A 144,179-nucleotide genomic window follows, 5' to 3' on the forward strand; every position below is an offset into this window, starting at 1 on the left:
CCTAGGTGATGCTGGGTGGGTGGTACTTAACCTCTCTGTACCTCAGGTTCCTTTCCCGTGAAATGAGGAAAATCATATGATGTATGTCATGGGCTGCTGTGCGCAATGAATGCAGTATCACATAGACAGCGGTCACAGTGTGCCTGACACAAAACTCAGTCAATAATCTGAGCTCTTGTTATTATTTGTATAAAATTAGGATACCCGAATCCATGTGGGATGCGCAAAGTACTTAGGAACAGGACTTCATGAATTGCACTAATATGTTGAAATTAGTCATCTTTGAATGGTAAGGTTGTTGCTGTTTTTTTTGTTTTGATATGACTTTTGCTACATTGTCTGAATTTTTATACACTTATGGCTTTTTTATGAAGAAAAAAGTCACCTAATTTTTAATTGTTATTTAAGTTTTAATAAAAAAGAAATATCTCTAAAAATTTTTGTAGACCTCTCTCCTTCTAAATCGGCAGCTCTGTGTCACCAGGAAAAATGTCAACTGTGTTTCTCAGTTACACATTGGAACTCTAGGCTATAGCTATCCTAATTTGTTAGAGATGAATATATTTTCAAAAGAAATGACTGGGACACAATTTCATATTCTCCTCGCTTCTCAATTATAGCTCAACAGGTATACCTCTTTTCCTCTCTCTGACTAAAAATGTACACTATATGGCTAGCCATGTAACATTCTACTTGCCATTTTTCAAAGACTTCATTTCAAAACTACATTTCAAAACTAATCAGCACAAATGGAGGAGGAATTCAAACATAAAATGACTTGCTCCATTGAATATGTCTACATTACAATGTGCCCTTTGCTATTCTATTTGTCAACGAATGTCTTCTTTCTTGGTCTTTGTCATTTTATAGTTATTTCTAGTGCCATTTAGAGAGTCTTCACCTTAACTTGTATGTAGGGTTTCCAGCTTAATTGGCCCACAGCGAGGCTGCTCCCTGCAATTACCCCAGCCAGTGTCAATAAGCAATCATTGTCATTTCAGCATCAATGGCGACTTTAATAGGCATGAGCAAAAAGGTTCATAATAGCACTTCATTTCAGAGTGCTGAGTTGTAAAAAAGTGGTTTCACAGAGAGAAAGCAATAGCCTATATTATATGCAGTAGGCTATCTTCCTCTTATTTTAATCCTTGCTTATTTGATGTGGTATTAATAAGGTTCGACTGGTGTAACGATTCAGTTTGTCCCTGAAACACACACACACACATCACAACAAAGCATAGTGCTGCTAAGAACTCAAATGAGTGGGAGCGGTAAGATCCCAGAAGTAATACTGATGCTGGGAAAGCTCACTCTCATGAGAAGCTTCCATGGGCCTGCAGTCGCTCAGCTCCCAGTGCACTCCATGCCACTCCCCTCACCTGAGAGGACAGCTTTCAAAATCAAGGACTGCCGATTTTGATAAAGCAAAAACCAAGTCTACTGTGTCTTGCCCTGCTTCCCCAGGTGCACCTGTGTTTAGATAAATGAGGTCAAGTTGATTTTTACTCCTAAGGATGCTCATTGACCCCTCTCTTGTATGTGACTGCCCCCGCTGCTGAAGTGAATTCTTGGCATTCTCACTTAAGAAAGGACACAGACAGAAGCAAACTATGGGACAAAACCCAGCCAAACGTCCAGGCAAATCTGGGGCCACTGACTGGAATTAGTGGGTATTTGCTGTCCCCTATTTATCTGCACTGTATTTATTATTTTGCACATATCCAATATGCTATGAAAATAACATCGTTCTGAAAAATAAGAAGGAACTAGGAGAGCAGGGTGTTCCGTGTGCAGCAGCCCCTGGAGGGAGAAAGTGGTTGGCTGTGTTCTCGGGTGTGGGGATGGGGGGGTGTGAGGGGCTAAATGGAGGAGGCTCCAATTCATCCCCCCACTTCTTAGGAAGAGAACTCACGCTGTCTCGCCTTTCTCTTGGGATGCTTCTTGGACGCTGAAGACAACACTCTGTTGTTTATTGTTTTCCTGTGGGGGACCATCGGCTGCTTTGCTCCGAGGGTCAGGGTGTGTGTGAGGAACAGGAAGCAGACCTTCCTCTGCCAAACCTGTAACTGCCCCCCTGGAGTCACCATCTGCTAGAGCGCCCCAGGGCAGAGCTCCCTCCGTCCACGCGGAACAGCCCTGGCTCCCCATCTCGAAGGCTGTGGCCTGCTCTCCTGTTTTCCGTCATTCACACTCTCTCTCCTAACCCTTACCTTGCACAATTTTACTGAAACCTCATTTCCCTGATATCTCTGCTCCCCTGACTTTATACAGCATCCTTAACAATTCATAGTCTACAGAGTTAAGAGGATCACTAGAGGGAGAAGCAATAAACAGACGCCCAGTCTGCTATCTTGACCGTCTATCATTACTTTCCACTGCCAACATACACACGCAAAAGAAAAAAAAATACCAAATCCAACTAGACACGATGGGTTGGAGAATGAGCTGTTTGAGCTACTGTACTTTTCTCTCGACTTGCTAGAGGAGAATGCTTGTGGTTTCTACTTAGGCCTTTAGAATGCCAGCTCGCGGGCTGTTTGCTCAGAACCTCGCTGCTCTTCTGAAAAAAAACGTGAGCCACACAGAGAGATGACATGGCGGTCAACCACGTCACCTGAGCAACTAGTGACAGCCAAGAGCAACTGCAGCCACGTGGGTAAGCCATTTGGACATCGAGCCAGGTCTAGGGTGAGATGACTCCAGTCTCCTGCATCAGAAACTGTCAATGAGAATTATCACAGACCCACGAGAGTTCATGATATATTTTTGTTTTAAACCACCACCCGTTGGAAGGGTTAGTTACGCAGCAACTGATAACCTAAACATCTTCAAGAGTTTTACAATCAGGTGAAGAACACACACACACAGGTAGATGCTAATAATCCAATGTAGTACATATGTAAATGACAAAAGTGTGCACGAGATGTTATGGGGGAAAAACTGAGAAGGGAAACCTTGAGAGAGCGTACTGGGGGCCCAGGAAAGACTTTCTAGATAAGATGGCATTTACAAGGAAACTGAAAGGCAGAATAAATAGTTCAGGCAAAAGAAAAGCAAGTCATGACCAAGGCGAACAGTATTAAGGGAAATATAAGCATTAAAATTTTACTGGATTCTAATTATTGGGAGACGATGGTCAGAAATGCGATGGAAGATCGAGGCAAAGGGCTAACTCATTCAGGGCCCTGGACAAGCCAGACTGAGGATTCCACACTGGGTCACCTAAAAGACAGGAAGCCACTGAAGGCTTTCAAGCTAAGGAGCAACATGACCAAATTAGTTTTTCAACTGAAGGTTGAAAGCAGAAGCAAAACTGGTTGTCCAGCCAGGGGGCGAAAACCACTGTAATAATTCAGATAATGTAAAGGGGGGTCTGATCTGGGTCTGCCTGGAGAAACGGATGAATTTGGAGATATTATAGAGAAAAAGTAAACAGGACTATTGATAGATTTCAAACAGGGACGAAGATGGGGGGATCAAGTGTGACTTTCACGCTACTTGCTTTGCAATGGAGAGAAAAATTGTGCTACAAACTAATGGGATTGAGGAAAAAAAATATTGATTTGAAATATTGAGTCTGAGGTGCCTGCAAGAAATTGAGTGACATCTAGCAAACCTTGGGCATATAAATATCCTGCAAGAAGGAATTAGGGTTGGAAATTCACTCATTCATGCATTCATTAAATCATTATTGATTAAGTCACTGCCAGGTGCCAGGCACTACTCTGGGTGATTAGATTACAGCAGAACAGAAAATGGACAAAGGGCCTTCCTCCTAGAAATATATTTTAACACAGGAGACAGACAGAAAATAACCAACCTTCTTAAAAATAATAAGTAGATCGAGGGTGATTGGGGGTGTTATTTTAGACAGGGTAGTTCTGAGAGGTAGGAGAGCTCAATGAGCATGGCTTAACAGCCAGCAAGAGAGAAAAGTCGCCTCCAGTGAAAACTGAAGAAGAACAAATAAAAGAGAGTGTGGCAGGTCAAGGACATGAGAAAATAAATCAAAAACTATCCTCACTTATATAACAAAAGATGAACATGTATTCAAGGGTTTATATAACCTGCTGGATAATCTTTTTTTTTCTAAAATAACTAAGTCCATCAGCGTTAAATGATCGATGGAAATCAAAATAAGCAACGGTATTTTTTTAACGAAATTGAACATCCCTGGGATACTGGTGCAGTATGAAATATGTAAAGAAGAATGCCATACAGTCTTTTATCAAAAGAAGATGAACACACACTCAACACAGTTAGCTAAAATGGAATTCATTATACATTTAAGTACTTACTTTTGTAATACCGGGCATAAGTGTTTTAAAAGTCACACCCTTTGTTGTAGGTGTTTTTGTCTATGCACACCATTTCATATCGGCTTATTTTTCTGCATGCCTCTGTAGATAGCGCTGGCTAAAATCTGTGCAGGACTTTATAAATTTCAAAGCAATTTTGTACCCATTATAGGCTAGAAGGCTAACTTTAATTAGATACATAAATTTCAAATACTTTCTCATACAAGTATTGGAAAATGCAATACGGTAGGTCCTCAGGGTACGTCAGAGATCCGTTCCTACGGCGCGACGTAACACAACTGTCGCCTAAGTTGGAACCCACCTACATAAGCAACTACGTCACTCACATGGAGCACAGACACAGCAGTAATGAAGTGAAACAGTAAAAAAAAACTTAAAAGCAAGATAACGATTCCTGACCTTTACTTGTGGTAAATAAATAAAAAACAAAAAGCACATATGTACATACGTCGAAATGATGGAACTTTTTTAAATAAGTAAATGGGAGATGGCGACGTAACCACGAAATGACATACGTTGAGTCCAACGTAACCCAAGGACTGCGGTATTTCTAAATCTATGCTATGCATCACTTTTTATTTTTCATTTTGTTCTAAGTTGCAATCACCAATCTAAGTTACAGTAACCTAGCTGAAGTGACTGTGAACACAAAACTAGGCACACCATGTCCTTTCTGTGATAGAACCCTTTGGAATGGCTAATACAGGCCACAAGTTGCAAAGAGCTTGATGGACTTTCTTCCCAGGGGAGAGGTGTGTAAATGGCTCTGTACAGGTAAGGTTATGCTGTGGTCCATAATCTCATCAAGTTGATTGTGTGCAAATATAAGACAGCTTTACTGTAAAGCAAATGGCTACCTGCATACACCGTCAGAATTATGTTTCAGAAAAATTGCAATCTTATTTTATTTTCTAAGAGCGACAGAGGAAGTATTAGGGTATTGGTGAATTTGTGCTGTTACAGCTTTTGTTTTTCAGTGGCCTGTATATATGAGTTTCTTTGGTTTATTACTAAACTTGATTATCCTCTACAAATGACTAAGCTTTTCTTAGGGCAAGTAGGTTGTAAGTATTCGGAGATCATCTGTTTTCATTTGTAGCATAATTACCATACATTGCTTACTTCAGTATTTAAGTATGATCATCCATCACATTTCTCTGGCCAAGTTTCATAGAATTTGTCCGCTTATTAATTCACACATATAATAGCAGGTTAAAATAGATGCAATCTGATGCAAATCCTTGGCAATTGTAACTTTCAGAAGTCTTGAATCCTAATTGAGATTTCTTGCATTAAATTATGAAGTTTTCAGTGAGAGATGGGTAGAGATTTTATACACAGAATGTGTCTGATATCTCAAGCAATGTATCATCTTTTTGATATGGAAGCAATGTTTATAGCTCCAATTCACACATTTGAATCCTTGGAAAATATCATTTCCAGAAAAATCAACAGAAGACATAACTCAGAAAGTACTAAAGGCCATCACTATATGAGAGGGAGGCCTCAGGGTGGCTGCCAACTCCTGCCCACTTTGTCATCATGCAGAACACTTGCATTTTTCAGCTTCGAAGAAATAAAGTTGCTTGAGAATAGTTAAGTGGTGCAGGGCCTAGGGTTAGCCGTTCACTCTTTCTCTGTTCTTAGGAGGCAGCTATTCTGCCTCCTTTCCTGAACTCTAGAAAACAGAAGCGTTTGGGAGCTTAGGATAATCATTTTTCCCATTCCACTGTCCATCCATCACTGCATTCCCCCTGGGGCGTAAACAGGAGTCAAATTGACAGGGAAATTATATTTCTGGGTATCGCGGTGCAGGAGGGGAGAGATCTCAGCTGTGGGGAGTCGCTAATGCAATATCCCATTTATAAGGAAAAAAGGCAAGCCTCTTCATTTACGTATGCATACCGCATTTTCAGATGCATCCACGCGCTAGGTGGATAAGTGCACATTGATACTAACCAAATAGGTTATTCCAGTAGGCTGTGCATACATGACAGTGCATCTATGCCAACGGAACAGCTCTGGACTGGGTGCCTCGGACAGGAAACACACATGGGGAGTCTGCACTGCAAACTTTGTTGAAAGCGATCAATAGGGTATCAAGTCCTCTGTCAATGACGGCAGAAGGTTCCAGGCGCTGCTGGTTTCATAAGCCTGTGTCCCACTGATGCTTACTTCCCTGCAGCCCCAGGAACCAGCACAGGCTGCACCGGAGCTGAGAGTCTATCCTCGTTTGGTTAACAAATTCCCAGCAAAATATACCGCCCGCCCCCCGCCCCCCACCTGCCCCGCCCCGAGCCCCCAGGAGCTGTAGTGATGTCATATCCGTCGTCCAGGTCTCCACACCTCTCTGGGCGCCTACTCCCTCGGTCTCTTTCTTGGGTCCAAACTTTTGAGGTGGACGGGCGGTGAGGAGAGGAGGGCAGAGGGGCGGCGCGCAGCTGGGAGGCGCTTCAGCACCGCGGCCAGTGCCCGCTGCAGACGCCCCGCCAGGAGCTGCGGGCTGCGCGCCGGGAGCCGGGAGCAGCGTGGACGCCCCGCTCCGAGATGCCTGCGGAATGATCGCCCCCCAGGGCGGCTGCTGGGGCTGCCGCTGCCTCGGGCTCCGCGCGGCTCTGACCCGCGGGCGGGAAGTGCAACTGGAGGGGAAGGTCTCGGTCTCCGCAGTGACCCTGGAGCGGCGACAGAAGAGAGAGTGAAGAGGCGGCACCCAACCCAGGGCAGGATGCAGGCGACGGCGCACCTGCTCAATCTGCTGCTGCTGTCGCTGCTGGCTGGATTCGGTCCTTCCCAGGTATGCGCGACATGTTAACTCTTGGCTTGAAATCAAGGTGCAATTGGAAACCAACCGACCAAAAATGCAAATACATTACCCCCCCCCCCCCCACACACACACACCAAAAAAAAGGCATGCAAGACGGCTGTCTGGGCTACCTTCATGGCTTGGGTGATAGATAACAAGGTGAACTGCCTGCCCAGGAGGAATAGCGCCTCAAGGTAGAGTCCGGGAAGGGGGGAGGGACCAGGCGCGAAGGGAATGAGGCTGGGCAGCGGGCAATGCGGCTCTCGGGAACCTGGGCTCATTCTGGGTCCGAGCGCTACGGTGCTGTTGGGGAGTCGCGGGGGTAATGCCAGGGAGCCAGCGGCGGAAACCATGCAATTTGTAAACACGGATGAGGAGCCGGTGAGCGGAGCCGTTTCTTTGTTGAAAGCGGAGGAGGGCTGTGTGTTTTCCCCAGCGGATCCCGGCGAGGAACGCTCCCGGCAGACGTGCTGCGGTTTGTGGCCAAAAACACTGGCGCTGCTGCCTGCACCACGCAGGGCACAGCGGCAGAGCCGGACTCTGGCCCCCGCGGCCGGGCCGGGAGGCAGGCGTGGGTGAACCGGGCTGGGGTTCCTCTGCTGCTTTCTGTTCATGGAGGGATGAGGGGGCCCAGCAAGTTCTGATCACGGGTGATCAGAGGCAGGCGGGAGAGTCCTGGGAAGGCTGCGGGGTCGCCTGGCTGTCGAACTCTGAAAATCAGCCAGCTCCGGCCACCGGAGTGAACGCTGAGCCCTTGTTATGAAAAGGCAGGAAAATCCGGCGAAATGCTTGCAGCGGCGAATGAGGAAAGTCTTGATGATAAAGTGAGAGAATTTGAGAGCGTCAGCATTGTACGATCATCTTAATTATACTACATAAGAAATAAGGCGTCTGATTAAAAAAAAAGAGCAAGAGTTACAATTTTTAAAATGATGTCACTTGTTTAACTGGCCAAGAACAATCTGACACAACCGGACAGATGATGCCATGTTACGGCCATTTAAAGCTGTATTGGGGGGTATTGGGAAGCTATTTATTTAAAGCTTCCCATCATCTCGGTGGTGGGGAGAGATTAATTTTCTTTTCATAATTGAATAAGAACTAATTAAGGTGTAACCAAGCATGATCTAATACTGTGGCGGACCATATTTCTAGGCCCAATGTAGCGCTTAGTGAAAGTTAGAGTCACGTCTTATAGACTCTCATTATTTGTGTGCTCTTTTCGTGTTTAGAGAGATCTGATGAGGATCAAATCATTTTATCTTAAAGCTCTGGTTGTGGTCATATTGTCCCTGAAATCTTCAGTGTGTGTGGATTCCACCTTGGTGATCTTCATGGACAGCGTTAAAGCATGCTACATCTAACTAAAAAGTGTGGGCTTTATTTTTACATTTTCTAAATCTTATTTTTCTTTTTGCCTCTGGACCTACAGTGACACCACTGTGACTATATTATGTGGGTTAAAACTTTTAAATGCATTCCATTATGTACCTCACTCGAAATATTCTTAGTAAAATGCTTTTTAAAACTGAACCTAGTCACCGAATTACTGCCGGGGGGCGGGGGGGGGGGGGGGGAATCACTTGACTTAAAGCGAGTTCTGGCATTCTTTAAAAATGAACTCATGTGAGCTTTCTCTGGTATCTTTAATGCATAAGTATCTTCGCTTCTTTGTCCTCTGTGCTTTCTCACATTAATATATAAACAAAGAAAAGCTTCTGTTACATATTGAGATGATTCCTCCAAATAAATGATCCACTTTTAGTCAATATGAGCTTTTCTAGTATTAATAAGCGTACTGCTGGGTGTTCGACAATATGAAACTTTTTTTAACATTTTTTTAATATGAAACTTTTCGTAGATTTAACTGTGGCGGTTTGGTACCAATGAGTGAGACGTTCAGGGAGGAAAGGCACACACATTAACTTTTCAAACTGTCCTTTTCAGCTTCTACATACTGCCCCTCAGTGTGCAAAGAGGAGAAGACGGCCACTTGCTCTATGCCACCTGGGACGTTAGAGAGGATACCCACATGTCCAGAAACGGTTCTGGACAGGGGGAGAAAAGCACTGCTTAAAACGCGGAAAAAAGCCCCTTTTGTATGTTTTATCCGACTACTGTTGATCGCCAAACTATCACCCCACCCCATCTCCCATCACGAATGGCACCGTTCAATTCTCAAAGTAATCGTCAATCAGGTTATAACCTAGGAATTTTCTCAAATTTTATGGATTATTATACTAACTACTTAAGGGTTTATGTAATAAAATTAATATTGATAATGCAAATTATGCTTAGTAAAACTGAAAGTAAAAATCCAATACCACCACACAAGATCACAGTTTTGGGACAAATAAGTAATAATTATGTGATGACACTTGGATGCACATAATTTTAAACAGCTGGTTTGTTAATACTAATGTTAGGACTGACATATTTCATAACACTTTAAAATATATTTATTCAAGTAATAAATTTATTCAAGTATGTGATTACCTTTATGTTTACAGTAAGCATATGTATGTTCACACGTGGATACACTGACAAACCAGAAGAGCTCTTAAAATGGAGATTTTTTTATGTGTAGCATTATACCACATTTGCTAAATGTTGGAAATCTAAATCTTAGAGGGTGCACATTGTATATTAATTTACCCGGAAACAGAAAGGCTTTCTAACAACATTACCAGTTCCATTTCATTAACACTATGTAATATTAAGGTTTATCATCATTTTACCTGAGATTGAAACTTATAGATCTTATATGACATCTTATAAAGTGCTTAAGTATCGCCATCTTATGGTAAGGTAAGTCACTTGAAACTCAATTTTATCTTTAAACTGTTAAAAAAACAAAATGCCCAAACCTCTAGATTGATAGGATGAACTCACTTTCAGCATGTACTGATTACTCTCATTTAATACATCAGAAAATTGGCAAGATCACTATTCTCTTTCAACAAAGGGAGGCAATTCACCGCTAATTATTTGTATTTTTATGCAGACAGACGATCAATTTTCCTCTCAGGAAAATGATGAGAATTATGTTTTCTTAATTAAAATCTTATTAACGAGTTTCCAGTTCCATTTAGAACTCATGGGTCTATCACTTTGCCTATTGAGGAGATATTAATTAATTCCATTTGTGATGGAGAGTCTGAAGTATAGGCTATGTGCCAAACCACCCTGCTCTCGATAAGTTCTTTTAGAAAGTGAAAGCTTGCCGGAATTCAGTTGTTGCTTTAAGAGAGAAAGGACGATTTCTGTGCAGGAAATTGCCGAGGGCAGCTGCTAGATGGCATCTCTGTGCTTTTCAAGGGAAGGAAATGAGTCCAGTAATGACCTTGATAGGAAGAAAGTGAGCTCTGCTCCTTTATAAGAGTTTTGGCAGAACATTATTTGAATGTGATGATAAAATAGTAGCTGCCGTTCATCACAGCCACGCGTGTCTCTGCTCTGCAAGGCTCAACTCAGAAGAAAGGAGGGTGCAAACGGGGCCACACAGGTTTCCAAGAGAAAATTTACACCCGAGGCTGACTCTTGAGTACCAGTGGCCACCGTCACACGTGGCAGGGCCTGTGAGCTTTAGGCGGCCAGACTTGTGTGAAAACTATCTTGCAGAATGCCCCAGCATGCTCAGACGGAGGCGCATTCATTATCTTCTCGCCTGGAAATAGATGGGAGAACTTCCCATCGCGGTCCTCGCTCCCACTACAGACCTGAACCGTAACCATGACTCGGCAATAATCTTCAGGCACAAACTGCTCTTTCTGAACAAAAGAACCCAGCCACGTAGGGCCCGCCTTACAAGAGACAGTTGCTGTGAAGCCATATAAACATGACAGGAGCTAAGAGCACGGCAGTAATTATACTGCTAAGGGCTTCTTAATGTAATACACTGCGTCTCAGTGCCTTCGTGTTAGAGAATTTGCAAAAGACAATCATCAGACTTACAATGGCTAGAGGTGACTTTGTACACAAACCTGGTTAAAGTTCCTACCATTTTGTAATGAAATTGATAAAAAGCAAGAGCAGCAAGAGCAATGAACCGAGGTGGGTACCAGTCTCCTTTCAAATGTGCCTTAAATGGTCTCTCTTCTCCTGAACCCACTGTGTGCCAGGGAGATCCTCTCTACCGCAGGATCGACTCAAATCAGAACAGCAAGTATGGATGGAGGGCACGGGGTGAGGCCTACAGGGCTCCCCAGCGAACCCTGATGTGGCAGGAAGCGAGAGCTCAGTGCAGTCCACCCATGTTTTGAAAGAGCAAATGACTTTTCTACTCCCATTTTCTCCCATCCTCCTGGATCCTATTAAATTTGTACTTTGCAGAAAGTAATTATTCTTTCCCCCGCCCCCTCTTTCTCTTGGCAACTTGAAAAGGTTAAACTTGTACTGCTTTCCTTTATTGTAAAATTACTATTTCCTGTATTTTGCAACTATTCTCTTTAAAAGAAATGTTATTGGGATCATGTATTGATGCTCCACTGAGAGGGAAAGCAGGGTGCAGTTGGTCCCTCGTGTCTCATCCCTCCTTTGCCACCAAGACGACACATCCATGAGTGACTCTGGGAAAGGTGTGATCTCAGTGCCTGTGCCTGGAAGACGAGGGGTCTATCTGTTCTTAAAATTTCTTTGTTAAACTTTAGAATGACCGACGCTGCACCTCTCCCTCCCCCACAACTCATATGTCGACCTACTGTCCAAGGTGATGGTATTAAGATATGAGGCCTTTGGGGTGATTAGGTCCTGAGGATGGGTCCCTCATGAATGGAATTAGTGCCCTTAGAGAAGAGGCCCCGGAGGTCTAGTTCACCCTTTCCACCCCAATAAATTCAATACAAAAATAAGATAAAAAACAATAAATTGATTCTTCTCTGAGTTCAACCCATGTAGATAATATGAAGGGTAAAAAATAGATGAGAGATGAGAGCAGCTATATAATGTCTAGAATAGACCTTATCATGAACAACTAATATTTAAGAAATGTATTATCTCAAAACTACTTGCCATGCTATAGTGAGATTTGCCTTATTTTTCTTACTCGCTGAAATTTCCTTAAGGGAGGGCTGTCCAAGACACAGGAACAGCTTTAGACCATCTCTAGCGATAATGCCAGTAATGTTGCTAATAAAAGTACTCAAAAGTGTTGAAACTATTAAAAGTAGTTTTCTAGGAACATTTGTCTCTTTTTTGCTTTAAAAATAAGGTGTTGTGAAGCATCCATCGCAAAGCTGTGCCTTCTGTCACTGTCGGGGCAAGCTTTCGGAAGCATAGAAAGGAGTTCAGGGAGAGGATCCCAGATGCTGGTGTTCCTGCTCTTGCCTCCCCCTGGAAAGCTCTTCCCGCTTCTCCATATGTCGAGAGTCTACCTACATTCTAAATGCAACGCAAATGTCACTTCCCCCGTCCATCCTTCCCTGACACTCCTCACACTTGAGAGGAGGTGACGCTGATAAACTAAGAACTCCTACAAGAAAAGAATCGTGCTCTGTTTGTCTTCGCACCTGCAGCCCCTGGCACGGTGTCTGACAGAGCAGGTGTTCAATGAACAGCCTGAAGTGGATTTCTTCCCCCCCCCCCAAGTTTGCAAAATACTCTATTTCTAGTCACTCTTATCATACGTATCCCTTTCTTATATTTAATCGGATGTTGAATGTATTGTGTCTCCCCGGCTACATGATACTGTAGCTGAGGGCAGGCTCTGGGTCTTGATCATCATCTTATTCTTCCCTGCCTAGCAACTAGCACAGTGTCTATTCAGATCAGATTTCTTCAAAAATATGTTTTTGTTGATTTCACAGAGGAAGGGAGAGAGAGATAGAAACATCAGTGAAGAGAGAGAATCATTGATCGGCTGCCTCCCGAATGCCCCCTGCTGGGGATCGAGCCTGCAACCCAGGCATGTGCCCTGAACTGGAATCAAACTATGACCTCCTGGTTCATGGGTTGATGCTCAACCCCTGAGCCACACGGGCCGGGCTCAGGTAAGATTTTTAACAAGCAACGTTGAATGAACAGTTGAACTCAAGGAAGCACTAAAACACTTAAAATTCTGCAATAACTGATGCATGGAAATAATCTCTGGTTTTGGCCCAGGCTCCCTTCATATCAAATAAACGGAGAAGAGAAGAAAGACTGATTTTAAGAATCTTGGTTTCAAGGGCTTAAAATGATCCTATCAGGCCATTTGTCTTGAAGAATGCTGCAAGATTATGCCTTTTTACATTTTTTGATTACTTTCCTGTCTTCCTTCACCATCCTTCGTGCTGTTGTTTACATCTGGTAACTCTGGGATGCGAGGACCTTGATCCTCTTGTGAATTACTTGCTGTGTTTCATGACACTCTGTGGCAAAGCTCATCTTATCCTCGTATCCCTTGCTGTATGGATGTATCCATTTTGTTTGCATAGCTAATAAGTTTGAATATTAATGAGTACTAACTGTTTCACAACCTTTAGTGGATGCCATGTCTTGCCTTATTGGAAAAATTAGAATGTTACCTTATTTATCTCTTTTTTTAGTGACTGGGCTATTTTTTTAAGGATGTGAAATATCCTGTTGAAATTATTCTCTCAGTAGACATTCTTACACTAGTGCCACAGAAAAAGTATTATCGGTTCTGGATTTGTACGGCATTGCTATATGAGCACACCCCCACCTTACAGAATGACACCCCATGATTAAAGGCAAACACAGGTACAGTGGAGTTAGATTTATCTGAATTACAACTTCTAAATATAATCCAAAATTCAGAATTTTAATAATTAACTTTGTAGCTTAAAATGCTCTGACAAGAAATGTCAGCAATAAAATTGTTTCACCATCTCAAGCAAACAGCTACTGAGATAACCCTCAAGAGAGGGCATACTTGGAGTAGACGATTTTTTATTTTTCAAACTATATTGACGGCGATTAAGACGCGTTATCCCATGATGATTAACTAGCATTCCTGGAGGACACAAGCCCAGATGCCAGGAATGCCTCAAACAGAGGACATTTCACCCAAGTGTCCCTGGTGAAACACTGCCTTACAAGACACCGTCACTTCCGGGAAGGATGGGCGTCAATGGCTGCTCGGGGAATTAGCACCGATGGCGAGTCTTTTTACACCTCCATGTACTTTGTGGCAGGATGACTACATCTTTAGTGCCTATCGCCCCAGTACGGAACAAGCTGAAATACTGTATGGCTCGGGACCCACTAGAGACTTTTTACTGGCGGTATCATTGATTATTTACATCCTGCTACAGATATAGTCTACTCTTGACAACAAGCTGAGTGCTAGACCACGTCAGAGAGTGAAAGGACGGACAGCAGTGTGATTGCCATCTACCTTAGAGCACCCTGGGGATACGCAGGAGGAAGCACATAGAGCATCAGAAGCTCATGCCGAAGAGGTAGTGATTGTCATGTGATGGCTCCTAACTGGACATGCGATGGACTGAATTTACTCAGTCTCTCTCATAGGCAGCAAAGCACCATGAGCTCCCCCCGCCCCTGCCATCCGTCAAAGCAAGAAAAGATTCCATGTCCAAATATTCATCCTAAAACAAAGTGGAGTAATACTTGAAGAAGTGATGGAATTATAAACTAAACAAGCTTATGATGTGCATCTCAGATGTGAACAAAAGGTAGTTAAAAGAAAAAGAAGGGTTGAGGGGAGATAAGTATTTGTTTACATGTAGGGGATAGGTTGAAGCTTTTAGAGATGGGGCATAACATCTGGCAATGTGTATTGAAGCATCGCAAGTGAAGATTATGCTCCCTACCAACACACCACACACACACACACACACACACACTCTGACTGTATTCATTCATATTGAGACCTGGTTACCCTCCTATTACTAACTGTTGTGTTGGGATTCAGTTTTAGAACAAGGCCTCTAATTAGTTCACGAATGTTTAGTGTCTTTTAGTGAGAAGAACTAGAAGGAAGGAAAAGGCATAAATAAAGGCATTAATCAGGTCCTTTTCCTTTCTTTACTTGCATCTCAATTTTGCACATGGAGAGGCAATAGAAACCTGATTGCATTCTGTCCATTTGTATGTAATCATTGCTTCTGGAAAAGCTGCCGCTCAAGGGTCTCAACCTAATTAACATTACTTTAACATGCAAAATGAAGATAAAGAGAGAAACCATACCAAATTGGAGTAAATTATAGAATAATGAGGAAACTGGACAGAGTACTAAATTAGGAGGAAAGCAGGGCCTTAGCATCAGATCTTCAGATGTCCAGTTCTGTGGCTTTGGGCAACTCACTAAGTTGTTCTACAGAATCAGACGTAGAGAAACACCTAAAAGATGGAGGGAGGGGCCTAAAGCCAAGGGATGTAGGCTGCCTCTAGACATTGGAAAGCCAAGAGAACGGATTCTCTAAAGCCTGCAGAAAGAAATACAGCCCCACTGACACTGATTTTAACGTCACAAGACTTAGTTCAGATTTCTGCCCTCCAGACTGTAAGATACCAAACTTGTGTTGCTTTAAACCACTAAGTTTATGGCCACTTGTCACTAATTACTAAAATTCTGCAGCACAACAACAAAAAATTTCTTTCTTTCTTTCTTTTTTGGTGATTTGATGAAAAAACTGGTATAATTGTGATTCAGTCACACCAACATTGATGTGTTGGCTGTTGACATTTTTTTATCTGACAATCTAGGAGAAAAGAGGTCAGTGCCTATGATTAGTCAGGTATTGCATGTTTTAAAAATTCTCACGGCACGCCGGTTGAAAATCGCTGATCTAGATGATAGTAATTAATGTGTAAATAAGCACAGAATGTAAGTTAGCCAAATAACAGTACTGTCCCTGCTTGTCGATATTAAGATTTAAGAGACCATACCTGGAAATTACAGTGCGGTCTAAAAATTATACAGTAAGATAGGCCAAATAGAAATAAAAATTGCTTATTAAAGACTAATTAAATTCCACATAATTCTAATTGATTTACCTGACAGGGTACAGTGTTCCCTAGGTGACATCTGTAAGATGCAGTGAGTCTTTTGTTGTTTTGGTTAGGTAAGGTCTGCCTAGAGAACCTCACCATCCATCTAAATGGTTGTCATTTCACTGACTTGCCAGTATGGGACTTCTGAAAGCATTGCATGTCAAATGTTTATACTGGATTTGTAATCGACAGTGAAAATACAAATAAATTGGCTGCTCTGATTCAGTAAAATGACGATGACGGCTCCTTCTTTTTCATCAGTCAAATCTGATCCGCCGAAGGCATTGGCATGTCTTCAGATGAAAGCAATTTCGTTGAGAGAACCAAGGCATGATGCACGATAAAGGTGCCGTCAAACATGATGAGGGATCGGCGACATTCCATAAAAGACGAGCCAGAGTCACCCCCTTTCGTGTGCAGTAGAGGGGGAAATGTTGGGTTGTTGTGTTTACTTATTTAATTTAAAATAACAGAAATTTGTTCTTAGCTTTACAACAATTTGCAATATAAAGAAAATAATTAGTCCAAAAAATGAATGATTCTCAATGATCGTAATTATCACCTGTGATAGAGTAGGCCGTTGACAGTCATACTGTAATAGTTTTTTCAACAAATGCTCATGCCCGGCACTGTGGTTGGAGTTGGCGATAAGAGAATTTTTAAGGAGTCACAGTTATTACTCTCCAAAGCCCTTAGCACTTTCTACTAGAGGACTCATCCAGGTATACTTACTATCATAATGCTGTATGCTGCTCTACAACAGAGACTTGTCTACGAGACAAGCAGGGGAGAGGCAATGGACATCTACGGGGGCATAAAAGAACATTTCCTGGGTCAGGTGATGCTTAAAGGAAGATCAGTTTGACAGTGAAGAGAAGAAGGAGTAGCCCATTAAAAGGCAAGAAGTCTCAAAGGAGAACCTATGTAATACTTTCAACAATACAGATTTAAATGTATGCATACATATATATGCACATATATACAGCTATATATCTAAGTATCTCTGTATTTTATCTACTTATCCTCATCTCTATCTACCTAGGTAGCTTTGTAACCACTACCTATTTTAATAATCAGAACGTAAATTACTGAGAAGAATCCCAATATGTATCTTAACACAAGATCCCTGTGATATCACTGTGATTATGTGTCCCTGCCTCATCCACATCATGCTCATTGGGCTCCCATGAAAGTCACGACTGAAGATGTTTTACATTGTGGATTGTATCACCACCATCATATATGAAAAGTTTTACTCAATTACTAAAACTATTGTTATCCTTTGATAGCATATTTGTGGTTGGAATGGTTTCGCCCAAATAAAAGGACCTTCTACTATATCTTCATCAAGTTATAAGATAATCCTGGCTTGGTTAAGTTGGCCTAAAATTTGGCATCACCTCAAACTGTTACTCAGATTGCATACTGATTTCAAATTTTACTGACAAGTGGGTTTTTTAATGATGTAAATTTATTCATTTTGGATTAAGAGAAATTTCATTTTTTTGCCTTTCTTAATTTTTCTCTGCCTTCCTTCTTTTCTTCCTTCCTTTTTCACATTTTCTTTCTTCTCTTCATTCAAAAATGCAATAAAATCCTATCATAATGTTAAAATTGGAGCCCAAAGTTCAAACTGCATGAAATGGATAGCCACGTTACAACAAGATCACAGAATGGTTACTGTAAGCCTGTTATGAAGTCTGGGTCAGTCACCAACTACAAGACACCCACATCACTTGGGGAGGATGGTGAAAGATCTTCCCTGTATCTTTCGAATTTCTCCAGATTAGAATAGACGGTGGGAAGGTGTGTCACTCCCCACCCCCCCACCCCCAGCCTGGGCTTCATTTACCTAAGAAGTCACATCCTACTCGAGGAAGGACTCATCGAGTCTTGGAAATCAATCTATAATAATAAAAGTGTAATATGCTAATTAGACCAGATGTCCTTCCGGACTAAGCCAGGGCTGCAGCTGCCGTGGCTGTGAGGGAGGGATCCAGGCAGCTGCCATGGCTGTGAAGGCCTACTATTGCATGAATTTTGTGCATCGGGCCTCTAGTGTCATGTAACGAGGAAAGAAGGGTGGGCTGACAGCCAGTGGGATTGTATATTTTAACCATATTAAGCAAAACTCTACTCTGAGAATTTTTAAAGCAACGTAAGAAAGTTGTACGCTGACTGACATGGGGGTATCAGTGCCAAACAGCAACTTCCCATGTCCAGGAGAATATATCATTTCAGCCCCACCAAAGCTGCACAGGAAAAACTGGGTTCCTGTTTGTTTTTGCAATTAATCCTGAGATCAAAAGAAAATCTCACTTCAATGTGCTGTATTAATGAAAAGAAAGCTGTAGTTTGTTATACTTAGCAATTTATTTGGGTCTAGAATATGCCTAAGGAGACATGGCTCACACGTACAGTTCTCAATCTGTTATATGAGGTCTTTCTAATCATCCAACAGACGTAAAAGAAGAAAAATGTTAAGTTTAGTTTTATGAGAAAAAAGCAAGAAAAAAAAGATTTATGTGACTCACATTCTTCTCATTTCCCTTGCTATGGGATGACATTATAAGAGAGTAAAAGGAATTGTGAGCTACTATAACACTGGCGTTGAACTAAGAGTCTGGAAATAGAAAAATCAAAGCATGTGCCTGTGTGTGTGTGCGCACGCGTGTGTGTCGTGTGTGTGCATGTGAAGGAGGGAAAGTTTCATCTGAAAACTACTAGAGTAAATCTCAACCATCCAAACTAATTATGTTAATTATAGAAGTGAACAGCATGAGCTACAAAATATTTTTAAATGCCTCTTATTTCCAAATCACATAATAAGCTAAGTTTGTCCTACAAATGTATTTGAAAAGCAGAGCCTAATAGAGGTTGTTAGAGTTCATTGTAAAAACAGATGAGATGACTTTCAAATTATCCTGTCCATTAAATGAACATGGATGATTTAAATTTCCCATGAAAATTCAGTTTACACCAAGAAAGCTCATTTCCTTCTTCACTTGCTTCTTTTCTTCCTTTTTGGCTTTTATGCAAAAAAAAACATCGTATTTGACCTCTGTCACAATTAGTATATGGTACAAATGACAAAAAATGCAATAAATAACATTTCTTGATTGAAATTATAATAAATCACTTGTCTTGCTTGAAGCATGTTACTTCTATGTGAAATCATGTGGTTCTCAGTAATAAAACAGGGAACATAAGACCTCCCTTCTGGGTCTATGTGAAGTTTAAATAAAGTGACATTTTGAACCATCAAGTACACCGCCTGGCATTTAGATAAATGGCAGCTTATTTTTCAGTAAATTAGTGTTCAAAATATATTGCGTGTGCCATACATCCTAGTTCTTACCTAATGTGCTATTTGTATAACCTGACATCACTCATTTGGCTCATCTTTTCCAATTTCCCATCATTCCAGAATGCCCTCGCTCTATATAAAAGGCTAATATGCAAAGTGTCCCCTTGGGAGTTCAACCAGGAGACCACAAGTTCGATAACTCGCTACGATGTACGTTGACCACCAGGGGATGGCATGGAATGAAGGAAGGCCCTAACCCAGCCGTGGGCAAACTACGGCCCGCGTGCCAGATCCGGCCCATTTGAAATGAATAAAACTAAAAAAAAAAAAAAGACCGTACCCTTTTATGTAATGATGTTTACTCTGAATTTATATTAGTTCACACAAACACTCCATCCATGCTTTTGTTCCAGCCCTCCGGTCCAGTTTAAGAACCCATTGTGGCCCTCGAGTCAAAAAGTTTGCCCACCCCTGCCCTAGCCAGCAGCCGGAAGGCCCCAACTCGTGCACTGGGCCTCTAGTCTACCTATATATAAAATCCTAAGCAAATGTCCTACCATTTGACCATTTGTCTGGTAGCTATGATGTGCAATGACCACCAGGGGGCAGATGCTCCGACCAGTAGAGGAAGGAGCCTGATTCTTCACGGAATTGACCATGGATTAGGTTGCTGCTGGGGCACCGTCAGCCCCAAATCTGCTTCACCAACATCACAAACCCCAGAGATCAGTTTTGGCCTGATCCCCGCAGGCCAGGCTGAGGGACCCACTGGGGCACCGTCAGCCCCGAATCTGCTTCACCAACATCACAAACCCCAGAGATCAGTTTTGGCCTGATCCCCGCAGGCCAGGCTGAGGGACCCCACTGGTGCACGAATCCATGCACTGGGCCTCTAGTACGAAAATTAAAAAAACAACAACATTCCTTTCAGAACTCTCTACCTGCTCCTGACCCCTTCCTTTCAAAGTTTTTAATTATCTCTGGAACACTGATGTGAAAGTATTTATATTTTAGGAACTATAAGAACATGAAAGCAACACTGACCCTCCAAAACAGAAAAGGCTAAATCTGTGGGAATAAATCGACAGCACAACTATGTTTTAAAGAAGAAAACCAGTGATTTACCATGAGGGTTAACAAATGGGGGTGGAAGGAGGCATTTTTCTATGTTCTGTCTTTACTCCCTGACAGGTCTTCTCTCATCTCTTGAACGTGATGGGTTGGTGTTGAAAATTCTTTCCCACCAAGTAGAATAGAATTGGATGAACAAATGGCCCCTAACGTCCCTTCCAATTAAGAGATGCTTTTCAGTTCAACAAATCTTTTGCTAAGAATTGTGTTCCAATTTGCTATGCTCTTTGTAATCATGCCCCATTTGGTATTTATCCAGAATCCTAGTAAATGCTCAAGGGAAAGAGAAATTCGAACAGATGTAAACTTCAGTTGACTTGTGGCCCAGCTCTTTAGCAACATAAAGTACCTCCAAGAACTAAGAGTCATTCAAAATGCCAGAAGAGAATAAAATCAGTCCATGGATCATCTGAGAACTTTCCATTGTTACAGGAAAAATATTGAGGATGAGGGAGCCCCCTTGATTGAAGCTCCCAGATGAATGTTACTTAATTTCAAATCCTTTGGACTCTTCCATTCTGGTAAAAGATGTTAATTCTAGTCCTAGCACAATTGTTAATACACATCGTTTGTATAACCACCACGGAGTTTTCCAGAAAGTGAAATTGCTAGTTTATTGTTACCCAGTTTTTACTGAAAACATTTTTGAGAGCAAATAATTCAGGGGAGGTTGTTTAAATACAGGGTGTCCCCCAAAATGGATACACACTTTAACAGCTGATAGCTCAATTTTGAAACTGAAATGTATTTTAATAAACACTGCCTTTATAATTATTCAAAGTGTGTGTATACATTTTGGAGGGACACCCTACATATCAATGTCAAATCAGACTGTCCAGGGGCTAGGGATGTACACTGCTATAGGTGACCTCAACAAGCCTGTTTACTTATATATAAACAAGAGGCCCGGCACATGAAATTTATGCGCGGGTATGGTCCCTAGTCCTGGCCTGCGATCAGGGCCATCTTCCCCGGCTGCTGGCAGCTGGCCCCGCCCCCTGCTGCCACCCACCCCCAGTTCCTGATTCACTGTCCGGTGATGGGAGTCTGACGGCTGGGGGAAGGGACTGAGAGGTGGTCAGTGTGCCTCATAGTGACTGGTGGAGCGGTTGTTATGGTCATTCTGCCATCAGGGTCAATTTGCATATTACCCTTTTATTGTATAGGATAACTTCAGGAAAAAGCGAAACATAAGACTGTTTGGGGAAGCATAGACTAGGCTATTTCCTGGCAGTATCTCGAACACAGTAAGACAGGGACAATCAATACAGATGCTAACACCAATTACAGCCCGATAGCTAATCTATTGCTGGTATTAGTACCTTTGTCTGTGTGTGACTGTCACTTTTTAGGCTTCCGATTACGTAAGCCCTCTCCATCTGTGCTTTTTACAAGAGGGAAAAGGCGTGGGTGCAGCTCACAACCAGTGCGTCCGCCCAGTGCTGGGCAGCCCTCCAGTGAGCAGATGGCCCTGTGGTGCACCTGGGTGCCTGGGACTTGCCTGCAAGTACCCCCGGGTCAGAGTCCCTCACCTGGGACTTAACCAGGAAATGGAGCCACGTGCAACTATCCGAGGACACAGTGGGTACGTGTATTTTAAAAGCTGAATGAGAAGGCCAAACACAAGTCACTCATTGCAAACTGACTCTATCGTGTCCTCATGTTCAGGGGACTTCTACCTCCATCTTGGTTCTGTCCTCTCCTTATTAATTTTTCAAAGAGCTTAAAATGCCCCACTGGAATCTAAAGATGTCCATTAAACTCCGACAATGCTTTTGTGAACACGTAGCAAATCCTTAAAGCTTGCCTCTCATTCCTCCAGGACTTCCCTTCCTCCGCTGATTTTCAAAATGCTCTTTCTGTCGTTTTTACACGTTGTGGCCCCTCCTTTTCCAGGTCTCCACATTTGTGTGCTGTGCTGCCTCTTGTGCTCTACATGTTTTCACTGGAGACCGTGCCCTCTATGCGATGAGATGCGTTCGGCTGTCTTCCTCATGCTTTTGATAACCGCCGTCTCTATGGAATAGCAATCTCTAATCTCAAATACTGGTGTTCCTTGTGGTTTTTGCAAACAGTAATAATAAGTGGTTTCCATTTTCTGTGCCAGTGGTCACAAATGACAAAAAAGGACTCATTTTTATCCTCAAGAAACCGTGATATTATTATTATTATTATTATTTTGGCGGGGAGGGGGGAAGGATCTCAAGTCAGAAAGCCACCAGGGAAAGCAAATTATTTCAGAAACCTTGTGAACTCCTCCATCTACAGCAAAAATGACGTATTTCAAAAACCTAAAGGCTTTAAACATGCGTTTACTATTGATTCTTTAATATCCAAAGAATAATGCTTGTGGTCCCATAGTCGAAAGCATCGGTACATAGATAATAAGCTCAGATTCATTTTAAAGACGAAAACCATGTGTGCAGGCAGTCCTTTCTGGCCATGGGACTGGGGAGGTGCGCTGTGTCACTTTACATATTCATCTGAATGTCATCTGACAACATCCACACCACCGTCCCAAACAGCAACTGTTCGCCTGGGAGAAACCAGGAGATGGTACATTGCCCTGTCACCGAAGCAAGCAGCTACCACCCCCAGCCTAGCGGTTACCCGAACGGAGACACACACCTCCAGGACAGGTTCACCCCAAATAAACTGAGACTTGGGGTAAAGGCAGAGAGTTAGAGGAACAAATATATCGACTTTGCTTTCCTCCGGCTCCTGACGTCCTGCCAGTACCTTCCATTGCCCAGATAAGGCCCCTCCCCCAAACACACTGCAGGAGGAGGGAGTGGAGCATGGACCTGGAGTGCACCTTAAGAACAGGGGCCTCCCTGGTCGGGCAGCCCCGCTGGTTGGAGCGTTGTCCCACATACCAAAGCGCTGCAGGTTCGATTCCTGGTCAGGGCACATACCTAGGTTGCAGTTCGATCCCCGATTGAGGCGTGTACAGGAAGCAACCGATCGAAGTTTCTCTCTCACATCAATGTTTCTGTCTCTCCCTCTCTCTTTCTCTCTTCCACTCTCTTTAAAATTCAATAAAACATATCTTGGGGTGGGAATTAAAAACAAAAGAAAACAAAAATGCAGGTGCCGCTATAGTATATGAGGATTTGGGTTATAGTGGAGCGAGTGAGTACTCTAAATACATATGTTGTGTTATCTGCACTAATAAGAAAGCACATTGAAACGATCAACACTACCTGAGCTCTTCCCCAGAATGAGATATTTATGGGTTTGGGTGTGATACCCAGTGACTCTCAGCTCTGCGGCATAGACATGGGACATCTGGGCTGGTGCGCGTCTGCCAGATGGCGCGGATGCTCAGAGTTCTGAGTGGCTAATTTTATACAATAACTGCTTCTAATAGGAGTTTTACACTGAAACCTCTGACACGCTTTTACCAGGAGTTGTACTGCCAACTCGGGCTGTAATAAATGTGCCCGATTTAATAGCTAATTCTCCAGAAATATCACCTTTCTTTTTTTGCTTCCCTTCAAAATCTTTGCCCTGGGCAGCAGCTCCCATTTTAATCCTACAACCTTCATCCTTCTTGACCATTTTCCTGCCCCAAGTGGTAGTTCCCGTCACCCTGGGCATATGTATACCACTGCGCCTCGTCTGCGTGGCCCAGGCCATCAGTCAGCAGGTACGCTCTGCTGCTTTTGGTGTTTGTGGTCATTCATGGTGCAAATTTCAGCTACTGTGAGCTGCCTCCCCAAGTAAGCTCTCTGGGTACCAATTTTTGTTAGTGCTTTGGGTACACACTTATATAGGTTTGGGGTGTCGTCCCAACCCCACTGTCCCCATAAGCACTGTTATTTTTAACTAGAGGCCTGCTGCATGTATTCATCCAGGGTGTGTCCAGCCCATCTCGCCCAGTCTCGATCTGCCTGACCCCAGCAGCAAGCTAACCTACCAGTGGTTACGTCTGCCCCCTGGTGGTCAGTGCACATCATAGCAACTGGTCAAATGGTCTAAGGAACAGTTGAACACTTAGCATATTAGGCTTTGATTATATAAGGATACACAGTTTTGCAGAACACAGGGTTCTTCAAGAATCCAGGTATCATGTTACAATACTTTTAGTAACCTCTGTAGAGACTTACCAGTATATATACTGGTGTTACTTGAATTATTGACTAAGTCTTTCTTGCTTTGATTTCCTTTGCTTGAAGCAACTTTTGATAATTATTGGATGCAAACATCCAATCCACTTGTCATAGTTTTCATGGGAAATTGGGAATTTTCATTTTTTGTTACATATGTTAGTCTCTTGTGAATTTGGTTAACTCTTATCAGCAAACAATAGTTCAATCCATTCTAAGTACTAATAAGACTGGGTTTCTAAGCTTAAAAAAACTGATAACCAGATTCTGAACTCCAAGCAACTAACAGAGGTTAAGACCATCCTAGAAGGTCATGACTCAGCAGCCATTAGCCTCGTCTGAGACTGGCCTGCCTTTCTATCTCGCGAGGCAACCTTTGTAAATGTCTAATTTCTGAATTGCGACACAATGGAGACTGATCTTGATTCAAACTCCCAACTCTGGACCAATCAGCTAACCTCTCTAAGTCTAATGTTCTGCATGAAGAAATGACGATATTTAGGTACCATTGACAGGGTTGCTGTGAATGTTTCATAAGGCCAGCACAGTGCTGGGAGTGCCCAAGTGCTTGGTAAAGTACACCCATTAGTCTAATTCTTGATGGCAGTGCATCCCATTTGTGCAGGCTCTTCCCACCAAAATGCCTCACAAGTCAACGGAGCTTTAAAAGGAAAAGGGGGGAGGGGTGGGGGGAAGGAAGGAAGGAAGGAAGGAAGGAAGGAAGGATGCATTGGGAATTTAGAAGGGTGTGGTATTGAAGTCTAAGACCTATCTAGTTCAGCTTTATATTTCTAACTCCTAGCATAATGGACAGTAAATGAAATTTATTTCTGCAGTATTGCTGGGGGAAAAAAGCAGTTTCAACAATATGTCTGTACACATTGTAGCCTCAGGTAGTTCCTAGGGGTCCAGAGCACCTCCTGGGGCTATCGTATTGGTAGGAAACTTTATAACTACCTTATCCAAATTTTCATTCTCAGTTAATTAAAAGATGATGCATGCTCTATTCAAGATTTTTAAAAATCACTTTTCTCCAACAATCTACTCTCCTGCCCATAGATTTTAGTTAGGAATCTTCCTATGTCTTCTCCCAATCCAACCTTCAGTGCCTGCCCAGAGAGCGCAAATGGGGCCACATTCTGAACTTGGGATGAGAAAGAGCTTACGTCCTGAAGAAAACCTGAGATGAATGTCATCTTTATGCTCTCCTGACCCCAAGATCTATAATGCAGTATTCCAAAAGGACTCTAGATTGGTAGGATCATCTTGATATTAACATCGATAAGTTGTCTGAGTTGGGAAAACCATCAGGCCTGTCTGAGCCCATTTTCTCTGAGTAAAATGGGACCAGTAACATCAGGCATGCCACTACTTAACAGCCTGGTGAAGGTCCACTGTGAGAAATGCAATCCATTACGACGGGCTACATAAACGGAAGAGTGTATCCGCGTACTAAAACTGTAACGATTTTTTAATAAGAAATTCAATAAAAAAATTCCAAGCTAATAAAAGCAGTACATAAAATTAACATGTAGTTCAAATTGTCAGTATTAAATAGAGTATAAAATCTGTTTTTCCCATCAAACTTTTAAAAGTGTCCATGTTTCAGGGAAATCGGGTTGGCTACTGCAGGCTCAAAAACCCAAGGCACAACAGGTCATCTAAACCCTTCGGCCACCGATGCCACCTACTAAATGGAACAATCTAAACCATTGGCCACCAATGCCATCATCTGAACGTGACAACACTCTGAAGGCCATTCATTCAGCCCCATCAATCACCGCCTAATTCCACAGTCACTGTCTCCCTTCCTGCTGGGCGCTCATATTTGATCTGGCTGTTGGTTAAATGCAAGCATTGTGTTACCGTCTTTCCTCTCCCCTGGGACATTTCCTGCATTAAACACAGTTAAGAAGAAAGTGTTGTCTAAAGTTTCTCCAATTTCCATTCTCACTTCCTTACCGTTTCTTGATAGATGACGCTTGGAACTGGTGGTTTGTCCATGTTAATAGTCTCTACCCTTTTAAGAAGCCACAATGTGATCCTTTCTCTTCCTAATTACCCAGCTTCTTCCCAGAAAGACCTCATTTATGTAACATCAAGCCTTTATGATTTTCTTAAATTTCAAAGGGAAAAGAGAGCGAGTCCATGAAACTTAAGTACTAACTACTCTTTCGTTTCTGTAGCCATTTTTTGGTGCCATAGCAAGTCATATGTATTATCTCAGCCATACTTGGCAATAAAATTAGGGACGATTTGATTTTTAAGTTATTCTCTAACAGACAATCGGGTTGGATTTTTACATTTTATAAAATATAGTTTTACTGATTTCAGAAAGGAAGGGAGAAGGAGAGAGAGAGAGAGAAACATCAATGATGAGAATCATTGATTAGCTGTCCCCTCACTCTCTCTACTGGGGGATCAAGTCCGAAATCCGGACATAGACCCTGACAAGGAATCGAACTGTGACATCCTGGTTCATAGGTCAATGCTCATCCACTGAGCCACACTAGCTGGGCGCATTTTTACATTTGTGACCTATGAGTTCCTCTGTATGGTTTCCTGCGAAGGTGGTGATTTTCATTTGCATTCAGTTGATTGGGTAGCTTTCATACTGCCCTTCGCTGTTTCTTAATCTACTTGCCTCTGGTCGGCACTGTCTCTGGCGCCCGCATGAAGAGCATTAGTTGGGTATTCCAGTCTAAGTGCTCTCCAAACATCCTCCACAAAACACCAACACCAAAACAGCAACCAAAACACCAAGCAAACGGCTTTACTTCCTGCACTTGGAGTAGAAACTCTGAGTCTGAAACAACAGCTGGATCCAGCTGCCTCAGGTCTGGAACAGCTGGATTGAGCTGTGTCAGGTCTGAAACCACAGCTGGATCTAGCTGTGTCAGGTCTGAAACAACAGCTGGATCGAGCTGCCTCAGGTGTGGAACAACAGCTTCTTAAGAGGGTGATTAGCGCTGGAGCTGCCCTGCGGGTGCACACCTCCATGCCTTACCTGACCAGGAAGGCATGGATTGCCTGCTGAAACCAGCTGCTCTGAGGGCACGCCTCCCAGAGCACTACATGGGCCTTTTGTATTGGACACATTGAGACTGCCTAAAACCACAAGATACTTACGAAGACATTAAGTGCAGACAATGAAAGGAAACAATTGAGTCTAGAAGCTTATCAACCTAATTTCATGGTGATGAGAGAACTGGTTGAACTGCAAAGTGGGAAGATGGTCGGAAAGAGAAAAGCCCATGGGTAGTGCTCTGAAAGGTTCCTCCTCCCAGCAACCAGAGAAGCAGGAGAAACATCACCCGCCTGCCCATATTCCCCCAAAAGGTGTGCCATGAGCGAGTGTCTCTGCGAAGGCACTCCCTTTGCTCGCTCAGTTGAGAATGACATTGCTCGCTGCTCTACCAAGACCCAGCTACAGTTTCAGAACTTCTGTTCCACCTCCTAAACCTTATGTTGCAGACTCATCTACCCAACAGAATTATTCTCTTCCTTTCCTGTGGTCTTCTGGCGTTTGGTTTAAACCTCCAGTCTGACAGTTACGACATGGCTAAGTAACTACCTATGTGTTTTGCACATGTGTAAATGCCTCTCTGAGTAGATTATGGGCTCTTAAAATGACGGAATTAGTTTAGCCGTCTTTTACCCCTGACACAGATAAGGTCTCATAAATTTTCAATATCAATCATTTTTCAGTAAATCAATTCAAACACCGGGATGCTATTTTTAATTAGCCAGCTAGCTAATTAATGTGTCGTATTTCCTGACTCTGCTCTGAGCTCTAAGCCATCATTTACAACAGCAACTTGACAGCTCCCTGTAGACGTGTCTAAAGTACCTAAGATTTAATAATGTCCGAAAATTCATCCAGGGACTTCTAGTCCCCAACATGGGCTTGGCCTAATAGTTTCTGCCCCTGTGACTGTCACTATCCATCTAATTGAACAAGCCAGAAGCCTGGAAGTCAGTCTCAACATCCTCCTTTACCATCTCCACTTCCCTTCCATCTCCACTTCCCTTCCCTCTCCACTCCTCTCCAGTCTTTGTAGGGTTTTTACTGATGAAAGAAAACATTTTTTTAAAAGGACAGGATATGAGGTGGGGCAAACATAGGTATACAGTTGTTCATATGGAAAATAATACAATTATTAATTAATAATAAGACAAGAATAAACTCTGTTTCACGTACTCACAACTGTAAACCTATGTGTGCCCCACCAGGGAGAAAGTTAAAAACAAAACAAAACAGATAACTATGAACCAGCTAAATACTGGGTATTTAAAATCTTAGACCACTTGAATAAATTTAAATATCTACATATTTTAGTTTTATTTCAAAGAAAGAGTCCCAATGGAGACCTCTCAATTTGCAATCTGCCTTCTCTGAAGAAATAGAAAAATGGAAAACAATTGTCCCCATAAAATGTAGGTATCTGCTTCAGCAAAGATAATCCTTTTGCTGTTTGGGACAAAGAAGGTTGAGTTTGAATGGTTTTGGTGACATGAAAGAGTGGAAGAGCTTGTAATGTACAATCTGACTGAACACTTCAGAGATGCAGAGTATTTCAAACTCTGTCAAGAACAGAGCATGTTTGCTGACGAAATGGCACCTTTACAGCCTCCAACCTGGATGGCTTTTCCTTCTGGACAAGATAAACAGCTGCAGAGGATGACTAAGTGTCAGGTGGGGGAGGAAGAAGCCAAGACCCTCCAGAACTGAGGCCCTGGTGAGGAGCGCGTCACCTCCTCCTGGTGCAGGAACCCCTGCCAATGTCTGATCATTCCGATGACCAGCTCAAATCAATCGTGAAAGATTCATTAAAGTCAGGCCCCGGTTTGTTATGAGGCCTGTGTACTCCTGGAATGTTGAGATAGGACAGAAACCATTGTGGCTCATTTACAATCACACATTGCCAGAAACGTAGATTAATACCTCCATTTCCCTATGTCTCTGTCCCACTGCATGGATAGACAAACTTCGGTGAAAATAAGTTATAAATCCTCACAGAGAATTCACAATTATGAAATCAAAATTCACTCACTGGTCTCACTTGGTCTTCCAAAATATATGTGTGTGGTGGTCATTATTTTTATCATTTTAAGCAACTTAGAATGGGGAAAAAAGTAGGTGCTATGAAGCTATGCTAATTCAAATATTTCCTGATCCCACTGTCATAGCAATAGAACCCGTTTATCAAGACTCACTGTATGCTTAACTATTCCCATGTCATAGACAGTCATTGGCCCTAAAATAGAGCCTGCAAGTTAGATTTCCTCTCCCCTTGTTTGGCAAAGAAAGAAACTGGAACACAGAGCTTTCATGTAATTTGACCAAGTTGCCTAAGTGGCAGATCTGGAACTCATTTACTTGTTCAGTCAATAAATATCCACTGGGTTCCTGTTCTGAGCTTGACCTTGTTGTGAGGGGCAGAGCAATGAACAGCCCAGACCAAGCCCTTGTTCTTACAGAGGACACTCCGGCCGACAAAGGTGGTCAATTAGAAAGAAACACAACTAAACAGTATCAGTAGCAATAGAGGGTGGTAATGTGAGAAATCCACTTGGGTCAAGATCAAGGGTGAAGGGGTGTCAGCTGGTCTGGGTTTCACACACTGAGGTCATGCTGCATCTTTCTGCTAAAATGACATTTGAGCAGAAATACAAAGGGCGTGAGAAGAGTGCTCATCCCAGGACAAAGAAGGATACAGGGGTCTGGTGGCGAGTCCTGCTGGTGTGTTCAAGGAACACCGAAAAGACCAGCATGCTTGGGGAGAGCAGAGAGTGATCAGAGATAAGAGCAGGCAGGTCAGCGGGACCAGATCCCAAAGGGTCTTAAACATAGCAAGCAGAACGCGGACTCAATTCTCAGCAAAATCACAGCCATCGGAGGCTTTTAACACAGGAGTGATTTCATCCAAACATTTCCTCTAAAGGGTTTCTCCTTCTACTTTGCAGAGAACAGAATCTGAAGGGGGCGTCGGGGTCAAGAAATAGAAATGCGTGTTAATACAGATTTGTCCAGAGGAATGGCAGGCAAAGTGTGCGGAAGGTCCTGATTTTTAAAAGGTTTTGAAGGTAGAGCCAAGATTACAACTAAGAATATAGGATTAATTGAGTAAAGGAGTGGCATTTATGATCTCTGTAACGCTGCCTTTCAACGTAGAGCTACTTTAAAAATAGAGGTGGGATGACTCAGGTAATTTCAGAAGGAAATTTTATGATTTACTTCCTTTCTTGACTGTGTAGTTAAAGGTGTGGCACCAAATGAAGTCCCAGCATCACTGACTTGCTTGACGCCTTTGCAAACTGCTTCTGCTATGGAAGTTATGTCCCGTTGCCTCTGGCATTTTCAGAAAAATGGACATCTCCCTTCCATTCACCGTTTCACCCAATTCCCTCTCTGTCACATACATGTATTTGAAGAAGGAATCACATCCTCTCTTATTCTCCTCTTCCTCCTCCTCCTCTTTCTTCTATTTCTTCGGAAGACAGCTGGATGCTCAAAATAACAATACAAATGGGCTGACCGGTATACATCAGAAAACAAAAGCCTCAGTACTTAAGAACAATGAAAATGGATGTTGGATGGCCTAAGTTCCATTCCCAGTAAAATGTTTATCTCAGTCAGACGCTTAAGGTAGTGACATGATGCAAATGAATTTAGTTTGATATGCTGTTATCAACTCTACCAACATACACTAGCAATTATTCTCCCGGGACATTCTGGGGCAAACACATGGTGAGGAGTGTTGGATATAGATAGATATAGATATAGATATAGATATAGATATAGATATAGATATAGATATAGATATAGATATAGATATAGATATGGATCTATAATAGATGTTCTATAGACTTATAGATTTAGATACATACACCTATATATTTTATACTTAATAGTATAACTAAGCTGATACTAATCTATTTGCAAGTTAAGTGAGAATAATAGAAAACGGGATATCTACAGTCCAGACCCATTCAATATTTTGAAAACCACAAGGGAATTATGTTCCCCTCTAACGTGAGGTCACCCCTTATGTGGAGTTTGGGTATTTCTCGAGAACTAAGGCATTACCTGAAGCCATTGCTCTACGTCAGTTGACATATGTATGGAGGGTCCAGGGGCGGTCAATATTGGAGGTATGCAAGAGATTTATCGCGCATAATTATCTTACACAGTCACGGAGCGGGTCCGCAATCTGTAGGACATGCTGTGAAGAAGGACAGCCTGACACGCCCAGACGGGCAGGCGGAAGTTCTCCCGCAGGTAGGCCTCAGCTCTGTGTTTAAGGAAGGCCTTCCCTGCTGACCGATTCGGACCCACCCCGATTATCTGGAATAACCTCCCTACTTAGGTCAATGATGACGAACTCTGATCACATCTACAAGATATCTTTGCAGCCACACCTAGTCCCTGTCTGACTGAAACACAAGGAGGGACCGCAGCTCCTGAGCTGACACATCTGTAGACCATCCAAGGACCCAGGGTCCTGCTCGGGGACACGGGTCAGAAAGCTGAGGGGCTGCTGGGCCCTGCGTGTCTGAGCTTAGACATCCACAGGCCATGCGGGCAGAAGGTGCTGTGTAGGAATCAGAGCTGTAAATAGCTGTTTGCAGCAGCCGCTGCTCCGAACTGAAGAGAAAACCGAGGTCTAATTGCCAGGAGACAAAAGGTCACTCTTGGTTTTCCTTTCCCTCTGTTTTCCTAAGAACAAAGCCTGGATGGAACGGCGGCTCCTTCTGACGCAGTGCTGTTAGTCAAAGAGCACTCTCCAGTAATTCACTCACCCACTGCGGGACGAAAATAATTTCAGGCCTCATATTCTGCCGCACTCATCAAAGCACAGTTCACCCTATGGCTACCAATTATGGTGGGCAATTGTCTAGTCGTGATTGGAAAAAATCACAGCAGGTCCACAAAATAATAGAACTGCAAAAGGGCGGTGCCCTATAGTGAGCGTGCGGATGACTGCCACAGAACAGAGGAGAGAGGGAAGATGCAGGGGGAGGGGGGGTCTATGCCCACAAGAGACACAGAACGACACAGGGAAACCCCTGGCCCCAGTGTGAGCGCAGAAATCACATTGGGGGCAGCACTTAGTAATGACTCCATGGAACTCGACATCCCAGACTTGAATTGCAAAATCGCACGTTTCCATTTCAATCCAGGTGTGTGAGAGCACACAGGTGGGGAAGGGTTTAGAGCTTTTCTGTTGTTTTGTTCTGCTTTTCCACATAAACTCCCCACTTCCGGAAGCTAATGGTTACAGCGCCTCGGCACCTCACTAACCTTAGTCTGCGTTGTTCTCCTGGAGTTTTTAGGTATGTGAGGTCCCCTGAAAGCACTTCAGAGAGAATATTCCACGGCTGCATATGTGCCTGCCTATGTGGCTTCCTGGGAGAGGGTTTCCTGTTTCCTCTAGCTTCCCGAATATTCTATTGCCCTGAAATGATTCAGATGCCTGTGGGCATTAGCCTCTACTCAGAGCTAAGCTGTGACTGGAAACCAAACGCTTATGTGATCTAGGGAGTGATCTGATCCCTCTCTTTTTTAAATTTGTTACTATGTTTTTTTATTGATTTTTAGACAGAGAGGAAAGGAGAGATATAGAGAGACAGAAACACTGATGGGAGAGAAACATCAATTGGCTGCCGCCTGCATGCCCCGTATTAGGGATCGAGCCTGAAACCCGGGCATGTGCCCTGACCAGGAGTTGAACTGGTGACCTCCTGGTTCATAGGTTGATGCTCAACCACTGAGCCACACCAGCCGGGCTGGGTTTTTTGTTTGTTTGTTAACATTGCAGCAACTTTACAAAACAAGGTGTACGTTGGCATTATAATTCAAAAGAAACAGTAAAATTGGGACTACAGACCAAAATAAGGACAGAAAGAACCCCCCTCGCCCCAGCCTTCCTCTCCCACAAGGACTCCAGGTCGGGGGGAAGTTTACCCAGATAGAGGACAAGCAGCTGGGGTTTCTCCTTGCCGATGTGCCGATCCTCAGCATGGAGGGTGTGTAGGGGAGCACTTGAGAGAGACGCTCCAATTCTCTGCAGCCTAGGGGGGACCTGTAACTCCCCTGAGAGTGTGGGCCTCATCAGCGTGTCCCCTAATATATGCCGGGCGGGAACATAAGAACCGGTGAGAGGGAACACCCAGCAGGGGCCCCCATAAGTGGCCCAGGCCTCTCTCGGTTCCAGCAGAAGCAGCGGGCGCTGGGATGCACACAGCGATGACTCTAATGGGACCAGCAACACTAGGTCGGCACTCAGCCGCCAGGGGAAGGCTGAGCCGCCAAGCAGGCCAGCGGGGAGCAGAGCAGGTAACAGCAGTGAGGTAGGTGTGTGGCGGTGAGCACAGGAAGTTATAAAGGGAGTCCATGACCTCATTTACCAAGTTCAAACCATCTACTCCCTCCTGACTGGGTAACACTGGGTAAGAGCTTGACCTCTGCTCTTCATGTTCCTATGAGTAAAGGGGGGGTGGGGGCGGGCGGGGAGTGAGAGCCCCGTGTCATAATGACACACATTAGTTTAAAGTACCTGCATACAGTGGGCACTCAATAAACATTACCTGTTGTTATTATTATTAATATTATTATTATAATGTAAAAGCAACCCAAACCTTCCATTACAGAGATGAAGGGTAAAGCAATGCACTGTAATAATAAACATCTGCTAAGATGATACATGCAATAGAAAGTGGGCACATGCCCACCCATTCATCCACCAACTTTTTACATTTAAGTAACTGCTACATGTCAAATATCATTTAAAATTCTCTATCATAGCTTTCCTTAAATAAAACAACCTGGATTCGTTTCTTCTTCAACCCCCCTGCCCCCACCACCACCACCACCACCTTCCGAGACTAGGGTGTGATTTGGAATGAAAGGAGAACCAAGAGGAAGAAGTATCTTAATAGAGAATGGTGACGACATGCATTTGGGAGTTGGCACCTGAGTCCAAGTAGCAGGAGAGAGAGGGTAGAGAGACGAGGGATGTGAGCTGTGTGGCTCCAGAGGGGGCGGTCCCAGATGTCCGTAAGCTGAAGCCAAAGGAGATCATGAAACACAAGAGATACCCCCCCTCTCCCCCCGAGCGTAGATGGGCTGTGGGAGTTGAGAGAGAGGAGCTAAGTGTCTAGTGCTCAGCGTACTGCTCGTTTTGTGTATTGAGGGGTGTGAACTCCACAACCCTCACCCCAGCCTCCCATCAGCAGCTCTGTGTTTGTGCTGCTTTGAGTGGCTGAAGCGGGTAGGAGTCTGTTCCACCTTAGGATTGAAGGCGCCGAGAGGAGAATGCAGCCCTGGAGACAGGCTGTGAGGAGCCTCAGATCTGAGCACAGAGGAAGGCTGGAGGGAGCACCCCCAGGCTACACAACGGCAGGACCGGGGAGCTGCTGGAGTTGCGGCCCTCTGAGTCGTGGGCCTTTTGTTGTTGATGAACGGTCAGGACCTTCCCCTCCAGCCGGAGGACTAGGGGACATTGGGGAGTGCCCAGGGCACGTTTCGCTAAGTCCTCTGTGGAGATGAGCACAGAGAGATGCTCTTACTTGGGAGGTGAAGGGGGAGTCTCCGGGAATGTGTCCTAAGACACAATGACATTGGAAATATTTGGGGCATAGGAATTATTCTAACAACAACAACAACAAAAAGCAGTGTGTTTAGACGGTAAATAACATAAACAAAGATCCAGAAACCTGAGTGAGCATAAAGGATTTTTGTAGGCTATGCTTTCCATACACAGCTTATAACACGTGATTGTTTTATGGGAAATTCTAGAATGTAAGTCTACTATTATTTCAGCTTTGTAAATAGAGGTTACATGGAGGAAAATGTGCAGAAAATGACGTGCCTGGAAGTAATGGGTTATGTTCTGGCAAGTTATTCTCAGGCCACATTAAAAGGCAGTTTCTCTTTGGACTAGGCCACGTGAGGGAGAATGCCCTCGGCTAACCCCATCGCCCAGTCTTGGAGCCGAGATCCAGAAATTGTGGGATCCCAATGGAACCTGGAACCTGTCTCCAGGCCTGACCCATAGCAACATGGAAGAAATACATGATGTGATTGGTTTAAGCCACTAAGTTCTAGGGTAACTTGTCTAAATATTTACAAGGAGGACTAACCAAAAAATCCAGGTGCAATATGGTCACCATATTTGCAAACTATACAGCTATAATAATAAAGGCGTAATATGCTAATTAGACCGGACAGGTGAACGAACTTCCGGACGACCTTCCGGACGAAGCCACGGCTGCGAGGGCCGAGCCCCTTGCACGAATTTCGTGCATCGGGCCTCTAGTTTATTATATTTGTGCAAAACATACAACAGTCACATGTATTTTCTCATTTAAAGGAATATAATATAGTAAACATAAGCTCCTAATCTGGAATCTAACTGCTTTGGCTTGGAATCTAGCTGGCCACTCATGAGTTCTACGACTGTAGAAGAATTAATTAACCTCTGTGAGTTTGTTGCTTCATCTGTGTAATGGGTACATTCCCAGAGCCCACCTCGGAGGGTTGTGAGGAAGATAAGGGACATGCAACATGTCCTCACAACCTGACCCAAGTAGTGTAGGCCCCGACTACCTCACCGAGTGCCACCAGGATTAGGGTAGAATTCTTTGATTTGCTCCACAATAGTGTGGGATTAAGGATAAACATCATTCCAACTTTACAGATAAGAAAGTGGAGCTCAGAAATGCAATGTTTGCTCTGGGACATGCAGCCAACAGGCAGCAACGCTCCAGGTCGAATCTGAGCCATGTGACCCTGGATTGCATTTTAAAATGAGACCGGGACCCTCAGAATAGCCTGCTAGCCGGAGCGCAGGGTGGGCCACCAGGCTAACGTCCAGGAAGCCGGCAGGTTCGCACCCACAGCAGCTAGTCAGCAAGGGGGGTGCGGGATTCCCAAAAAAGAACAATTAAGAGTCCATTTTTCTTTCTGAAAGCTTTAAGATATAGAATAGAATGAAAATGTCATCATCTTATTCTACACAAAATTGCCACCATCCATAGCCTTTTTTTTCTCTCTACTTTTTCTAATTTCACTCTCTCTATATATTCATATATCACTACTTTTTTCAAAAGTAGTATTATATTATACAATCTTTAATGTTCAGCATAATGACTGAGTCACAGTAGTTATTCAATATATTTCCTTGTAATAAAGTTTGCAAGCCCTGAATTAACTTTAACTTGGAAAAAGGGGGGGAGGGGCGGGAACAAGACTTCAGGTTTTAAAAAAGTCGAACTGTCTTTGTGGAATTATGAAAGGAAATTTTATGTGGAGCTGCCAGTTCCGACCTGATTACTCCCCAAATCCTGAAAGATGGGCTGACTTGATCAGACGGGTTTTAGGAAGATTCCCAGCGATGTGATGAAGCTTCCTCCATCTCGCCAAGAATGTCTGAATGCATTATTTTTCAAAGGACTTAAAAAAAACAAAAACCACAACCCACTCTAGATTAGTTCCTTTCGGTCTCATTCAAAGGAAATGGAAAGACAAGTCAAAATCATTTTAGAAGAAAAGTGTCATTTTATGTCAAGCCATTGCAGGCGGTTTTTACTCCTTCTCTCACAATTCCTCTCCAGACTTTTACAGCGTTGGGTTAGCGAGGCCTGTCATTTTCGGTCCTTCTAGCTCTTTGTATAAAAATTGAAATGGTTATATGTAAAAAGTGAAAGCCATTTTTCCATGGAAATGAGGCTGCATAATTTTTTAAAGATTTCAGGCTAAGCGTGCCTCTCACATGCTTTTCAGTCCGAAGGCACGTGGTGGCTTTCACTTGTCAATGGGCAAACGCGCTTCCAGCCGGTTTCCAAGTCTCCGGTTCTTGCCCTTGTCATCCTGCAGAAGGCGATGAGGGAACTGAAGGACTTCCTTTTAAAAATGCAATAAAATGGGGGAACTTCCTTTGGATCTAAAGTTGGAAGACTGTGCTCAGCTTTTATTTTTTAGGTTCTACCATACTTGAGTTAAATGTCTATCATGTATAAAATGTCAACAGCTAGTTTTAAAACCCATCTTTTTAAAACATATTTTTTTATTGATTTCAGAGAGGAAGGAAGAAGGAGGGAGAGAGAGAAACATCATCATGATGAGAGAGAAGCATTGATTGGCTGCCTCCTGCACAGCCCACACTGAAAATGAGCCTGCGACCCAGGCCTGTGCCCTGACCAGGAATCGAGCCGTCACCTCCTGGTTCATAGGTTGACACTCAACCACTGAGCCAGGCCAGACAGACTCAAAACCCATCTTTATAGACTTAGAGACTCATAAAGACTCCAAAATGGTCACAACTAACCCTCGTATTTGCGTAAGTGAAGGAACTTGGGGAGGTGCCGGGGGAGCGGGTGCCCCTAGTGTGGCAGTTACTCTCAGGGGCTTTCCCTGTTTCAGCCCATTTAATCCACCAACCAGCTTGAAATAGGAGGCTTCAGGCCCAGTGGATGATGACCTGTCCGAGGTCACCAGGTGACTTAATTGCGAAACAGACCTTTTCTGGAGACGTCTGTCCTTTTTGTTGCTATTCATCCTCGCCCGAGGACATTGTCCCATTGTCTTTTAGAGAGAGTGGAAAGGAGATGGCGAGAGAGAGAAACACTGATGTGAAAGAGGCAATTGGTTGCAGGGGATCGAGCCTGCAATGGAGGCATGTGTCCTTGAGCGGAATTGAACGCAGGCCTCTTTTTTTAATCATGTCTGAAAATGTGGAGAGAGAAAATATTTTAGTGTGTAACAGCCGGCCAGCACAGCCCCAGCCTCACCTGGGCGGGAAAGCAGCATAGCTAGCGCCTCTCGTGCTGTGCGTAGGTACAGAAACGGAATTAGAAAATCAAGGGGCTGTCTAGGAACTGCAGGTGGAGAAGACCGAGAGAATTGTGTGGAGAACTTTGGTAGTCTTGGATCTTTTTGATAATTGACTCAATTTCTCTTTTTCTTATTTATGAATGCCTCAAAAATATACGCATTTCATTTGTTAGATTGACATGGGACTCCCCCCACCAAATGCTGCTAATTGCATAAACTTTAAACAGATTTTCGTCCCGCTTTAATTACCCTGCTCATAAAATGAGGCCGAGAATATATTTCAGACACCCTATTGCCAGGGTGTCAGCATTCAGAAACGCTGAAGTTCCCCTGCAGTGTAGTGCAAGAATAAAGTTAGAAATCAGTCCTTAGACTGAGATTACAAATGCACAGATTTAAAAGGACATGGCCACAGGAGAATCCTGAAGGATTTATAAATTCCACCAAGTCTCCTTCTATGATATTCAGGCGCAAATATTCAAACATAAAGGAACAGTCGCATAGGAAGGAGTGGATCCTTGTGTAAATTTTAAAATTAGCATTCGAGGGGGGCAATGAGCCATCCGCCAAAGAACTAAAGGGCACCGGCGGCTACGTAAGGCGGCTTGGCACCCAGAAGGTGCTGGGCAGAACCCTCAGGGTTCATGGTTAAGCCTCAGGGACCAGTCGTCAGACGGCCCGGGTCATAGTCAGGTTTTATAACTTTGCTTGTTTGGGCCACTGACTTTCAGAACCGCAGGTTTCTCATCTGTAAGTACACCCTCGATAGGTAGGTATACTCAGTATCTAGCTTAACATCTGGCTCATAGTAGATGCTCAACAATATGCCAATTACCCATATCTCTCAAAAGGATTTATTTTTAAAAACAAAATTCAATCATATATGACAGTCAGTATAGGTTCAAGCCAATTTGCTCCCTTTGATAGCTTTACCAAAATAATGCAAAATATGAATAAAAGTAACAGTCCTGCGGAATGGAAAGGTAACCATCGCCAACAAAAACTCCAGTTGCTCTCAAGATATGTAGTCAAGCAGGATATTTAACTATGTATTTCTAAAGTATTGTTGACAATCACAAAAACCACAAGTTCAGCCAGCCAGAATGCCAATTCCCCACCCAGTCTCTCTCTGAGATATTAGCGCCCTGAGATCACCTCCAGGTTTATAAGAAGCGGTGCACTACACCCACCGCAGAGAGACGGAGAGGGGAGTAAACGGAACACTCTCTCAGAGGGAAGCGCTTGAACTTGAGGTCAGACACAGCCCTCAATTTAGAAGCCATGGTGGCACCTCGCTGGGCCTCCGCATCTTGACTTGGAAGAGGACAGCAATAGCTACCTTTGAAATGTGCTCGAACTTTTGAAGACAAAGGATGCCAAAGTGTCCGAGACAAAGTAAACACACAGTACTCAGCTATTACTATCGGGAGGGGACAGTCACTGCCCAGAACAAATATTTGATAAATACTTCCATCACTTTTTAAATTAGAAAGAGTCTGGGCCTACGGACCCCCGTCTCCAGTGGTGCACCTGCCTACGACCACTCAGACCTTACAACTCAGGTCCCCGCACCAAAAAGCGGAGGGTAATCACCAGCCCTCTGTGCCTCTCGGAGTTGCTGAGGGAGTCAAATGAGGCAACGCAGATGAAAGCCCTTAGAACACTACAGGGGGGTGTTCCTCACGGCTCTGCTAATACCCATAACAATTTTAATAGCACGGATAAATCTGGCATTAACTCACCACAACGGGTTGTTTTCCTGAGGGTGTTACAATGATCTATTTTCAGGATAGAAAATTCCTAATGAGTTGGCAAGTGTGTAGACCCAGACTTCGCCAAGGCAGCCAAAGCTGGCATAGCCTCGCCTCCTGGCAGTCTCCAGCCACAGGAAGTGAAATCATTCTACCTGGCAAAGACGATCATTATTTTAACATCCATCAATCTCTTCCTGTTCTCAGTATTTGCCAACTTATTTTCTTGGAGGGCCTTTGAGCTACTTCTAAGAGAAGAGGGTTATTGTCTTGTTAGTTCTATCAAATGATTATGATCATTATTCGTTAAGTTCTTCAAGAATAGAGGGTCAAGCTTTAAAGAATAGGCATAGATTTTAAGATAAAGGGCTTCGTTGTTTCTACAATATACCTTATCATCTACGTCAAGATAACAACCCTTTTTGCCATCATCTCTTTTAAAGATGCTTTCTTTCGGGAAGTTCAAATCCTAAGAGAATTACAATGTAAAAGTTATTCAAAGGAAATTTTAAAAAGCTAAACTAGACCTCATTTTAAAAAAAAATAATGATTTCAAGTGTTTAAATGAAGGACACCAAAAAATATAACTATTTTTTCTGCATCCTGATAATATATTGGCCTAACTGTATGCAAAATATTGACATTCACTTATATTTCTTGCCACTTAAAAATCAAAATTAGCCCTGGCCGGGTAGCTCAGCTGGTTAGAGCATCAGCCCAATACACTCAAAATCGAAATTAACTTTCTTTTAAGCAACTTTGTTCTTTGTATTCTGACAATTCCATACCTTCAAGAACACGTGCTGTGCACATAGACTGCACTCAGCGCACCACGCACTGTGGCCCTAAGTTTACGTAGTGGTGGTATGTGTGTTTGTGTTGGCACTTCAATGCTTTTGCTTCAGATCCTTTGAAAATCCCGTTACTGTTTTGACGACTACAGTAAATTAAAGGTTGGAAGGCGCCCCATGCAGGCGTCACACTTTGGCTACCTACACATTTATTAAAACCCTGCCCCTTGATCCTGCCTCAGCATATTCTCACCCCGAACAGTTTCTGGCACCCTCCCATTATTTGAAGTGATACCTGTGGTGGCACAGGTCCCCGGACTATCACTCCAAAGCAATGAGCCAACCCAATTCTATCAAAATTGTATTCTCCAAACTGGGTAGCCAGGAATGGGAAACTGGGTAGCCAGGAATGGGGAACTGGGTGGGTTAGGCCTGAGTGTATGACTCGGCCCAATTTAAGGATGACTGTGGGATGTCTGACACTGCCACCCAACAAGCAAAATGGACACAGCACACAGAACACGGTCATTACCATCAATTATGTGCCCCGTGTGCTGGGGAGACGGACACTAAAGAGACAATTTCAGAAACAAGGTGGTAGGTGCTAAGACACAGGGCACGGCAGCAGGCCCTGGGAGACAGGACAGAGAACCCAACCTGAACGAGGCATCGAAAACAGCATCAGGACGCTGCCTGGGCGGGCAGGCTTGCAGAGTGACTTAGAGCTGGTATATGTTCCTTCACCACCATCGGTAACAAGCATTTATTTCATTATGTATGTAGATCCCATGTTTTTTGTAAATGACCTTAATATACAGCTTACATGGGAAATATTGACAAAAATTCATTGGACATCTTTGTGAGGGCAAATATTTCATTTTATAAGTTTGCTTTTCAGTTTTGTGCCTCAAGTATAATAGCAAAAATCAACCCAAAATACAAGGAATAAATATATCTAGAGTTCCACAATGAGTCCTGTGAGCAATGTCTAGACTTAGTCATCTTTTGACCTTTCCTAGCCCCTTTCATTTTACATTATTTACCCAATTCATTTTTTTCTCTTGTCATGAAGCATGGAGATCATTTTATTCTGGTGATAAATTTTCAGTGGATCTCCAGTTCCAATGATTATGGAAATTACTGTTTCTACTGCTGCTTCATGGTCTAGGGTATCAGTGTTTTTGACAGTTGGCTAGTGGGCATTGGTATTTTTTCTGCAGAATTTTTAGGATTGACCTTTGTTAACCCCTGGATGCCAATAGCTCCTCCGTGATTGTCCTGCCATCATCTTCTCCACCTGAGAACCCCAAATGCCACTGGCTGCAAAGTGGCGGTAGGTAGGGTCTTTGGTGGTCTACATCCCAAACAATCAGCAACAGCAATGAACTTATACAAAGTTCATGTCCTCTATTTCGACCAGGCTGTAAATATGGTCTTCTTTTTGTAAATATATCTTTATTGATTTCAGAGAGGAAGGGAGAGGGGGGGAGAGAGAGAAACATCAATGATGAGAGAGGATAATTGATTGGTGCCTCCTGCACAGATTGAGCACACAAGCCAGGCATGTGTCCTGACCAGGAATCAAACCATGACCCCCTGGTTCATAGGTCGACGCTCAACCACTGAGCCACATTGATGGGGCATATAAGCACCTTTTGTCGATTTGTAACAGTGATATGCCATTTCCAAGAAGTGAAATTATTCTTATAAAATTCTTGGCCTCTTGTCCGTGGAGGGGCGTTGAAGTCCCAAATTATTGAATGCAGAATTAGTAACCTCCCACTTTGCTGATCCAGCTTCCTCTTAACCTTTCAATTAAAGTGTCTGATGTAGAAAATCAATCGCTGCAGTTATATAATCTGTAGCCTTTCATGGCAGGGAGGATGGTGCAATTATGAGGACGCCAGACATGTAATTATTTCTTTATATTCTAACTAAAGTTAGAGAGCTAAACTCAGAGCACTGATTTAGAAATCGCTTCGCTCAAATACTTCCAAGACTGTTCAAATGAGAAGGCCTTCCTACTAATTAATCTTTAGATTGGCATTACAGCGTGGGAGGAGGGGGGGCGGGTGGAAGGAGCGCTTTCAGTGGAATCTTTGCTTTGAATTTTCTCTCCCCTATAGTCACTATTTGGACAAGCCTTAAAGAAGATGAAGGAAAAGGAAGTTTGATTTTGTAGCTTCCTACTTCCTTTTAGTTTCAGCTCCTTCCTTATGTCCTGGCGTCCTGGCCACGCTCTTAGGGACTCCACAGTCTTGCCCTGACCGGTTTGGCTCGGTGGATAGAGCGTTGGCCTGAGGACTCAAGGGTCCCAGGTTCGATTCCAGTCAAGGGCATGTATCTTGGTTGCGGGCACATACCCAGTGGGGAGTGTGCAGGAGGCAGCTGATCGATGTTTCTCTCTCATTGATGTTTCTAGCTCTCTATCCCTCTCCCTTCCTCTCTGTAAAAAAATCAATTAAAAAAATATATTTTTTTTTTCCAAAAGGATTCCACAGTCTCAGAGCTACTGCTCTCAGAGAGCTGACAACTAGCTCCTTGCAGAGATTCATTTGTGATGACTTTCCAAAAGGCACTTGCACTTTAACTCATCTTGACGATCGCATAAATATTTAATGGAGGGAGTATGTATTATCATGGGAGGAGGCAGATGAGAGATTGCAGGTAGAAGGTAGCACCTGGATCTTCGTCAAATTATACCAACTGGGAAGATACAAGATTTGACCTACCTAAACGCAGTTCTCTCTCTCACTGTAGGCGTCCCCAAGGCTTTCTTGACCTCTGCCCTAAGTCCCTTCCGCCAACGGATTCAGCCCTCCTGCACTGCTTCAGGGGATGACTGTTCACTGTGAAATCAGATGGTCATGGGTTCAAATCCCAGGTACTCCATTAGGAAACTCTGACTTTGGGCGTGTTGCTCTGCATCTCTAAACTCCGGCCCCCTCATCTCTAAAGTAGGGGTAATAGTACAACTTCCTCCATAGGGCTGTTGTCAAGATAAAATCGATGGCGACTGGGACTTCACCTTGCTGGAGCCCCTGGGAAGCCATGTTCAATGCACCTCAGAAGCTTACACCAGGGTTGGAGCGAGGAGGACCCATTCCATGGCTCGCGTCCCCCATTGGTTTGGATTTGCACATATGTGAGTGCAGATGTCTGGGTGGGTTCCCATAGGCGATCCAAACACGAGGAGCAGAGAAGCCGCAAAGCAGAGAAACCACAGAAGTCACATGGTAAAGGTGCTGTTGGGTTGTACCCGCACAGCTCACTGCCGGAGGAATAATTAGAATAAAGCTGTGGGCCAAGAGAAGGCCAGGCAGAGCGAGGAGGTGTGTGATAATCCCTCCCCCCCTCCTGTCAGGCCACGTTGCCAAAGCTTCTCTACTGGTGATATTGTTTAATACTAATAACTTCTGTATTCAATATGAAATAACAGAACACTTCGAACTTTTCAATAACATATCCTCTGAAATTACCTACTTCAGCAAGAGCAGAAAGTCAAAATGTGGGAGACAGCTCAAGGAAGTAATCCGAAATATTAGTGTGGGGACTCAAAACTCGAGACTTGAATGCAATCCTCCCTCGGCAAGTCACAGATGGGTGTCCTGTGCCGGCTCCTTAATCTGACATAGACTGGGTTGCCTCCTCTGTGAATTGGGCAATGACACTGCTTTATTAGCGCTTCAAAATAGTAACCGTCTCTGTATAGCTCACCACTGTCTCTTTACAGTAAATGCCCAATTAGTATTTGGTTCCTCCTTTGACAGCCTTGGAGGGCTGATGCGAGTTTAAATCGATTAACGGGTAAGAGTAAAAACCCAGAGCACACTCCTTTCACTTCCTTTCCTCCCACCGTGTCGCAGTAAGTGAGCAGTCATCAGAGCCTGAGAGGAAGTCCCACCTGTCCTTCCCAAGGCAAGCAGAGCGTCCACACAAGTCCAGTCCCTCCTCTGAACTTGCCAGGAGGCCTCAACTCACAGTGCCCGGTTTCAGCCTTGGTCTTCTGGTATTGACCACGCCGGTTTCTAAAAGTAATTCTTTGTTTATATTAAAAATCCCATTGGCATACCCTGCCACCCACCAAATATAAGCTTATTTATTTCACATGGCAGGAGATTATGTCCTTGCCAGGGCAGAGATCCGATTCCGCTGTGTTAAAGGATACCACACCCCCACCCCCAAATTCCTTAGTAAATCGTTGACTGGATTTATAACACCTCTAATCACGGGGCAGCTACACATGAAATAATAATGAGATTCATAAAATATTACCCATAGGAGTTGCTATGCTATTGCACTGTTTTCCTTTCAAATATTTTAACGACACAATGCCAACAATTCTGTAGATGGAACATCCTTTCTGGGTGGTGACTGAGGGGAAAAAAAATCACTCCCTGGAATTCTGAGTTCCCCAAAGATGTCCCTGAATCTTAGTTTTTACTAATTGCTCCATTTCAGAAGCTTTAAATACCGCAGTTATGTAATTTGGAAATAGCGGTGATTTCTATCCGGGACTTAGGCATAATTGCACTCCCTCATCAAAAAGAATTGTAAAGTGCTAATTCTGCACTGTGCTATTTCAGGGTTTGTACAAAGAGAATTATTTAAACACGGTCCCAAGCCCTCAGGAGGCCACAGTCTAAGAAACACTGGCAAGAAAAATCATAGAAAGACATGTGAAATATTAACCAGAGGAGAAAGCCCGGAAAGCAATACAAACAAATGGCCATGATGTTAGTCTAGGGTCTGTGTGTATGTTTTGCAGTTCATGTTGTCAATAAGTTTTCGAGGGCAGAAGGCTGAACTTATACTATAGTCCAGCGATTTTCAACAGGTATGCCACGGCACACCAGTGTGCCACAAGAATGTTTAAAACATGAGCTACTTGACTCTTTAGTCAGGGGCACTGACCTCTTTTCCCTTAGATTGTCAAATAAAAAATAGACAACAGCCAACACAACTATAGCCATCTTGTATGAATGGCCGGTCTTGAACCTTAAATATATAGGTCATATAATAGAGTTGAATCTTATTGGTCATGTCACATATTGAGTTTACATCTGATTGGTTAATCCTTGGTACCAGAAATCCTTATATACAAGTATAGGCATCTGATTTTTTTTTAAAAGTCACTTTGGAGCAAGAAGTGTAGGTAATTACTATTATTATTTCTTTTGTAAAGCAATCAAAATTATACCAATTTTTTCAGATATATATATATATATATATATATATATATATATATATATACACATATATATATATATATATATATATATATATATATATATATATATATATATATATTGGTGTGCCACAGAATTTTGGAAATTAGTTTATGTGTGCCATGAGATGAAAAAGGTAGAAAATCGCTGCTATGATCTGTTCAGGATGTATTTTTACATGATAGGTACTCCATAGACACCTAGTGCTGATCAAGAGGATTATTTCATTGTAGAGTTGAAGCTTCTTTGGGACATAGGATAAAAGAAAAAAATCTTAACGACGTGCATGGAGATCAGACTTGATCTAGTCTTCCCCTGGATGTCCTATATTTCTATGGTACAAAAAATCTTACTGGATAATTCTATATTGTACCCCGACACCAACTCTGCCTTTAAAAACATCCATCTAGCTCAGGATCTTAACATTTTCCAAACCAACATGTACCCTTCTCATTAGAAATATTTTTAATGCCCCCAAAGCAATGCTTTGAAAAATCCAAAGAATTTAAAAACTCAATATAATGAGCTGTCTGTATTATAGTTGAGATATATGATAAGTAATGGTAATGGAATAATGGGCCTTTCAATATTAAAGGACATAACTAGGTAATCAAGTGCTTGCTCCTATGGGTATAATATTGCTAAGTATGGAAATTACAATGAAGAGCCACCAAATGTATGGTATGAACAACTCACATATTGTTGCCAACACAACACATTGGATGAGTTAGTGGACAATTTAAAAAGTGGTGAAATGATCTTGGTAAAGTTCCAAACCAACTAAAATTCATTCTTTCTTCAATTACATGGTGAATATATTCCTGGAAAACTTGGTTTATATTAAAAACATTTCCCATTTATACCAAAAAAGATTGTGCTTTCTTGGGTCAACTAATCACAAACAGGCGTTCTTGCCTATGTTAAAGTCTTTTTGAAGGTGTAAATGATTTGAGGGATCCAGGAAATTATTTTTAACTAGAGGCCCTTGGCCTGGCCTGCGCCCTCTCACAATCTGAGACCCCTAGGGGGATGTCACCTAGCTGATTTCGGCCTGATCCCTGCAGGCCCGATCCAGACAGGGGGGAGCCCAATCCTGTACGTCGAGCGTCTGTCCTCTAGTGGTCAGTGCACGTCATAGCGACCAGTCGACCGGTCCGTTCAGTCATTCAGTCGCTTAAGCATATATATATATATATATATATATATATATATATATATATATATATATATATTCTGGACTATCCTTCAATCTGCAAGACCCGTGGCCCAGCTGCCAAGACAGCCACCTGAAGCATCAGCATGAGGAGTGGGACCAGCAGCAGCAGCAGCAGGGAAACCCCAGGGCAACAGGAAATGGATTGTGCAGCTGAATGGAGGCAGCACATCTAGCCGGCAGCTGAAGAGAGAGGTAGGCAAAGTAGAAAGGGGACCCAAAGACTGTCCGCTACCCTCCTAAACTGGCTTGCAGTGGCCGCCATCACAAATGACCACAAACCTGGCAGCTGCAAATAGAAAGGCATTTCCTCCCATGTCCATGTATAACAAGGGCACTGAAACACATGACTGCTCACATGATCTCCGTGGTAACAGAAAGCACGTGAGAGAAGCTCTGAGGACATTAAACCAGGGATGCACAATTGGACATATCAAAACCCACCATGTGTATTCGAATACTTAAATGTTCTCACTGTGGCTAGGTTCTGAGTTAAACTTGCCCATGTCCCTCATAAACGTACATTCGTTTCAACCAACAGTGTAGCAATGATGTAAGAAAGCAGACGTATTTTTATAAGTGTGTTGGACACCGAAGTGTTAGGAGAAACTGTGGCTCTAGGTCATTTCTCCCAGGGGCCTCCGCCCGGTTTCTGTGGGGGGATGTGCCAATCAGGAAAACACCTCCCATTTAGAGGAGGAGGGAGGGCCCTTCCTCCCCCGGCTGCTCGGGGAGAAGGGAGAAGGTGGCTGGCTCAGCCACCCCCACTCTGCTGACCAATGGAGGAGCTGAGGTCGGGCTTCCCTCCTCCTCGCCGGCCACTCTTGGTTTAACTGGACACAAAGGCCAAGGCAGCCCATGCGAAGCCGCTGTGCTGGGAACAGATCGCCTCCTGGTTGCACTGCCGGGACATGGAGTCCTCCCCTCCAGCCAGAGTCCGAGGATCGCTGGTGCTGAATTATTCATTAACCCTAAAGGGGACCTCAGCCAGCTGTTGAGTGTCCTCGTGGATCCTGGCGGCTGCCTGGGACTCAGCCTGAAGACGCTGACTGCAGCACCGACCGCAGGCATTCATGGCCCAGCTCGGTCTCAGTCCTGAACGCCGGTGATCACAGCGCTTATTCCGCCTCCTCCTCCTGGCCCTCAGAGCCAGTTCAGAGGCCGAGTTCCTCCGGGGAAATGGGCTGCTGGCTCCCCAATCACTCCCCACTGAGAAACTAACTTACAGCTTCCTTCAATTCTTGCAAGGGAACCGGTAGGCTCCCTCCTCCTCCCCCAACCCCCCCTCCAGTCAACAGATCTAGAGTAAAATAACTCTGGGCAACATAACACCAGGGGAGTTAAGGGCTTCCCATACCCAGTCTGGATGAAATTACACTTGGCCACAGGCCAACGTTGAGTGTATCTTAAGTGATATTCTCGTTCAGGGGCTGCTGCTAATGAGATTTTGATGTTCCAGGAAGTTTAGCTGCAGTCAGCTGCAACCAGTGGCTGCTGGGTGGTCTTCAGGTTCCTCCCAGTTTATAAACTGGGGGAGGTGTTTCCCTCCAGGGTTGCACTCGAGTGTTGCAATTAGGAGACGTAGCTGGGTCCAACAGAGAAGAACGTAGATGGCTGAAGGCTGACCAGTGGAAAACAAAACCCCCGAAATATGCCAAGTATTCCTGACGCATGCGCACCATCAAATCCCTTGTTGCCATAGCCTCACAACCAACACCGTCTTTAGGAACCTTGGGAAAGGTCCTTTTCATCCTCCTGTAGCACGAGAATGTTTCACAGACACTTCCTCCTGCTTTACATTCCCACGGCCACAGACGATGCGTTTGTGCGTGACCACACGCTGCCAGTGAGCTATGTGAGACGTGGCGGGGGCTGGTGGTGGTCGGGACCTTGTGGGGAGCAGAGGGAGGCAGGTCCGAGGAGGACTGATGTCAGCAGTTTCATGTTTTCTGGATGGCTGGTCTCCAAAATTGTAAGTTATTTTCAGTCACAGGGAGAAGTCACTTGCCTTGATTTGTCGGCCATCCATTTTCCCCTTCCAAGAAGAGAATCTCTGGGCAGAGTCATTTGTCATCACTGAACTGTGCTGCTGGCCCCCGGCTTTGGGCGGTTGCCTTGTGTGATGCTGTTGGCATGCACCAGCCGTGTGCTCGGCGGCGAACGCGGGCTCAGCTTCCCCCCACACATTAAAAGATAAACAATATGTCCCAAGTTGCGTAAAAGTTAGAAATTGGCGAAGTCCCTCTCGCCCACTCTTTCCGTGGAACTGAGGCTCAGGTTTCAGTCCAGCACGAGCAGCCAGCAGCTGCACCCTCGGAAATGAGGAATGGAAGGCCCTCTCCTCCCCTCCTGCTCAGGGTCACGGATAACTCCCAACTGGTTACTAACATCGAGTCAAGATTTTCTCTCTCCTTCCTGACAGGATTAGTTCTGAGGCTCTGTTGCAGTTTGCCCCAACCGCATCCCCTCCTGTCTTCAGTCACTTGAGACTGTTTCTTTTCTAAATTCTCCCATTGATTTTTCTGATGATCCTAATGGTTTCTTCAAGCAAGTGTGTATGGTGGATTATCCTATCTAATAAAAGGATGATATGCAAATTAACTGTCACTCTGTCACAAAGATGGCGGCGCCCATAGCCACAAGATGACGGCGCCCAGTGCCCTCAGCCCCGCTGGAGTCCCCCAGTCCTTGGGGGGGGGGGGTGACCACTGAGAGCAGGCAGCGTGAGCGGCCTGGTGGAATGCTTGCTTCATCACCGTGGTGATGAGGCAAGAGTCCCGCCCCAGCCACGGATGGCCTCTGGGCAGTGGAGAGCCTCTGGGCCACAGAGAGCCTCTGGGCAGCGGGTACGGAGCAGCCAGGCCCCGCAGAGAGTGGGGAGTGGGCCTAAGCCATCAGGGCTCCCGGACTGGAGAGGGTGCAGGTCGGGCTGAGGGACCTCCCCCCCCCCGCCCCTGCACAAATTTTGTGCACCGGGCCTCTAGTGTAACATAAAGAATGAAAGCTTGGCAAACTATACTGATGCCCGAGTCAACAATAAAAATACTCCACAATTATCCCTACTCTCTAGCAGGTAACAGTCGTTATACAAAGGGGAAGGCTCAAGGAGACATCTCGTTCTTGTTACAGAGCCTTCTGAACAACAAAGGAATTTCAATCCAAAGATGTGATGTGGCTTAAAAAGTAGATCTGTCCAGCAGTATGTGTGTGTGTATATATATATATATATATGCTAATATATAAAGAAATCACATTTCTTTATTGTAACCAGAGAATCATTTCAAAATAATAACTAAAAATAATTTATTAGGACACATAAAAATTATATTCTAAAGATAAAAATTGTGAAAAAAGTTTTTCTTCGGATATCAAATCCCCTTAAGGAGGGAACGTATCAAAATATATCCAACAGTTAAGTTCAAAATTGCTTCCAGAGCTGTTTTGCTCTGATAGGACAGGAGCGCGTGCAGAGATTTACCAGGAGCTGTAGGCATCACTAATCATCAAGTATATCCTGTCCGACCGTTCCAGCCACGGCCCTTGCCCATCCCCGGTCTCCTGTCCTCAGCTCCAAGGCCGCGGGGACCCCATCTCTGCTCCATCTCTAAGCCCCGCCTCCCCGGGGGCCTCTGGATACCCAGGGCTCATCACAGGGCCGCCTGTTCGGCAGGCAGATGTTTCCGAAGGAATGAAACTCCTCTTCGAACCCAGTTTTTCCTCCCCTCATCCCTATCAACCCTGAGCCCGTCCTTGGGAAGTCAAGTCCGTGGTGATGCCCTGAGCTTCCATGAGCGGCCCTCATGGGCTTCTCTCCTTTCTCTCCCGAGAAGGGAATTCAGTGTTAGCTGCTTGGAAACAGCTCAGCGCTCACGTTGCAATTTCTGCCTCCTGTGTCTGTGTGCAATGTCTGCCCTGCAAGGAAGGCCTCAGGTCCTCTGCTGCCTCCCCATCCTGAGGTGCCAGACCCTGCTGGGCGATGTCGCAAAACCAGACTAAATGCAGTGCAGAGCCAGGCTGTCTGCGTGAATCACCAGGGCTGCTGGGAAACCCCTCTGATCCTCCCATTCCCCATCCACCCCTCTGGCCTGCAGGTCAAGGTCACGGGCTTCGGAGCCAGAGCGTCTTAGGTTGGACTCACAGACCTACTTCCTTCCAACAAGCTCTGCTCCCTAAAGATTCCGTTCCCTACATTGAAAATGAGAGTGTTTGCAGCCCAGGCTGCGCTGAGCTCTTGGGAAGAAGAGATGAGCTCACGTGCACCATTAGGTGCAGTTTCGGGCAAACAGCAGCCCCTAAACGAACAGAAGATGTCCTTTTCATAAGTCACTGCCATCAGGACCAAAGGACGGGAGGGTTCCTTAGCGCCTCAGTTCTCTCTGGCATCCCCACTTCTCTCTTTGCAACACTCTCCTTGAATCTATTCTCTGACCTTTGTCTATGCTAAGCTTTCCAGTTCCTCTCAGCTCCATTTCCACCTGCTCTCCTTCCCTCCGTCCTACAGGGTCTCTTCGTCTTTGGGTAACAAGCAGGCTCCATTTCCTCACTTCCTTCCTGTGATGCCTCTATTTCAAGTTTCCGCACCATCTGCCCCCCTACCTTGCTGCCAAAATTAAGAAAATGGAGCATATCTTTCTCAGAATTTACTCCTCAAATGTATCCCTGTAATCGGGACAGAACCAAGATGGGAATAAAGTTTAACAAACAAAATATGAACATATTAAATGTTAAGTAACATACAGGGTGGGGCAAGGTAGGTTGACAGTTGTGAGTACGTGAAACACAGAGTTTATTCTTGAGTTATTTATTATTTTCCATACAAATAACTGTAAACCTACTTTTGCCCCACCTTGTACATAAAAATAAATTCCCGTTTAAAATATTTATTGACACATTGAACATATGTGAATGTAATTATTCAATCTATTTTTATTGAAAATTAAATTGTTTTTATTTTTGCAATTAAAAAATATTCTTGGATAGAATTATTTACTTTGGGGAGACTCAAATACATTAAACTCATAAGATAAAAGGCATGCTAATTTGTAAGACTCTTAATTCCTTACGGTAAGGACATAATTGAAGGGAAACTTGATTTTTGCCTCTTACAAATTCACGCTACTGCTGACTCCGTGAATACTTCAGAAATTCAGAAAATGCATGTGCCAAGGGGTCTTTGTATCATTCTTCCATAAATTAAAATTTTTTGAATATGAAAAAGAAGATAACTGGCTATTTCCTATTCAGAATTGCATTTATTAAAAGAGCATTCAGTCAGCCCATAGATAAATCTAGGCTTCCATATAAACCCAAGTTCACTGTGTGAATTAGTAATGCTCCCGCCATGATAAAAGATAGAAGAATTTTAGAACCAGATGCAGTGTATTGCATCAAAAAGCAAAACAGCTCATTAAAGCCAAGAAAGACATAAAATACCTAACAAATATCAAACAATCTTTTACAAAGAGAAGATGAAATAATAAAGAGCACAGCGTTAAATAATTAAGAAACAGCAAGACAGCTAACATTGAATTCGGTGATTATTTTGAGGACTAGTTTTCCATTTATGTAAGACAGATATCATCAAGAATAGGAAGAAATAAGAATAAACTTGGAAGGTCACCACTCAAACTATGTGGTATAGTCAGCAGCACACAAGTAAAACCATGAAACTAAACTCTGAAAGGAAATCACAGTGGTTAATAGATAAATCTTTTTTAAAAATATATTTTTATTGATTTCAGAGAGGGAGAGAGAGATAGAAACATCAAGGATGAGAAAGAATCATCAATCAGCTGCCTCCTGCACGCCCCCTACTGGAGATCAAACCCGTAACCTGGGCATGTGCCCTGGAATCCAACCATGACCTCCTGGTTCATAGGTTGACGCCCAACCACTGAGCCACACCAGTCGGGCTAAGAGCTAAATCTTGAGACATACCTTCTGTGCTTCAGCCCTTGACAAAAGGAAGGGTCCATGGTCTACCAGGACCCCGCATACCTCCGAGGAACTTTCATGGCTCCCCTGGAACTGTTAGAACCTCAAGGCTGAGGGGTGAGTTCAGCTCATTCCAGATCATTTCTCCACGTTTCCCTCCCTCAGCGCCTTCCTCAGCACTTGCACAGTCATTGCTGGGGAATGCGTCAGCAAATACCATCAAACCAGAGCCAGAGCCCCAGTGCCCAGGCTGCATCCTGAGTCCTCGTTCTGGGTGGGGCAGGACACAGTGGCAGCCAGCTTCCCTCCCTGTGTCAGCTCAGGGAACGGACCAACATACACAGATGCGTGTGGGCTCGTGGGCTCTCGGTGGTAACTGCCCACTGCTTCCTCCTGCCCGAGGAGACTCTCAGCAGCACAGTCTCAGGGCTGCTTAGATTTCCTCAGAGTGTGCCGGACACGTTTCTCTTTGACAAACGGGTTTTCAAGATGTGATAAAAGCGTCAATAAACTGAACAAATTTAACAGGAACTAAATACATGCTCTGTGCTCCGACCTGCTGATCGCCAGCTTATAAAACTCGGGTCCAGGCACCGTAACCATGTCAGGAAGCCTGACAGGACTGAGGAGAGAAGTGGATGAAAAGAGAGGGACCTAGCATTTCCCTAAAGAGCTCTGATGGCCCTGGCCGGTTTGGCTCAGTGGATAGAGTATCAGCCTGCGGACTGTAGGGTCCCAAGTTCGATTCTGGTCAGGGCACATGCCTGGGCTGCAGGCTCGATCCCCAGTGGGGGATGTGCAGGAGGTAGCCAATCAATGATTCTCTCTCATCACTGATGTTTGTATATATCTCTCCCCCTCTCTGAAGTCAATAAAAATATACATTTTTTAAAAAGAGCTCTAATGATGTGTCCGGCCCACACTGAAACCCTTAGACAGCCCACCCACACTATTCTCTAAACAATGCTGACATCCAGCGTTAAGGTAGGGCGGTTATGAAAAAACATGGGAAGCCAAACTACAAAACACTTGAATAAACTACACCGATGACAATATTCCGTTTGGAATTTTAACGCTAAAATCATTTCTTCCTTTGGCCAGGCTTACACTGGTCTTCATTCTTAAATCCAAACGAAACAACAGAGCTAGAGTTATTTCATGGCCTGCCCTAAATTCCGGAAGCTAGTGTTTATGTGTCAGCCACTCTTCGTCCCAGAGGAGACAGACCTGCTTCAGCCAATGTATGTTTGGAAAAGCATTTTGGAGGGTGTGACGTTTGCCAGTGGCCCGGCCGCCATGGTTCCCTCGGTGTTCACTGCCCAGGCGCCTGGGGAGCTGATGGACGAGGGGCGGGGCCTGAGGACCCTCCCAACACCGGGCACCAGGCCTGCTGGCCTCCCCAGTCCCCTCTGATCCACTTTGCACCCTGAGGCTGCTCAGAGCAGGTGGCTCCCGTTGCCAGCAGAGAGTTGTGGGAAGATCCTCATGAAATGAATATTTATGAGCAAACCCAATCCTCTTTTTGGGTTGTACATTTTAAACACCGGGAGAACCGTAGGAAGCGCACCACCCTTAAGTACTTACAACCTCCTTGAGTTCCTTCTGAAACCCTTTCGTCTGAAGTACAGTAAATGCATTAGGAGAGAAACACTGAATTTGCCGGCGCAGTCTGCTAAATGCTCTTCAGCACGGGAAACCAGTCACTTATGTAAATGGTTTCCTCGTTTTTGCGCAAATTGCTTTGCAAGCTCAGTTAAATCGCTTTGCCGTCCAACTCAAACCCGCTTTGTGACACTCACTTAAATGATGGGGGTCAAGTTCCCCCTTGTAGTTCTGCATAAGTTGGCAAGACTATTTTCATCGATTATGGGGAGTTAGGCATAAGAATGGAGGACACTTTCTACATCCCTCCCATGCAAACAATTTTTGGGGGGTGTCTTGTTATAGCTTCAAAATGGGGGCAAATGGTCTAATGACAAAAAAACCCCAATATTTGAGATAGTCCTGCTTCATACATTTCAGTGGAGAGAGTATAAGTGGGTTTTATTGCTGCATTGCTATGTGACAGTGTTTTGAACCTCTCTCAGTCTCCAATGGTTCATTGTGAATGGAGGATTAACAATACGAACCACAAGACCTGCTGTAACTGACCAGCAGTGCACAGGCCAGCAGGGCCTATCAGTACTGCTGTCCCCATGGCTGCAGGAGGGACAGACAGACCACCGTCCCCACGGACCTAGTCAGCGAAGAGCCGAGTGCTCGAATTTTAAGGAATGGTATTCCTCTTCCAACATCATCAAAATGTAATTTCTAGCTTGTTTTCTCTAAGGCACAACACACAGTAAAACCAAATAAATATTTTATATCACACACACACACACACACACACACACAGAAGTTAAAATTAGTGGAGCTATATTCCATTACTGAGCTATGTTTATTGTTTATTTAAAAACCTACAAATATTTGAATAAATGATAAGTGATCATTACATATTGCATTTCAATGATTAGCTAACTTGCAAAAATGTTTTATGCAAAACGCATATCCAAAAACATTAATATGAATAGATGAATGTTTATTTGCATAAGCTAACTGAGTTCACATTAAGTACTGTTAAATGTTCTTTAATTCACCACATTCTTTTATGGCTGTTTAAAAAATTACCATTCAGCAGATCTCAAAATGCAGATTACGTTCCTAATATGCTGGGACATTTAACAAACTACTTACGATTTTATGAAGCCAAACCTTCATATTTAGGTGCTAATCACTATAAGCTAAAGAGATGTGGTAGCATGTACTTTAAATTTTTATTATTTATTGATTCAATGTGCAAATTACAGTATGTGAACAATGATACTGAAAGTATTTAATTTTGGTAAAATAGAACTAGAATAAATAAAATGTATTCAATTTAATACCAACACAAAAATACAATTTAATCCAAATCAATGGTTCTACTGAGTAGAGCAGAGAAGTACTGAGCTTCTACTTCCGAAAGAGCAATTACATTTTTAAAGTAGAAATAACTTTTATCATATTCACTTATATTTACCAAGCCGCTTAATCGTGTTTCCTTAAATGCATTTGGCCGATGAAGCAATTTCCTGAGAACTAGGGACATTCTGTTTCATCTGGCTATATTTTAAATAAGCAAATTAGCGCTCTACATATGGATAGATTTCTTCGGCTGATGAAATATGATTGTGTTTCTTCTTCTGTGTGCATCTGGAGATGCAAATGGCTTTGTTACATATAATGACAAATCACTGCACTAACTTTCTCTTTGAGAACAATTCTGACCGAATAAACACTGAGCTGACTAGAAATGGCGTGCGAATTCTTCAAGACTCGACTGCAAGCTCTTCATTTTCTTTCTAAAAGCACATCTGCTAGAGCTGAATGTTTCCAAGTTCCCTAATTCGACCTGCTTGTCCTTGAACTGCCCACCCTGAGTCCACATGCCATTCTCAGCCCTGGACCGATGGCACCGCAGCCAGAGGCTCCGGGGCTGCCTGGCCGTGACTCTGTGGGGCTTGTTGGATCCACAGGACAAATACTAACGATTTTAAATACCACAGACAGGGTTCTATGGCGCAGGGACCCCAGCCCCTCCCGTGACCCGCCCTGAGCTGGAGGAATCATGTGCCTGCCCTTCCATGCAGAAACCCTCCCCATCGGAGCAGAAGATCTCATCCTTGGAGAACCCACCAGGACATAAACACGCACACATTCTAATAGGAGACCCGCAGGCCAGGGGTCCACAGCGGGGACCGAAGTCCCCATGCGCGTACCGAGTGGACAAGGCAGAGCCCTGCTGAAAGCGACTGTGACGGTGAGAGGCTCCCGGGCTCGCAACGTGCCCCCGCGGCAGAGACTTTCCAATTCAACTTCTGCAGGACTGACAGCGGCTCCCGCCAGCGACATGGGCCGGCAGAGCAGCCTGGCCGGGAGGGCGCCATGGCGCCGGGCCTGGGCAGGGAAGACAGAATCCACAAGGAACCAGAAAGCGAGGCCAAGATGCAGACCCGTGAGCGAGAACAGGAACCTCGCCAAGCCCACGGCGAGAGAAGGCTCACGTACCTGAACCGAGATAACTGTCATGAACCCTATGAAGGAAAATGGGCCATTTGCATGAGCCTTCTCCTTCCTCCTGAGCTAGACCGACCGGCCCGCCGGGAGCGCATCAGAGAACCCCGCTCTGCGGGGGCAGCACTGGCCAACCACAGTGTGTCCAGACGGGAGTGGCCTGGTGGCCCTGGACCCGCTGAGAGGGGAACCGCCCCCGGGGCTGGGCATATGCTTCTTGGATAAACACGGGTTCGGGGAGCCTGTCATTGGAAAGGCCGTCAGGGAACAGCAGTGCAGCTCCCAGTGGTGCGTCGGAGGCAGGACAAGGACAGCAGACGGAACCCGAGTGACCACGGACGCACTCGTGATGGGAAATGCCCGATATCGGAGCATCTAGTTGCACAGGGTTGATTGATCTTAGCAATGTGGGGGTAGGTGTCCAAGCTGCAAGATGGATGCCTCGGGGCTGCTGCTGAGCTCGCGTCACCACTGAGCGCCGGCTGGACCGGAGGCCCCGAGCCCGGCTCTCTGAGGCCCTACCCTGTCCTCCTCGCTCCTGAACCACACGCAGCGCAGGAGGCCTCCGCACACGCCTCTGGCTGCCCACGCGCGTCTGGAATGTGGTTGCCCATCGCAATCGGGGGCTTTTGACATGTGAAAACGCATGTTCACCCCCCAGCCCCTGGGGCAGCATTTCTGGTCACGTGGGGCCAGAGAGCTCTGTTCTCAGAGGCAACAGGTGACCGTGTGGCATCCAGACCACGGTGCAGGGGACGGAGCCCGAGTCAGGACAGGGGACTCCATCCCTCTAGGGGCTGGTGAGGTCTTCAAAATCGTCCTGTTCAGCGAGTGAAGGCGGGGCCCTACCCCAGCAGCCAGGTAGGTTGTGGGGGGTCTCCTGGTGAGAGGACAGCTGAGCAATATCGCTGCCATGAGCACCAGCCACAGCTCTGACTGCTGAGTGGGCAGCCCCGTGCTCCCACCACACGGCCCCGGCTCATGTCATCAGGACAAGGCCGTGGGGCAGCCTCTGGTGCTGCTTTGGTCACTGGATGTGCAGGATGGAGAGAGGTGTTGCCCTCTGCCATCATCAGTGATCAGAACATCACTGTTGGGAAGCAGACCCGTAAGAATGGACCAGCCCGCTCCTGTCTGGAGGACCCGAGTCACTTTGACGCGGAGACGCGGCCTCCATGTTCAGCCGGGTGCCAACATTCGGAGGAGGGCTTTTCGGCATCATGTTCCGCATCTCTCTTCACTTTGCAGTTGCCAAGGAGACAGAATCCAGCCTCTACAACACTCGGGCCTGACGCTAGTGAACTCCCTTACCTCACAGCCTTGCTCTTCTCGGCACCCTCAACATCCTGCTCTAGATGAGTGCTAAGCGCCACGCCGCCCCCGGCCTGCCTTTAACCCCGTTTCCTCCTTTACTCGCTGAGAAGCTCCGTGGTGCCTCTGGTGTGCTGTTTTCCTGCTGCCACAGGCTCGTCAGGCGGCCCTTGCTGGATGGACCCCAGGGACGTCCCCGGGCTCTTCACCAGGTGGGCTCTCTGGGGAGGGAGCATACTCCTTCCTCGAAGCATCAGTAACACAAGGCGGGCCAAGAGCCCACCCAGGGCCACAGGGTTCTGACAGAATGAGCCTCCGACCCAGGTCGAGATGACCTCTCAACGCTGAGCACCGAGTCAGGAATGTGGGAGCCGAAGGGAAACAAAGGTGTGAAGAAGTAGGACCGGCATCCAGGTCTCCTGACCTGCCAACCCCATCACAAGGGGCATTTTGTTTTTATTCAACTGCCAAAAGGGCAGCGTTTCCTGCTTTCCCTGTTGCTCACGCCCTCTATGGCCCCACCCAACATTGCTGTCCCCCCGAGCCCTGCCTGCCCCCCCACACAATGAGCTGTCACCTGTTCATGTCCCGCTGCATCTGTACACACTGCATCGCTCGTTCTATTGGAATTACTTTCACCGACACACTTCTCCCTTGTTCCTGTCAGTGCCGCCAGAATGCGAGATGTTGAGTGAGAGGGAATGTTACTCAGCGTTGATGGCCTGCATTTAGTGCCAGCACAGAGAGAATGATCCATAAATCCTCTGGATGCATAAGTCACCCCCATGAAACAAAACCTGCTCCTCAAATAGGTCTAAATCTCATTTTTGTGGGGAACTACTGACTAACATATTATTGAAAGGCAAACATATATGAGAGGAGCTGATTTTCTCTCACTGACGTATTTACAAATCCGTTTTGGAAGAAAAGCTCTTTGGAGGTCCGCACGAGCGGGGTGCCAGCATTATCGAGCAGCAGGTCTGAGCAGCCCCAGCGCTAAATCCAGTAACTGCCGAAAACCCCCTGGACGAGAGGCTGAGGCAGATCCTAGTCTGAGCATGCCTGCCGGATGCTGGGGAAGGGAGCCTTTGTTTTGCTTTGTTTTCGGTAGCACTGGGGGAGTGGAGAGGGAAAACACAGAATGTGAGTGCGCCCTGTGAGGATGCTCCACGCTCCACCTGCAGTCACGCTACTCGGGCAACAAGACAAAGCCCCTGGGAGCCCTGCCACCCCTCTCAGCTCCTAGGAGAGCTCAGCCAGGTTTGCTGAAAGTGAAAGAGATGAGGGAGAGAGAAAAGGAGGGAGGGAGGGGGGACGAGAGGGAGAAAGGAGGGAGGTAGGGAAGGAGGATGGAGGAAAGGATGGAAGAAAAGAAAGGAAGGAAGGAGAGGAGAATGAAAAGGGGAGGGAGGGGGGAGAGGAGGAGAGAGACAGGAAAGAATGATGGAAGAAAAGAAGGAAGGGAGAGAGGAGGGGATGTGGGCTGAGAGAGGGAGAAAGAGAGAATGCATTGCAAAGACTGCCTGCCTTCAATACGGCACTACCTTAGCCTCCTGCGTTAGAATGTGGCCACACACCTTTTTGCAGAAGCCTGACAAGAAGCGTCTCAGCTGAAATTAGTCTTGGCCACGTGCCTCCCAACTCAGATGATGGCTAAATGTTCGCCTTCCCGCTACTCCCTGCTGCTGTGGGCGTGTGCTTGTTGAATATGGTTTTCTTGGTAAACGCCGGCCCTTCGGGAGCTCCGGTTCTCCTCTCGGCTTCCTTCCTTCCTGAGAAAAGGCTGTTTTCACAGCAACATTCACTTCCTCTCCACAGTCTCCTTACACTCAGCAGTCTGCTATGATCGATCGTATTTATTAATAGAAAGAGAGGTCAGCATGGGAAACACAGGGACAGGAGATGCACATTGACCCAGAAAGGGCATGGTCCAAACTCCTCACAACCTACATTGTGTCTCATTTAGGACCTGTAGTCCACTCCACTGTGCACTGCCCTGAGCGAGTTAAAGATGAAGAGAGTTTAGAGCTGAACTTTCACAACCAACTCCGGCACCTTTCCCAATGAAGTCCCTCCCCATCACTTCGCCAGTGGCCCCAGCTCCGCCTTCTCTCGCCCTCCACTGTGCACCCTGTCAGGCTGGGACTGTGCGGCTCAAATGGCCACAGTTGTTTCTGTTCTGTTCCGTTCCCAGACTGACAAACTCCTCAAAAGATGAAGCCGTACCACATGAGCCTTGCAGTTTTCAGTATAGTGCAGTTTCTGGCCCAGCGAACGAGCTTCATAAATGTCTCATAGATCACTGCCTTTAGAGGCCAATGGGAGGGTAATGACATGCTTCTGCTTATGTTTTCCTAACAGCAAAACACCACACATACCGGAGCTGAAAAATGTGGGGAGAACAAAAGATAGTCAACAGGACAGAAATCATCAATAACGCTAGTCGGCCTTTGTCAAAACGTTTCCTTTACTTATCCACTGTCAAGTTCATAATTCTGTATGTCACTGGACCTCTGTCAGGTACTGCTACTTAGGTTGTGACTAAAACTATCTTTATAAGGTTAATAGTCCTTAATTGCATGGAAACAAAAAGACAAGGGAATGAGGTGATAAGGTTGCACAGCTTCGTCTACGTGGTGGTTCTTTCCTGACCCGGCCGTGACTGTTGCTCTGACTCCCTTTTACGAAACTGTATCCTTCTCACGACCCTTCCAAGGACACAGGTTGCCTGGTCACAAAACCACCCTGACCACCCGTGCTGGCGAGGGGCCGAGCAGACAAATAACACAGCTCAGGCTGCTACATGGAACTAACCCCGCAGAGCTAGGCTGTTTCTGTAGATTTGTTCAAAAGCGGGCTACGAACGTCCTCTTCTTCTGTCCTTTGATGTTTGGGGTTATTTACTACCACCAGGCCTTTGGTTCCTGCTAAACGTTAATTTCAGATTTCACGAGGGAGATCAGCTCTAGCAAACGACTTGTCAGCAAAGTGCACGTATGAAGCCAGTGTGTCCTTGCGCGCCGCCAGGGAGACGGCTCGCTTCCCCATCACCAGGCAATTTCCCCAGCGCTTTGAGGTGCCTCGTCCTGAGCAATGTTTTTCAGAAAAGCTTTTGGCAATAATTTAACTCCGAGGGCCGCCCTGGCGAGGTGGGCGAGGTCGGAAAATCTGAGAACAGATGCCACTGGTAACTGAAGACACCTCCCTTCTGGTTTCTGTGCTCAGCTTTATGCAGCCGAGGGCATGCCCAGGGCTAAGTCATAACGCTTCCCCCAAACAACTCTGATTATTTTGAAAAGCCAGCCTTTGACATTAATATTGCCACGGTCACGTTGTTCTTGTCTGGGTGCGTGTTGTGTGCACATGGGCACGTGAATGAGGAGATTCTGAGAAGGTGACTATTGGGGTTCAGATACTGGCCTTGCCATTGATTGGCTATGTGACCGCAACTAGCCCACTGGACCTCTCAGTGCCTCGTGTATAAATTGGTTTTACCAACAATACCGACTCCTGGCGTTTGCGTGAGAGTGAATGAGTTCCTACAAGTGAAGTCCTTAGAACATGCTGGGAAGACAGGCTGCAATAGGCCGCTCCCCCAGGCTGGCCTGTGGGAGGGGCATGGCTTAGACCCGCCCTAGGATGCCGTGAGCAGCCAATCCCTATGAACCAACCACATTAGAATCGAGAATATGCTGCACTTGTAAAACTCTTCAAGGTAAGCCTTTGTATTCGTAATCCACCCCGAAGCTCGATGGCTTCTTCCTCATCACTCGCCATGTCTCCCTCTCCCCTCTCCACCGGGTGATGAGAGAAGACCCAGACTGCTCCGTGGTGCTGGCCTCATGCCCAACACTGAGGGCCAGATGGCTCCTTACCTGCCGGGGCCTGTGACAAGCGCTTTATAGGTGGACGTGTACTCCACCCTGACACATGCCTAAGGAATTGGGTTCTCTTGCTAACCCCAATTTCCACACAGGACCCCGAGGCTCAGGGCGGCTGCATGGCCAGCAGCGTGTCAGGGCAGAGCGGGGGGTGTCTGTGGGTCTGCAGGGACACAGGTGGGCTCCTCCGTGCGACCCCATAGCAGGGAAAGGGCTACGTAGGAGACTCGGTTTAACAGCTTCATTTCCCCGCTGAAGAACCCAGAGTAAGGCAGGGGCTAAACTGATATCAAGTCTACATCCTCCGCCTTGTGGTCTGAGGGTCTCTCTGTCCCACCACCATCCCCCCTCCCCCCGCCGGTACCCCCTCCTTCCCTCTGGCTTAATCCTGAATGTATGTCCTCAACTTGGAGAAGAACTCAGGGGAAAGGAAGAAGCTGTTTGCCCTGAATACATTCCTCCCACACACCCGTTTTTCCGCCTTTGAAGCAGCAGCCGCTGCCAAGGCAGGATCCCCCCGGGCCTCGCAGACGAAGGTGGAGATGAGAAGACAGAAATCCTTCCTGCAAACGACGCTGCGCATGTTTTTCACTCTAAACTCATTCCTTCATTAGTGAACGCTTTTCAGACACCCCTGAAACCTCAAGGCAAGAATGGCAAAGCACAGCATTCTAGGAGCTGTCCGTGGTCCCTAATTAGCTGCCCAGGGCCAAACCGGGGGGGGGGGGAGTCTGGTGATTGGACGCACAGCCAGCCGCCTTCTTCTAACTCCTTTTATTTGAACTCATCCTTCCCATCGCCTGCGGTCCCTTCTGCCTTCCGTTCTTAGAGACAAACTTCAGTAGCCAAAGGCAAGAGGAAGAGCAGGTTGCTTCCACGTTTATTTGAGGTTTTGATGACCCGAGGCTCATCAAGAAAACATAGAACAAGGGCTGGAGACAGTACTTCTAGGCTTAGAGCCCATCTGCTTGCATTCTAACTCTGACACCTGCAAGGAAAAGCATTCTTAGCCATAAGCAGAATGTGTCCATATTTTGCACAGACATATACATCCATCAGGCACACACAAAAACACACATGCAAAGCGCACTGTATTACACTGGCCCGTTCAGCAAAACATAGGGCTACAGTGTAATTTCACGCTGAGAATGGTCTCCTTTTTAAACTGAGGGCAGCTCATGAGCAAAACAGTAACATGTTGATTCAGCCATTAAGTCAATACATGTTTATCGAGAACCTACTACTAGTATGTGCCAGGCACTCTCCTAGGTATTGAGGATGCCCCAGGGAACCGGCCAGGCGAGGTCCCTGCCTTCATGAAGCGCTATGCCTAGAGGAGGAGACAAAGGGTGAACAAGATGAGGAGATGACCGATACAGATTGCTAACTTGTCATAGGTGCTGGGGAGGGAAAAAGTAAGGCAGCCAGGCGCAGTGTGAAGCAGCCAGATGAAAAGAGGAGAGACTGGACAATGGCGTGGTCAGCAAAGACCTTCTGAGAAGGGGATCTTGGAATTCAAACAGAACGGATGTGAGAAGATATTGGGGAGACTGGAATGCCCCCCCCCCAAAGAGGAGCAAACCCAAAGGCCCTGAGCTGGGAAATTATCTTGCATCGGTGAGAAGCCACAGTGGCTCCAGAAAAGAGTAGTAAGAAGTGAGGTCAGAGAAATACGAGGAGGCCAGACTACGTAGAACCTTCCAGTTCATGCTAAATAGTTATACTCTTACCAAGAGTGAGATGGGATTTGTTGAAGAGTTTTAAGCAGAGAAATGACATGATCTGACTTACACTGTAACAGAACCACTCGGATGGGGGGTAAGGGGGGGTGGTAAAAACAGACTGAAGTGATACAAGGTCAGTAACTGGTGGCTTCTGCAATAAGCCAGGTGAGAGAGGATGGTGACTTGGAGTAGCATGGTGGCAATGGAGGTGGGAGGAAGTGGTGAAAAGCAGGGACTAGAAGACCTGCTGATGGAATAAGTCAGAGATATACAATTTCATTTTATTTTCATTTTTACTGAATTGATTGGGGTGACACTGGTTGACAATATTATATAGGTTCCAGGCACACAATTCTACAGCACATCATCTGTGCACTGTACGGCGTGTTCACCACCCCAAGTCAAGTCTCCTTCCGTCACCATTATCCCCTCTATACCCTCCTGAACTACCTCCCTTCTCCTTGGCAATCAGCACCCAGGAGTTTTTTCTTTTTCTTTTCTGTTTTGCTCAACCCCTCCACCAAGATGTAATTTTTTTAAAGGAAAAGTTAAGGTTGAAATTTAACCTTTTGGCCTGAGCAACTAAACCTTGGTGTTAAAACAGGGAAGATTACATAGGAATGACTGCATGTATATGGTTTTGGTTTTTGTTTATTTCTTTGGGGTTTTGTTTTGTTTGTTGGAGGTGGGGAAGGCATCCTAGGAGGTCAGGTTTTTGTTTTGTTTTTTAACGTGTTCAATTTAAGATGTCTATTAAACATCCAAGCTGGGATGTCAAGTCGATAATTGGATGTACAGGTCTGGATTGATAGAACAGGTCTGAGAGGAAGAAATGAATTTAAAAGTCATTAGCATATAGATGAGGAAAAATCAACAAAAGAGTTTGAGAAAGATGGGTCAGAAAGTCGGGAGAGGGGGGGTGAGAACTAAGTGAATGTGGTGTCCTCGAAGCCAAGTGAAGGAATTATTCTGAGAAGGAGAAATAAAAGTCTGATGAATACTGCCCATAGGTCAAGAACGTTGAAGACTGAGAACTGACTGCTAAAGTCAGTCATGTGGGTTGCTGGCAGCCTTGACAAAAGTAGTATCGATTGGTGGAGTAGAGAAGTGTTGACAAAAACCTTGAGTAGGAGGAGAAAAACCGAAGATGGTGAGCACAGACAACTCTTTCCAGAAGGTCTGCTCTAAAGAGACAACAGAGGAAGAGGTGTCCCTGACGTCACTTTGGTTCAACTGTTCTTTGAGCCCAACCACAATTCATGTCATTATTCTGACCAATTATTCTCCTCCTCCTCCTCCAATAATTTCTTCAGTTGGTCTCCACAACTACATCTAATATGCCATTTTCCTCTCTTCCTCAAACCAACCACAAAGTGTCAATGTTGTACACTACAATAAAGTACAGGTAGATTGTTCCTTCTTTAATATTCTATTGTTTAACAAGTAATCACACTCTCTTTTTCTTGTCTTGCTTAAGGTCAAACTTTGGGATTTTCTACCATATTTTTATGTGGCCATAGGGTCTTTCCATGCATTTGATGTTTTAGTATCTGCCTTAACTGAGTTTTTCCAGAAACCCACAATCACGTCCCAACAATAGCCCCCCAACTACAAAGTGCATTGAGCATTAGAACAATGTTAAACTTCTGTGCTCCAAATCCAGGGAAAAGTGACAGAACATGTCACTCTCACATAGGATCACCTATACGTCTTTTTTGGCCATTATTTATTTGCTTACTAATTATTTATTAGATAGGTTTGTCATTAAATACTCTCTGGATAATAGGAAGATAGATTACCATAAGAAAACTAATAAATAAAGGCATTAGTCAATATCTTGCAGCATTCCATTAGCAATAATGCATTTTGTAGGTTTTATAGTTATTGAACAAAGAATAATCACCATCCTATTTGCAAACTAGAACTCAACTTCCAAAATGGAAATTAGAATGATGATCACTTCACTGGAGCCTGGGAGCACCAGAAACTATTTAGGTTTTCACAAATGGTAGTTACGTTTATTTCCCACAACTAATACTCATTAGAATGAAAGCTTTTCTATTTCAACATGTGCCATTTAAACCTGCTTCTAAAAACAACACATTATCGCTTTTATGTTGTTCATCAACATCAGCGAATCACAAGCCTTCACTGTTGTTTTCTCTCTGTCTTTAGTGCGGCTATTTGCATCTCTGATCTCTGGGAAATGCAAGAAGCATTCCCTTTATGTCGGATTTTTATTTCTTCCTTTCTTTTGGATTTGCAATTAAGAGTCTGGTTTCTCCTGACATTAAAGCCTATATTCTTCTAAAGAGACTATTATTTTGTCAACTGACAGTTTCATTAATAAGCAGAATTACCATCTGCCATGTTGCATCTTAAATTATCCAGTAATTGCATGTATATTAGTGTTCAATTTGGGGAATTAATCTCTTGAAAAGATACTCCCCTCCTCTATTAGAGTCAGATAGAGTTACAGGTGTATTTCGACAGAATTAGATTTGTAAGTCCACTTTGCTGTTTTGTTCCTGCCACACTGTAATCCTAAGGTAAAATTTCACAGTCCTTTCTAGGAATACTCTGTTCTTTAATGCCGAGTTCAGTATATAAACGATTGTGCTTTTATCCTTATTGCTTTCTCATATAGGATATGAATTTTGAAAGACAAAAAGAAGTAACATTTTGTTTTCTAGACACTTGGTTAAAAAATAAGAGTCAGCTGAAAGCCTTTGGATGTATTTTAAAGGGAAAAGCATAGCCTGGTTCTTATGTATGAACTAGCAAGGAGGATTTGGAAGTATCTCAGCAATCACCCCACTTTAAAGCTGTTGTTAAGAATAAAAGGCACACACCTCCATAAATATTAAAGCCACTGTCTTTATTCCGCTTGCCAAAACTGTTTAAGAAAAATATATATCTTTGGCTGAAAATTCCAATTACAAACAAGTTCAGAATTCTCTTAAGGAAAACAGTATTTTTTTTTCTTTCTATAACAGATTCCTTTTCATGTAATTTTCATTCAGCCATATTTCCCTATGTCTTATCTCTATTTTTCTTTTAAACCATATATGTTATGCAGACAATGGCCTCTTCTTCCATTTGGGATCTCAGATTCGGATGTGGGCAATCTGGGGTATTTGTAAAGAACAGAATGAAGTTACCCAGGGACTCTAATCAAGCTACACATTTGCTGACAAAGCCCCACTGAGCAGACCTGAAGGGAGCCTTGGAGAGCAGGGAGACATTGTAGAAAAATAAAAACCTGAAGCCAAGGAAATGCAAGTCACTGGCCAGTCACGCAACGAACTGCAAGTAAATAAAGATTAGGCCGCAAACTCCCTGGTTCCGGTTCTGGGCAGTTTCACTAAGTCCCGAGTTCTCTGGGGAGGCAGACTTCTGGTGCCCGTGGCCATGCCCCCGAGGGAGAACGTAGAGTCAGTGAGCTTGCCTGGTGCCTGAGCATCTCCTGGAAACACACATGAACCTCCCTCCCATAGCAGAAGCTTCCGCTAAGGCTACCTGTCCCCCACAGGCAACAGCTATTCCTCTTTGAGTATTTTTTCTTTCTTTCTTTCTTTTTAGAGGCAACAAAGCTCATTGTAGGTGATTGTTTAAGAAAAATCTCTCAGATCTTGGAACTCCTCTGCAGACTGGCTTCCCTGCCCTGGCTGAGCCCGGAGCACCTGGCAGGTCCCAGTGTGTGTCTGCAATGGCCCCGCTGGCAGCCCTCCCTGTGCAGGTGCATTTTTTATGAGGGATAAAGAGCAGCCCATTACACTCCCGGAGACCCTGGAGGAAACGGACTCCGTGGATGCTCGCTGCCTGGTGGAGGGCAGGACGAGCTCCACTTCCCCTCCCTGCAACCTCTGCTCCGATAAATACCAGCCCAGCCCTCCCTGGAATCCTCCTGGGATGCGAGAGCCCAGTGTCTGGGGAGCAAGGAAAAGGCAGGGCCGGGCACTTCCGGGCGGGAGGGGAGAGGGCAGCCCATCCCGCTTCAGAGCCAGGAGTGGATCTCTTTTCCTGCGGAGATGTGGCTGCTGTGGGCACGCCTCCCCACTGCCAGCCCAGCACCAGCCTCACCGCCAGTCCCTGGGAAAACCCGTTAGCTGCACAGCCATGCGCCCGCCCCTGCTGCAGCTGGGCGCGCTGCTCAGCTCCATGGCCGTGATCTCAAACTGGATGTCCCAGACGCTCCCCGCCCTGGTGGGGCGCAACACCAGCAGGCTGTGGCCGCCAGACGCCTCAGTAAGTCAGGCCTCGGGGTGGGCTGGGCGTCTCCGGGAGTGAGTGCACTAACCAGTGGGCTGGCTTCTGCCGCTTGCAATGCCTGAGGTTTCTGCTTCTCTGGGTGGTGGTAACTTTAGTTTTTTAATGAACACTTAAAAATTACATGACATAGATTTCCCCAGAAATTACCTGCGAAGGGAAAAACTAGACTCCTTGAATGCTTCAGCATAAAGACTTTTCACTTAACGATATTAACCAGGTGGGGAAGGCTATTTAATTTGTTTCTTGTTATTTTAAATCTTCCTTTAATGTCTGTAAAACACCGTTCAATGTTCCTACAGAGTCTAGTCTTTCTAACCTAGCTGTGCTATAGCAGGTTCTGCCTTGAACTTGAATTCCTGTGACTTCGCAATGCGTTCAGCCAGAGAAACCAACCTCTTTTAAACATAAATGAATAATAATAAAAAAAACACCTCAGCAATTTAAAGCCTGCCAAGAAGACCTTAAGAAGCTAAGAAACGCCAAGAACAGATAACTTGCCTGATAAAAAGCCTCTCTCTATACTGTTTAATTTTTCATAAAGACTTTTCCCATTACAAGTGTAACTCCCGTAGTCTTCCTTCACTGAAATGAATGGCTTCGTAACCCTCCCCAGATTATAAGCAAGTCTCTTCTGATAGCCTGAAGCCCAGTTTAGTTAGCAATACCCTCAAACCTCCCAAACAAAACCAAAAACGATCAGCTTTTCAAACAGAAGTGCGGAAACCCATTAGAGGGGGTGTTCTAGAAAGACAACTTCCCTGCTGCCCTGGGAGTCTTTACGGTTTTATCTGACCTGTTTTTACCACTGGACTCCCGCAGTATAATAAAAGGCCGGTAAAAAAGGCAAGTAACCCTCTATTTTCAAGACTTGTTTGCAGCTACTACTAATAATTAATCTATCCATCAATGTGCAATTAACCGAGTAGAGCCAGGGGGTCAAATTAATTACTTAATTAGCCCGATTCGCCAGGTGGTAGGGCGCCAGCAGAGCATGCTGGCGGCGCACTCTCACCTGCACTTGACGTTCCCTCCGCCCTCAGTGACTTAAGAAACCTCAGTGCCTCCGGTATTGAGATTCCCCTCCTTGCTTGCATGGTGTGTGTGTGGCTGGAGGGATGTAAAGAAGATTGAAGTTAGAAAGAAAGCATACTAGCCCAGCCAGCGTGGCTCAGTGGTTGAGCATCTTCCCATGAACCAGGGAGGTCACGGTTTGACTCCCAGTTGGGGCACAGACCCCGGTTGTGGGCCTAACCCCAGTGTGGGGCATTGCAGGAGGCAGCTGATCCATGTTTCTCTCTCATCATTGATGTTCCTATCTCTCTCCCTCACCCTTCCTCTCTGAAATCAATAAAAATATTTTTTAAAAAAAGAGATCATACTCTGTCACCAACAAACAATTACAAAACAAGGAAACTCACACCACTTCATAATCCCCGAGCCAAACGCTCTCACTGTGCACGTGAATACCGGGGGGTGTTCACCAGCTTAGCTGTGTAACAAACTCTGTCTGGGAATGAAACTGAACTGAGAAATTCAGCAACGAGCTCTTCAAACTCCGCACCTTGCCTCTGAGGTGGACATCTTGTGTGTAGATAAGACATTGGTTTGGTTATTTCCAATGTTGATGGCGAAGAATTGAATTTCCAAAATAAGGCATGATTCTCTTGGGATCTCTATTTTGTAATTTTAAAGTAAGTTTATGTTCTGGTTGGTAATCTGTGGGTGGAAAAGTGTAAAGCATCGCTATGGTTTATGGATGGGTTGACACAACCAAATATTCCTTTGGATGAAAAAAAAAAATCTCAGAAAGTTCTGGAAAGTTTCTGCTATGGTATTTACTAGAATGGATGGAGAGACCAGCTTGCAAAGGTTCTTTTTTCCTTTGGGTAAAATGGCAAACCTTACCCAAGAGCAATGTCAAAGATGGCCTTTCCCCACCTTAATTATTCAAGATAATTGCTCATACTTTAGAGTTCCCGTGGTGAAAAAGAATGAATCTGTATTTCCTAGATTAAGATCATCAAATGTTAATGCTGTAAAGGCTCTTAGGAACCATCCAAGCCAGGAATTTCACACTATTTTTAGCAGCAATGCCTGGCTATATGGCTATTTTATTCAAATCCTACATAAGCATACTGAATAAATATAGGGTGTCCCAAAAGATGTATATGCACTGTGAATGAGTATAAAGGCAGTGCTTATTAAAACACATTTCATTTTCAAAACTGAGCTTATCAGCTGTTAACGTGTGTATACATCTTCAGGGGGGAGCGCCCTGTATTTGTCGCAGGAAACTTGGAGTGGAAATCCAATATGTAAAACAGGTCATTAGTCACACAAATAATTCATGATGGGAGGAGACATTTCCTGGGCCCGCACCCTTTGCCCCCTCCCCCCACAATCAACCCCTTGGCCCAGTCAAGATGGGGCCTCGGTCAGCACTTTGAGAAACGCCCAGGCCCAGCCAGAGTGGTGGCTCGGTGGCTTAAGCATCATCCTGTGCCCCATAGGGTTGCAGCCAGTTTGATTCCCTGTCAGGGCACATGCTTAGGTTGCGGGTTTGATCCCTGCCTGGGGCATGTGTGGAGGGTGGTGTGTGTCTGTCTCTCTCGCTCTCTCTCTCTCTCTCCCCTTCCCTCTCCCCCTCTTTCTTTAAGCACATCCTCGGGTGAAGATTGGGAGGGGAAAATGCCCAGAAACTCAGCATAAAACATAAGACCTAGCAATGGTCCACCCACTGATTTTGTTCCCTTCAAAGGATCGGAATCCTGGCCCTTGCCTGGCCCTCCACCTGGGCCCCGATAAATGACTGCCATGCCTTCCACAGAAAAACCCACTCTTGTCCCCGGAGGACATCACCGCCAGCTTCTCTCTGGGTTGCCAAGGGCCATGTGCTTCCCTGCTGCTTGGAAAACGCCCTCCACCCACCTGGGGGCGCCTCCCCTACAGCGCAGCCCTGTCTGGCTACTGACAGATGGACTCAGACCGCCCACCAGCATCTACCTGCAGAGAACGGATGTGATGAGCTCTGGGCTTAAAGCTGGAGAAACCTGACATTTACTAAATGGGTGACTTGCGGGGGGCAGGGGGCAGGGATTGCTTACATTTTTTGAGTTTGTTTCCTGATGAGTAAAATAAGATACTGTCTATTTCTAGTCTATTTCTAAAGGAAGTTGATTCAAAAGAAATGAAGCTAATACAGGGTAAGATGTTTTCTAAACAGAAAAACCTCCTGTCACGCAAGGCATTGTATTAATTTCTACGTTCAGCCTGGTCTCCAGGACCCTTCTTTCCTGGTACAGAGCCCTGAAGTTTGGAGGTAACTCTCGTATAGTAGCTTTATATTTACAAAGGCAGTTTTGCAATTAAATTATAAGCAAAGAATGCAGACTTGACACCCGATTGTTGAAATTATCATTTCATCCTCCTATGTAGAGCACTCTTAAATAGTTCATGACTTTTGTAATATTAAGAGCTGCTAAATAGTTCATTTAGTTCTAATTAACACAGAAGGTTCAAAGGGACTGCATCAGCCATCACTGTGATGAGCAGTGTTTTGGAAGGTAACAAACTACACACACCCTCCGGGTTCAAGTGCAGGGTTTCACAATTGTTAGCAAGGCTACGTTCATGGCGCAGGGAAGTTCAGGTCACTGGTGGTTCCCTGTTAAACGTCCAGGCTCTGCCTCAGACCGTGCAAGCACCAATCCCAGCTCTGCTGGTCACCCCCCTTGGAGCAGCTTCCCTCCTGTCTCCAGGCCAGTTTGCTCACCTACAAAATGGGCAGAAGAGCATCCCCTGGTCTATGAGGTCCCTGCCACGCTTAGGCAACAGCACCGGTGCGCTGCCGCGCAATGGCTAGAGCTCCGGGAGAGTCTGCTATCACCTTACACGCGTGAGACCGCCACCTGAAGACTTGCTCTTACAAGTTCAGACGGAAGCAATCTTTTCGCAGAACCAGCTAGTCACTTCCTTACATGGGAGGTTTTCGTTGTTTTATTTGGATCCTCATTTTAACGCAAGTGCGGTGCCCTAGAGGAGAACACGGGAGCCGTCCATGAAACCTCCTAGAATCATCGCTATTCCTGGAACGGGGATCTCCGTCAGACCCCGCAGAGCTGTGGGGACCCCCTCTCTTACTAGCCTTCCTCCCTCTCGAGTCACCTTTTCATGGCCCCGGAGGGAACATGCTGCATTTGGGATCAGTTAGACCAGCGGTTCTCAACCTGTGGGTCGCGACCCTCTTGGTGGTCAAACGACCCTTTCACAGGGGTCGCCTAAGACCATCCATCCTGCGTATCAGATATTTACATGACGATTCATCACAGTAGCAACATGACAGTTATGAAGGAGCAACGAAAATAATTTTATGGTTGGGTCACAGCATGAGGAACTGTATTTAAAGGGCCAGAAGGTTGAGAACCACTGGTTTAGACGAACTCTGCAGTAGAGAGCTCGGGCTCTTTACAATGATTCCTACAGGGAGACGCCTGCAAGTACAGGCGAGGCTGGCGTCTGTGCTTTGATGAAGCAGATGCTCCGGGGAAACGCGAAGCGAACATCAAACCTATTCACCTCCCCGCGCTCCTCATTCCAGGCAGCACCTGACCCCTGACCCCTGCCCGGCCGTGATCAGCACCTGACCCCTGATCCCTGCCTGGCCGTGATCAGCGCCTCACTAGTTAGCCCAACACTTGGCAGGCGGACACCAATATTAATGCTGCCAGGTTTCATCATCGCTGTTTGCACTGCTGTTAAAGGTGTTTTAATATTATAATTGGGTTGGCCCTTGCTCCTTCATCCGAAAGCTAAATTTATTCGAGTGACGAGCCTTAATTTCCTGACATTTTTTGAGATTTGTGTCCCATGCTAGAAGCCTAGCTGCATCGACAAAACCTATGTCTGGATATATTAATCCCATCCTGCTCCTAAGCTTAAACCTTTAATCATATCATTGAAACCACTGCTAAGCCGTTTCCATCTCCGGTCCATCGGTAATCTCTTTGCATTGTTTTCTCCTTTAGTACAAAAGGAATATTCTTTGAGAACCTCTCTGACTCTAATAATATATAATTCTGAACACATCTTTCTATCCTAACTGGATATTCAGGTATAAGTCCTAGGAGGAAGGGGTGAGGGAGGATGAAAAAGATAGAAATAATCATAAATCCAACCCCCCAGAAATAGGCGAGGCCACAGGAGACTTCTATGAACTACCCAAAAAAGGCGTTTGTGAAAGGAGCCCAAAAAGATGGGTTTGTTGCTAAATCCCTTGAAAAGAGAAAGACCTGTGTGCTGGCTGATGGTATGTGCCGAGCTGGGGCCCAGGACAGAAGAAACAGGAGATGACAGCTGAGAATCCCAGAGACGGAGATGCCAGACCACGGCGGATCTGTGGGGAGAGGATCTACCTGGTGTGTCCTTTTAAGAACTGGCTTCCAACGTCTAGATCAGGGGTCCTCAAACTTTTTAAACAGGGGGCCAGTTCACTGGCCCTCAGACCACTGGAGGGCCGGACTATAGTTTAAAAAAAATCTATGAACAAATTCCTATGCACACTGCACATATCTTATTTTGAAGTAAAAAGACAAAACGGGAACAAATACAGTATTTGTATTTGCATGTGGCCCGCAGGCCGTAGTTTGAGGACCCCTGGTCTAGAGGCAAACAGAGCAGCCCCGTAACTCTGGGCATTTTGCAAGACAGTGCTCTGCTGACCTCCAGTCACATCCTGTTCCAAGCCCCACGTCAGCGACCCACCCCAGCCCCTCTCCCAGCCTTCCGGGGCCTCGCTCCTCCAGATTCATATAGACGCCTTCCTTTCTAGACAGCATCCGTCTTCCTCTTCCCTGGCCATAAAAGACACGCCTCCCTGCCTGCTGAGTCCCGGAACCAGAGAGGGGCGCTGGGGATATCGGGTCCCGGGTGTGGACGTGAGCCAGCGCTCGCTAAGGCGGCCCAGGGATCTGTGTCCGCAGGAAACACAGTCAGAGCAACTTGGGTGGCCGGTCGCTTTTCTACATCCGTGTGACTGACCTTCAGAAACAGCTGCCTGGCCCAGCCAGTGTGGCTCAGTGGTTGAGCATAGACCTCTGAACCAGGAGGTCACGGTTTGATTCCTGGTCAGGGCACAGGCCCGGGTTACGGGCTCGAATCCCAGTGGGAAGTGTGCAGGAAGTAGCTGATAGATGTTTCTCTCTCATTGATGTTTCTCTTTCTCTCTCCTTTGCCCTTCCTCTTTCTCTAAAAATCAATAAAAACCTATTTTAAAAAATAATAATGGGCCCTTAATACACGGGCAACTCCTTGGGATAAAGCTTAGCTTCAGAATATCACACATGAGTAACAATCAGAAAAGAACCTATTGCTAATTCCCACTATGGTTGAGAAAGACAAGCCATGGGAGCTTACGGAGAAAGACTGGTCATGTGTGTCTAAGTGGTTACCAGATGCTCCTCAGGCAGCATTTGTCTGTCCACAGAGCACTGCGGAGGGGCAGGCGGTGAGTATCAGTCACACGGAGCCTACAGGAAGAGAACGGCTAAGGAAGGTGTAACTGCATGAGGCTATGCCGCCCATGCAACCCGTCTCCTCACTCTCCTATTAACTGTAAAAATACAACCAGACTTTGTCAGAAGGATGCTTTGCTGGCCCTCTCCCCCGCTCTAACGGGTCTGTGTGTGCTCCGTTTCCCCAGACGCAGGTCAGCCCCAAGGAGGGGTGGCAGGTGTACAGCTCCGCGCAGGACCCCGACGGGCGATGCATCTGCACGGTGGTGGCTCCGGAGCAGAGCCTGTGCTCCCGGGATGCCAAGAGCAGGCAGCTGCGCCAGCTGCTGGAAAAGGTATGTGCGCACGGAAATCCCCCTTCCTTGCAAAGGAAGTGGGGGGAGGCGGGCGTGGGGGTCAGGGTCCTCCCAGTGTTTGCTCCCGGAAGGAGTCCCTCGCGCTTCCTGCTCTGCTGATGTGACTTTTCACTGCTCCCAACCCCGTCTTCTAAAGATCGGCTCTCTGTCATCTGTCTTAATGTCCAGTGTGTCTCCTTAAAGGAAAAAAAAGGTAGGAAGTCTTATTCTGCTGCCAGAAATGGAGCCTCGACTCTCAGAATCACACCAGGCTCCTAGAGCTCCTACTTTGGGATTCCATTATGAAGCCTGCAAGGAAGCTAAGCTAATGGCTCGCACTGCATAAGCTCTCAGGATGGATAACGAAGAAGTCCGAGTATTTATCAGCGCCTCTAAGGCAGTGGTTCTCAACCTTGGCTGCACATTAGAATCACCTGGGAATCTTTTTAAAATCCTGATTTCTGGGCCTCACCCTCTGGAAATTCTGTTTCTTTGTTATGGGGTGGGGCCACAACATTAGTAACAAAGAAACAGAATTTCCGGAGGATGAGGCCCAGAAGTCAGGATTTTAAGAAGATTCCCAGGTGGTTCTAATGTGCAGCCACAGTTGAGAACCACTGCTCTAAGACGTGCCTTTGAGCATCACGTGCTTCAGTTTCACTCAATAGCCTTCGCTCCACATCACGTACTGAAGCCGGCCCCTAACAATCAACTGCTGAACGGCCTGCATTTCCTCTTTTACAGACACCAGTCAGCTCATGAAAGGTTATTGATGTGTGGTGTGGGGAGAACAAAACAAAACAGAACAACAGTGGATGGTTCTTTCCATTCTTCTCATTCAGACTTTGCCTGTGCTGGGCCCTTCCTACAGCCGCACAGCTGGGGTGGCCAGGCTGGCGGGGGATTGGGGGGGGGGGGGTGGCAGCAGCTACAAGGTTAAATGCCATCGGGGGCGATACGATACATCAGGTGGACATCACTCTCAACAACTCATGCGGTGCCATATCCATCCACGCAACTGAACATCCAATAGGAACTTTACAGAAAGTTCAGAGAAGCTAGAACAATGAAAGTGCTGAATCTCTGAGTACAGACATCCCAGCTTATGCCACTCCCAGGTGCCCGGTGGCACACAGGACCTGACCTTCACATTCCCCACTGACCAAGCATGACACGTGGTAGGAGAATGCTGTTCCTGCCGGCGATGTTCATAACAGCTCCTGTCTGTTCTGTGTCCACCCCCTTCCGACCCTCAGAGCAGACATGGTTGCCTCTCTCAGTTCCCTAAGAGGAAGCTGGTGCTTGTTGAGGTGAAACCACCTTGCGACGTCACTCACTGGCAGGCCGTGTGGCGACGCCACTCCAGTTCTGCATTTCCTCAATGCCCCGCGGGTGCCCCCAGAATGCCCCGGCGGCCCGCATGCCTAGTTAAGTGCTGCCCTGCCCAGCATGCTGAGCAGTGTTTGTACCAGTGAATGCTAGGACTGCCAGCGGTTCCACATGCCCCGGGTGTCAGATGCCCAATCTAAAGTTGCCCCCTTACCAAAGCTTGCCAGCCGTGTAGTCTCCCTGCACAGGTAAACGCGCCTGCGCTGTCCAGCTCACTCATTCCCCAAGTGTGGCTTTTGGAACAGGCTGCCAGCGACGGACTCACCGACGAAATGATTGAGAGACACTGCACAGGATTCCTCGCTCTGAGGATTTCCACCACGCCGTTCACACAGAGGCCCTGTGAAGCCCCACAGTAAAGAAAGCTATTTATCTGTGTTAACCCCGCGCCATGTAAACATGCGAAGCTGCTGGACTCTTTTCCCCAAGGGGCTGCCGCACTGATGATGAAGGAGAGTGAAATCTAAGTCGATTTGCAGTGACGTTTCAAAGCCCTCAGACATTTGATTCACACAAGGAACCAGGAGAGGGAGTTCCAACAAATTATCAACGAAGGGGGACCCCGAGCTTGCCATGCCCTGCGGAGAGGCTGTGGGCACGGGGACACGTGTGGGGAGATGGACAGCAGGGCGGCAGGGCTGTGGGCACCGGGAGATGGCTGTGTGGGGAGATGGACAGCAGGGCCGCAGGGCTGTGGGAACCGGGAGATGGCTGTGTGGGGAGATGGACAGCAGGGCGGCAGGGCTGTGGGCACCGGGAGATGGCTGTGTGGGGAGATGGACAGCAGGGCGGCAGGGCTGTGGCACCGGGAGATGGCTGTGTGGGGAGATGGACAGTAGGGCCGCAGGGCTGGGGGCACCGGGAGATGGCTGTGTGGGGAGATGGACAGCAGGGCAGCAGATGGCTCTTCTCCCGGCGCGTGGAATCCTGGGGACCCAGCCTCCGGTGTCCCCGGGAAACTGACTCTCCGTGGGTCCCCGAAAACAGTGGGAAACTAACCAGTCCCGGGACAGCCAGCGGGAGAGGCTGAAGGCAGCCGAGCAGGTCCTGTCCCAGTGGACAGCTCTGTCTCTAGCCACGACCCGCGGTGGCTCCTGAGATCGTACACGATTCTGCCGTGCAGAGGCCAGACCAGGACTCGGCACACGTTCTCTCCGAGCATTTTCCCGCCACACAGTCAAGCTGCACCGGAGCTCAAGGGGGCGGGTCAGCGGCAAAGGAGCAGGGAGGCTGTGTCTGTCCATCCAGACCCCTCGCCTGCCCTCGCTTCCTCCCTGGGCACGGCCTTCCCGGAGAGGCTCGCCGTGCCACGATGGTGGGCTCATACACACGCCGTGTTCACGCGTGCACTGTCCTTAACATAAACAGCGCTTCTTCATTCGTGCTGAGCCGCAGTGAGGCTCAGGAGTGGTTGAGAGCCTCACATTTATCCACGATGCAGCCACGATGCTCGCGATGTCCCCTCGGTACGTCCGTGCTGCACTGAGGACGGGGTATAAGTGAGGCTTTGAGTGCAGGAGCGACTGTCCGTTAATAAAAACTCGTACTTGGAGTCCTGCGGTCACTCCTTCTCGTGTGAAAGGGAATCACACACTTACCTCCCTGGAAGCCTGAGATGACCCCCCGACATGGACTGGGCTTTTCCGACTTGTTTTTCTCCCGGAAATTCCTCCATGTTAAGCGTCGCTTCTCAAAATCTCACAGACAAAGGGATCACTTGGGGATCCTGATGAAATGCAGATCCTGATTTTCGGACAAGATTCGGGGTCCTGGACAAGCTCCCAGGAGGATGTGGCGGGAGATGCTGCCCGGTAGACAATACCCTGGGCACCAAGGACACGGCCCGCCTTATCCTCTAACCTCGCGCGTCCTCCTTCTCTCCCCGAGCCCGTCCACAGCTCCCCTCCCCTGGCCTTCGTTCTGGTTCCAGAATGTCGCTGCCACAACTGTGAGCGCAGTCCTTTCCCGTTTCTACACGTTTCCTGGGTCACCTGTGCCCCGCTTCTCAACAGCCTGGGGCTCAGGGAACCTGGGGCAGTGCCATCCACCTAACACGTGTTGCGTGCCCACCTGCCCAACTGCCCACCTGCTACCGCTGCCTTCTCCCAGGTCTGCGAGAGCAGGCTCCACGGTGAGGAGGGCCCAGCAGGGTCTGGGAGCTGCCATCACATACCTGGGTCCGTCCCCCTCCCCTCTGTGTCTGTTCCCCTCACCTGTGGGTCCATCCCCCTCACCTCTGGGGGTGTGTCCAGTGCCTCGAGGTGACTACACCGCAGTGAATGCATTGAATGTCTGTTAGGCACTCCTGACACCCACAATGGCTAAGCACCCCAGATCTCGAGGTCAGAGGTCAGTGTTAGTACTCACAGAAACAACTCATTTTAACCTTCAACAAAATGGGGCACTGATACGCTTACGAAGCCTGGAATAAAAAATCTATTTCATAAAATGTCTTTTTCTGACACGTTAAGTCCTCGCTTATATCCAGTCATTTCTAATGTTCGGATGCCCGTTGCATTACTTCCTGCCTCAGTCTGTCTCTTACTGAATTCTTTGACTGTTTATCATGGAGAATTGTCCTTCTAGAAATGTGTCACGTGGGATTAAGGACCTGGGACTTCAGTTCTCCATGTTGATGCCCTTCTTGCTGTTCCGGGGGTGACCGCACAGACCTGTGAACAGACGCTGATTGATGGCCAATGTTCTCGTTGAACAGGTTCAGAACATGTCCCAGTCCATCGAAGTCTTAAACCTGAGGACTCAGAGAGATTTCCAGTATGTTCTAAAAATGGAAACCCAGATGAAGGGGCTGAAGGCCAAGTTCCGGCAGATTGAAGACGACCGGAAGACGCTCATGACCAAGCACTTCCAGGTGGGTCCACGCCCGCGAGCTGGTCCAGCCGCGTGCGACGCCGAGCGGGCCGGGCAGCCAGCGTGGCTCGGCTGGAAATCACTGAGCGGCCCCTCCGGGCAAGGTTCAGGGCTCGCTGGGGACGCCCGGCAGCTCCCACCGGCCCTGGCCATCAGCTGTGGGCGCACAGGAGACTGGCTATCACAAAGCAAACCCTGCGAGAGCTCGGGGAGTGTCTGCATAGACGTACAGGCACTCCAATGTCGATGACAAGGGGGAACCGGAAGGAAAAGTAATAATTCAACGTAGCAAAGTTTTTTTCCCCTGGTGAAGTTTTTATGCCCTCATATGAGAAATATCAGGAATATATACTATTAAATGAGGCAGTACTACCATTATTAACAGCCATAGAAAGAGGGTTGCTTTATGATTTCACCCCAAAACCAGTCTTTAGACGTTCAGTTGTTTATGGGCAATTATTTAGAAACGCTGGGAACGGAGAAGAGGTGCATGTGGACTTTCATTAACTATGAATGACAGGGTCATCGATGAAAATAAACTGACTGGGATGATGCCGTCTGCACCTCTACTGAAAAGGAACAGTCCGCGTTGCAAAGACACGGCACGTCGTTTCAGAAACACGCTGTGGTTTTGTAAAGGTCACAGCCCCGTTTCCCGGCCGGTCAGGAAGCGGGAGTCGTGCTGGGGGTGAGGGGGCAGGTCTGAGCGCAAGCTCTCACCGAGCCTCAGAAGCGCTCTCCACGCGTCAGGGTGAGGGCCGGATGTGGCCAGGAACACGCAGTGGTTCCTCTGCTTCGCATGGGTTACCAGGAGCCTGGGCAGAGGGCAGAGGAAACAGAATTGCACTGAACCGCATTTAAAATTCCACCTAAAAGAACAGGAGGGCAAGAAGGCTGAGGGCATTGGCCGGAGAACGGGCTAAAGCGATGAAGCATGAGGTTTCAGTTGAAGAAAGATGCAAGCAAGGCCTGGGGGGTTAAGGAATTAGAACAAATGAGAGCAAAGCCTAGAAGATACCAGGAATTGAAAGATTGTTGGGAATAAGAGAAGGAGTGAACTGGGAGAATAGAGAAGGGGTGGGAGGATGGCAAACAGAGAAAGATCCAGGCTGGAGAGCAAATGAATTCATTTTAACCAACATTTATTGAGCAGGTCCTGTGAGCAAGGCAGGGCTGGCCCTCTGGGGGTGGGGGTGCAGTACGTAATCTCTGTTCTGTGAAAGACAGCTGACCAACAGGCAGGCGAGATGGACAGCAATTAGAGGCATAAACATTGCTCGGGTGCACAGAGAGAAGAACTTTGCTTAATTTTGTTTAGAGAAGATCAGAGAAGAGTTAGAGGAAATATTCAAGAAAGCCATTCTGGACTAGTGGCTCCCAATGTCACCCCAATAAATTCAATTAAAAAGGAAAATAAAATAAAAGTTTAAACCACTAAGTAGGTTTTCTCCTCCCCGCCCTGGAAGGTGGCAGTTGTTCTGGGTATCACACTTGAGACTGTCAGTGTCCCGTGAGGAGCTCAGGGTGGGGCAAGAGAGGCAAGCACAGCTCTGCCATCCGAGCAACACAGTGGGAACCGCAACTCTAGGCGGAAGCAGTGAGCACAGATCTGCACTCTTCTGCTCCAACCTTTCAAACCTCTGACGGGCATACTGGCTGCTCCCTGACAAATGCAGGGAGTTTCCAAATTGACTGCCAGTAATCACATTACAAATGTTTTTGAAAAGATCCAGAAGTATAAACACTTATTATTATTATTATTTTTAGTTCAGGGGGAAAAACCTGCCATCAAACTTGGGACACTGCACTGTTCTCTTTTCAGTGTTCCCACCGTGGAACGGAAAACCCTTCATTGCGGCAGTTGCTGCATATAATCGGCAGCAAGTGGTACCGACAGAGCCAACTCTTCGCGTTAAGGTCCTCGTGGGGCAGCGGTGCTCCCCCTGAGGCCGCAAGATGCGCGGCCCAATGCGCCTCTTCCCACTGAGCCTCGGAAATAAGCGTGCTCCGGGGCTCCGCCTTTTGGCTGTAATGTGCGCGCATCTTTCTCATCAGGACGTCTCTGTCCCCTCCACTCCGCAGGGACACAGGGACACGGGCCAGTTCGAAGCATCCTGAGCTGGCAGGGCAGGTAGAAGTTGTCCCCCAAGAAACGTAAGCCCATAAAGCAGGGCAGTAACAGGAGCGCCTGCTATTTGAACGCGTTTATGCTAATGGCATCTCCTCGGAGTCATTTTAAGATGCGAATTTTGAATCCGTTGTCATAACCGCCTGTGAGGGTCCAGGGACAGAGCGCCGCGCTGGTGGGTGGGAGCCAGGGGGCGCCAGGCGCTCAGGGCCCGCGCTGTCCCCGCAGGAGCTGAAGGAGAAGATGGACGAGCTCCTGCCGCTGATCCCCGTGCTGGAGCAGTACAAGACGGACGCGCGGCTCATCACCCAGTTCAAGGAGGAGATCCGGAACCTGTCGGCCGTGCTCACCGGGATCCAGGAGGAGCTGGGCGCCTATGACTACGAGGAGCTGCACCTTAGGGTGCTCAGCCTGGAGACCCGGCTCCGCGACTGCATGAAGAAGCTCAGTGAGTAGCGCCACGGGCCGTCCGCGCTGTGTGTCTCAGTCGGTTCCGTGGAAACTGCGTTCCTACGTTGTGGGGGTGGTCAGACGTGCCTCGTGTCGGGGAAACCAGGGCTGGCCTTCCAAGTGCAAGGTAAGTGTTCCTCAATGGCTGACGCGCCCCTGGGAACGGAGTGGCCTGGGACTAACAGTTGCCTAATTCTCCGATCGCCTGTAACATTTGAAATAAACAGCCTGGCGATAGAGCCGATTCCACTGGCTAATGGAGGTGTGTTTTAGTCCAGGCAGACGGTGCGCGATGAGTGATCACTGCTGGGCCAGGGCGCAGGGGAGGCACTTCAGGGAGTGGAGTAAGTCAGAGACTGCAGGAGAGGGAGTGGCCCTGGGCCAAAATGTGAAGCCGCAGTGCTGAAAGCAAACCCAACAGCTGCCCTTCCTGCAGAGCTGCCCACGGCCGCTCTGACCCGCTGACGGAATCAAAGGAGGCACCTTCCCAAATCGGCAGCTACACACCGTGAGTGAGGGCCACGCAAGCGTGCGGGCCTGGACTGCAGTCCCTGACTCAGCCGGACCGAGGGTGCAAGCCCTCCCGCTGCACCCAGGAGCTAGTGACCCAGCCGGAGCCTCCGGGGACTAGAGTAACCTAACGCGGCGTGAGCACATGGTAGGGAACTGACTGTTAGTAGTTGACATGACGGGGCAAGGCGGGGTGGCAGGGGGCGGGGGGTAGAGGGAGGCAGCTCAACCACAGAAAAGTGCTCTCTCAAGGTCAAGAACACTTTCTGGAGGAGGAAATACGCTGGGAAGAGGAGTAAAGAAGTTGAGAAAAATAATTTCTGGCCAAGAAAATCTCAAAGGATACATGTAACACTTGATCAGTAGTGTTCAAGTGTTTTAAAATAAAACCTGCATGAGTGACAAGAACATGTTACCAGGGGTGGGCAAACTTTTTGACTCGAGAGCCACAATGGTTCTTAAACTGGACCGGAGGGCCGGAACAAAAGCATGGATGGAGTGTTTGTGTGAACTAATATAAATTCAAAGTAAACATCATTACATAAAAGGGTACGGTCTTTTTTTTTTTTAGTTTTATTCATTTCAAACGGGCCGGATCCGGCCCGCGGCCCATAGTTTGCCCACGGCTGCGTTAGACTCATCAGTTCACTCTGCCACTCCTGCATCTCGCCATCCACCTGAGCCTGGGCTGTGTGTGCTGAGCCCAGGCGTGTACTGGCCTCCTTGCTCTTCTCTCCCGGACTGTTCACTACACACCGACTCAACCAAAGCAAGGCCAGGCCCCAGGAGGTCGTACCTGGTGAATACCGTAAGCCCTCCCTGAAGTGGGCCCGTGGAATTCTTGTGGGAATAAATGGGAAAACTCTTGGGATTGGCTTCATTTTAGAAATGAACTTTACCTCTAACATATGCAGGCTGGGCAAAAGTAGGTGGACAGTGGTGAGTATGCGAATTTTAAGATAATTAAAAAACAAATGAGCCTCCTCACCTGCAGGGTCTCAGCGACTCTACTAGAGAATTAAAGTTTGGGCGAAAAATAGAAATTTGAAAAAAAAATGCTTCCACAGCAGTACACCCTCGTGGCCTGAATGGGGGCCGCTTGATTTTCTACTCTCAGAGCCGAATAGAGAAGTCCCCTGTGCTTAATTACATCGGACCGTATTCCCAGACATGCAAACTGTAATTATATGCCTGTGAGGATTTAACTGAAAAAGCACAGTGAAAGCTTCGCCACCCCCTGAGATCACCGACAGACATTTAATGTCGCTGATAACCAGGCTTCCAGCCCTCTCCCCGCCTGCAGTCACTTCTCCCTCAGGGCAACGGTTCGGTGCCATCTAGTGAAGTTCAAGGCGCATCCTTCCCTTAACACAGCCTGCGGAGTATCGGCAGCGTTCAAAACTCCAGATCCCAAGTAACAGCACTTGGCTTGTTGTCTCTGCCATGTTCGTGCCAAATTCCTTTCAAAGGGGAAAACAAAATGTCTAGGTGGTAATAGTCAAGTTTGCACATTCAACCAATACTGAATGAGCCCCGGTGTGTGCGGGCACTCGGCCAGGTATTGGGGAGACGAGGCTGAGCGGCAGACAGCCCCCCCCCCCGTCAGGGAGCTGCCATTCTGTGGGGACACAAGCACATAGCAGAGAAGTGCAGCCGTGTTGACAGCCTGCTGCGCGACAGGCACCATGCCAGCCTCTTCCATGTGGTCGTTCCAATCACCGCGAGAACTCTGGGTGAGGCCTTATTATGCAATTGATTGCAAACAGATTGTTCGGCTTAAAGTCATTTGCAATTTATTGGAAAACAGACGGGTTTGGACACATGTTATTCTTGGTCCTGCTTGCCACACACACACTGCAAACTCATTCTCATGCCTGTTCCATTATGGCAACCGTTATGTTCACCCTTATCACCACCTTCCCCCGGCACTAGAGTTGGTGCGTTAGACATGAAAATAAAAGGTTAAATAATAGAAACAGATTTTACCATCAAATGGATGGTTGAGGTAAACTCATTACAAACAAGTAGCTTCAAAGGACGCACGTTAAAGATCAAATCATATCTCCTCGCCACACGTTCTCCAATGGCCGTAAGTAAAAAGAAATGAGATTCTGGAGAAATACTAACTGTTCCATGTAATTTACTCATATGGACATGGCCTTGGGATTCCAAGTCAGAAGCCATTAGTCCGGGCCATCGCAAGGTACAATGATATATTAAAAGAAAGACACAAGAGAGAAGACAGAAGTCTCCATGCTTTGTTGATCCAAACAACTGCTCTTGCTGCTGAATCCCAAATGACGCCTTGTCCTGAGCTGCCGTTGGATCAGCATGGGCTGTAGCTGATATCACAAAGTCCAATGTCTAGAAGGCATCAGAGAAAGACAATGGCGACGATCTTCAACTACCTACTCAGTATATTTTCTGAATAGATAAAACCATACACACATAATATATTGTAAAATGCTAATATTTTCACGTGTCTCACTGCCAGTGAGAGCTGAGCGGGAGAGAAATCAATGAAGCAGAACCCTTCACTTCGCTCTTTGCCATCCATTTCTGCCCAACATTTGTCTTCCCGGCGCTTGGGAAAATCACCCTTTCCGTCTGGCTCCCTTCGTCCACATGGAGAGTGAGAGTGAAGTGAGAAAGATAATTATGTCTTGGAACAAGAGCCAGTGAGGGTGAGCCAAGACACAGAAATGACTTCTGTTTATTTTACTTCATGTTTACAATCTCTACATTTCATCAGCAGCTGACAAGACCAGTGTTTACTTCACACAGAGACCCACAAAATTATAACTACAAAAACAGCCAGTTTTTATAAATTCCTGAAACTTTAATTTCATTTGATGAGATGAATTTTACCTTAGGAGTCCAGTAACTATTTGTTAGGAGGAACTTCTCTCAACAACGAGAGACTATTCTGTTTTTTTGCTTCCTGAGAATAAGAGATGATGGTGATGACCATGATCTTATCCTGATGGTGTGTGTGTTTTACTACCACCACAAATGCCACCTTCTCCCCATCAGCATATTAAAAGTTTATTGATCCCCCATCCATTCAACGTTTTCTCGGTGAGATTAACAGAATGTCAAGCTCTAGGCTGTCCATCTCATGGATGAGGAAACCATCCCAGAGAAGAATGGCACAATCCAATATTATCGGATGACTGACTGTGGTGCCTTAGATTAGAAACCAGCCCTCCTAACACCCACCTGAGCATTCTAACCTGGATGGATGCACTACACACAGAATATTTCCAGGGAAATTGTGGAAGAACAGAGACAAAAAAAAAACCATATAAAAGGACAGAGGCGTGGTTACTCATGGTTACTAAAATAGATTAAATTACCATCTACTCGTGAGTTCATTTATTTAATTATTCTCTCTTTTACATCATCAGTTTCTCCCTATTAGATTATTCCTAAAGGCAAACAGTATTTTCTTAAACAATGAGATCAGAACAATGGTTAAATTTTTGAAAAATTGTAATGATTTACTAGATTATAGAGAGCTAGCTTATAGAGATTATAGGAAACTAAACATGGAACATGGAAGATTAGTTGAACGTGCTTGGTTCTTTCTAGGTTTGACAATTTATGGGTATGTCTGTAGATGAGTAGAGTAAACGTGGCTTAAAATACAATAAATCTCAAGTGACCTAAGGATTCAGGCTTCGTCTGAAATAACCTCCTCACTTAACGTTCTGTGCCAGTTGAATCAAAAAGGAAAATAAAAAAAGGAATGGAAAGGATGGGCATAAGTAGTAGTAGTTTAAGAAGTTACACCATAAGGACATACAGAAGGCCGAGAGACATATGAAAACATGCTCAAAGTCACTAATCATCCGAGAGGTGCAAATCAAAACAACAAGGAGATACTATCTCACACCTGTCAGAATGGCTATCATCAACAAATCAACAAACGACAAGTGCTGGCGAGGTTGCGGAGAAAAAGGAACCCTCGTTCACTGCTGGTGGGAATGCAGACTGGTGCAGCCACTGTGGAGGACAGTATGGAGTTTCCTCAAAAAGTTAAAAATGGAACTCCCATTTGACCTAGTGATCCCACTTCTAGGACTATATCCCAAGAAACCAGAAACACCAATCAGAAAGGATATATGCACCCATATGTTCATAGCAGCACAATTCACCATAGCTAAGATCTGGAAACAGACTAAGTGCCCATCAGCAGATGAGTGGATTAGAAAACAGTGGTACATCTACACAATGGAATACTACGCTGCTGTAAAAAATAAGGAACTCTTACCATTTACAACAGCATGGATGGAACTGGAGAGCATTATGCTAAGCGAAATAAGCCAGTCAGAGAAAGATAAATATCACATGATCTCATTCATATGTGGGATATAATGATCAACATAAACTGATGAACAAAAATAGATCCAGAGACAAAGGGCAGGGGAGCGGGGGGAGGGGTTAGAGATCAATCAAAGGACTTATATGTATGCATATTAGTATAACCAATGGACACAGACACTGGGGTGGTGGGGGCCTGCCCTCAGGGGTGGGAGTGGCTGGAGGAGGGGTCAATTTGGGAAAAGGGAGACATATGTAATACTTTAAACAATAAAAAAAAAAGTTACACTATATAAACCTATTTTTATATAAACCATAAATGAACCCACAAGGAGATGGTAATTTAATCTATTTAGTAACCATGCCTCTATCTGTATCAACTTATTTTGTCAATCTCAACACTTAGCATAGTCCTGATACAGCAGAGCTTCTCAGCAAATAGATGGTTCAGTGAATACATGATTTTATTTAAATAGTAACTACTGGTTTAACTGCTGACCTATTTCAGAGGAAATGCCCATCACTACTAGAAGGAAGCAGAGCCATTCTCAGTTTAGGCACCCGAAGGGCGACTCCGCTGGTATAATTCCTGCCTCCATTCCTGGCCTGAACAGCCGGCGGCTCAGCAGCACCCCTCTGCCATATGGTCACACGCTGGATTCTACCCAAACACCACAGAAGCCGAGACACCCACGCCACCCACTTGCTGCCGCTTTTTGGAATTGTTGATTACGTGAGATTCGTGGCACAGATAACTGCCAAGGAGAATTCTGAGGCAGATTTTTAACTAACCCATCCAACTCAACTCCTGTGGATGTTACATCTACATAAGCGGGATCCAGAAGATCATTTAAACCCAGAAAACAAAGCAACACCTGAAATATGCACACGTCAAAGGGAAAATGAGCTTTATGTCTTCTTGCTAGTTTTTCATTTGATCATTTTGAATGGCCCGAGACTGATGTTATAAATATCCAAACAGCCCTTGGCAGAAAAAATGTTCCCCACCCCTGATTTAGAGTACTGAGAAAGCAACTCTTCACTGTTCAAACCTCACTGTACGACACCCGACATGAGTGATCATTCATTCAGAACGTGTGTTACCAACCCCATGATTCAGTGGCCCTTGCTTTGCTCCTGTGAGTATGTGTGTTGGAATCACTGCCCGTGGTCACCTAACGTGTTTATGTTTCTCTAATTTCAGCGTGTGGCAAGTTGATGAAAATCACAGGCCCAATTACAGTCAAGACGTCTGGAACCCGATTCGGTGCCTGGATGACTGATCCTCTAGCATCCGAGAAAAACAACAGAGTATGTGTCCTCCACAATTGCTTTTGCTTAGAATTATGTTTTATTTATACCTTTTTTGTCTACTGGACTGTTAATTTTCTTTAGGGATAGAGTTTCAACTTGAAAATGGTCACATCACTGCAAATATTGTCAATTTGATCATATTAACACAGCTACAGAGATATATGGCAAATTTATTTTAGTAAAATGTTCTATCCTATCATTCTCCAATAGAGTGAATCTAGTTTTTGTTTCAGTCTTGTTTTGCACTTCACTGGGCAAAAATTACAAGAGTACAAAATTCTCTTTATATTTCTACTAAAACTTGCTCCATAATATGAACACACACACACACACACACACACACACACACACACAGTAAGGGAAATACTTGAACTTACCAATTCACAAAACAAACTGAAATATTCCTGGAGTCTAGAGTTAACTTTAAGGGAAATAGCACTGAAACTTTGGGGGTGGGGAGGTATTTTCATAAATCAGAAACACATATATTATGTAAATCAATATACCGCCAACTTACCATCGCTCTGGGCATGTGCTATTGCAAAACTTACTATACATTAAGATTCACAGGGTCACATCCAAATGAGATTTGTAGCTAGATTAGTGACATGGTTGTGTTAAGAGGTAGGTGTACCTAGAAGCAGGTTCAATGAACAAGGGTTAGTTAACTAGAAGGTTCTGTGGCATCCATAAAGGAGAAATATGTTCAATGGTGTAAAGTTAGACCACACATTTTTTCAGAGCGAGTTGCAGAATAAATAAAGTTGCTGAAGGCGGTATTTTTGCCGTTATTGATCGCATGGATCGATCAGGTGACTAAACAAAGTGATGTGATTTGTACTGACACATGTCTGGCTCACTCCATCATGGGCACTGAATGGTCTAAAAAAGAAAGGACAAGAAGCAAATCAACTTCAAGGCAGCAAATTTAGCTGTTTCCTTTCCGCATAGTTCATGCCACTCTCTTTGCAAATGCCCGCAGTACCATCGGCCCTAAGATAAGGTGGTCTCTGGCGCCTGGGCATCCTGAGACGGATGTGTGCTCTCACTGCCTTTATTTTGGAATTCTCAGGGAAGTCCAGAATTTAGGTGCTCCATTTATTTATTCTTTCTCCCCATCTTCCCAGGTCTGGTACATGGACAGTTACACTAACAACAAAATAGTCCGGGAGTACAAATCCATGGCCGACTTTGTCAGCGGGGCTGAATCAAGGACCTACAACCTCCCTTTCAAGTGGGCAGGCACCAACCATGTGGTCTACAATGGCTCGCTCTACTTCAACAAGTACCAGAGCAACATTGTCATCAAGTATAGCTTCGACCTGGGCAGGGTGCTGGCCCAGCGCAGCCTGGAGTACGCCGGCTTCCAGAACGTCTACCCCTACACCTGGGGCGGCTTCTCCGACATCGACCTGATGGCCGATGAAATCGGGCTGTGGGCCGTGTATGCCACCAACCAGAACGCGGGCAACATCGTCATCAGCCAGCTGAACCCCGACACCCTGGAGGTGGCCAAGAGCTGGAACACGGGCTACCCCAAGCGGAGCGCCGGGGAGTCCTTCATGATCTGCGGGACCCTGTATGTCACCAACTCCCACCTGACCGGGGCCAAGGTGTACTATTCCTACTCCACCAAGACCTCCAGCTACGAGTACACGGACATCCCCTTCCACAACCAGTACTTCCACATCTCCATGCTGGACTACAACGCCAGGGACCGGGCACTCTACGCCTGGAACAACGGCCACCAGGTTCTGTTCAATGTCACCCTCTTCCACATCATCAAGACCGAGGACGACACATAAGCGAGTGTAACCTGTTTCCACCGAGCTACACCGTGTCATTTGTGACCCATTCCCTAGGACTCCTGTGGTGTTGCTTTTCTTCCTTAGAGTGTCCCCGCCCTTTCCCCAAAGCATTTCTATCATCACGTGGGTGTTCCGGAAAATTCCGCGGGGCCCGCCTCAGTGAACCCATTGGACACACATCGGAACTCCTGCATTCACAAGGCCTATCATGTCCTTGTCATGAGAAGCACTACGGAGAGCTTACGTGGCTAAAGTCATACTTTTGCAAAAGATTAATGGTCTGCCTTATACTAGTGTCAGAGACTAATGGTAGCTTCAATGCATGAATGTCTCTCTCTCTCTCTCTCTTTTTTTCAACTCTGCCACTTCTTACTATATGTCTCTAGCTCCACATCAGAAAACATTCTGGTAGGAATCAGAAGAAAAAAGGAAGAAAAAGGAAAAAAGCACTTTTCCCCCATTCATTTCTAAAACAGACGTCAGGATTTCATTTACACGGGGACGAACACGCCGTCTCGCTGTTCCCCGGTCCTCTGGCGCGGTGCTGTACAGCCATTTTTAAATCTCTTGCTAACATTTGATTGGCAACCTGTATTTCTACCATTGTGACCACCATTGTGCAATTGTATCTCTTCACTTCTGTGACAGTAAGTGATGTTTTTTTATAAACGACACTGAAGTTCAATCTCAGTGATCCTCCTGGGTCCATGTCCAAGTGTGGTCCCAAGGAAGTATCTTCCCGGCTTCCCTTTCCCATGGTAGTGTAAGCTAAACAGGAAAGCAGACCAGGCCCCTTCCTTCCAGTCTTTATTTGACCCCTGACACACAATGGACCACGGACGCGCAAGGCCACACAGACTCGGCACGGGCGAGGCAGTCTGCTCACCCTGCTGAACGCAACCCTTAGTCACACAAATTAAACTCGAGTTGACTATATTCCTTCATGATACGACCAAACAAATTTTGTTCTTTGTAATGAAATATCTCAGTGTTTTAACTTATATTTCACACACAACTTGCAATAATGTAATTCCTTGTGCCAGCACTAGAAAAGTACATGAAGCACATATAAAAAGTCTTTAAAAGATTTCTGTAATATCATCTAGATTCACATGATAAACTCGGGAGCGGTTATTGGCAAGATGTGTGCAAAAGAGAATGATGGGAAGACTTGGGAGTTGTCTGTGCCATTTAAATGTGCAAATGACCAATCTGGAAGGCAACCCCTGGTCACCCAGATTCTTTGTGTGCAGAAACAATGCAACCAAAAAAGACAGCTTTCATCAGATTTGGTGTCACTAACTCCCAAAACACATTCTCAATATATATATCAAACACATTGTTGAGTTTGGATGGACTTTCCATATCTCAAAAATCCTTACCTGACGCCATTTTACAGAAACTAGTACGTGTTGGTTTTAAAATTTAAAAAGTACAGAGTATAGTAAATAAGATGTAACTTAAATGGTTGTAAATGCTTAGTTTCACACATACATCCTACTGTAATTTCCTTCGTAAAGTAAGGATATAACCTTTCAGACGAAGCATTGTGTAAAGAAATGCTAGTGCTTAAGAAATTCATTTCCATTGTCACAGGTAAACCATCACCCTCAAATAGCTCACTGTCAGACACGCAGGATAAAATAACCCAATCTTGAAAGTGTCCAAGTTTAGCGAAGCTTTCTCTCTCCCTCCCTCCCTCTCTTCCTCCTCCTCTCTTTCCCTCCTTCCCTCCCTCCCTCTCTGTCTGCCTGCCTCCTGTGGTCCTTTGGTGATAGTGCCCTTCTCTTTGAAAACATTTATCTAATTTCTCCTCTGCTTTTGGGCGTTAGAAAGTTTAGGGGATCTGCTTGTTGTCGTACACTCGCTACAAAAATAATCAGCCAATACTTTGAATATCAAGAGTTTGTCTGAAGAAAAGAAAGTCAACTGCGGAGATGAATGAACTTTGAAGTCAAGGGCCTCTACCTAACAGCCGGGTTGTCGTTACTCGCTTTTGTTTTTAAAGAGATGGATATGGCGTCATGTACATGCCCACCAGGACTGAACAGCCTTTTGGGAGACACGCCGCTTGTGAAGCCCTTCGCCTGCCGCGTGGGGCCCGGTCACCTTCTCCCCCCCCCCCCCCCCCCCCCGCGCGCGCACTGCCCGGGGACGCACAGGCGCCAGGACTGCACTGGGACCGGGAACGTGAGCGTGAAAATGGATCTGCATTAAACACTCACAGTTCAGAAGCATTTTTCTTCATAAGTTATCAGTTTTGTGCCTGAAATAAATAAGAACTTACTCTCATCACTGTTTTATTTTTAAATCTCAAATAAAATAAATTTTATGAGGGAAATGATGAGCATTTATAAATTGCTCACATAAACCAATCAGTAAAGAAAGTCTTTTTTTTTCCCATCGCCATTTATCCCTTCTCTGCCCTCTTTCACCTCCCACGCCCCTTCCCACCCTGCAATCACCACACCACTGTCCATGTCCATGAGTTCTCTCTCTCATTTTTGCTCAGTTCCTCCACCATCACCTCAACTCAGCCCCCACCAAGCTGTCTGCCTGCGCTCTCTGAGGGACTGTCCTCAGATATCCTGGCACAGGGTCCGACACAGAATCATCCCACAGCAAAGGCCAATAACCAAAGAAGCGTCAGAGTGAGTCGTAGAGTAACCACCTTCCCTGTCTAAACACACTACACATTTTGTTCCACTCTGAGGTCATGAGAAATTAACTTTCCCAATGTATTTTATTGGGAATAGATGTCCATCAGCTCCTAAGGCAGTGATGGCGAACCTTTTGAGCTCGGCGTGTCAGCATTTTGAAAAACCCTAACTTAACTCTGGTGCCATGTCACATATAGAAATTTTTGATATTTGCAACCATAGTAAAACAAAGACTTATATTTTTGATATTTATTTTATATATTTAAATACCATTTAACGAAGAAAAATCAACCAAAAAAATGAGTTCGCGTGTCACCTCTGACACGCGTGTCATAGGTTCGCCATCACTGTCCTAAAGTAAGACTCCTAATACATGGACCGGAGTGCCAAGCAGATAAAAACGGACTTCCTTTGCTCCCTTGGATCAGCTGTTCCCGCAGTGATGCAGTCAACTTCATTCCAGAACAAGGTAGCTGAAAGGGGCTACCGTCCTTATTTGCATTATTTCTCTCCTTGACACCCATTTTTTAAAGAAAAAAAATCTACATTTTTGCCCACCCAACTCTTGGGTCCTTATTTTGCCTTCTTACCCCTGTAAGTAAAGACTGCGTGTAGATATGGACTCTGGTAGATCACACTGGGTTTCACCCAAGGGGCCTCTCACCTGTCATTCCCCTCCCTGGTCCTGGGCTTGCAAGGGGTGCGCCCATAAGCAATGTGATGCTCGTCAATCTTTTTTCCTGAGAAAATGCATCTTGTCACGCCTTCTAACTAACACCAGTGGGGACCCTGGCAACTCTTCCGCAAGGCAGTGCATTGTTTCTAAAATTAGGCTTAGCTACCCGTCTTTGAGCACATTTCTCGGTTTCTGTAGATGAGAGTGTTAACTGGATGGGTAGTTACCCAACGGTTCCCTCTAGAGCTGGAGGCCATTCTAGGGGCCCCTCAGAGTCGCCAGAGGGACAGAGGAACTTAACGGAGGTGGGGCAAGGGCGTCCAACTGTCCCTCACCACCTCCCACAAGAGCAACCTCACTTTTGTCTACTTTCTAGAATGTTTCTCTTACATGCTTTCATTGTCAGAAAGCATTTCTGTTGTTTCACGTATAAAAACTACTTATCTAGGTGGTCCCCAGGGTCTGGCTCTAACTTCTCCGAACCTGTGATTCTCAAAGTCAATAAAGGATGTGCATGCATGGGGGCTCAGATGCTTGCATCGCTCAGAATGAAAGGGAAGACACCACAGGGGAAAGAGAGAGGAAAATCAGCTACTAATTGGCTTGAGCTAAGACGAACAGTTCATATCGTTCTATCACTCGACTGAACCCTGCTCCCTCACTAGGGATATTCTGCTCGCAGAACTCAGTTCAAAATCCATGGCTTCTTCCTCCTCACACTCCTCTGTCAGGAGCTAACTAATGATGCTAAAACCCCCTCCAATGAACCCCACATTTGGACCAGCGTTTCACTGCATCAGCTCCCACTGAGTGCTACTCTGGGGGAACCACACAATTTCTAGTGGTTCTGAGAAACAGCGGGAACTAAGGAATCCCCAAAGGAAAGTGGAGTATGCATCATGGTACAAACAGGCCCGGACTACGCTGAAATTCCTCCTCACGCACGCCGTAACCTCTCTAGGGCTTTCTCCAGGCTGATTTCAAAGCGTCTTTTGTCCCCTGAAAACCCAGCATTTCAGTTCCACCAAAACAAGGGAGGCCAGTTCAAATCAGCATGTGGCATGATGGGAGGAGAGAGAGCAGGCGACGCGAGAAGGTGAAGTAAAGCTTTCAGTCAGAAGGCCGGGAGCTCAGGGTGCACAAAGGTTCATCCTGAGCTGGGACGACCCGTTCCTTCGTTGGGCAAATATTTGCAGTGTGAGTAGGGAACGCCAGGCGGGCCTGTGAAATCCACCGGGCGGGCTGCCGTGGACAGAAAGTAACTCCGGCCGCTCGGGGGCTGCTGGGAACCCCGAGTCCGCAGCACTCCACAAGCTGTGCCGGGCGTTTGGTAAGAGCGGGGAGCGACACTGACCCCTCCTTAAACGCTTCTTGATGGGACCCGGCTGCAAGAGTCAATGCCATGCCCTTGGACCTGCTCACTCATGCCCAACAGCAAGTAAGTGCCATCCCCAGGGCCCAGGCTGCCTTTCTCATGTGTGTGCCTGCGCTGCCTGCACGAGCGCCTGCCTGACATGGAGCAGCTTCCCCATAAATACTAGTGACTGCTGAACGAACGAACCAACCAACGAAGCAACCAATTGTTAGAAACTCAGCCATGACCTCAGTCAGAACTCCCGAGTGACTAGCTCAGCCTCTGACGTTACTTAGTCGTTCATTTCCTCATTGGCTTTTAAAGTGCTTTAGTTATTTTTGCGTTTGTATTCATTAATAGGACTAAGTAGTTGTCTGTTTAAACACAGTGATTAATTTAAGAGAAACTTCAAGACGTAAGTCTGTAATAACACAAGCTAAAAACTTGATTTTTTTTTTTTACCCGTCGAGAGGTAACCGTTGAAGCGTGCTTATTCTAAGACTTCCTATAACTAACTACTCTTACTGCTGCTAATCATAACAGCCATGTAGACTAGCAGCAGGAGGGAAGATGAATTAATGTGTCTCTTTGCCCTTCTGTGCTCAGCCTTTCTTTTACTAAGATAACAGACACGTATTTGGGGGGTCTGGGTAAAATTGGTCTTCCTTCAAACACATCTGTGGAGCCAGCATCCCATGATGAAGTACTGAGAGAGAATCTGCTTTCTAATAGCAACTGAAATATCTTCATTACTTTTTTTCCTTGTCAGAGCTTCACTGCTCATGTTTTAGTGGAGGCTGTTTAGCCCTTCTGTTCTCCTCACTCCCAGGCAACTGGAAATTCCCCGTTTTTCCCAGAGAGGGACAGAGAGTCACAGCATCGAGCTAGCATTTCCCTAAAGGCCAGCACCATCTGCCGCCTCCTAAGTGACCTGCCATTGGAGGCTGCTCGGAACATCCCACTTCAGCGGGAAAAGGGGGGGACTGCGAGGGCAATGCCACGGTTAAGGGGGCAGAACACCTCTGAGTGAAGAAGGCACCAGCTCGCAGGGCTCTGTGTGACATCAGCATCGATTCTCATTCCATCTCGCGTCCTGGGTCCTGTGCCCGCGTCCCATTGCGTGTGAGCTTTGTCCTTGACCTCCTCTCCCGTGGCCTCATCCTGAGCAACCTGCTCACGTGGTCCTATGATGTATGCACTCGAAATGCTTCTCTAGTGGAAACTTTCCCTCTTCGGGGAGTTCGTATCCGCCTGGTTAAACAGCACTGCTTCCCCCACCCCCTTCCCCCCACCCCCCGCCCCCAGAAAAGCAAAAAGTAATCAATCCTCCAGAAAAGGAGCGTGAGAACTGAATCAACCCTACAGATGAGGCGACGGAGACACCACATTTCTGAATCAGATTCCATTGCTTTTGTCTCCAGGTATTAGAATTTTCACATCTTGAATGATTCCTGAAATAATTAAAATTTTGCCACAGATCAGATTTCTCTTGTTGCTAAATAAAGCATTAGACTATAAGCCAATTTATTATAAAGAGGTTTGGCCGACTGTCCCAGGTATCGCATGCCACCAGGAAGGCAATTAGTCAATTTTCCAATTAAAATAAATGTGTTTCAGTCATCACATTGCACACAGGAGAAGGAAAAATGACTTCAATCGGTGCACTTCGCATTTCTACAGTAACTTCCATCTAAGAAGCTCAAAGCACTAATTTAATTAAACTCCCTCAAAGTAGGTGTGATTATATCCTTTTGACAAAGGCCTAAATGGAGTCACAGAAAGATTAACTCACTTGCCTGGGTGACACGGTGAGCGGGAGGAGGGGGTCAGAATAAATCTGAGACCTCGGGCAGACGGTTCCCCACAGCCCGGATCAATGATCTCTCGCTATCTGTGCTTTTTCCCAAGTCTCATCATCTCAACTCCTGCCTGGAGCTGGGCCACTGACGCATTGATTCCTTCACAAGTTGGGGAGAAGTGAAGCACAGATGATTCAAAAATGCTTCTGATGCTTATTCTTGTAGCCTAACTTATGGATGGCGCTCATTTGGAGCAAATTCTGGTGGTGTTTTTTTCCGCTTGCCAACAAATATTCTCTCTCTCTCTCTCTCTCTCTCTCTCTTTCTCTCTCTCTCTCTCTCTCTCTCTCTCACACACACACACACACACACACACACACACACACACACACACATACACATAATTAGGTGGCCTAATCCCAGAAAGCAAGCCTGTTTGCTTTTAATTAAGGAATGAATTGTGCATCAAAGTTTCATGAGAAATTTTGCAGAATCTTCATCTAATCTTTCCTTAATGAAATGAATCTGATGGCTGCTCTGTTTGCATTAGCCACAGCACAAGCCGCCCATGGTTTAAGAAGTGTATTGAGCAAACAAAGTTAAAAAGACCCCAGGAAGTAGTCATTATCCAGAGGATAAATATTTAGACATTCCCAAGGGCGAAAAGTCCTTCGTCATATTAAGTTACTACACAGAATCGGCCCATCTTTGTCAAAGGGAGTTTTTCACCACTGTTTTCTAACCTTTCAACCAAGGGGCCTATAAGCCCTTTCAAAAAAATAACATCTTTAGAAAAATCTATTTGGAGAAAAGTAACTTCCAGTCTTATCTAGGCACCTCCTGTATAGGTGCTGAGACCAATAAGGTCCAACGGGTAAACTCAAAATACGCTATTTCTTACTGGTAAGGAATGTGCTGGTCAGCTCCAGCTGCCGTAACAGAATACCAAGGCGTAGGTGAGTTAAAGAACGGGAGTCGATTTTCTCTAATTCTGGAGACGAGAAGTCCAAGACCGAGGTGCCCACAGGGTTGGTTGCTGGTGAGGCCTCGCTCCTGGGCTTGCAGATGGCCGCCTTCTCGCTGTTTTCCCGCGGCCTTTTCTCTGTGCACACACAGGGAAGGAGAGCAATCGCTTCCTCTTTATGAGATTAGCGCCCAACCTCATGCCCTCGTTTAACTGCAAAGACTCAAAAAGTCCCCTTAGAGGATTAGAGGTTCGGGCTTCAACCCACAAATTGTGGCGGGGAGGGGCACAAAATTCAGTCCACAACAAGCAATTTCCATCTTAGTCAATGAAACAGAGGAAAAGACCCATTGCTATGTCCAGGAACCCCCCTCCCCCTCCCCCTCCACACAGACACAGGAATAACCCTAAGACAGGAAGAACATAATTTAAATATATATACATACATATATACACACATACACATACATACTTATATATACTATATATATAGTATCCCCCCAAAAAATGTATACACACTTCACAGCTGATAGCTCAATTGACGTTTCTTCCTTTTCATCTTTCCATTTGAATTCATAATTATTCAAAGTGTGCATACATTTTGGGGACACCCTGTATATATGTGTGTACATGTGTACATTTTTTCCCCAAAAAATGTCTTTACTTCCTTAAAAGGAAGCTAATTCCATGATTTACTGCTAAACTTTAATTCACGTCCACTTTTCGCAACATGTATCCCCCCACCCAGACCCACTGAGCAACACAACCCACACCCAGGGCTCAGAGACCCCTCTCTGCAGCCTCGGCCTCCGAGCAGGTACAAAGCTCAGCTCCATGTCAACTTCCCCCCGATGGAAACAATACACAGAGCAGACTTCCGCTCCTGCTATAAATCACATGACCTGACGTTTAGTCCTCGCTCTGACATTCAAAGACACAGTAATCTCAAGAACTGCCGGAGGGGAGAGAGGTTAATGCTTCAATTTTTAATATTGAACCCAGATTCAGAAACACCTGTGATGAAAGGTTCCGAGCACTTCAGCATATGTATTTAAGGGATAGTGGTAAATTGTAATGATGAGTTATGGTTGGCATCAGGATAGATCTTTCACTCGTCAGCAAAAATGATCATTATTTCAAATATGTGAGCCGTTCTGGAATCAGTTAGCAGGATGGGAGGATGGATGAGCCGACGTGGTAATGAGGATAAGCGTCCTGGTTCAGGCCTGAGTGATGTGCAAAACACAAGGGTCCCCCGGGAATGCCAGCGGCTGCTTTTTTCTGCTGCTGAGCCCCGACCCAAGGTTAAGGGCCTTGATGGATTTGAATAGCCTACAAAGTTTGGGAAGCGTATTTGGTAATTAATAAGCTGAGTCCTTCTAGAAGCAGCTAAAGCCCTGTCACCCGGCATAGCCACAGCTACGGAAGACATTCGGCTCAAGTCAGGAAAACGTTTCCATGAATAGCGCCCGGTCTGGGAAAGGCGCTGACCTATCTGGGCCAAGTCATAACACCCCACCGACACTGCAGCCCTCCCAGAAACCCGACCCCCTCCCGAAACCCGGGGCCCCCCGGTGCTGATCGATCTGTTTAAAGGGCCAAGTAGGTGACCTTGTTGTTGCCAAAACCCACGCTCACTGCAGGTGGCATTTCAGGAGCTTTCTGGAGAAATTGCTGCTGTCACTTTGCTCCTATAAATTGTACCAAATGGCCCATTACCCCTGGTCCCTGAGACAGGAAACTTCAAAGGCGAAGGAGAAACAATCGCCTGACCTGCAAGCTGCCAAGGAGCAGGCAGTGACAGGGAGAGGCAGGCAGGACTCGGGGGGTGAGGGGGGCTCCCCGGCTTCCGGAGGAGTCTGAGCCATTGCTTGCCCTGCCTCCCTGTTCCTCCCCTTTCTCCTGCCACGTGGGACAGGATGGGAAGTGAGCCCTTCACCATGAAGCAGGTTCCCTGTCACAGACACACGCTGGCACCTCTACCCTGTGGTCCCAAGTTCACAGAAACCCAGTCTCCTGCCCAGAGCTTTGATGATAAAACCAAAGAGCAAAGTGTCCTGGTTAAAAAACAGACAAAACCAGCCCTGAGCTGGATCCCACGTCTCGCTGGCTAAAATAATCGGCAGTTGATTGTTTGATTCTGGTTATAAAACTCATTTAAAAACCAGTCTGTGTTTCGTTTTCATTTTTTTTAAAGAACATCTGCTGAGAGTGCAGAAAAGAACTTGATTTATTCACGCACCCAAACCCCACGGTGACAGTGTTTACGCCACGGCTCGCTGGCCAAGCCTTCGAGGCCCAGCCAGGAACGACGAGAGAGAGCGTTCCACACATCCCGTAATTAGCCCATAAGCAGATGTTCATTCCTCACACAGTGTGAGCGAGTGTTCTTGGGGAAAACAATCACTTTATTGGACGCGAACGCACACAACGGCTGTGCATTTTATAACATCGACATAAAACCGCGCCCAATGTGTTAGTGGAACATCGGAACATCTACTGTGGTGATGGGTACAAATGTGTTCATCCGAAACGATTCTGCAAGAACGCAGACACACTGCTCCGTGCGTCCAAGTCGCTGATGTTGAAGTAAGACGGCTCAAGTCCTAATCACGGGCAGGAAATAGATGTGCATTATGACAGCCTGAACCTGTGCACAGATTCTATGAACTGGCAGATGGGGGAGGCTGTGCAGGAGTTTGTTCCAGTTAAAAACCGAGGGGGCCCATCCAGCGTGGCTCCGTGGCTGAGCATCGACCTATGAACCAGGAGGTCACGGTTCGATTCCCGGTCAGGGCACAGGCCCGGGTTGTGGACTCCATCCCCAGTGTGGGGCGTGCAGGAGGCAGCTGATCCATGATTCGCTCTCATCACGGATGTTTCTCTCTCTCCCTCCCTCTCCCTTCCTCACTGAAATCTATAAAAACGTCTTTTTTTTTAATCGAGGGGCCACAGGCAATTTCAGTGACTCCCTGGTCATCTGCAGACCAGCAAAAAGCAAATCTTTGTCTCCTGGGTGTCAGCTCTGTGACTCTCCTTCTGGGCCATCCCTTGCTCGGTGCCCTGAGATGAGGCTTTTCTGCCGGCTAAGAAAAGAGAACGTTACCCGCAATAACTTTATAAAGGTAAATTGTTTCTATTTTAAAGGACTGCCTTTTCTTTGTCCTGTCTTTTTGTAAAAAGGTTCTTTTTGAAAATTAAATGCTGATAAAAATGGCAGCTCTTGGTATTTCTAAATGGCCTTTCTCGGTACACGGGCTGAACCCCCTCTGTGCACAGGTCTAAGCCTGACTCGGACCTTCAGGGAATTTATTGGCTTATGGGATTGAAAAAGAAATTCCATGGTCCGAGAGTCAGATGTGGCTGAATCCAGGATTCAACTCATGCTTTCAAGCCTTGGTCTTGCTCCACCTCTTGGCCCTGCTTTATATTTTAAAGGCTTCCTTCTCCAATTTCACGACGGTCTCCAGATTCAAGTTTACATCATCCTTACTGCTAACCCTACCAGTGGGAAGGAAATGTTTCTCTTTCTACTAGCTCTAGAAAAGTCTTCCTGCATGTGGCTCAGTCACATGACTAACCCCGAGCCAATCATCGTAGCCAGAGGATACAATGGTCTAATTGTCCACTCATAATCCCAGGGTAGAGTCAGACCCTCATGAACAAAACAAAGTCATCATGAGGAAGAGGTGACCTCCCCCACAGAAAGTCAGGGTGCTGGTCACACAGAGAAAGTCGATCATTTTGAGTTAAGCAAAAACATCAGCTCCCCACCAGTCTGGTCGTTCATGCCTCGACAATGCTATATCAGTTCCCAACTCTTTAAAGAGGGTGAGAACACCCTCACATCCCCCAAGCTGGAAACTGCTGCATGCATGTCCTATAATGAATACTCTTTCATCATGCCTTCGAAGTAGTCACACAGGAGTCTGTGAGATTCCAAGCAGCAAATGGTGTGCTATGGCCTGCTTTTTAGTCAGTTACCTAGACAGCTCCAAATCCAACTTCTCGTCACTAATACCAAGCACATCTCCAAATTCTGAGGTACACAGGCAACCGAGCTATTAAAAGCATTGTTGTCTGTGAGCTAAATTTTAATTGACTCAGATCAAAACTGAGAGAATAGAGGACAGAAAAATATTCAGCCATCAGGCTACCTGGCTCCAAAATCAGACTGCACGTGAGTTGAGCAAAGATGTTGCAGGTAGAGACCTGGCATTGTGTGAAACCGGCATGCCCTCTGGGTTTGGTGTGTAAGGTGTTAGACTTCGGATGCTCTTTAAGAATGGAGTCAGAGCTCTGGCCGGTGTGGCTGCAATTGGTTGGGTGTCACTCAATGCACCAAAAGGTTGTGGCTAGATTCCCAGTCAGGGCACATGCCCAGGGGCATGCAGGAGGCAGCCCATGGCTGTTCCACTCTAGCAGTGATATTTCTCGCTTTCCTCTTTCTCTAAAAAATAAAAAATCAATTAAAATATTTTAATAAAAGAATGAAGGACATCCCTTTATTAAAAATTACATTTGTAACAAAATTGGTGCAAAGAATTTATGGATTGTAACCCTTGAAGAAGGAGCCAGAGCGGAGCTTCAGAATAACCCCCCCGCCCCCACCCCCCAACCCCCTGTGTCTTCTGCAGCCCACTTCAACCTCCTGTATGTCCCCCAAGATCGCTGGCTTTGCATCATCAACTGAAATTCCAAAATGATTAAAAAGGTCCAGTGGGTTTCATTTCCTTCAAAATACATTCTATCTGATGAGCATAGTGTCTTCACGATAGAAAAACAGCACATTTTCAAAACGCCAATGTTTCATGTAGAAACACTGACGTGAACAGAGCCTACTGACCCTTCCCCAGATGCCACAGGAAGTGGTGCACACGCTGCAAGTCTGGACACGCTCCCGCCCCCCGCTGCTGCGGGCGCCTTCCATGCAGCGCGCACTCGTTTCCTCTGTGACGGACGTGTGTCTTCTGTAATGTCCCATCTATTGAACACGCTCGCTTGAAGATCTTTCTTGACAAACCAAAGGGTCTTTTCTCTGTCTTCATTCTCCTGGACCCTTTTCAATACCCGATTTTTAAAAATATTTTTTTTCCTCATTTTCGTTTATGCAAAGACTCAGTCCCAGTTTCCATCTGCATTTAGAATAACTTCTCCTTATGTGCTTCCCCCTTTTCTCCAAATGTGGATAAGCTAATAAGAGCTCATATTTTTCTGACACGTATTCTTTTATTTAATAGTACCTTGGAGAGCATTCAAGTAATAAGTGGAATCTAAGATTTAAATGAGAGGATCAAAATGGGTAATACCTATCGCTGCTCTGATTAACTGGTTAACCACCTGAGAGTACAATAAGGCTTATCAACCCCATTCCTTCCAGTTGTGCTTCTGGGTCTAGAAATCGTGAAGGGCTACTTCCGCAGCTAGCCAGTAAGCAGCTCCAAACTAAAAAGCTGCCCCTGGTTTTTGTATTCACAGCACCTAAGCAGTGTCTGGCCCCGAGGAGATAATAAAAAGCTTTATAAAAATAGCAAGTAGTCCAAATGTCTAGGGCATATGGTATATGGAGGAGAAAAATAAAAGGACTAAGAATGTATGTGCGGGAATATTGAGCTACATGCTCAGAACTGTAGATTTATTCTGTATATAAGGGAGAGTTTTGAGGGTGCTTATACAGAATGAAACGTGGACACCTGTTCCATGAACCTTTGGACAGGACAAAGCAGTCTTTGGACTGGACCAAACTGATACTGTTGTAATTAGCTAGTTATTAATAACAGGAAAGAGCAGAGGGGGAGGCCAGCCATTATAGGCATGTCATTGGGGCAGCTTCACCAGGAAGCTGCAATTCTGCACTCCCCAGGGAACCACGGGCCTATCCCCGGTAAAACATTGGGGGAAGGAATCCAACAAAAGGAAGAAAGACGCATGCCCAGTAAACCTGAGGACTAGGGAAGGTACTTGCCTGTCAATCAAACCTGGGACAGAGATGGTTGGCTAGCCTGGCAGTGGTCACTGCAAGTGCATGAAAATTCCCTTAAACACAGGAATGCTCTCTCTTGTTGCTCCCCATTCTTGTGCTCGACTCTTAGCTTGTGGGGCTCCTTTGCTCCTGTTCCTACTTCCTTGTGTTCACCCCAATGGCCCACCAGCCATGGAGAGCGCCGGAGTAACTCAGCTTCGTTAGCACCAACAGAAATTTCTTTCTTCTATGCACGTAAACATTCCCTTCCTTTTCTCACAAACACCCTTGCCCTCGCCTTGTCATTGGGGCACCCTTGGGTTTCTGCCCGGATCTGTGCTTCCACAATTGTAACTCTTTTTAGTCCCAAATAAAAGCTTACTGCCTCTCATCTCGCCTTTTTCTTTTTGGGTTTAACAACAATGCAAATTATTTAATACGTTGTAAAGCACTTAGAACGGTATCTGCCACATCCTAATTCCTCTGCAATCGTTAGTTATCATCATATTCGACCTCTTTATCAGAGCCATGTGTATTGTTCCTTTTATAAGAATTTCTCCTTCATGTTGCCCTGATTTATGTTCATATTCAAATGACCAAAACATGGAGTTTGCCTTTAGAATTTTCAAGGCATTTTCTTTGCAAAAACAGATTGCAAGAAAATTGCTCCTGCTTTTTAGTCTCCTGCTCTACAATAAGTCTATTTCCAAAGTCGACCCCCTGCTTTCATCCCCAGCACTCATTCCGAGTGAAAAAATCGCTTAGCTCCTATCTATCGCCAGACATGAAACATTTCGGCTTGAAAGGGCTCCGGCACCTGCCTCCACACCAGGGACCACAGGCCTGAGTGAGCGTGGGGGGTGCACGTGGGAAGGCAGGGATGAGCCTGAGCATGTTTGCCGTGTGATCTTTGCAGAAATGAAGAGCGGATCAGAGAGGAGACCCGGCTCAGGGAATGGGATAAGCGAGCAGGCAGCTCTATGCAGGCCACAAACTATTAATCAGGCTTTGGAACCATTTTCTTCTAGTTTGTATTCTTTGGGGATAGCTTCCTTAGCAGCAGCTAAATGGGGTTCCCTGAGGCCTGCCAAATATCCCATTTAAATTAGCATATATTTGCATATGTTGACATACAGGAAAATGCAGTCAGACTCCCAAAAGGTGTCCTTTCACTCTCAGGTAGGTTGCTTTTTCCTGTGGCTGGCTGGGCGACCAGGCATGAGTGATGCAGGGACTGTGACCTGCTTTCTGTGACTGAGGGAGTATCCGCACTGCCCTAGGCAATGCATTCCTCCTTTGCGGGCCTTAGTTTTCTCATTTACAAATGAATCAGGCAAAGCGATAAGCCAAAGAACATATATGCAATAACCCAGAGACACGGATAACAGTGTGGTGATGGCAAGAAGGAGGGGGACGGGGGCTGGGTGGAGGTGGAAAAAAGGGGGGTGATGGGAACATCTATAATGGTGTCAACAATAAAAATGTTAAAAAATGAATGGGGGGAATGTCAGAAAAGGTCTAAAATTCCTTCCGTTTCTAAAATTCCGATCTCTATTAATCACATCTTTCTAGTAGCAGGCTGTTGGTCTAAGTTAAAAATTGGCAAATTATAGCCTAGAGGCCAAAGCTCCCACCACCTCTTTTTGTCAACAACGTTTTGTAAATAACGTTAGTCACACCCATTGTTTCTGTCTGGCTTGACCCTGGATGTTGTGTCTCCTCTGAGATCACTGAGTAGAAAATGGAAGCAGCTATTCTAGTTTTTTTCCTGCATCTTTACAATGGGGCGTCGCTGAACACGGGAAATGTGTCTTTGGCTCTTTATAAACTAGCCCGTGCTCTACTTGAGCCTCAACTCGCCTCCAGTGGCCAAGCCTTCCTGCTGCACGTTGCCGTATGGAAGTCATTCCCTTCTCATTATCCCATTAATCCCCGTGCTCCGTGTTCATCAAGCAACAACCCTGTTCTTTGTCATCCATTAAAATGTATTGCCAAGTTTGCCACACAGCCTTGAACTGAGTGTCCGTTTGGAGCCACACAAACCTGGATGGGATCCCCAGCATTGTGACTTTGGGGAGGTGATCTAACCTCACCCAGCAGCAAAGTTAAGAACTGGTACTTGCTACTTCATAGGGCTGCTTGAGAATTCGATTGGCTACATGCATATCCCTGGTCCACAGCACATCCCTCCAACATCATTAGTCAACCTGCTTTCCACAGCAGTCACGAGATGCTCTTCCTCCCAAAAGTGGGTTCCCCAAGCTGTAGCGTCCTACCAACCATTCACACCTTTGAGTTCAGGCGCTTGTATTTCTCAAGTGCTTAGCTGGAACCTGTCAATCAAATCCTACTTTGGTTGAAATGTGTTCCTATCGGGTAAAATGTGCAAGACTTCGTGTGTCCCTTTCCTACAGTGGAGGTAAGACTCATCCTCAGAGACGCTGTACTGCAGGTGCCACTGGTGAGACCCACAGATTTATAATGTTGTGCGGCTGCGGTCCATGGAGCTGGGATCTCTTCATCATTCCTGACAATGACCTAAGTAGTGGTTAATTATTTTCTACTTTCCCAAATACATCAAGCGTAAGTCCACAGAATACATTAACCACAGTCAATGAGCAGAGAGGAAGGAAACACCTCGAAGCCTCACACTGAGACAAGAAGGCAAGTCCGACAATATGCATTTAATCTTGTGTGTTATTTTAAAGGTCAGCATTACAGTTCAATTCGCAATTTTATTTATTAGATGCATTTTCCCTAAGAGAATTATTCATCTCAGCTTTTAAAACATGTTCAAATCCCCATAAATATATCTCTTGGAAGGAATTCCCCTCCCACCTCTTGGTCTGACTTCAGGTCTCTTAATGAAATTGCCGTTCGATACCATTACATTCTGTTTTCTCCCAATCATCTCTAACTCTCTACACAGACATTTAGGACACACAGCATCTTTGCATACACAGGTAGGTAAGGCCAGAGGGCTTGTATTTAAGTAATACAAGGTAAGTAACCCATGCCTTTTGGTTTATTCTGCTCCAAAAATATTAATAACAACTTGTTGACTCTCAAAACGTTAGACCAAAATGAGTCTAAGCCTGCAATACTCGGCAAACCACGGCTCGCGATCCACATGCAGCTCTTTGGCCCCTTGAGTGTGGCTCTTCCACAAAATACCGACTTCTGCGCATGGGCCACCAAGTTTCAATCGCACTGTATGTGCGTGCCCGCACGCACGTGGTATTTTGTGGAAGAGCCACACTCAAGGGGCCAAAGAGCCGCATGTGGCTCGCGAGCCGCGGTTTGCCGACCACGGGTCTAAGGTGATATTGAGGACCTTATTCTAAAATGCCTCTTTCTAGAGAAAATAACTTTAACACTGTATAGGCATATGAGACTGAGTGTACTATGATAATATCCTGTAACTGAAACAGAATATGTGGAAAATGAGGACTATATGCGAAACACCTTCATACGAAGAACAGACTGACAGTTGCCAAAGGGAAAGGGGATGGGAGGAGGAATCTGGATGCAAAAGGTGAAAGGATTAAGAAGTACAACTTGGTGGTGACAGAACAGTCATGTAGATACAAATTACAGGGTAGGGAATATGGCCGATAACAATGTCACGACTATATGTGGGGCCAGGTGGGCACTGGAAACACTGGGGAGCCACTCTACAAAGCACATGATTGTCTGGCCACTATGCTGTACATACGAGGCTGAGAGAGGATAATAATATAAGTTGTGATTGAAAAAAAGAAAGAAAAAAACATCTTTAAAAATAGTGGAACAGTAAGATTTAAGGAAGGAAGTCAACCAATAGAAAGTGGAGAAGGGATAGGATGGGATGGGCGGTAGCATTTGTCATCATTTTCACGTTACATGTATAAACAAGCAAACACAAGCAGCACAGGGCTTCAAGTCAGAAACCTGTTGCTCTCAAATTGCATGAAAGGACTCAAGATCTAAAATCACTTATGTATTTACAGAACATCCAGAAAAATTCGAAACTAATGCCAAAGTAATAAATTATTCCTACTAGTCAATGGTGTCCTGCCGTACATAAATGCTAAAACAACAGAAGGTGTTCATTTTCATAGCAAGAGAAGCTGGTTGTCCTTCAGAGTCTATTATAGGAGGAACCACTGGTCTCTCTGAGGCTGCTCTGTGTCCTTAGAAGGCTCCGCAGCCTCAGGACAGCCTGAAGCGTCCAAGACCATGTCTGCACTTGTACCTGGAGTTACGTTCAAGGAGAAGATTTCTATGGATTCAACACTGATATGCTCTCCTGTGAAAAATCATGGGAACCTGGGAATTGTATCACAAGCGATGGACATTAAACTCTTGCTTCTACTTTTTTAATGAAATAACATTTAGTTTTAAGTTTAAATCCTGTGTCAATAAAAGAAAACGAATGTGTTTGAAATGCAGCGTGGCTGGACAAATGCTCTCTTGATGATCCCGATGGACTATGGGAGAAAAGGACCTTGTGAGCATGAGTAGGGAAGGTTTGTGTACTAACCATCCAGGCACAGGATACCCATGGAATCTGAGAAAAGATGGCGGCATTTAAAGACTGAGATAATCTATCAAATCCCTGAAAATATTTTACCTTGTAGATGATCAAGACAGACGAACCCAATAATTCAGACCTGTTGTTAAAACTGTCCGTTTCCACGCATGTCCCTTGGAACTGTCACTTCCCCTACAGTCTTTTTGGAACCAACTTGTGGTTTCAACCAATTGGGTCTGAGTCACTGGTTTCATCGGCCCAGTTATCAAAGTGGTGGGCAGCGATTTTCCTTGGCAAAGTGGAAGGATCAGCAGCTGAGAGAATGGGTGGTAATGAAACCAAACTTCCTGTCTAATGACACCGTTCAGATCTCATTAGGAGACAGAGGGACAGCTCCGTGGAGAAGGCGCTACCAAGGAGATGAAAGGCTCGACCCTCATCAGAGGCTCCTCCGCCAAGCCCACGTCCGCTCTACTCCAAACAGACACCTTGCCGGGGGGCAGGGCGGGAATAAATGAGGCAGGAAACGGCTAATGAATCATCAGCTGCTACTAGATGCGGGCCCTTCCTCCGCGCAGCATTAAACCTGGCATTCACATTTCCACTGTGGGCGCCGCACTTTAAATCGTGTTCTCGTTATTTATTAACAGTCCTCACCTCTCCTCCTGGCCAGCAACCGGCTGGGACCGCCCGGAGAGCCTGGCTTTATTTAACTACTCTCTGTGTCACCTCCGGAAGTGCCGGCATTCATGAAAAGTTAATGGAAGGAATGACTGGATGAATAATTGAAACAAGCTAACACCTAAAAAGGGCAATGGAGAGAAAAAAAATCACAGAAGAAGTAGGATAGACGAGCAGGGTTAAGTAGGTGCACGATTAGAGAGCCACCTCCGAATTATGTCCCTGGCAGAGAGGTCCTTGGAGATGGATGGTCTGTGAGCCAAGCAGTCTCAGCCCGGCTGCCACCTGGTGGCCTGAGGGAGTAACGAGCTTCTGCATTGACCTTGGTCATATGGTAAAGCCCTGAAAACAGGACCCCACCTGCCAGGACTCGGACACCTGGGAAGGTTAGCCGCTCCCTTCAGGGCTGCCGGAGGCACGCCCATTCCCTGCACAGTTCCGGCCGCAATGCTTCTCTAACAAGAGACACTGGAGAGCATGAGCCACAGCCACACCCCCGTGGGAGAGTCAAAGAAGAGTGTAGGCCTGCGCCCGTGAAGGAGCCACAGCCACACCTCCACGGAACCGGCAGGAGAGCAGAGCTGGGTGAGATCGGGAAAGCAGGTCACACACAGACACAAAGCCGAGGTCAAGGCTGTGGAACTTGATTCAAAGAACAATTGGAATCCACCAACCGTTGTAAGCAAGTGCAGCATTTCCATCGAGGTAACAGAAATGAATTAAATGGGGTAAGGAGGAGACGCAAGGGGACCAGTTCAGAGACATTCGCTCTGCTACAGGCCAAGTACCATCCTGGCATGGACATCCCTAGAAGGGAGAGGAGAACACAGAAGAAAGAAAGGTACAAGGTAGAAGAGCAGGACATGATGACAGATGAGGACAGGAAGTAGGGATGAGGAGGAAAAGGTTAGAGAACAACTCCAATGGCTTGGGCTTCCGTGAGGCAGGTAACTGACCGCACAGACAGAAAGGCCTCAGTCCTGGGAGGTGGGCGTTTAGAGGAAACAGCATCCCTTCCTGGTCCCTTCTACCAGCACACTCCTCCTCTCCTCGGCTGGTAGATACTACGTGCTGTGCTTAGGTAGCAGGAATGTGTTTTGTTTTGTTTTTAAATATGCTCACAGTACTCTTGTGCTGGTCACTTTAGAATAACGCTGGGAAAAGCGACCAACTCACTGACCAGCAAGAACTTACTCTTGCATTTTGGAGCTTTTACTGTTCTTTCCAATGACCATTTTAAAAACCAGAGTGAAATGAGTTTGGATGCTACAACTTGGCAAGAGTATACAGTGACCTTATCATCTAGTCTCTGTCATCTCAGCTCCCTTCCCTGAGAGGGGATGGTCATGGCCATTCCTACTGCCTAAATCTCTGATTAGAATTGTATGATGTCATCCACATGGATTCTAGCACATTGTAAACAGTCAATCAACCAACCAGTCCTCTGGCAATGCCAGTATTGATAGGTATTGATAAGAACATTTTCATCAAATAAATCCAGATATATATTTTTACACTAAGGTATTTCTTCTGTCTTGATTTTCATAACAAAACACAGTTTGCCTGGTCATAATATTTGTTACACTTTCACTGCAACTTACGTGTTTCAAAGTACCTTCGTGTGCATTGGTTCGCTTGAGTCGCCATGTCTATGCGAGACCATCAAGGCAGACACATCATCCACGTCTGTGAGTGAAACTGAGCCGCAAAAGCAAGTCTGACAGAGCCTGTAGCTGGCGCACAGAGTGGCGGAGCCTTCCCAGGTCTGCGGATCCTCTGACCTGCGGCGAAATAGCATCCCACCCCGAGTCCGGGAAGGGAGACGGCTGCCTGCCTGGTGTGAGGGGAGATCATTCTACAGAGATTCCTTCCAAGGCCTCGTCCTCCTCTTGGTTTACTGCTGCACCGGGGCCTTCGCACTCCTGGAGCACGGCTGCGGGGCAGGTGAGGAATGTGTTCTGCTAATTTTGGAAAGCACCTGGGACTCTGGCTCGGGATTTATGAGCTCGTGTAAATCGGGATCTTGTCAGCGGGCTGCTGCCCGGAGCTGTCGGAGAAGGAAGGAAACGGCACGATGCTGGGACACAGGTACTGTCACAATAGCTGGGGTGAGACCCACGCCTTCCAGCTCGCCCGTGTGCAGCAATGTGCATACAATGGTCTGCACCGATTATGAGGATGAACGCCCATGAACTCAGAGAGTTCACAACACAGAGGGCAGAGAGGCAGAAACAAACTATTGTGATAGAGTTTTTTTGTTTTTTAAAGATTTCAGAGGGGAAGGGAGAGGGACAGAGAGATGGCAAGAGTGATGAGAATCATTGATCAGCTGCCTCTTACACGCCCCCTCTTGGGGACATAGCCCTCAACCCTGACTGGGAATCACACCGTGGCCTCTTGGTTCATAGGTGGCCGCTCAACCACTGAGCCACGCCGGACGGGCTGGAGTTGGTCACAGCACGATTCTCTAGATTGAAGTATTCTTGTATCTGCCCGTCTCTGGTCCTGGACTGAGAGCTGGTGGTCCTCACTTCCTCGGAGAGCTGGGAGCCCAAAAGGCTGAGGGGGAGCCACATGGGGCCGGAGGGAGACTGGGCTCCAGGCTGAGGGAGCGGGGAGGGGAGCGTGCGGGGCGGGTGGTGGAAGCCATGGGCGCCGCAGCAGGAACTGAGGGCGGGGAGATGCCCACGCAGGGGACAACGCGAGGCTGCGGGAGGGCAGCTTGGGAACAGCGCTCAGTACTTATGAGAAGGGTGGCAGCGTCCATGGGAAGATGAGGGGTTCCGATTTAGACATGGCCCCTGGGGACTCTCGTGGGAGACAGGTCACTGTCGGCGCAGGTGTGCAGTTCCAGACTCGAGAGATTTTTAAAGCATCCGTGAATAAATGCTCATCACCGTGATTTCTCAAGAAGAAAGCAGTCGGGCCTTGTCAGGATAAACTGTTTCCAACACCACCCAACAGTGTTGCTGGTCCTTGAGAAATGAGAGAGAATTATACCAGGAAACAGGAAGTCTGAAGGGCTGGAATGAAGACCTTGGGTTCCCCATGTGCTGAAGCGGGGAGGTGGGGGAGGGGGGAAGGGCCTTCATCGCGGATACTGGGGGAAGGCAGAGCGCAGTGCGAGCCGGCTCCACCAGAGAAGGCCAGTCTCAGACACGGTCAGTGACGATGAGGCTCCCTGCGGTTCCCACTCGTGCTCCGAAGGAGGGGGGGAGGGCTGAGCAGTCATCTTCTGCCTCTTTAGGGCTCTAGAACGTGGGGACGCCTGCCTTCCTTCCTCCACAGTAATTCTCATCAGAAACGTATCTTACAACTAATTCACATCATTCTTGAAGCCTCGCCTTAGAGGCATTTAGCTTGAATAGCTATTTTCGTAATTGTTCATGGAGACAATTTCCCTGATTGTTTTCTGAGGGTTTAAACTATGCCAGAAGCATCGAAATAAAACAGAATCCGTACTCCTCGTCCTCACAGTCTCAGACAAAGCAGTGAAAAGCCACTGTACGGGAAACACAACAAGAAGCAAAACTATCAGCTGTGCAACTGGCCGAAACTTACCAGGCTGGTCCCTACACCTGCTTAGGTGGCCAGCTGGGAAGGGTAGGTCAATAAAACATCTCGTACCTATATGAGCATAATCCCAAAGGCTATTTAATCCTGGTCTCCGCAGCACTGAGAGAGAGAGAGAGAGAGAGAGAGAGAGAGAGAGAGAGAGAGAGAGAGAGAGAGAGAGAATGAGAATGAATAAACAGAAACACTCTCTGAGCATTATGCTAAGTGAAATAAGCCAGTCAATAAAGGAAAAATACCACATGATCTCACTCATTCATGGACAATAGAGACCATTATAAACTTTTGAACAATAATAGATACAGAGGCAGAGCTGCCTCAAACAGATTGTCAAACTGCAGCGGGAAGGCCGGGGAGGGTTGGGGGGCAGGAGGTAGGGGGGTAAGAGATCAACTAAAGGACTTGTATGCATGCATATAAGCATAACCAATGGACATAAGACACTGGGTGATAGGGGAGGCTAGGGGACTGTCTAGGGCGGGGGGATAAAATGGATACATATGTAATACCCTTTGTAATACTTTAAGCAATAAAAAAATAAAATAAAATAAAATAAAATAAAATAAAATGAAAAAAAAAAAAAAGAAACACTCCCTGACCTTTTATAAGCTCGTGAGCTGCAGGCATAGTCTCACCGGATCAAGAAGCTACTCCAAATTGCTGCCTGCAAACGTCCGAAGATAAATCAGGGAAACAGCACAACTCAAACTGGGTCCCTCCTTCCTACCCACCAGGCTCCCTTCTCCCTCCTCGGGGCACGACCGTCAGGCCCAGCGGCTAATATTAAGCATCGCATCCGTTTTTTTCACAGGTGGCTCATTACGGCCGGCATGCATCACGCCCACAGGAAGGAGAGGCGCAGGCAGATTATGAGAGAGAGATTATGAGAGAGAGAGAGAGAGAGAGAGAGAGAGAGAGAGAGAGAGAGAGAGAGAGAGAGACACTGCTTAAGCTCCACATCCCAGATGTGTCACCGAAGGCTGGGTGGCAATCTGTCTGATATTATAAACGAGGTGGACTTTGGAATCAATAACACTTTGGATCACTTCAAACTCTGAAATAAACACCCCCTATCTGGGGAAAAGCTGGCAGCATGGATTGAAACTCTCGTGAAAGGTGGGGCATAGACAACCTATCAATACTTATTGTCAAGACTTACCGATTGGTGATCAGATATTATTGTCAATGTAACAACTGAATACCTGGAAATCAGTCTCTTCAAAGGGTCAGTCCAGTCATAGTGGCGACGGCGGGAGTCACACCTCGTAACTCGGGGCGAGCAAGCCAGACGGAGGGAGCCGCCTGGGCGGCGAGAACCTGCGCTTTAGGAGGCGGCGTCTCCCGGCTGGCGTGGCTGCTCCAGGGAGAACGGGAAGAAATGTGGTTGCAATCGGGTCCGAAGGACTCGGATGACAGATCACGGGGGGGGGGGGGGGGGGGGCGTGGAGAAATGTCCAGCCTCCTGCTCTTTGTTCTACCAGGATGCGAAGCTAAAGAAGTGACTTGGTGGGACTGAGATGCAGAAATTTGTTACAGATGAGAAAATGCGAGGTCGGCAGCACGAAGTGAAATACCCAACGCCATGCAGGGGTGAGGGCAGCGCTGGCAGACGTGGAATTTGCCCGAAACTTTGCCTCCTCCCCCTGTCCCTGCAGTGCCAGTCTCATGCTCCGGGCCGTGGCTCAGCACCAGGTGGAACAAGACGGAGGTAGGAGTGAAGGAGAAACAGCAAATGAAAAAGATAGGAAAGGCAAGCAGAATCCGTGTTCTTCACGCGCTGCCCGCCCTGCCCCACACCGCCTGCCTTCATTCAGCAGCATTTCCACCCGCACAGCCCAGGGGTCATGTGTGCGATGAGCGCAGCTCCTGCCCCACCGGCCTTTCTCGGTGGGCTCCCCGGGGGCAGGGAAAGCCACCAAGCCTGTGTCTGTGAATCAAAGCCAGGCATGTCTGCAACATGCAGATGGAAAAGGCGTCCACGCTGAGAAACTATTGAGGACCAATCGTGAGGAACGCAGTGGCAAGTTACTGAGAAGCTGCAAAGGGGTGTCATCGCAGGAGGACAAGTGGCTGAAGGGGATTCCATCGTAACAAGACATCATGTCTAACGGAAACGGAAGTCTCCCCTTGTCCGATTTTGTCCCAATACGCAGAACAAGCATACAAACTCCACGAGAATTACAGACTGGAAGAACGGCCGTGGCTGAAACAACCTCAGAACACGCGAGTTCAGGAGCCCAGGGAGAAGTTCGTGTTTTGGAAAGCGAATCACCCAGAATAAATTCATCAGCTAGGAACTGAAGATCAATATTGCAGAGAGAGAAATGACCGATGCTCTCCCATGACTACTCACTCAGGACTGCACTGTCCTCTCATTTTCATACATGCAATCATTGCCACCTGAATTTTTGAAGTTAAAAAAATATCCCTTTTGACAAATTAAGTTGATTTTCAATTGTGTAGTAAGACAGGTAAAATAAGAAGTAAGCTGAAATGCTTTCGACCCTGGTATAGGAGCGCTTCAATGTGTGTAATTATGTTTAAGACAACTTTTTATCCTTTTAACATTAAGCGAAAAAGAGCTAATTAGTGAATTTGGAGAATTATCATCTACAAAACCCCCACATGCACTTTAAAATTTAAATGGTGTAATTTTACTATTTGTTATTACTATCTTATGAGCCAGGCACTGTCTTAGGCTCTACTTAGACTTAGAAAATATGAATAAAACAGTCAAATATCCCTACACTCATGGAGCTTACATCTCTAACCAGGAGACAGACAATAAACAAAGAAAGCGAGCATATGGCAGGTTGGCGAGCGATGAGCGCTAAAGGAACCGTGCAACAGAGTGGAGGTCCAGCTCATCTTCCCTCCCCCCGGCCCTCAGATTCTCATCGACCGGCCCAGCAGGAGCAGCACGCAGAGGCCCCCAGTCTCCATGAGCAACGCCTCCGGGCTTTCTCCAGCAGCTGGGTGTGCTTGGCATCTCAGATTCCCATGCAAAGCTCCCTTTCCAGATCTTTCCATCCCTGGTTCTCCTACCTTTGTGTCAGGCTCATTTCCAACAGAACTTGGGTCCCATAAAATCCTCACAGCTCCGCTTCCTCCCCGTCCTCTGACCCAAACCATCTTCACCGTGAGATCAGAGTGTGCTCCCAAGGGCCCAGGGTGGTCGCGTTCCCGACCTGCCAGCAGCGCCCCATCCCCCTCAGGATCAAGTCCTAGTTTTGAAAATTGCTCACCAGACCTTCATGGCCTGACCTCAACTCATCTACATAGGCTTCTCTCTCAGACCCAAACACAGAGAACTTCCACCCTTCCCTCAAACTCTCTCTCATCCCAGGTCATCAAGCACACCTTCCCCTTCCCTGGCGTTTTCTCCTCGTCGCTCATCTAATACATTTCTTATCCTTAGACCTCAAAGGAGAGACCACTTTCTTAGATAAACCCTCCCAGGGCCAATATCACCACTCAGGTTTTCCTCCCGTAATCGCCCGCGGCGTCCCACGACCCCTGTTCTGTACCTCTCATCACACGTTAATGACATGCCTTCCTCACTAAACAACAACCCTGCCTGCTGCGTTCCCGTGATGTCCTCACTGCCAGCATGATTCCCAGCTCATAATAAATACTTCATCCACACTGCGCAGCGAACAGATGGCGGGATGAATAAATCAGAGGTATATTAGTCACATCTTTCTGTGGGGAAAAAAAAGGTGAGCACAAACTTAGAGGATTAAAACCATGCACATCTGTTACGTCCCAGCTTCGGGGGGTCAGCGTCTCTGGGTCAGGCTCCCTGTCCCGTGGCTGCCCCCAGGGGTCAGCCAGCGCTGCCTCACAGCCCGGAGCCTGCGGGAAGCATGAGCCTCTGAGAGCCTGTGGTTGTGGCAAGTCCAGTCCCAGCGGGGTTGCTGGACCGAGAGCCTCAGTCCCTGGCTGGCTGCTGGCCAGAGACGCACCTCTGGCCCTTGCCCTGCGGCAGCTCTCCGGGTCGCTTCTGCATCAAAGCCAGCAGGGAGTCTGACGCCAAGACAAAGTGAGAACCTTCTGGGATCTACCAGCAGAAATGGTGTCCCCTCCACACTGAGGGACAGCGTTGGTTAGGAGCCAGTTACCCACAGAAAGGGGTTCACACAGCATGTGCACAGGAGGCGGAATGCACACACATGTACAGTCCTGGTGATCACGTGGAGTCGGCCTGCCATGGCAGGCATGTGTCACGCCTTGTGCCCGAGCATCCACGATGCGTTTCTGCTGGCTGTCAGGAGCCTGCGGGAGGCGCGGGCCGGCTTCGTCTGTGACACACAGGTCAGCACGTGCTGCCTGGAGGGAGGCCGCCTTCCCCAGGTCTCTCGTTCATCTCGTCTAAATGCGTTTACAATATCCGGGCAGGAATGACGAGCAGCAGGAAGGTTCTGGTGGACGCTGGTGATAAGACGAAGAAGAGCCGAGAGTGTCTAACAGCCGAGGGCAGGGGCTGGCAGGCAGCGCTGCTTTTCCTGGCGGCCTTGTCCTGACCCCAGGCCCCTAGCCGCCCGCGCTTCTCTGTGCCTCCTGGCACCACGCGCCCTCACTTCCCTGGCAGACCAGCTGCTGTGACTGAGGACGCGTGGGAAACGCCTTAGGGGGCTCAACAGTGTGTTCGTCCCTGAATCAGGCGAGCATCACAATAAAGACGGCCACCATGATGAAGCTAGCGTCATCTTTTTGCTGGTGGAAGGTCTAGCCTTCCATTTGCAAAACAGAGTAACAACTGTGACGTACAACAGAGCAAAGTCCGGTAAAAACGAGGTTTGCTATGGAGTCTCAATCACTCTTCCAGGTCAGTAAATCTGTTTTCTTCTACTCTGTTCAGCTGGGTTAATGGAATACACGTGGAACGCTGGGAAAGTACGAGTCACAATGACCAACGATGGATGGTTACCCTGGGGCCGCCAGGCAGAGCAGCACCTCAGAGAGCAGTGGGCCCCATGGGGCGGGCAGGGTGCTCGGGGCGGGGGAGAGCGGCGTCTTTCCCGAGAACTTGGTGGGGAAATAGCACCGCTCATGTGTCCATCTCTCTACCTCATCCCCCACCCGAGACCCCCACCTTGATAAAATGGTCGCTGGCAAAGATTAATATTCACTCCACGGTCTACCTGAGACGTATAAGGGCTTCCACTAAACCTCGTTCTGTTTGAATAGATGTAATTCTAGCTGCAGTTCATCAGAAAGTACACAACAAGCAAGAACAAGGGAAGCATCTATGTGCGTTACGTCTATGGAACTGCATTACTGAGTCAGGAAACTGGCACCCAATTAAAACCACCAAGCAGCAGCAAAAAAAATAAAATAAATAAAAAAATCTGTCAATAATATATTTTACCCATATTTACTTGTTTAAAAACATTTTTTCATTTATTTCAGAGAGGAAGGGAGAGGGAGAGAGAGTTAGAAACATCAATGATGAGAGAAAAATCATCCATCGGCTGCCTCCTGCTCTCCCCTCACTGGGGATCGAGCCCATAACCTGGGCATGTGCCCGGATCAGGAATCGAACCGTGATCTCCTGGGTCATAGGTCGATGGTCAACCACTGAGCCACGTCAGCCGGGCTACTCACATTTATTCTTTCAGCTTATATATCAAAAGTGGTAGAATCCTTATCTATTACTCATGACCGTCTGAGGAAACACCCTCCTGCGAACTGATTCATTCAAATGATGAAATTCCGAGACTCACTACAAAAAAAACAAAAAACAAAAACAGAACAGGAAGTGACTCTTAGGAGGTATTTTCTCATCCCCAGCGAGTGGTCCAGCTTCCTTCAAAACATGCGCCTGCATCTGTCTGAAGTGTTGACAACAAGGGACCAGGGAGCGCGGCGACGGCAGTGGGCTCGGCCTCGGCTGTCACGCTGCAGCGACAGCCACAGGGGTACACACTCTCCAAGTGCTGGGACTGCAGGTAAATAATCCTTTCCAACACGTATTTCAGGGCCTGGGGGGACATGTGCCCAAGGATGTATTCGTCTGTGTCTTTAACGAAGCCGATAATTTCATATGAGGTTCATTTTGTTTTTGGAAATTTGGAAATTTGCAAATGACGCTCAAGAAAGTCTTGCTCGGGCGCTCATTCTAAACTTCACACTCGCCTGGACGTCTCAGGTCAGACATGCCCCCAGCTCCGCGCACCTTCACCGCGGTTACCACATCGTCCGCCCTGTCCTGACCAGCCCCGCTGCAAAAACAGAGCCAGTCCCTTCACGAGGTTGCTCTCTGGGAGCACAGCAACTACAGTACAATTTAGCTTTGATGCATGAGCCGTTTTACAAATATTTGATTTATACAGAGAAAATAAAGGGCATAATACTGAGGAAAAATATGTTTACCTCGCTCTACTCATTTTTAATTTCTGCCTATTTTTCTACGTCACATGACACAGGAGATTATATATATATCTTTCCTAAAACTAGAATGTTATATTTTGAAATGCACAAAAAAAAAAACAAATTTGAGACTTATGTTGTAGGCTTCATGTAAGCTTTGTTTTCTGAGGTTAAAAGAAAACGCATCCTGTTTCCATTCATTCCAACAACACGAGGTACAAAATGGACTGCGGTCATTTTTTAAAGCCAATAACCCTCTTTCTTTGAGGCCCTGGTCGCATGCAGCCCAATCTTACTCCAGCTTTTTGGAGCAGCCCAAAAAGCAATATGCTGGTGAGAGCGCTGCTGGGAACGGTAATTGAAGGAATCAAATCTGAATCCTGCCCCAGTTCAGGCCTGGCAAATAGATGGCATTTAAGAAGAACCGTTTCCCTCCGCAGCTGTAGCAGCCGCGGCACTTCCAGCGACGCTGAGAAATATTCTGGAGACGTCGCCTCAATTTTTAAGCAGCATCTAGCTGAACATGTCTGTTTTGCTCTTAGTGTCTTTTTTCCTTTTTAAATTAAAAACCTCCCTCCCCTTTTGGTTTTTTTTCCACAGGAATTTAACCACTTTGATCAAGCCTGTCTAAAATGCAGCAAGCAAAGAAGACTTCAAATACATGTTCGTTTCAGTTGTTGCTAAGAAGGAGAATGAAATTGACTCTAGTTTAGAAAATTTGCAACTAAGTTAAACTCCCAAACTTCAACCAAACGCATGTCCAGGGTGCTTTCAGTTTGCCACCCCAGGCTGTCTTCTCTAACGGGGCCTGGGGACTCAGTCCCCGACTGGGAACGAAGACTCCGAAAGCTTACACCGTGTGCATAGAAAACGGTGTATCGTTCCCCTTCGTGTCCCTTCCTCCTTTGCCTCCTTCGTTAAAGTGTATCTAATATGACCATACACTTCCATAGCATCAGGTAGGGCATGTTAACAAGAAGTACATGCAGGGTGGCTGTACATGAGCCAGAGGAACCACTAGCTATGTCTCTATCCCAGAAAGCTTCCCTGTTAGGACAATGACCTTCCTCTCACAGAACGGGGGTTCTTTTTTAAAAAGAGACACCAAAAGGACACCAAAGTACAGAGACAGGAATAAAGGTCTGACCACTGACATTGCCATGAGGACGCAGGACGCGCCTTGTCTACGCGAGAAGAAATACTGACCTGACTGCGGTATTTAGAGAGCCGGGGGGCGGGGGGGGGGCCGGGAGTGGGGGTGGGTGCACGTTCTCCCAGAAGAGAGCGGCCCAGCTGGACCAGGCGCTGGGTGTGAGGACAGGGGACGCCTCCCTCCCTCTGGGTGACACATGCGAATGGGGGAGCTTGCCTCGGCGCCGGGTGAGGTCGGATCTGAACACCTCCCCGATGCCTGCGGGAAAATTTCATTCTGGAAATTTCACAAGTCAGTTCACATCAGTTGGCAAGATGAATCGAACCTTAGATGGAAGTTACCCTCCATTTTAAATGTCAGAATATTTGCTTTAAAATTTTTTTTTTTAAATTTTCGCTTCTAGGTCTCAGCATCACTGAGAGGCCGTTTCCTGCCTTTGCCAGGCCGCATCTCACCTGCAGGACTTCAACCAAGTGCCTCCCTTCCCCAGACATCATCCCCTCCCTCCCTCTCCCTGTATCCAAGATGCTCTCCTCTGGCTTCCCCTTTATTCTAACTTCCGGCTGAAATGCTGTGCGTGGATTGCAGCCTGAGCCAGGAGGACCGCGGCGGGTCCCTCATTCCGTTCCTCCGGAAAAGGCCCTTTGTGCTCGACGCTCACACAGGAAGACTGCTCTTCCCCTGCCCTCCTCCCCACAGTCCCGACAGCATTTCCAGAAAAACCCAGATAAACTTCATTTCCCACAGACACCCAACGGGCTTTTAACACATTCACAGAAAAAGCGCAAGGAACGACTCCTGAAGGGTATCCTTTGGAGAAAACATTATATTAGAAGTATAAGACAACTCAGAAGGGAAACTCCCTGCTAGCAATGCAGATTTTTATAGTTTCGAAATAATTTTTAAAACCAGAAAGAACACAGTGACCTTACAGTCTCATTCAGTGACTCTAGTGATGGCCGACATTATCGTGTGTAATCCAACCCTTCTTGTCTCTGCATCAGACACTAAGTCTCTCAGAAACAATTTCACCTTGAACGCATGTCACAGCACCACCAACAATAATAATAACGGCAGACACTTACCTTGGGCTTGACACATTCCAAAACCTGTTTTTCCAGGATATGCATATAACATAAACACATATCTATTCATATACATGCATAGGATACACAGGACACACACGTGCGCATTGAAACCTCAAGCCCAGCTTTATGAGGTCGGCACCCTGTTTTCCTCTCGTTGAGGAGAAAATGAGGCCCAGGTGCGGAATGGCCTGTTCCAGCACCCACAGCTGGGAGCCCGCCAGGCAGTCTGGCTGCAGGCCGGCTGCGGGCCTCCCACCCCCCTTGCTCGAGTCGCTGAAGTGTGTGACTTAGAGACACCCTGTCCTCTCCGGTCCCCCGCCCCCTCCCCCATCAGATCCTTCCCCTTTACAGCTGCACAAAATGAACACTCTCAAGATACAGTGTGATCCATGAGCTGCGGGGTTGTATGTGCGTGTGACCGTTTGAAGCAAAGATAGAAGCGCTGGTCACTTACCTTTTCCAGTGCGAGCCGGGGTCGGGGTCGGGGCCTGGTCCAGGCGCGTGGCACGTGGCGGGCGGCGTTTCCCACGTGGGCAAACGGGGTGCAGCTGGAGCCCCTGGGGCGCTGGGCGGCGTCAGGTGGGCGGTGAGCCCCGCAGTCTGGCCGCAGGGCCTGCATATGGACTCCCCACCCCCTGCTCTCAGTGCTGGGAGTGTGTGGCTTAGAGACCCCAGGAGAGCTGGTTCAAACCTGCCCTCCACCTTAACCAGGCAAATCTGCTCTTCCCTCGAGAATGTGGCTTCATTAATCAACTAAGGTGGCCCACAGGCAGGCTTATCGATGACATAAGACCTTTACATTTCATGGTCCTGTCAGGAGGAGAACGTGTGGTTTCCAGCACGGTGCCCAGGCAAAGCAATGGCTAATAAATGCTCATTTAATCTGAGCTTCTAGTCGCTTCCCTGACACGGGTTTCCCTGCCCTTTGCTCCTCCCCGTGGCTTGCAAGGCCCGGGGAGTGCCAGGCTGGATGGCGGATGTTAGGTAAACCGACTGGGCAACAGGCTCGTCACCTCCCTACGTCCAATGGCTCCCCAGACCCAGCCTCTCGCACTTTGGGTCCGACATTCCTCAGAAAGTCACTGTGCAATGTGCTCAATGAGCCGCCGGGCTGTGTGTGTCGCGCGAGGAACTGTTAACGTAAGAAAAGCTACTGGAAGCAAAGAGAAGCGCCGGTCACTTACCTTCTCCAGTGCCAGCCGGTCGGGCCTGGTCCAGCTGCGTGGCGTGCGGGGCTTCCCACTAGGCGAACGGGTGCGGCTGGAGCCTGCAGGCGGCTTGTGGCTGCGGGGCGTGGGGAGAGGTGTGAGCCCAGGAGATTCCGCCGGTGCCCACGGAGGCACGGGGGCAGGACGGGCTGCGGTGCAGGGCGATGGGGGCTCTGGCAGCGGAATCCGCCCGTGAGGCTGCAAGCACACTTCCCAGGAATCCGAAGTCACAAGATCTCAGGAGCTTTAAGGGCCGGCAGGTGAGTCCTGGAATGAGAACCACCTGGGCGCCCAGGTGCTGGAGGCTCCCCGTCGACGCATCCGAAGGGAGTCCGGCTGACGCCACCCGTCCAGCAAACCCCAGTCCTGGTCAGCGCCTCCGGGGACGCCCCAGTTCTGGGGGGCCTTGTCCCAGGGTCCCAGACAGCTGTCCCCGACGAGAGAGTGGCCCAGAGCCCCGCAGGGAGGCAAGGCCCTAGGCCAGAGGGGCCTGCCACCTTCCAGGAGGCAGAGGCAGAGGCCGCGGCCAGCGATGCGCCCTGATCCTCACGTGCCCGGGCCCAGTGGGCACCCAGAATGGCCGTTCCACTGCCCCGTCCAGGGTCAGGGCCCCTTCCGCAGTAGCGGGAGCTTCATCCCAGGCCCCAGGACACCAGGCTGGCTGTTCCTGGGGCCCTTCTCCTGCAGAGCAGCCCGGCACTGCTCCCTCCTCTGACCTCTGCCCTGGGACCCTGGGACCTCTCCTATTTGAACACCAGCCTCGCTGGGTGGGTGGAGCCTGCGGTTTCCCGGATGAGTGAAAGGTCAGACAGGAGACCAGATTAACCAATCCGGGAAGAGAAAAGGGGAAACCAGCGACCACCGCGCCACCAGCGACCACCACGCCACTGCTGGGAGGCTCCCTTGCTCGCATCCCTTTTGTGAAATGCGCAGGTGTAACATGGCGAGACTCCAACAAAAGTGCACCGGGGACCGGAGTGCTGTTTTCTCCTTCTGGCAAGAGGCTTCGCCTCCTCCCCTCGCTGGGAAACACTCCACAAGGAACTGAGCTCCAGGAGCCGTGTTTGGGGGAAGATGAGGGCGCTTTAGCAGGAAGGCCTCCGCTGGGGCGTTAAGGCTAAGCTCACGGTTGCATGTGTAGTCCCCCTGAGTGTGCAGCCACAAACTGGCCGCCACACGTGATACCTTGACCGTGACATAGTCATAATCCTTCCGGCTGAAATAAAACTTAGACCCTCACAGCTACACATGCAGAAGGGAGATAAAGAAGCAAGTGTGCACGGAGTCCAAGCTCTGGCCTCCGGCTTCCCCCCTCCGGGGAGCGCGCTGTCACGTGTTAGGCTGGCGTTGTAGTCAACACATTCTTATCTGCAGAGGCCTGAGCTCTCGGCCACAGGCCAAACATTCTGACCTGCTTCTCCTCGCTTCTTGACACTGATTCAAAAAGAAAACAATGGCCCTAGCCGGTTTGGCTCAATAGATCGAGCGTCGGCCCACAGACTGAAGGGGCCTGGGCTCAGTTCCGGTCAAGGGCACGTCCCTTGGCTGCATTTACATGAAATGGTTGGGGTGTGTGCAGGAGGCAACTCATCAGATGTGTCTTTCTCACACCCATGTTTCTCTCTGTCCCTCTCCCTCCCACTCTCTCTAAAAATCCATGGAAAAAAATGTCCTCTGGGTGAGGATTAACAAATAAATAAATAAATAAATAAATAAATAAATAAACAAACAAACAAACAAACAAACAATTGACTTTTTATTTGGGACCAAGTTCCCAGGGTGACCAGCAAACAAAACCCCGTGCCCAGCACCAGGTTCCAGGATGAGGGCAGAGCAGTGATGTCAGGCCGCCTCACCTGCGTGTGTTCTATCACTCACTCTCTAACAGGGAAGCCATTGCTGCTGAAGAAAGAAAAGTCCACTTCAGACCCTTCCTTCCTGCAGTGAGGAGCCACGGCGCCTTCCAGTTGGGTGTGATTTTTGAGCAACGCTCTTTCAACTCCTGTGCCTCTCAGCACCGTGGTGCACAGGGAGCAGGGAGACAGGGTGGCGCCCACAGGGAGTGCGGCGGGTGGAGCTCCAGCCAGCTGCCTCCAGCCTTAAGCAGTGTGGTCAGTTATTCGCACTGGGTGCCATAATACCATTGTCTCGTGTGCCACGGTGCCCACAAGGTTGGGGCCTACCCCTTGGACATCAGGCAGCCTAACCCCCAAAGCAGTGTCCGCTCTGACCTTCGGGCACAGGGGTGTTTGAGCTCTTCGTGTATGTTTTCCGGGACAGGTTTCCAAGCGCTCACAACAACAGCTCGTCCTGAAAGACTTTCTGGAGAAAGAGGTTATAACCTCTGGCTGCTGGGGCTCAGTGGGTTGAGCATCATCCCAGCACCAGGAGGTCACTGGTTCCATTCCTGGTCAGGGCACAGGCAGAGGTTGCAATCCCCAACAGGGGGCGTGCAGGAGGCAGCTGGTGGATGATCTTCCTTTCTCATCCATGTTTCTATCTCTCCCTCTCCTTTCCCACTCTGAAATCAATAAAAACATTCTTTTTTAAAGATCCTCTTCTAACTTCTGTGAATGGATGCAAACCCTAGCATTTGAAGCTACGGTGGATGCACCTTCACATAATAGTTTTGAATCCTGAGATACAGACATTACATCTTTCTTCCATTATTGCTTCTGTAGGACATACATTTTCAACCCCCTCATAATGCTTCTATAATGAGGAGACTCAAGAACCTTCCACAAGTTAGCAACCATCTCATTTACATGAAAATGACTCTCTTTAAAATGCAGGGCCTAGTAGTGAATGCCAGATGTAATGGGATCAAAGCTTATTATAATGTGTCTATTATTTCCTCAATTTTTATTTAATCAAGAATAGAGGGATCTTTTCTTTTTTTTTTCTTTTTTCCTTAGCAACGTCATTGTATTTTTTGTTTGCATTGAATTTGTGGTCAATGAAAAACCTCTGGCTGTTTTATATAAAACTGCTATAGAATCAAACCATAACTTCTTCATCCTGTACTTACTCATTTTGTTTTCTTAATTAATAGACATTGTTTTTATAGAAATCTTAGGTTCGCAGCAATACCAAGTGGAAAGTACAGAATTCCCATATAGCCTCTCTCTTAATATAGGCCCAACATCCCCTATTACCGACATCCCCCACCAGAGCGGTACATTATTACCAGGATGAACTGCACTGACACATCATTATCAGCCGAAGTCCACAGTTTACATTAGGGCTCACTCTTGATGTTGCACGTTCGGCGTTCTGACAGGTGTTTAATGACATGTGTCCACCGCTGTACTATTGCATGAATGGTCTCACTGACCTGAAAATCCTCTACCTGCTCATCCCTCCCACAGGCCTCGCTGCTGGCAAGCACTGACCTTTTCACCCTCGCCATCACCCGGCCTTCCTAAGCGTCATATAGTTGGAATTACACAGCAGGTCGTCTTTTCAGATCGACTTCTTTCTCTTCATACACATTTCAAGTTCTCCCATGGCTGATTCCGGGGATGCAAGACCGATTCAATATTTGAAAGTCAATGTAATCCACTATATCAACAGGCCCAACAAGAAAGCTCACGTGATCGTATCAATCCATACATTCGAAGCATTTGACAGAATTCAATGCTCATTCGTGATAAAAACCCCAGGACAGATGGGGACGGAGGGCTCTCCCTCTTGGAAAGGCACCGACAGGAAAGACTGGGGCGAAGATCCTGCTTAACAGAAGACGGAGCGCTCGGCCTGGGACCAGGAGACACAGGATGCCCTTTCTTGCTGCTTCTACCCAGCCTTGTAGTGGAGCTTCCAACCAGGGACATCGCCCTACTGATTTCCCTGCCCCCTCCCAGCTTTATTGAGGGATACTGACAAATAAGATTGTACACATTTAAGGTGTGCAATGGGCTAATCTGTGTACGTCATGCAATAATTACCATAACCACGTTGATGGACGCATCTATCACCGTGCGTGTGATGAGCACGAGTCTCTCGGTGCATCTCAAGCACACGATACAGGACGATGAGCTGCAGTCACCGTGCTGCACATTAGCTCCTGAGAACATACTCGTCTTGTAACTCAGAGTCTGTGCCCTTGGACCAACGGCTCTCCCTCTCCCCTCCCCCAGCCCCTGGCCTCCACCCTTCTATTCTGTTTCTATGAGTCTGACTTACTAAAAGACTCATTTTGTTAAATATAAAGACAGTAATTTCCCTTTTGTCCCTCGTTTAAATGTAATTATATTCACTTCTCGCCTGAGAATAGAGTGTTTATTCCTGTTCTGCAATCAGTTTTGACTGTGACAGGTCTTTGGACCATGGCCTTCTTTATGGGTCCCCTCATCAGGCAATTACATGGCAAAGTCATCACAAACAAGTCGTTCGAGTCAGACAGCCCAGGATCCCATAGAAACTTCCCTTGACCTTGGCCCCTAACCACCTAAATATCACCAAAGGATTTCTTATCTGTTCTATTTTCCTTATCTCATTCCTTATTGTGTGGTGTAATTAAAAACAAATTCACATAAAAATCATACTCAGCTTATTAGTTAAGTAATGTTAGCTTATAATACAAACCAATCTAAAGACAGCTCCAATGCGCTAGATGTTTATTTCAGCCTCCTATAACGACTAGAAGGTATTCCCGAATGGCTAGAAACTCACCTTCAAGGACCAGTTCAAGGACGCAGACGCCTTCCATCTTATGGCTCTGCTATCTTCAATGAGTGGCTTCCAAAGTCACCATGTTCCCCTGTGCGAAGTTGGTGAAAGATGAAAAAACAAGTGGGAATGACGCTTAAAAACCCTACAGGTGAGTCATAAGACTGGTGCAAGTCCTCGCTAGCTAGGAAACCACATCCCAGCAACAACTCCACATTCTGGGAAGAGGGACATGATTTTAAGGGAGCTGCTATCTTTCTTCAAAATAGTCCACCCCTCAGACCTTGCTTTTCTTCAAGTCAAGTTCTCCCCATAGGAGGCCATCCAGCGTCCACGCAGAAGCCACGCGGGCGGAGAGGTGGTCGGGAGGGGGGACATACTTGCTCAGACATACTGCTTTAGGGATGCTGTTGAGAAGAGATGGCCAAGTAGGCAGCTGGAGACAAAGGTCTAGAGCTCCGTAAAGATGCCAGGGTTGTCTATTTAGATTTGAAAGTCAAGACATAGATGAGAGGTGAAGGCATGCTAGAAAATGAAAGCAACCAGGCAGGCCGATGCAGAAAAAGACAAAAATGAGAAACCTGGGAAATAATAACATGGCTGTGAGGTGGGGCAGAAGAAACCCAGAAAAAGCCCATGTGACATGAGATATTTGGAAGAAAAGTAAGGGAAGTGGACGTGACAGAAAAACCAAGAGAAGAGAGACCTCAGAGGGAGGGTCAACAAATAAACGACCATGGAAAAGATTAAAAACATCAACTCTTGCCCGGCTGATGTGGCTCAGTGGTTGAGCATCAACCTATGAACCAGGAGGCTATGATTCAATTCCTGGTCAGGGCACAGGCTTGGGTTGCAGGCTTGATCCCCGTTAGGGGGCATGCAGGAGGCAGCCGATCCATGATTCTCTCTCATCATTGATGTTTCTATGTCTCCCTCCCTCTCCCTTCCTCTCTGAAATCAATACAAATATATTTAAAATAAAAACAAAAAAAATCAAGACTTAGTGGGGGGTCCCTAGTAAAGTCTGACAGCTTCAGTGGATTAGATAAAAGAAATTTATGGGGCAGAAAGAGAGGTAAGGAGTCTAGAGAAGACAGCATAGCAAAGACACAGAAGCAGGAAACGGTAAGGTGTGCTCGGTGAATATTAAGAGGGCCATCTCTGGCGTATCTCATCTTTTGTGCAAATTAGAAAAAGGCACCCCACTGAGCAGACATAACCCCAAAAGCATCCAGGGAGGCAAGGGCACAGGCTGCTTCCGTGCGGTACACGGACTGCACAACCATCTGCAACAGCTCTGGGGAGAGAGCCCCATTTAGTTGAAATGCAGCGTAAGGAAAGGACAGCACTGAGAAGAAATACGGAGACAGGCTGATGCTATCGCAGAGGCCTCTCCAAGGGCCTGGCAACCCGAGTGAGGCCCCAAACGGTAAAACTGTCTGACACATCAAGAAGGAGAGGGTTTGGGGTGCAGGTAACTGCACTTGCAGCAGCTCTGAGAAGCCTCACGCTTGGCCTGGTGGGAGAAGAGTGAAGGACAAGGTGGAGACAGAAGGAGAGAAGCAAAGGCCCATGGGAAAGGCTCCCCCATCGGGTGGAGCTTTGAGGGACATAGTAAGAACTGGGGATTCTGTCGCAGCGACAAAAGACAGTCTTGGGAGGGTCATACAAAAAGGAATGGTAGGATTTGATACTCATTTTATGAGAATCTCTTTGGCTGCTGATTGGAGAATGGCTTTGGGGTTTTGGGATGGAGACAAGTGTGACGTTTGAAAGATCAGTTTGGAGACTTCTGACGTCGTAAAAGTGAGCGATGGTGGTGACTTCACCAGTGCAGTGAAGAGGTGGAGAAGTAATCGGATTTGGGAAGTCGTTCGAGACAGCGCCAATAAGACTTCTTGACGGATTATGTATGGGAGGCCAGAGAAACTGTATCCTAGAGCATTAGCAGCTGCTCCAGGCTATAAAGTCCTCACTGAGCTGGTCACTGAGCTCCTTCTACCAAGAAAAACTCAACTTCTAGCAAGAAAAAGCACGCAGCCAGGGATAGAGTAGAGGAATGCAGTGGTGTGAGTTTTCTCCTGGTTTTGTACTGCTAAGAGTTAAGAAAAATTATACCTAGCGGTCTCCATATGAGCTGAGTGGAGGGCGGTCTGTACGCGAGAGAGCTTTCAAACGCTTCCAACATGAAGTTTGCTGAAAATTTTCATCTGCTTCACTCCTGAGGCCGCAAATGTAAATGCAAACCCCCCCCCCCCCCCCCCGGACACCTGTGGGAGCATGTCTGATGCTCAGTGTCTAGTTCTTCTCTGGTTTCATCACTAAACCTAATCTCTAGATTCTGGGCCGATGGAACTGTGCTATCTTCATTTTCTCTTGAGCTTTTTGCTCTAGCCGGTGAATCCCTCTTCTTCTTTGTATACAATGCATGTAGCCGTGGAAAATGGATTTTAAAATTAGCCATTTTCAGTGGAGCATTTGACTTACATCAGGATGTGAGAAGGTCACCGCTTGTCAAACATGCCGACTACTGTTAATATTTTATTGATTCTACAGAAAATCATTTTCAACCGTGCTAAGCATAAATCTGATTGTGTTTCCAGAAGCCAGACAGAACGGTTGGGAGCAGGGTCCCAGCATCCCGGTCCCCCACCCCCCACTTTCACTTCCTCGCACTTTGGTGTATGGCCATCCATCATATAGAAGGTGATTATAGGAAACAGTTCTCTGAAATTCAGTCGCATCCATTTTCAGGATTGGTAACAGTTTCGTTATTACATCACAGACAGTCCTTTCTATGAAGTACTTCTCTGGAGAGATTGCTATCTGGTCAGAATATTAATAATGCCTGCTAATTGTACTTTTGCCAAAAAAAAAAGAGAGTTTTTTTTTTTTTTACCATTGCTATGAATCCTGTGACTCAATTTTCCTTTGTGCATAAGCTGTTCAAGACAAGAGCCCTGGCCAGTGTGGGTCACTTGGTTGGGCCTTGTCCTGTGCACTGAAGGGTCACCGGTTCCATTCCCGGCCAGGGCACATGCTGGGTTGTGGGCTCGATCCCCGGTAGGGGACGTGCAGGAGGCAGCCGACCATTGTTTCACTCTCACATCGATGTTTCTCCCTCCCCGTCTCCCTTCCTCTCTCCCTAAAAAAATCAATGAAAATCTTGAAAAATAATAATAATTTCAAGATATCTGGGTTATATACAAAATGCTTAAATAGGTCATTACAGTCTCTGGGTTGACATTTTTTTCTGATATATATATATATTTTTTTGGTCCCAAGTTTTACAGATTTCCTGTTACATTTATTTCACGTAACTTTATAAACTTCCAGAGGCAACTTCAGATTGGAAAAACTACCGGACCACCCTGCATCTCAGGGTCCCCCTTCTAAGACTTGGAAGTCGGATGACAAAACACCCAAGGTCCCCTCCTCCCGTGACTGTGCGTGTTCCAGTGGATGAAATATGCACCCCAGCTTGTGAGGCGGGAAAGGATTTCCCTCAAATCCCAGCACCGAAGTAGCTGTTCACTCCGCCCCTGTAACCCCAGCTCTGCCTTCCAGCCCTGGGACCCACTTCCTGTCCCAGCCCATTGAGGTGCAAGGTCACACTCAGGGCAACCGGACTCATGGGCAGCATGAGCTCCTGGACCCCGAGGTTATTTTAGGTGCCTGTCACTCTCCAGGAATGTGCAACCTGCACCTAAGCCATTCAGTTTATAACTGATCTCCCCCCCCCCCCACCGCCGACCCCCTAAGTGGATTTTTAAAAAGCGCACGGCATCCGTCATAAATTTCTGGGGAGAATCGGACGTCGCCCTGAACCACTGCCAGCTGCCTCCGTCCTCCACTTTGTGAACCCAGAACATCCTAAAGGCAAACTGTCCCCAGACCAGACACTGGCTCCCATCCGGCCAAGCGAATACAAGCACAAAACAAACACACAGGAGAAGTGCACGAGCACAAATTGGAAGGAAATCCCGCTCCGTAAATCACCAGGCGCTATAAAGTCCCGCGGTATTTCTTTTTTTTTTTTTTTTTTTAAATATATTTTATTGATTTTTTACAGAGAGGGAGAGAGAGATAGAGAGTTAGAAACATCGATGGGAGAGAAACATCGATCAGCCGCCTCCTGCACATCTCCTACTGGGGATGTGCCCGCAACCCAGGCACATGCCCCTGACCGGAATCGAACCCGGGACCCTTCAGTCCGCAGGCCGACGCTCTATCCACCGAGCCAAACCGGCCTCGGCCCGCGGTATTTCTTAAAGCGACTCCATGCTGTGCCTACGCCAAGAGCTCCCATCGCGCCTGGCTCTATTCTGAACCCAGACCTACATCCGGGACCCAGAAACCCTCCCGGGGCCCTGACGTCAATCCTGGGGCCCAGACCTGTATCCTGGGGCCAAGACCCACATCCCAGGACCCAGACCCCAATCCAGGAATCAGACCTCAATTTAAATATTCCATTAATGTTTAAAGGCTTCCAGAAAAGAATATCGACTGGAGAAAAAATCTAATCGTGGGCGAAATGATGGCTTTGGACTGGAAACACAAGAAATTGATGTTGACTTTGCATGAATAAAAGGGTATATGGGGAGCCCTAACCGGTTTGGCTCAAAGGATAGAGCATCGGCCTGCGGACTGAAGGGTTCCAGGTTCGATTCCGATCAAGGGCATGTACCTTGGTTGTGGGCACATCCCCAGTAGGGACTGTGCAGGAGGCAGCTGATCGATGTTTCTCTCTCACTGATGTTTCTAACTCTCTATCCCTCTCCCTTCCTCTCTGTAAAAAATCAATAAAATATATATTTTTGAAAAAGGTATATGGGGAGGGGCACTAATATTTTGGAACGCATGCATTTCATGCCGGCCTCACGCTAAGCACCACACACACATGAGCTGCTGGAAGCCCCACTTACCGCTTTATGGGGTAAGTAGTAAGTACCATCCTTTTGTAGATGAAGATGGTGGCGCTCAGAGCTGTTATGAGGTATTTGGCCTGACGTCATATGAAGAATAGATGCTGCTGCTGGGTCTTGAGCCTGGGCCTGGTGGCCTCGTTCTGTCTTCGGAGGCTGAAGTCCACGGTGGACACTGTGAGGGCCTAGTGACCTCCTACTCACATGGCCAGACAAAAGGCGTTCATTCCTGGAAGGCAATTATTTTCTTCTATTTTGAGACAGGACAAAAGGCTCCAGGGAGTTCAAATGAGTTTCTTTCAGGCTGGTTCTTCATGAATCCCTAACACGTCTGACTTAGGGAAACCAGCCGAGAAGAGACCAGCTTCCGCTTCCCACTTAATTAAATGAAATGCCTCGGTCCGGGAAAGAATTTCCCACTTGGACTTCGCTTTGGGGAAGCAGTGAGAAGGACCTCTCAGTTCCCATCAAGGTATCAGTGGCGGCTTCATGTCCAGAACAGAGCAGTAGCTGAGGCAGGGCCGGGGGAGTGCAGCCCAGGGGGTGAGGATGACAGGATCGGGTGTTAGAGGAGAAACACTTCTGACACTTCCTGGGAGGCTCCTCCAGGGCCACACTAACCAGAAATCCCATCCAGGTCAGGTGACCTCACACCCGTCAGACACGGGGACACTGTGCTGTTGGCCGGCCCCACTGCAGGCAGCATAATGTGAATGATTGTTCTTCAGGATGTAAATACTCTATCAACTTGCCAACGTCTCAGACAATACTAGTGTGGCAAAGAGAAAATAGCCAAGTCTTGATGTGAGACCGTGTGCAAACACCAGCCCCGCCTCTCACTAGTCTAGTCATCCTTGGATGCATTCCTTCGCTTGGCCAGTTTCTCAATCGCCGTAATAGTCTAATGATAATTATGTCCAGGCTGCAGTGAGGATCAAAATGGATATTATACACTACATTGCATGAATGAGTGTAACAGTATTTGCATCTAGAACTGAGGAGTTGCATGCTATTGGTAGAATGAGTCCCATGACCTAGCAATTTAATGCATTGGCCCTTGCACTAATTCTAATTCCTTCCTTCCTTCTTTCCTCCCTCCCTTCCTTCCTTCCTCCCTTCCTTCCTTACTTCCTTCGAAATTGAGGCGTGATCCTGGTATGGAGGTCCAGGCCCCAGGATTTAGTCAGGGCCCTGGAGGAAGGTCCGAGTCCCGCCATGGAAAAAGGGGTCCTGTCAGGAATATGGCTTTCTTTCAAATCCAGGCCAACACTGATAGCAGGAAAATCACATTGGTGGGTAACATGAAACTAGAGAGAAAGCAGAGAAAGCACATACGCTGAGTGCTGGAGCTAGGAACCCAAAAGGATCCCATCAAATCTAATTATGGGCTGCCTCTGACTAGAAGTTAGCCTGGATAAGTAAATTTAGACACAAGTCCAAAAATACAGCTGCACATACTTAACTGCTTGAAGATTTGATTTCCTACGAGATTCGTAAGGAGCGACAACAAACGTGTACTTTTTTGCATGCTAACATGGAACCTGTTTGGGAGGGGTGTGGTCAACTGTAATTCATCTTCAAAATGTGGAGGATGCCCAGAATGATTCTACTTTATCTGCATCGCTGGGTAGAAAGTACCAGGACAAGAAAGATGGCCCTGTTTTACCCTGAGCTCATCAGGACACATGAAGTCCTGGGTATTAGAACAAATGAGACTTTGGAGGGTGGGACACCCCGGTGCAATGGCTGTGAGCTGTGGCCCAGGCCCAGCGGAGAGGGGAGGCGGGCGCGGGACTCCGTAATTGACCTCATATATTACGCCAGAGAGAAAGGAGACTTTTTTTTCTTATGTGCCCCAAGGAGCCACACAAAGAACAATGAGCATTATTCTCTGGGTGCCAGATTGCATTTTAACATAAGGGAAAACCTCCTAACGATTATATCTATTATTAAATTGGCCAGGCTAGCTTATAAATAGGTGGAAATCACTGGTGGTTTTAAAACACAAGCATTCGAGCTCTCTCTCATCAGAAAATGACCTCCAATGTGCCTTCCCACTGAAAGGCTCTGATTTCAGGATCTGGGTGTGGGGTTTCAGCCCCTTCATCTGGATCTCCTGTAAAAAATACGATGTTCCAGGCGAGAGAGTCGGAACACTCAGAGAGAGCTCAGCCAGAACCAGCTGGGGGAGTGGCTGGGGTCCGGTGGGCGGTGGGGTTTGGAGATGAGGCTGGGGTCGCAGGTGAGCGTCGGCCATGGACTTGTGCACTTTGCCCAACTGGAAGATGACCAGTGAGACGGCAAGACCCAGAAGTCTTACCTTTCCATTGATAATTCTGCCTCAGGGCAAGTAAGTCTTCTTCTTCCCCCAAACCCACACCTCTCTTTCCTTCAGTGACGTGTCACCCCCTCTCCCCACCCTGCCCCTGTACCCCATCTTCCACCCCGACAGCCTCCTGCCTCCCGCAGGCTCCATCCTCCTATCGTCTCTCTGGAGAAGCCGTGGTAGGCAAACTCCAAGTATGAGGAGCACTTAGTGTTAGCAGAGTAGCAAGATTTTAAAGGTCTGTCTTTATCAAGTCTCTGCCCATCGACAGAGGGGCCTTCCGGGCCTCGGGGAGGGTGAACAGAGCGAACAGCAGCTTCCGTGGGTGAAGATACAGGAGCTACAGCTCGCTTCGGCAGGTTTTAAAGACTTTCTTTTCCTTTCTGCCCAGGAACCCCTAACGTGTCATATTCTTGTTAGTTCCCAAGCAAAAGCAAGAAATACTCTATTAAAAATTTTATAGCTGAGTAAACCAAGTCCCAGAGCACAGTGAGAAATACAGCTAGAGGAACAGTAAGTTTTCATTTCAGCTTACGTTCAGGCTTTCTTTAAAATAAAATTTGATTTGTGACTAGAATTGACCCAAATTAGGCCCCCAGTCCTTCCGTGTTCGAGCTTTACCATAGCTTCAACAGAAAACTCATCGTCTTTCTTCTAAATTCCAAGACACAGGTTTTTAAGGGCTTTGGGTTTCTAATCAGGGCTCTGGGATTTTTTTTCCTGATAAAAATATGAACTTATTGCATTTTAAATTCCCTCAGAATATCCCTCAATGGAGACTGTCACTGGGAAAGATTCAAGTCCTCCAAGTTAGCCTCCCGGGAACCAAGTGAAGACTGGAACCCAAACTGACACCGGCCTTTGTCAAAAGCGGGTTGAATCAAATAGCCAGATTCCTTAACTAGAGAACACCATTCATTAATTGTAAAAAGCATCACAGCCTTAAATACCCTTTGGGTAATGGACACAGTGACAGAAGGCACACTTGATTTCAAAAGTGTTACCACACCTCAAAGCCAGGAACAAAATTTTAGTTCGAAAAGGTTGTTGGTTCCATTCCCAGTCTGGGCACATGTCCAGGTTGCGGGTTCAGTGCCCAGTGGAGGCGGGGGGGGGGGGGGGGCATGCAGGAGGCCGCTGATCAATGTTTCCCTCTCAACGGTGTTTCTATCTCCTTCCCCCTTCTCCTCTCTCTAAAAAATCAATTAAAACAAATATATATTAAAGAACACAGTGTCTAGAACAGTACTTTGGACTCGGTGAATCTGCTGACACTTGACGATTAAAAGTACAACTGCAAAACCTGGCGGCCCATGCCCATGCCTGCACCATCTGGACACTCAATGGCTTTTACATGTTTAAATAGTTGGGAGAAAAAAAGTCAAAGCGAGAATAACACCTTGTGGCACGTGAAAGGTACATGGCATTGACTCTCAGCGTCCCTCGTATGGTTTTATTGGAACAGACACGCTTTATGGTCTGTGGCCGCTGTTACACCGTAAGGACAGAACGGAGCAGTTACCACGGAGACCAGGTGGCCCGAAATACCTGCACCCGTTACCACCTGACCCTTTGCAGAGAAAGTCCACTGAGTCCGGCTGCATAAAAACCGTGAGCGCTCTTCCCAGGCTCCCTTTCTGGGCCAATTCTGAGTGCCCCTCCCCTGGCCCTCCCGTGCTTTTGCTTCTAACTGCCCTCCTGAGAGTGTCATTGGAGGGCGGCCCGGAGCTGTTGGAACCACCTGGCTGCAGACACAGAGCTGGACACGCCGGGGAGGTCGCAGTGCCCGGGCCCCCTGGGCCCTCAGCCAAGGACTGGTGTTGGGTTGGGCAAGCAGCTCCCTCGCCCAAGCTGGGAGGAATTCTGAGGGTAATTCACACTTCGTGGATGCTTTGAGGCGGGGATACTTTGCAGTTGGGGCTGGCTCGTCTGCCTGTCACTGCAGAGTTTCAGCAACGCTGCGTACACGGCAAGCTTGAGTGTTCTCCCGGGTCACTGTATTCCTCCTTTAAAATACGCAGACTGCCCGGCGGGAGTGGCTCAGTTGGTTGAGCATCATCCTGTGCACCGAAAGGTTGCTGGTTCGATTCCCGGTCAGGGCTCAGGCCCCGGTTGTGGGTTCGATTCCCAGTTGGGGCTCATACCAAAGGCAACCGATCGATGTTTCTCTCTTATATCTCCCTTCCTCTCGCTAAGCATGTCCTCGGGTGAGGATTAATTAAATTGATAAAAAGGTAAATGCTGAATTGGATACGATCTGAAAACCTTTCCCGTGGCTTAGACAACAGGGCACCTTGCCATCACGCACCCCCCCCCCCCTTCTATGCAGCTGCTCCGAATCAGCTGTCCTACCCTCGGTGGCCGGCACTGGGTGGCGACAGGTAAGCCGCGTTCTCCAGGGGGAGGCACGCAGCAGTGTCCCATCATCCGCTGTGCGCCAGGCCCTCGTCTAACTGCTGAGAACACATCACTGGCATCGGCCCCAGGCCCTGACCACTTCACGCGGTTATGAGGTCCTCGCACTTCCATGTGTCACTAGAGCAGGAACTCGATCTTACGTTATTTTTCAAATTTTCTGAGCACCAAGCTCAGGGCTGAGCTGTGTAAGTACTTGTTGAATGGAATTATGCTTCGTCATTCGCGAGAAGGGATATCTATCCGGCCCAGGCGGCAGTTCAAGTCCACACGTCACTCCTCGTACAGGAGCCACTGACCCCGCACCTAGGGTCATGTACTGTCCCAGGAATGGGCTGCAGGCCGAGCTCCCGAGGCCTGCGTCCGGGTTCCCACTCCGTTAATAATTCCCTCCGCGACCCCAGACGATTCATTTCATTCTCGAAGCCTCACTTTCAACTATAAAATAAAGAGGCCAGACTAGATTATTCATAACATTCATTCCAGCTCCGAGATTCGCTTCCTCTGAACTCTGCAATTACTTAGCCATGCCTGACTTCTCAGGAACCCAGGGACTTGCTTCAGAGCTGATCCACTGCAATCAGCAGAACTGAACTGCAGAATTCTAAAAGGGGATAAACCTGCGTATTTATGTATTCTGTCTACTGTCTTGGGCTTGAAAACAATATTTCTCCAGCACACCATTCTGTCTTTTATAAAAAGCAGTTTGCCGAAAGTTCTGAAAAATATTTGCCACTTATTTTCTGACTCAAATTTCAGACAGAACCAAGTTCCAATCAATGCCTGTTGTTGTTGTTGTTTTTTCTGTTCTAGCAAATGGCCTCATTTCATCATTTTGAGTTATTTTTTAGATTTAAAATTTTTTAATACACTCAAGCTTGTTTTTATAACCACCCTACCTCTTTCTTCAGTCCCCAGACCTCAGTAGAAATCTTAAGATTTTTAAAAAATTAAATCCAAAGTAGTTCCTGTCCCAAAAATAAATGTAAAACCTTGATAAAGCAGGAATAATTTGTATCTATTATTTTGATGCAAATATAATGTATTGTTCAGTCACCCAGACACAGCTGTAGGTATGTTGCTGAGCATTCATTCACCTTGTTCCAATTTTCTTAAATCAGAAACCCAATTGTTATGTGACTCTAAAAATCAATTCCCGTGTAGGAATTTTATATTCTCCACGTCTCCCTCCTTTCCCCTCATCTCAGAAACTGTGCCTCCTCCTACTGCCTTTCTCCAAGGAAAAGGAAGAGAACTTTCTCACCAGCGGTATTGCTCCCTATGTCAGTTAGCCATTGTTTCAAAATCAATCAGACGCCTAGCCCTGATACTGAGAGTATGGAGGAAGATGACAGGGGAAGCTTCTCAGAAAAGCTGTTCCGTTGCATTTTGAAGAATGAGTGAAATTATAGAAAGAGGATGGAGGCTGGGAGGTGAGAAACCCGCACAACATCAAGGGGCTGGTTCCCAGGACGGCTGAGGCCCAGGTTCCCCACAAACGCAGAGACTAACCGAACCCCAGGAGGCCGCGCGTGATATACTGATGTGGCCACCACTGTTTTCTCTTCCCACGCGGGTCCTACCACAGGCTGCATATGGCGAAAGAAAGTAAATTGTTATATTTTTTATTTTCATCATCATGCATTTCTCCTTCTTCTTTCTGTACAGTTTTTAATCATCTAACCCTGTCCTTCGGCGCTCCCATGTCCCTAGGTGCTGTTTCAGTGTCACTGGGTGAGCAGGGACCCAAGGTCAATCCCGTCTTAAAATCCTGGCAGTCAGCATTTATGGATTTGGAAAGAAGGGAGACGAGCAGCTAAGCGAAAGAGATGAAAAATGGGCGTACAACCCAAATCCAATACAGCAGTGTGCCTTGTGGAATCCTGGGTATAGAAATCCCTTAAGACCATCTTTAAAAAAAATGCATACATTTTATTAAAAAGAATGATTTTAGATATTCTGTAAATTAAAAAAAGAAGAAAGAACACAGCACATTTGATATAAATGCAAGTGAGGGGAAAATGCTAAAATTGCTTTTTAAAAAGCAGAGTGCTTACTTTACACCCACCTCCAACCCCAAGAGGTTCTTAATAAGCCAGGAATAAACATACATATAGCAATAATCCCTCCACAGACACCAGCGTCCTAAGTCGAATTATAGACACATTTGCCTACACACACACACACACACACACACACACACACATGAGCACACACCCAGATCTTGCCCTGCAGTAGATGATCAGAGACCATGAAATAGAATCAGGTCCACGGACCAGCCTGCACTGAGATAGGTCCTCGGTGGTAGTCACACTAAACAGTGTCTATAACGATCTCTCATCTGAGTGCAGAGGACGGAGGCACCATCCCCTCCATTACACATGCTCACCCCACCTGCCTGTAGGCCCTCTTGTCATCGGCTAATCCTGGGAGTCGGAAACCAGCTGTAGGGAAAGTGAATGCAGCGGGAGGGGATCTAGACTGGAGTGCAATGGCTCCTGGCCGCTTCCTCCTCCTTCCGCCCAGCTCTGAACAAGACCTTCGTGTCGCTAGCAGAGAATTGCTGACCTTCCACGGGCATCACTGAGATCATTGGGAGTCTACCCTGTAAATATAGATACTAATATCCCAAGTCATTCCCACACTGGCCAGCGTGATGGTCTACTAGTATGAGCTGAAAACATGCTTGTGGCAGAAACGAAGGCCCGGACTCAAGCGTTTCCTACAGGGGGACTAGACAAGCCCAGGGCAGTGAAAAAAGGGTCCTCTAAATGCAGGCAGGTTCGTGTGTCAGAAGGAAGCAATCAGTGAACTGTGTGTTTGACAGATAAACTCCAAAATGTTTGGGTGACGGTCTCATGGCAATGGGAGGACAAATTACCTTTTTATCATCTTTATGCTTTCCTATGTTCCAACTTACCAGACATAGACAAGTATTATGTTATTAATCAGAAAAATTCAAATGTCAAAATGACGAACAACAAAACAAAAACAGTTTTCACTGGGGTCAACCAAACCCAAGTTCAAATTTTAACTTTGCCTCTCACGGGATCTTGGGAAGGTTATTTGGACTCTCTGAATCTGTTTACTTAAACTAGCAAGATCATCGCAATAAAGCAAATGCAAATGGACCCAAAGAATTTTCATTAGCATCATTAAGAGGAGCCTTTGTCTCCCCGCAGCTGGAAGGTTTTCCCCAAGTCCACCCTGTGCTGTCATCTCATCCATTACTCCATGGAGACACTCGTGGTTCATACCTCCGACACCCCTTCCGTGGACATGTAAAGCTTTACCATAATAACTTAATAGTAAGAATTAAAATCCTGGTGTGCATTTTACCTTGAGGGCATACTATAGTCTGCATATGTAATAACGATTTCTAATAGTAGCAACAGTAATGAGGAGGAGGAGGAACAATTCCTGTAGCCTTATTCCGCGCCAGGGTCTGGATTGTTCAGGCCTGTGCACTAATCCACACTGTCTTCACAGCGACCCGGGAGCCATCACTGTTCTTAGAGGCCAGTATCCTGCCCAGCACCAAGGAGCTGAACACGGACAGGCCTGGTCTGTAATCCCGAGTCTGCACGGCTTCCAAGAGCCGTCTCCTAGCCAGCTTATCATCTGCAGAAACAGAATGCCAGCCCAAGACCTGCTTTCCGTTTCCTTTTCACTCGCAATCTCGTTCTTGGATGCAAAGCATGTTAAACTCTACCATGTGCCGTCCTTCCCCTGAGTCGTGACAAGAACAGGCGGAGTCTCTACCAACAAGTCTGCTCACGGAGCTGGAGAAATTGGCCAAGTTGACGCCTTTCCCATGAGCGTTAAAATATCCGCTCCTCAGACACCTGGGTCAGAACGGAAGTGGTTGCAGCCCTGGGGTTCTGTTTCCACCGACTCTGAAGCAAGAGAAACAGACCAAACTGAATCGCCTGGAAAATGAATCACTACTCTTCTCCACTCTTTCCCCGTGTAACCCTGCTCGGTCCGAATGGAGACGGTCTCCATACCATAGTATTGTAGTGTCCTTGATCATGGCAGTCCGACTCCCTGAAGATGCTGCCTTCTCTTCCATTTAATGAAATAACATCTTTAAAAGGCCAATTAAGGAACTGAGGGGACACAGGAACAGACACTGTTGCTTTATGAAGTCTAGAAACTAATATTGTGCAAGACTTTACAAGAGGGTTGGACTCTTAAGGAGGGTGGTTTTTAGTTTTTAACTTAGAGAAGTGATGCGTGCAGTTCTTTCTTCTGCCCTTGGAGATCATACCCACCCAGAGGCAATGCATTTTTTGCCAAGTGTTTGCTGTCAAGAAGCAATGAAGTGCAAATGGAAGCCAGCTGAACTTGGCGAATTGTTTACTCAAAAAAAAAAAAAGAAGAAGAAGAAGAAACAGCTGGAGAAAACATGGAGTATGTTAGTAATTAGCCAGTCACGTGAGATAAGGGACATCTCAGTACATGACGCAGCATGACAAAATGAGGCTGCCACTTTGAATGATAAAGAATTAGCCATGAACCTTCTTCTCACTCAAGGGAAAAAATGTCCTCAAAGTGGGGATGGGCAGGGTAGAAAAACAGGCCTCTGTTTTGAATTTTATTCATCATGTCTCCAAACTCAGACCAATTCTCTGATGGATACAGATGCAAAAGTCCTAAACAAAATGCTAGTAAATCAAATACAACAATATGTTAAAAAAGAATACATCACAATCAAGTAAGGTTCATTCCAGGGGCACAAGGATGGTTCAACATACACAAACCCATCAATGTAATACACCACAAAACAAAGGGTGAGAAATCATATGATCTTATCAGTCGGTGCAAAAAAAAAAAGTCACTTGATAAGATACAACATCCATTTATGATTAAAACACTCAATAAAATGGAGAAAAAATAAAGTACTTCAACATAATAAAGGCCATATATGACAAGCCTTCCGCCAATATCATACTCAATGGTGAAAAACTGAAAGCTTTTCCTCTACAATCAGGAGCAAGACGAGGATGCCCCCTTTCACCACTCTTATTCAACACAGTTCTCCACGTTCTCCTAGCCAGGGCATTCAGGCAAGAGAAAGAAATAAAAGGCATCCAAACTGGGAATGAAAAGTGAAAATGTCACTCTTTGCAGATGACACAATTCTATATATAGACGACTCTAAAGACTCCGCCAAAAAACTATGAGAAACAATAAACAAATACAGTAAAGTTGCAGGATGCAGGATCATGTAAAAAGAAATCCAGTTTTCCTATCTACTAACAATGAAAACATGTCTTAAAAAAAGAAGATTTGATACATATATTCTATGGAATATCACTCAGCCATAAGAAAAGATGAAATACTGCCATTTATGACAACATGGATAGACCTTGAGAATATTATGCTAAACAAAACAAGTCAGACAGAAAAAGCTCAGAACCATATGATTTCAATCACATGTGGGCTATAAAACAGAAACTCACAGACACGGACAACAGTATGATGGTTACCAAAGCGAAGAAGGTGTGTGTGGGAGGGGGGGAGAGGGGGCGCAGAGATAGTAAAGGGTCAAAGAAGCCAGATATCTGGGGATGGAAGATGATGTGACTTTGGGTGGTGGGCACACAGTGCAATATACAGATCATGTACCATAGAAATGTACACTTGAAACCTGTATGATCCTATTAACTAATGTCACCCCAATAAATTTAATTAAAAATGGGCTCTTTTTCTCCTCCTTTGATCCTGTAGATGCGACTATAATGAGATTTCATCAAAACCACTTTATTCTAGTGTTACCTCTGCCAAAGAGATAGTGCCTTCCACCCTCCTGGCTTTGATGCAGACAATGAAACTTCCTAATAGATTGCCAATTGCTTTGACACAAAAGCTAGAGAAAATGTAACTTATCCCAGAACCTTGTTCCCAATCTGTCTCCAGCACTGCAGCTGTCAAATTTGGCCCCTAAAATGCCCTTGATTAAAGGAGTGAGCCAGAGGAAGAGTAATAGTCTGCCAAGTTAGGTGGCTATAATCTTCAATATTAGTAATTACGCTTCAAATACATGGAGCTTTGTTGTTGAAGCTCAGAAAATAAAACTCTGATTCATCTAAACAAACGATGATTCAGATCTTGCAAGACTCAGGAAGCTAAGGAGGCTCTAAAATATCCCCTGCAGCTAAATTACCTTCATTTCTGACTTGGCCAGATCTCCTGAGGCAGTTTTTGCATCAGGTCATCTGAGGAAACGTTAGCCAACCATAGAGAGCCTCACTTTTCTGAGGAAGAACATCAAGTCTGAATCCAGGCTCTATTGGATATTTGTAAATCAAAGCCCTCTCCAACTCTTGGTCAATAGCTCTGAGATTTCAGGAAGATAGAGCTCATCTGCTCGGTCCTAGCCCAAAAAGCAGCCTTAAGAAGTAGCTCATCTTCTAAAATTTCTGTTTGCATCACAATCATGGTCAAAGCCTCTCTCTCTCTCTCTCTCTCTCTCTCTCTCTCTATATATATATATATATATATATATATATATATATATATATATATATATATATATACTTTTATTGATTTCAAAGAAGAAGGGAGAGGGAGAGAGGGAGAAACATCAATGATGAGAGAGAATCATTGATTCCCTGCCTCCTGCACACCCCACACTGGGGATCAACCCTACAACCAGGGCATATGCCCTGACCAGGAATTGAACCATGATCTCCTAGCTCATAGCTGGATGCTTAACCACTGAGCCACGCCACTGGGCTCAAAGCCTCTTTACCATGATGGGGTCGAGTTCTTATAACTCAGATAATGCAGATAGGTTGTTTCTCACTTTCAGTATGCCACAGGCTCAAGAGTTAGAAATATTTACAGAGCAAATCAGTGATACAGGGCAAACGTGTCTCCTGTTGGCCAGCATCTGAGTCCTGCCTTTTTATTTATGAGTTTCCTCATAAATAATAGGATGACTTTGTTCAAATTTCCATCCTGTACCAGTTAATGCATCGTTTAATTCCTTCCACAGTCAGCATTGTCAACGCTCACATGACAGTTTTCATCATAGCATTTCTTCTCTTTGTCTGATTTGTAGATGGTCTCTGGCTGATGCAGCAACATTCAATTAAACAACAGAGGTAGTGGTATTTCCCAAAGAGAGTTCAGTACCTTTACATTTCTGCTACAATGGGCCCCAAGGAATTCACCTTCATAAACCCATTTATCAAACATTTGAAACAAAAGACAAGGTTTCTTATGTTTAACCACTCCACCCTCCACCCCCACGCCCCAGCCAAAACTGGTCAACTAAATAAAGACAGCTTACTCCAGACAAAAATTAAATTGTGATTCTGTTTTTAAAAATGTCTTCTACAGGAAGTTCTCTTTATAGTTTCAACATCACTCTTGCAGAACCTCCTCCACATGCTATTTAAAAAATGATCTTGAAACTCAATCTCCCCCTTTTTTTTCTTTCTTTTTTTTTTTCCAGAAAATCCTCATTCCACACTGCACTCCCCAGGCATTCCCCAAAATAAATGTGGGATAGACAGGCTGAAGTCCCCCGCTGA

General features: G+C 46.5%; 1 protein-coding gene across 1 annotated transcript; it reads left to right on the top strand.

Annotated features, from left to right (window-relative positions):
- Nucleotides 1–6,641: 6,641 nt before the first annotated feature.
- Nucleotides 6,642–91,354, top strand: OLFM3 (olfactomedin 3). Its single transcript, XM_059673366.1, has 6 exons — nucleotides 6,642–7,113; nucleotides 75,356–75,502; nucleotides 79,608–79,763; nucleotides 82,119–82,338; nucleotides 88,378–88,484; nucleotides 89,615–91,354. Exons 1-6 carry the CDS (start codon nucleotides 7,045–7,047, stop codon nucleotides 90,290–90,292), a joined length of 1,377 nt encoding a protein of 458 aa, XP_059529349.1. The 5' UTR covers nucleotides 6,642–7,044; the 3' UTR covers nucleotides 90,293–91,354.
- The last annotated feature ends 52,825 nt before the right edge of the window (nucleotides 91,355–144,179 follow it).

This window comes from Myotis daubentonii, chromosome 18 (assembly GCF_963259705.1).
Source record: "Myotis daubentonii chromosome 18, mMyoDau2.1, whole genome shotgun sequence".
NCBI classification, from domain to species: Eukaryota; Metazoa; Chordata; class Mammalia; order Chiroptera; family Vespertilionidae; genus Myotis; species Myotis daubentonii.

Coding starts and splice junctions, on each gene's coding strand:
- OLFM3 (XM_059673366.1), top strand. CDS start 7,045: ATGCAGGCGACGGCGCACCTGCTCAATCTGCTGCTGCTGTCGCTGCTG. Junction 82,339..88,377: donor CGACTGCATGAAGAAGCTCA/GTGAGTAGCGCC, acceptor CTCTAATTTCAG/CGTGTGGCAAGTTGATGAAA. Junction 88,485..89,614: donor CATCCGAGAAAAACAACAGA/GTATGTGTCCTC, acceptor CCATCTTCCCAG/GTCTGGTACATGGACAGTTA.